At 35.4% G+C, this 144,179-nt stretch overlaps 4 protein-coding genes across 5 annotated transcripts; 2 read left to right on the forward strand and 2 right to left on the reverse strand.

The window, feature by feature from the left end:
• The first annotated feature begins 8,381 nt into the window (after positions 1–8,381).
• Positions 8,382–28,097, forward strand: LOC121409060 (integrator complex subunit 2-like). Its single transcript, XM_041600856.1, has 22 exons — positions 8,382–8,771; positions 11,924–12,056; positions 12,556–12,655; positions 12,943–13,056; positions 13,581–13,711; positions 14,221–14,394; positions 15,074–15,243; positions 17,038–17,163; positions 17,721–17,789; positions 18,047–18,161; positions 18,712–18,780; positions 19,820–19,954; positions 20,422–20,740; positions 21,400–21,678; positions 22,094–22,295; positions 22,651–22,767; positions 23,261–23,507; positions 23,785–23,895; positions 24,283–24,390; positions 24,904–25,009; positions 25,555–25,725; positions 26,416–28,097. The coding sequence occupies exons 1-22, from the start codon at positions 8,488–8,490 to the stop codon at positions 26,574–26,576; spliced, it is 3,441 nt and encodes a 1,146-aa protein (XP_041456790.1). The 5' UTR covers positions 8,382–8,487; the 3' UTR covers positions 26,577–28,097.
• A 2,288-nt stretch (positions 28,098–30,385) lies between these two features.
• Positions 30,386–64,086, reverse strand: LOC121409061 (probable ATP-dependent RNA helicase DHX37). The gene is made up of 29 exons (XM_041600857.1): positions 63,629–64,086; positions 62,614–62,714; positions 56,793–57,177; positions 56,056–56,204; positions 51,153–51,242; positions 50,820–50,916; positions 49,849–49,962; positions 48,787–48,888; positions 46,873–46,956; positions 46,571–46,670; positions 45,802–45,970; positions 45,056–45,176; positions 44,215–44,415; positions 43,424–43,548; positions 42,987–43,083; positions 42,596–42,661; positions 41,930–42,008; positions 41,447–41,592; positions 40,455–40,499; positions 40,151–40,213; positions 38,324–38,480; positions 37,410–37,477; positions 37,197–37,249; positions 36,745–36,905; positions 35,188–35,325; positions 34,677–34,771; positions 32,085–32,158; positions 31,353–31,450; positions 30,386–30,789 (listed from the first exon to the last, which is right to left on the reverse strand). Exons 1-29 carry the CDS (start codon positions 63,947–63,949, stop codon positions 30,695–30,697), a joined length of 3,594 nt encoding a protein of 1,197 aa, XP_041456791.1. The 5' UTR covers positions 63,950–64,086; the 3' UTR covers positions 30,386–30,694.
• A 4,620-nt stretch (positions 64,087–68,706) lies between these two features.
• Positions 68,707–88,533, forward strand: LOC121409062 (derlin-2-like). 2 transcript variants are annotated; one of them, XM_041600858.1, is made up of 7 exons: positions 68,707–68,843; positions 76,180–76,295; positions 78,223–78,288; positions 79,554–79,721; positions 81,938–82,133; positions 85,347–85,437; positions 86,254–88,533. In XM_041600858.1, exons 2-7 carry the CDS (start codon positions 76,203–76,205, stop codon positions 86,387–86,389), a joined length of 750 nt encoding a protein of 249 aa, XP_041456792.1. In that variant the 5' UTR covers positions 68,707–68,843; positions 76,180–76,202; the 3' UTR covers positions 86,390–88,533. The 2 variants fall into 2 exon arrangements, with proteins under 2 accessions (XP_041456792.1, XP_041456793.1); XM_041600859.1 differs by lacking the exon at positions 68,707–68,843 and adding an exon at positions 71,826–71,843.
• A 9,944-nt stretch (positions 88,534–98,477) lies between these two features.
• On the reverse strand, positions 98,478–111,639 carry LOC121409063 (zinc finger protein 629-like). Its single transcript, XM_041600860.1, has 3 exons — positions 109,317–111,639; positions 102,397–102,472; positions 98,478–100,238 (listed from the first exon to the last, which is right to left on the reverse strand). Exons 1-3 carry the CDS (start codon positions 111,512–111,514, stop codon positions 100,062–100,064), a joined length of 2,451 nt encoding a protein of 816 aa, XP_041456794.1. The 5' UTR covers positions 111,515–111,639; the 3' UTR covers positions 98,478–100,061.
• Between the last annotated feature and the right edge of the window lie 32,540 nt (positions 111,640–144,179).

The raw sequence follows: 144,179 nt of genomic DNA on the forward strand, positions 1-144,179 counted from the left end.
AAAAATATTGCCGAAGGTTTAAGAAAAATTCATCTAATAATTAAAAAGTTTCAATTATTTGATTTGTGACGTCATATGCGAGCAGCATTTCTACATAGCGAATGGTAAAAAATCAATGAAATGTCATTTTCTCAGAAAATTCAAAATGGTTTCCACTGTACCTTTTGTATATCAATAGACAAATCACTTCACATCCGATCATGAATAGAAAACGAAATTAAGTCATCAGGAACCATACAAAATTTGAATTTCATGCATTGTGTATATTATACAGTGCGTATCAAAAAAAGTTTACACTTTGAAAAAGCCCTGGGAATTAAAAAATATACAACATGTGGGTAATTTTTTCACATACAATCCTGGGTTTGGGTCTCATCTATCCAACGAAAGTAAAAGTTTTGACAGAATGTTACACTTGAGTGAGCACTGTCCATTTTTGTAAAGCTCGCAGAAATCTGTTTGCGCAGAAATGCCCGTTTGTACGCTGTATCAAGGGGAAAGGGTGAAATCAAACTTACCCTGCGAAACATTTTTCATACATTTCCCTTGCACTTTTAGTCAATTAAAATAAAACGGATACATTCAAGCATTTTCTAACAATTTGCCACCCAAATTGAAATTTATCACTTAGTATACACAACTTTTACCCTTTTTGTGCCTGCTGGATCTGAGGACATAACTAAATCTGAACCAAAGTTTATATCAGACATCTCTAGCACTTTTTCACTAAGTTTTTATCATTTAAAGTGGGTTTACATTTCATTTTTTTATTTAATACTTGTTTCTCCACACTTTTTCCAAGCTTGACAATGATTAACAAAATGAAAATCAAGCCTAAGCCATTTCATGTAAATCACATCCCAGTGTAAAGCAAATATCGTCCCGATGGCCTCGGTGTGTGGGGGAGTGGGGTGTGGCGCAATGCACTCCTCAAAGTGGTTTGGGCAAAGAAACAGGTTAAATAGGTAAAAGATATCTTCAAATCAATTTTACTAGCTAAATTCCACGTGTTATTCATGATTAAGGTCTACTTTTATTCGCATAACTATTTCAAAATTCTGCGCAAATCATTTTTCACTAACTTTTCAAAAGTATGTGGTGCTCACTCAAGCGGAAATATTTTTCGACAGTTTTATCGTCATTTGCTTAAATGGACCTGTACCAATGTTAAAATGTGGAAAAATCTTCAGGATATTACAAATGTATAATTTTACAGGATTTTTTCTAAGTGTAAACTTTTTTTTGATACGCACTGTATAACACATGGGCAGCTGCTTGTGTTAGTGTTAAATTGTTTGTCAGTTTCCGACAAGAAGTATGTGCTCTGATCCGGAAAGAAGTTATGAACTTTGATAACTTTTCTTAGTTTTGCTTCTCCTATAACCATATGCATATAGTCCTAACCGTTATGTTTGTCGGGTATATACCAACACGTTAACCGTACAATGTATGTAGGCCTGTAGTGATAAAAAGGGGGGAGAAGAATCAAGGAGAGAAAGAAAGAATTATAAGAAGAAGTAATGAGAGGACTTCCATGTCCTACCTGTATGATTTTAAGCAGACAACATTCACTTTTTAATTCCTAGATCGATACCTCAACTAATAAGCGCAGCATCATTAAGAGGCAAACAGGCGGGCGTCATGTGAATGAGGATAACATTTTTTTTCTTGGCTATTACTGATTGTCCCCCTTTCGTAATCTCTTTGTTTTCTCTAGGAACATCTCTTTAATTTGGCTCCATATACGTACCACATTGACATTGATTTGCCGAAGTGCTCTATACCGGGGGGGGGGGGGCACTTCCATTGACGAGTGGATACCATGCGCGACCATGGGGTCTCGAAAAGCACCCTAAACACGTAATTTCCATATTCTGAAAATGCGCCCCTTAATAAGTATTGGCGTGTGAAACCCTACCCTTAACAAGTATTGGAAACAAAACGATACTCGTGGCAAATATTCCCTGAAATGAACCCCTAAACAAGTACAGGAATGTTTTATTGTTCGTCAATGTAAGTGCCCCCCCGGGGCTCTCTCTCTCTCTCTCTCTCTCTCCCTCTATATATATATATATATATATACATGTATATGAGACTAACTACTTTCTTTATATTTTATTGTTTAATTCTTACTTTGTTCTAGTCAATTTTTTTTTATGTCGTTTATATTGTTTGTTTTTTATATATCTGTTTTTTATGGAAGCTTAAAAGTATGGAAGCTTAAAAGTGCCACCGAGATGTTGAGATAATTATCTCGGGAAGTCGACATCTTGATAGCAAAAGATAAGATGACGAGATCTTGGATCTCATCATGTCGACATCTTTTAGAAGAGATGATGAGATGACAAGATCCTGGATCTCATCATGTCAACATCTTTTAGAAGAGATGATGAGATGACAAGATCCCGGATCTCATCATGTCAACATCTTTTAGAAGAGATGTTGAGATGACAAGATCCCGGATCTCATCATGTTGACATCTTTAAGAAGAGATGATGAGATGACAAGATCCTGGATCTCATCATGTTGACATCTTTTGGAAGAGATGATGAGATGACAAGATCCCGGATCTCATCATGTTGACATCTTGTAGAAGAGATGATGAGATGACAAGATCCTGGATCTCATCATGTTGACATCTTGTAGAAGAGATGATGAGATGACAAGATCCTGGATCTCATCATGTTGACATCTTTTAGAAGAGATGGTGAGATGACAAGATCCCGGATCTCATCATGTTGACATCTTTTAGAAGAGATGATGAGATGACAAGATCCCGGATCTCATCATGTCGACATCTTTAGAAGAGATGATGAGATGACAAGATCCCGGATCTCGTCATGACGACATCTTTTAGAAGAGATGATGAGATGACAAGATCCTGGATCTCATCATGTTGACATCTTGTAGAAGAGATGATGAGATGACAAGATCCCGGATCTCATCATGTTGACATCTTGTAGAAGAGATGATGAGATGACAAGATCCCGGATCTCGTCATGACGACATCTTTTAGAAGAGATGATGAGATGACAAGATCCATGATCTCGTCATGTCGACATCTTTTAGATGAGATGATCTGACAAGATGCTTGCACCTGCACGCATTAACACCGACAGGAAGTTGGTTGATATTCGATTTTCGATATTCAAACTGTGAAGTTGGGTCGATATTCAAACGCGTGTGAATTTGGTTGATTTTCGAAATTCAAAATTAGGGGCTTTCAAAGCTAAATAGGGGAGTTTAACAGGTGCAGCACATCTCGGGCAAACATAAATACACTGGCTTGCCCTAGTACGAGGACATTTAGGGGACAAGGTCAGTGAAGAAAAGTGCATGAGATTTTTAATTTTTTTTTTCGAGGGACCCCTAGGGATATCCCGACGGCTTAGCCAGGGTAACCACGTATCTTGACTTGTAGAACTCGACTCGGGCAACCAGATAAACACTAGCTTTACCCGGCGCATGCACATTTAGGGGGCTCAAATTAACAAAATTAAAGGGAATAAAGGGCTATTTAGAGCATCTTTTTTAATTTAAAAAAGTATATTTTTTTCAAGGGGCCCCCAGAGATATCCAACGGCCTAGCCGGGGCAAACAGGCATCCTAACTTGTTGAACGTGACCCGTGCAACCAGATAAACACTAGCTTGATCAGATGCATGCGCATTTTGAGGGCTAAAATTAACTAAAATAAAGGAATATTGGGCTATATCAAGCATTTTTTATATTAATAAAGTGATTTTTTTTAAGTGGCCCCCCAAGATATCCAAACGGCCTATAGCCGGGACAACCAGGTATCCTAACTTGTAGATCTTGACCCGGGCAACCAGATTTGCACTAGCTTCATCTGACGCATGCAAATTTTGGGGGCTCAAATTAACAAAATTAAAGGAATATAGGGCTATTTCAAGCATGGGGAACCACGGTCCTGACTTTTTCCCCATCCCTTGGTACCGCCAATGGGTACAGTAAAAAAACAAGGAAAGATAGAAAAAAAGAGAAAGAAGCGAAAGGGGGAAATAGGAAAGAAAGGGGGGGGGGAAGGGAGAGAAAGGAAAGGGAGAACTGATGGGTTGATCGTATCATTGTATGAACAGGATATTTTATAATCATGCCCCGAGCATAAGGGCGAAGCTCAATGCGTGATAAGGACAAAAAAGAGAGGACACACCATGGCGCACGCAGCAAAAATTTGCTTCATAATAAATCTCAGGCGAGCGAAGTGAGCGAGACAAAAAAACACCTTTAACTTTGAGATTGATTTTGACATGGTATGCAGAAAATGACATCATATTTTTTTTTTGGAGGGGGGGAGTGCTATGCGGATCGGGTCCGGGGCAATGATGGCACCAAGTTTTTTAACCTAGGAGGAGGAAAAACAAACATTTTGGGGCCGGGGGTGGTGACACACAATTTTTTAAAAATCGAGTGAGGAGCTCGAAAATGTAGTCCCTATACTGAATTGAAAAGGGACCTGTTAAGGATTAGCTGTTTGCATTGATCGGGTCATAAAGATGATATCTCACCAAATAAATAATGCAAGCGCGAAGCGCGAGCTGAAAATTTTTGATATCCGGGATGATACCTGGACGTTCTAAGCACTTTTTGTAATACTAATCATGAACTGAATGGCTATCTAATTAGCTGAAAATATTTCATTTATGAAAATTATGAATACGCAGGATATGTATCTCGCTAAAACGAATAATGAAAACTCTAATAACGTATGATTTTTAAGCCCCATGTGAACAGATAATTTACTTATCTCAATCATTAATAACTGCGAGCGTGTAGCGCGAGCAACATTTTGAATGGAGGAAAAAAAATAAAATTTAAAGAACAAAAAACATTTTTGGAGAATTATGACGTTTACAACACACTTTTTTCTTCAAATTTCGGGGGGGGGGAACTCACTGGGGCCTCCCCATTCGGTGGCGCCACTGGTCTGGGGCGGAGCCCCCGGAACCTCGTGATATTTTTAAATATTGCAGATGGCCAATTTTTTTATCATATCGCGGGTACATACACCACAATTATATTAAGTTCAACGCAGTTGCGGATAATAAACGAAATATGCTAAGGCACGACAACATAGCAAATGTGGAATAATTTGAAAAAGTCGCAAGCGAGCGAAGCGAGCTAGAAAATTTTGGCCTTTTAAAATGATTTTGAAATTAAATTCTAATTATGTGATAGTCGCTTTGGAAATTTAGTCGATCAATCAATCAAGAGCTTTGAAATTAGTCACGCGATATTGTCTAAAAGAGACATTTTCGTTCATGAAAGTTTTATTGGAGGGGTATTACTCCTTGCTGGTTAATTGAATTGAAAGATACATGCAAAAGAAAATGTCTCATGACAATCATTCAAAGATTAGAGGAGCTTTATACTCATATTTTATATTTTGACAATACGTTTTCTATCGATATACGTCGACATCTTTTCTCCAAGATATGACGATCTACAACAAAAGGTTAAATATATTCATTCGACCCAACCAATTCTCATTTTTTTTTTATTTTGTAAACTGATTACAATGAAGAGTATGTGTAATGATTAGACTGATTCTAAAAACAAAGAATGGGCAACCACTAAACATATTTTGTGCAAATAAAAGAAAAATACATGTGTCACTCAGCTTACGGAATATTTTATTGGCGGAGGAATGAGGACTGAGTATAATAGATTAAGATCTGCTCATGAGATGCTTTACCGAGTTGCCCCCTTAATGTGCATGCACCGGGTCAAGCTAGTCAAGCTAGTGTTTATCTGGTTGCCCGAGTCGAATTCTACAAGTTAGGATACGTGGCTACCATGGCTAGGCCGTCGGGATATCCCTGGGGCCGGCCTCTTGAAAAAATACTTTTTTTAGTTAAAAAATGCTCTAAATAGCCCTTTATTCCCTTTAATTTTGTTAATTTGAGCCCCCTAAATGTGCATGCACCGGGTCAAGGTAGTGTTTATCTGGTTGCCCGAGTCGAGTTCTACAAGTTCAGATACGTGGTTACCCTGGCTAAGCCGTCGGGATATCTCTAGGGGTCCCTCGAAAAAAAAATCAAAAATTAAAAATTTCATGCCCTTTTATTCACTGACCTTGTCCCCTAAATGTCCTCGTAATAGGGCAAGCCAGTGTATTTATGGTTGCCCGAGATGTGCTGCACCTGTTAAACCCCCTATTTAGCTTTGAAAGCCCCTAATTTTTAATATCGAAAATTAACCAAATTCACACGCGTTTGAATATCGAACCAACTTCACAGTTTGAATATCGAATATCAACCAAATTCATGTCGGTGTTAATGCGTGCAGGTGCAAGCATCTTGTCAGATTATCTCATCTAAAAGATGTCGACATGACGAGATCCGGGATCTTGTCATCTCATCATCTCTTCTAAAAGATGTCGTCATGACGAGATCCGGGATCTTGTCATCTCATCATCTCTTCTAAAGATGTCGACATGATGAGATCCGGGATCTTGTCATCTCATCATCTCTTCTAAAAGATGTCAACATGATGAGATCCAGGATCTTGTCATCTCATCATCTCTTCTACAAGATGTCAACATGATGAGATCCAGGATCTTGTCATCTCATCATCTCTTCTACAAGATGTCAACATGATGAGATCCGGGATCTTGTCATCTCATCATCTTTTCCAAAAGATGTCAACATGATGAGATCCAGGCCCTTGTCATCTCATCATCTCTTCTACAAGATGTCAACATGATGAGATCCGGGATCTTGTCATCTCAACATCTCTTCTAAAGATGTTGACATGATGAGATCCGGGATCTTGTCATCTCATCATCTCTTCTACAAGATGTCAACATGATGAGATCCAGGATCTTGTCATCTCATCATCTCTTCTACAAGATGTCAACATGATGAGATCCAGGATCTTGTCATCTCATCATCTCTTCTAAAAGATGTCAACATGATGAGATCCGGGATCTTGTCATCTCAACATCTCTTCTAAAAGATGTTGACATGATGAGATCCGGGATCTTGTCATCTCATCATCTCTTCTAAAAGATGTTGACATGATGAGATCCAGGATCTCGTCATCTTAACTTTTGCTATCAAGATGTCGACTTCCCGAGATAATTATCTCAACATCTCGGTGGCACTTTTAAGCTTCCATATAAAAGTGCCACCGAGATGTTGAGATAATTATCTCGGGAAGTCGACATCTTGATAGCAAAAGATAAGATGACGAGATCCTGGATCTCATCGATGTCGACATCTTTTAGAAGAGATGATGAGATGACAAGATCCCGGATCTCATCATGTCAACATCTTTTCGAAGAGATGTTGAGATGACAAGATCCCGGATCTCATCATGTTGACATCTTTTAGAAGAGATGATGAGATGACAAGATCCTGGATCTCATCATGTTGACATCTTTTGGAAGAGATGATGAGATGACAAGATCCTGGATCTCATCATGTTGACATCTTTTGGAAGAGATGATGAGATGACAAGATCCCGGATCTCATCATGTTGACATCTTGTAGAAGAGATGATGAGATGACAAGATCCTGGATCTCATCATGTTGACATCTTGTAGAAGAGATGATGAGATGACAAGATCCTGGATCTCATCATGTCAACATCTTTAGAAGAGATGTTGAGATGACAAGATCCTGGATCTCATCATGTCAACATCTTTAGAAGAGATGTTGAGATGACAAGATCATCTCATCATCTCATCATCTCTTCTACAAGATGTCAACATGATGAGATCCAGGATCTTGTCATCTCATCATCTCTTCCAAAAGATGTCAACATGATGAGATCCAGGATCTTGTCATCTCATCATCTCTTCCAAAAGATGTCAACATGATGAGATCCAGGATCTTGTCATCTCATCATCTCTTCTACAAGATGTCAACATGATGAGATCCGGGATCTTGTCATCTCATCATCTCTACCAAAAGATGTCAACATGATGAGATCCAGGATCTTGTCATCTCATCATCTCTTCCAAAAGATGTCAACATGATGAGATCCAGGATCTTGTCATCTCATCATCTCTTCTAAAAGATGTCAACATGATGAGATCCGGGATCTTGCCATCTCAACATCTCTTCGAAAAGATGTTGACATGATGAGATCCGGGATCTTGTCATCTCATCATCTCTTCTAAAAGATGTCGACATGATGAGATCCAGGATCTCGTCATCTTATCTTTTGCTATCAAGATGTCGACTTCCCGAGATAATTATCTCAACATCTCGGTGGCACTTTTAAGCTTCCATAGTTTTTCTATTATTTTTATCCTTTCCATTTTCTTCATATTGTACATCTCTCTGTTTCTTACTTGTTATTACTTTGCGACAAAGCCACTCCGAACAAGATTCTTTTTTTTCTTTTTACAGATTTCATTAACGACACCACCGTAACCTCATCTAAAAATAAAATCAAGACTTTCGAAAATGATCAATCTAACTTGAGACTTAGCAAAAAGGGAAAATAACCTTTCAAAATCATGTCTTCAAGACCTGTTGTATCACCTGAAGCCTTCCAGGCCATGCAAAATGTCGACATCGATGCCATTGTGAAGCTAGGAGAGAATAAACTGAGGGTTTTGTTGCCATGTCTCGTTCGCATGTCGCTTTGTGCTCCTTTGGACACCAGCAACAATTGGGTCCAGGGACGCAAGAAGCTTCTACGGGTTCTCTCCGGCCTGGAAGTCGTCAACTCTATCGTAGCACTCCTGTCCGTCGACTTCAGTACGCTTGAACAAGATGCATTGAAAGAAGCGAAGATGAGGTGAGTTCACGGGGGGCCACATACATTGACGAGTGGATACCATGCGCCACCAAAAAAAGGGCATTATCGTGATATTGGGAACCACCGTTCACTTCATACAGCAGCGCTTTATTCAGTCACATCACACGCACGGTTCCCTATTTGTATTTCCACCTCCATTCACTTTGTACACAAGTCAAGTGCACGTACACAAATCTACGAGTGGTTCCCAAAACCACGATTTGGCCGAAAAAAGATATTTTTCAAGATAGGGCACATTACGTACGTAAATAGACCAAAACAAAAGCTTCAGTCTCTGTTTTCTTTTGTTGGTGGTTGTTCAGGCTTCAGTTCAGGTTGTTCAGCTGAAGACTGAACTCCGTTGGCTTCACTCACCAAATACAGAGACCGAAGTTTATCTAGCGCGATCGGTACAGGGTAGCCTGGAGGCGTCTGGGGAGTGATACTGTTAAGTGTAAGTCATACTGTATGTATGGTCACTCCCCACTGACGCCTGGGACCCCTACCTATATTCCCCCACGTACATGTACGGGTACAAAACCAGAAACTTTTGCCCCCGAGAACTCTACTTTCCCTCTAAAAGATCTAGCCCTAAAACATGTACATGGGGTCCAACTTCATTTCCAACATTTCTGCGATATTGATTTCATTTTTAAAGAAGAATTCATTAAAAAAAAATGAGATTTGTTATGAAAAGATGGGAAGAGCTTACGGCCGTGTTTACATCTTTGTCTTTCGCTTGGCGACATAAACACGGCAACTGAAACACGGCCGTAAGCTCTTCCCATATTTTCATAACAAATCTCTCGTTTTTTTATGAATTCTTTAAAAATAAAATCAATATCGCAGAAATGTTGGAAATGAAGTTGGTCCCCATGTACATGTTTTAGGGCTAGATCTTTTAGAGGGAAAGTAGAATTCTCGGGGGCGAAAGTTTCTGGTTTTGTACCCGTACGTGGGGGAATATAGGTAGGGGTCCCAGGCGTCAGTGGGAAGTGACCATACGTACAGTATATGACTTTCACTCCCCAGATGCCTCCAGGCGAGTACAGGGGACTCAATGGCCATATGTTTATGTACTTAAGATCGGATAAAACGCAACATTATTTGTGCGACAGCCGAGTAAGTCACTGTTTTTGTTCCTTTTAACTTAATTTTTCTGTTTTTTGGCAATTAATGCCAAGAGGGAATATAAATTTGCATTTTGGTCACGTTAATTTCGAATTTTTATTCATTAAAGACAAAAATTGAAGAGCCCCGACGGGGGGATTTTGCATTATTTGAAAGTCCCCTAATGGTGGCTGCACGATAGCGAGCCGTCTGTGTACGAGGAGAAATTTTTTTTTTTTTAATGTTAAAAACTCCTCGAAACAGACGGCTGCCAGCTGTCTAGTACGTAACGTGATAAGGGTGTCAAAAACACAAAAATATTGAAAAAAGGGTATCTATTTCGCTCGGAAAAATATACGTGTTTAGGGGCAAATATGCGGGGATGATAAAACAGAATCAAAATGTTTTATAAAGGATGTCCTTTTCGCCTCAACACTACGTGTTTAGAGTCCGATTTGCGTGAGTTGTGGAAGGTTTGGCCATACTAAACCAAAATAATTGGTGTGTAACGGTAAAACCGACGGACTTGTGACATAACAATAAAATATCGCTGTACTTGTTTTGGGGGTTCATTTCAGGAAATGCTTGCCAAGGGTATCATTTTGTTTCCAATACTTGTTAAGGGGTTCATTTTCAGAAAATGGAAAATACATTGCTGTACTTGTTAAGGGGCTCAATTCTGGGAATACTTGCCAATAGTATTTATTTCCAATACTTGTTAAGGGTAGGGTTTAAACGCCAATACTTGTTAAGGGGTGCATTTTCAGAATATCGAAAACACATGTTTAGGGTGCTTTGCAAGACCCCTTGGTCGCGCATGGTATCCACTCGTCAATGGAGTGGCCCCTCCGGGGGTGAGTTAGACTTAGACCATAAATTTTAACCAAGTCTCCTTAGAAATAATTTTAAAACCAAGTGATTCATACCAAAGACAAAGGGGAAGTTCACCCTGCCCTAAGTTAGATTAACCCAGGGAGCTCCCTGGCCTGGGTTACCTGCCCTTGACCTCGAGCGAAGTTCGTGCACTGCGGACTGTGAACTCATTCGGATACTTCCAGAGGCAAAGGTGGGATAAAAAAGTTATTTATTGTAAAAATAAAGAAAAAAATATAACGAGAAAGAAAAATAGCTTTTACTCTACACCCGTATTTCACTCAGAGTCCATCCTCCAGTTACCCTCAAAATTGGTGATTTTGGGCCAGTGTGAATAATTGTGAATAATTATTTCATAATAGTTTTCAAAGTAAGCACTGCTGCTATATTGAATTGCTCAATGCAGGTGAGACTGCCAGAGGCGCTCCACTTATTTTCCCTTTTAAAGTTGTTGTTGTGGGTCGTTTCCACACCCAAATGATCTCCTCGGTATACATGTACTCTCAGTGTGTCTGTCACAAGGTTGATGAGCTGCTAGGTACTATTTACTCATACTGGTGCTAGAAGTTGGCATTGGTGCTTTAGATGAAGCGAGCCAAAGAAGATGGCTTTTTAGTTAATTTTTTCCCGTTTTGGTGCATTTCAGGGCACAACAGAATTAATAATCTTTATTTTTAGGTAGTTTTTATGAAATAAAGACAAAAATCGATGAGGCCGGATGGGGAGATTTTGCATCATTTAACCCCCTAATGGTGGCTGCACGATGGCGAGCCCTTTGTATGAGGAGAAATATAAAAAAAAAATAATATTCAAAAACTCTTCAAAACAGATGGCTGCCAGCTGTCTACTTTGCCCCTCGCCTTATTGGATAGTCTCTGGTAGGGTAAAAAATGTAATCTACTGATTCATGTACCTGTCTTATTTCATTCAGTGGCCTGGGTACTTCATTTCCTTCAATTTTTTGGCCCTTAGTGAAAATATTTAAGAACCTGGGGCCTACATCAATATGTGACCATGTAGTGTGTATGATCATGTTGGTGTTTATTGCATACATGTATTAAACCCAGTTAGGAATATTGAAAATATTGAGTGACCAGAGATTTTTGAGTAGTACATGTATGTTCTACTTTCAAATCAAATCATCAGTTTGCTTCCCTTTCTTCTACCAGGCAAAAACTTGGAGATGCTGAAAACCACTTGACCGCTCACATCCAGCATGGCTTAGCTTTGGAGTTTGAGAAGAGTGATTCTGCTAGACGTTTGAGGTTACTCATCAGTGAAATCCTATTTATATCTAGTCAGGTTAGTTGGAACTGACACAGCTTTCCTTGAGAAAGAAATTGATTTTACTTTTATTAATTTGACTGGCACATATGCTTTGAGAATGGCGAAAAAAATTCCCCTTATTATTCTGTGATGGAAAAGAAGAATGGAGCTTTTTATTAAACCCAGTAGGCCTATTAATTAAACAATTTTTTATGATTTTCTGCAACGTGCATATTCTTGTTTACATTATGGGTAAATCTTGGCTCTCCAATATATTTTCTCCCAAATGGAAACCTCCAATTTGTATACAAAATCAGGTTCCAGAATTTTCAGTGAATAGCTCCCAACATTACCTGTATATTACATTACAATTTATCCCAAACCATTATTTAAGAACCTGTGAATTAATTTTGGTTTTTAATGAATTGTGCCTTTGAAGAAAGTGAATAATACATTCAATATGTTTAACACTAATTAATTATTCTAGTTTATACTATTTTTTTTATGTAACAGATGTTTGAAATTTATCTTTCAGATTAAAGAACCAACTGATTTCACCCACCGAGCTTGTGAGCTCTTTGAGAACGAGGTTTACAAGGAAGAAGTATCTGATGTACTCTGCATTGCACAAGCAGGTAAAAAATAATCTATATATGTTCAGTACTTATGGACACAACTACATTTAAGATCTCTGTGATATTTTTCTATGAAGATTTACTAAAACTATACCATAAAAAATTGACATTAAATCCATGCCTAACTTTTTCAATTTGCATTGTTCAGAAATATACAGGCACTATGGCATTCATATTTTGCTAATTGAGACCTTGATTTCCCATCACTTGATAGAAAATATAATGATAGTACATTATAACATACAAGTACATTTCTAATTTTTTACCTTATTCACTGCACCTTCTAGAGTTACCCTCCTTGTTACCTGTAAATAGACTTGCCGAGGTTTTACTGAGAGTAAAGCTTGGACCAACCATGTTATGTAGACTGGTAGCTAACGTTCCAGATAGCTTCTTTCAAGGTGAGAATCAATCATATTTGCAGAATTCCTGATAGAAATTAGTATAATGTATGATGAAAGAAAATTCTTGTCTAAGAAAAACTTGTGTGATAGCAGTTTGCAAAGTCAGATCCATATTCTTTTGAAATTTGGTTGTAGAGATAGTTCCAGCATACATGATCGGGGCTGCATAGCAGTTTCTGTAGCCCTGCATGATACAGAAGCAAATTGCAGCATTTTATGAGAGTTTATGAAATAAGTGATAATTCATGATTCAAGCACTATAATAAGGTTCTTTTGAATTGTATAGTTCAACAAATTTTGTTAAGTTGATATTACATGTTGATGCTAATGGTGTAGTACGAACTCTATCAAATCTGGGTTAAGGGGAAATATGCCTATTAGTTGTAGAAAGTATCACAGCATATTTCTTGTAAGTTTATATCCTTTTTTTTAACTCTTCATCGACAGAAATTTAATTTCAGCCTCTGTTTATGAGCAAATCAATTTTTTCATCAGAAATAATTTGTTCCTTTTCCCTTTAGTTTGCAATGTCTTGATTAAGAGTGGGGAACGACAAGATGAGGACAGCATGGGCGGAAGACGAAGGACTGAGAGCTTAAGACTATTAGCAGCTATGAACCCCAGTCAGACACTCAAACTCAGAGCTTTAGCTGTAAGTAGCTTAGCAATGCAGTGAAATCAAATCAACTGGTCAGAGTTTTAATCCCATTTCTGGGCATCAGATGTCCATTGAGAACCTTTTGGATGTTAAACTGATACCCTGTATGGTGTGAAAGCTAATATATCTCTTGCATTTGAGCTTGGGACCTTGTAATGGAATACTCATCAGGGAGTGGAGAAAATGCATACATTGTGTGCTTCCAGTGACCTAGTAATGATGTATCTTTAAAGCACTTCTATATTTTGTCATAATTGATCAACCGTCATATATTAATGTAGAATATTTGTATGATAAATAAACACTTCTTGAGATATCAAATACAAGCTTGAAATCCCTATGATGCTAGATCATGTCGACTAACTAGATGAGGTATATATCTGTAATCGTACAAAGATGCAGGAAATGCTGCAGTGATGATAGATATAAATTCATATACTGGTATTTTATTTATTTTTTCTTGTAATTTGGACATCATATTGTTTTCTCCTTCATTGTTTCAGGTTGAGCAATGTCGTCTACCTGGTCTAGCAGTAGCTCTATCCCTAGACCATGCTATGAGGAGTAAGGCTGCCGGAGGTCAGGGTGATATGGTTAGCTTTTTGAGTGGTCTTCTCCTTGGTAGCAGTTCAACAGTACGGAACTGGTTTGCTCAGTTTGTACGTAGCAGTCAGAAGGTGAGTTAATATTTATTTCAGAGATCTGGGCATCAGTAAAGACTAATATGGTTTTGTACTGTATATATTTTTATTCTGCTTTATTCATAATGAAGTGCTCTTTATATATTCTTTAAATTAACAGATAGTTGAACTACATGTATGTGAAATGATGTCTTGAGTATACATTACATAGTCAAGTGATTCAAGAAATCTTCATATTTTGTTGTGATTGTATATGTATTTATAATATACAGTACTGGTATATGTTTTCATCAATTCAGCAATTTTTATATTTTCAAATTTATATTTGATAAATCTTTTCAACTTATTTTATTTTTATGAAGTGGAGCCGGCATTTTACAAGTGAGTCATATTAACTTTTGGGAATACAGGTAACATTTATAAGGTCTCTGTCCAGTGGAAGTGCTTGATAGTTCTAATTTTGTTATTTTCAATTTTAAAGTTAAATTGTATTTTACTGTCAGAGATCATCTCCTTCAAGTGATGTAGACTTTATTTCTTATTTTGAAGCAACAATGTGAGACCATCTAGCTAGGTCTAGGCCAAGAAATGACTTCTGAACATGTCAAAGTTGTCCATTATCTCTACAAAGTCCATAGAGGTCAATGTCTATTGCCTGTTTGAGGTAAGAGTTTAGCTTTAGAATAAAATTTGCATGTTTTTTTTTTACTTTCAGATGAAGCAAGAGAATACCATGTTACAGTGTCTGAGGGATCACCTTCTTCAAGAACTCAAATCAATCACACCGTCTACAGAACACTTTGGTTACCTGGCTGCCAAGAATGTGGTACAAGCCAGTGCCTTCATGAGGCTGTACTGTGCTCTCAAAGGCATTGCTGGAATGAAGTAAGTTGGGAGGCTGCCATTGTTATCAATCTACCCACTAATGATGGCAGTCTCTTTTATTCATACATTTGTTTAAGTTTTATATTACTGGGTTGATTTCTCTATTATTTCCAGTGAGTTATTCCCAATTCAACTTATTACTTTTAAAATTTTGTTATTTTTAGTTTCTATATTATTTTTAAAAAGACAATAGTGAATTCAAGTTGAAGAATCATACTTCTCTATTTAACACCTTTTGTTTTCAGTGTATTATATTGTTAACATGTCATGAAGAAAAATTGTTGTATGTAAATCTCTACCTATCTATCTCTAAATTGGTGGTATGTAAGTGGTTAAAATTGATATTTTTCATTTTCATTTCATTTATTGATTTAACCATTTTAAAAACAACAAAATTACTATGTTAAAAAAAATACAAATGCAGCAAGAGAATTAAATACAAAGTAGATATTCAAAGATACAAATATGATTACAATAAAGCATAGTACAAAAGTAAAATGGCTAGGGAACCCAGAAGAAGCAAAAGCTTGTTGATAGGGCTCCCTGCAAGTAATAATCCACACACACACCACTCATACACACCTGCGCTGCAAGATGGGAGAAAGTATAGGGAGAGAGAGAGAGGGGGGAGACAACAGTAAATGGGGAAAGAGAGAGGGAAAAGAGAGGAAAGAGTGAAGAGAAAAATGGAAAGAGATATGACGAAGGAGAAAGAAGGAGTATAGTATGTATGAAGTAGGTATACAGTGAATACTAAGGCTAAGCTCTACAATCAGACAATAAGACTATTACGGCAAAGGGACTTAAAGCGAGAAAGTGTGGCACTGCCCTTGATATTCATGTCAAGAGCATTCCATTGATGAATTGCATTGAAATGAAAAGAATGTTGAACAGTGGCAGTGCGCACCTTTGGTATGTGAAGTTTACAACTCTGACGAGTGTTATGAGAATGTACATCAGAATTTATAGTAAACAAGTTTTTAAATATATGAGGCAATAGATTATGATGATATTTAAACATAAAAATTAATGTACCAAATGAAACAAGCGGTTGCACTGGTAGAATCCTGAGTTTGTGAAATAGCGGTTTAGTGTGTTCATAATAGAGAGAATGAGATAATGTTCTAATTGCTCGTTTTTGGAGAATTTCTAGTTGTTTTAAATGACTTGGAAAAGTATGTCCCCATGCAGTATTACAATAAATCAGATGAGGTAATATTATACTATTAATAAAAGAGTATCATGAAGCAAAAATAATGATGATTCCTGTGTATTCTTCTTCATTTACCAATTATTAAAATTATGTTAACTCTTTCCAAGATGAAATGACTGTTAGGTGATAGCTAAAGCCGGGGTAATAACTCTTAATAACGATGCGCCTCGGAATAGAATATTTCTAGATAGATGGCACTATATAAATGCCTATTATTATTATTATTATAGTACACATGATTATCGTTTGTTGTTTTCTTTGTATCTGACATTCCACATTACACTTTTAATACTGACTTGTGATTATTCTGTACTGGGCACTTTAGGTCTGTTGGTCCTGTACAGGAAAGGTGGCAGTGGTATGAATTATTATTATAACTAATTGTTAAAATTGCTGAATTTGACCAAATTGCATTCAACAAGTCAAAGATCTTATTTTTATTCATATTAGAAAAAGTTCCCATTGTGGTGATATGTACCTTGTGTTTGGATGAATATGTGTGATTCTACTTGATGATTCAACTGCAATAAATATTAAATCATATTCATCTTTATTTTTTTTAAAACACTTTTCTTACACAGATTCAGTGAGATAGAAACCAAGCAGCTATTACGTCTTCTGACCAGCCACCCTCCTCCCACTGCTGCTGGCATTAGGTTCATCTCTATGGGTCTTTGTATGCTACTTGCCTGTCCGTTCTTAGTTAGGTAGGGAGGAAACTTAATATTGTGAAAAGTTTTGAATTAGTTTTCTTACTTGCTTGACTTTGAAAATCATATAGTATGAAAGTGAACTTGTTAGAATGTTAAGATCAATGATTGTATCTTACATGCATAGGTGAGCTCATCAAATTATAATGCCGGACTGCAAGGAAGGTATTTAAATGATGATAAATAACCACATCATTTATTATGCGCCATTTACCTAATGAACTATCCAAGGCGCAAAGGGAGTGTAGAGCAAAAAGTGAGAGTAAACAAATAACAGATTGAATGTTTGCATATGTGTATTAAAGAGCATGATATCATGTAAGCAGCTACAAAACCAATGATGTTGTATTCCAACCCCCCCCCCCCCATATCAGCCATAAAAAATATACCTTATGATAAACCATGTTTGCCAATTGAAATAAAACAAGGATTATTATCATACTTCATGTGAAAATAAATGAAATCTTGGCAGCAATAAGTTATTGAATTACAGTTTAAATGTAAAATGAATTTTCTTTTATAGATTTCTTGAATGTATTTTTTCTCTACTACAGTGGTGATGATGAGAAAATAGTAACACAATGGATTAACTGGTTGGTTAAAGAGGGGCCCAGATTTGAGACGTAAGTATATCACTGCCTTGTTTGTCATTTCTGAATATTCATATAACTGTAAATTCAATGAATTATTTATGGGTTTTTTTTACTCCGATACTGTACACATATAAAATGTTTGATTTCTTGATTGCCATTGTTCAGCTTCAGTCAAACTGATTGCATATTGTGAGGATGATGATGGGAGAATATGTGATGATTGAAAAAAGATTTTATCAAACGTATCTGTCATCCTAATATAATTTATGTTTTGCTATTATTTTCAGGGAGAGTGGTATAAGTGCTTCTTTCAGTGAGATGTTACTTCTGATGGCCATTCATTTTCATGCAAATCAGATGCAAGCTATTGTTGATTTAGTGTGCACCACTCTTGGAATGAAGGTATAATTATTTCTTGTGTCTTCACATCTTTTCAGTGCTATAAGATCTTGGTGTCTGTTGATTTCATACAATCAAATATCAATCCTGTGTGTTATTAAAAAGAACCATCTTACCAGTTTGTAATCTGTATAAAAAGAATAATCTGTAATGGAATGTTTTTTTATTTGTTTTTTTTTAGATGTATTATGGATTAAGTTTATTTGAAAATAGAATATGATATGGAAATAATGCCAATATGTTTTATAAATTCTTGGAGACTCTCATCATGGTAACATGATGGACCAGAACTGCACTAGATACCCGGGATTTAAAAAAAAAATTTTCCAGGGCTACTTGTGAGCTCACCAGACCAAACATGCCACATTGTATTAAAGTTTACATTGGACCCTATGTGAATTTCAGGGGCTCCTTTTTAGTTTTTCAGGGCTTTTTAAGGCATTTTGGGGGCATTTTTCCCCTGCAAGGTACAAATTTACCCAATCATTTACACACATGTTCTTTCTCTCTCTTCCTGTCCCCCTCCCATCCTTTCTCTCACTCTCTTTCTTAGATTGCTATGAGAACAAACTCTCTTGCTAAGATGAGGCTCCTTTTCATTCAAGATATATTCACAGAACAGGTATGTAAATGTACATTAATGACAGTAGTGAGGTATCAGTGAAAATAGATGCAAACTATCTGAATCATTTAAATGCTGAATACTAAAAATGCTTCATGAAATAACTAAGTACAGAATGAAAGCCAAAACCTATAAAGCTTGCCATTGTGTAACATTCAATTCATAGCAAATGAAAATTAAAAAAAAAGACAATGGAGATCAGAATGCTTTGATATGAAAATATTGAATTGAATTGAATTGAAATGGTTTATTGAGAAAAAATTTCATTGAGAAATTTTCATTTATAAAGTAAAACACAAAGTATATATAATTATGCAATATCAATAATCATAAGAAAATGGCATGTAAAAGGAATAAAATATTTGTTACATGGTTAAATGAAAAGAGAATAGAATAGAATAATCTATATTTATATGGGATAAAAGTAAACTAAGATACATAATATGACTCTATGGGGATAAAGTAAGTAGATAGAAACAGAAATTATAAACAAAGGGCATTTCTCTGAGGAATTTAAAATAATGTTTAATTACTGTGCTGGTATAAGGAAATGGAAAAATGAATGAATCTCCAGTGTATGAAGTTCAAGCTTATAGTTTTTAGCCATTAATACATGGCTGTATACAGAAATTTTTCCTTGAAGGGGGGGGGTGGGGGCAAGAAACATTAAAATTTTAGAAGAAACTCTAAAGGTAAGGAGGGAACCAACTGAGCATGTAACTGGGGGCGCTTTTGCATTTTCTAAACTGAAATTGAAAGATTCCATGCTCACTTATGGTTATGTATAAAAATGTTCTATAAAAAATGTAACTTTTTAATATTTCACCCTCCCCCTTTCCCCACTGCAATGCATTAATATGTACTCCCACAAACTGAGAATGATGTGGTTCCCAGTTAACTACAAAATAGACTTCACCATTCAGAAACATTTAAATACAGTTCAAAAACAGTATCATGATCATTCTTTTATCATCAAATTGGATTATATTGTTCAATATCAATTCATTTGTTGTATCTCTAAATCTATCTGTGTATGTAGGTTGCAGCAGCACATGCTGTGACTGTAGCAGTCACACCTAAGCTGAGTGCATCAACAACAGGCTTTCTACCAGTTCACTGTGTATTTCATCTACTGAAGAGCAGAGCATTCACCAAGCACAATATCCCAATCAAAGTAAGTTCATGGTCATCTACATCAATTTATTTGTGTCCATGGATCATGATTTAATTTTCCGTGATCGAGGTTTAGGTTTGATTGATTTGTTGATTTTTTTTGGGGGGGACTGTTCAACATGTAATTGCTTTTGCATTACTGTCATTAAATAATGAACTCTTGCTCCATCTAATTTTTTTAAAGTACTTTTTTTAATGTGTTGCAATGGCTGTGGATGTTGGAATGATCCTAGTTGTACTAAGTTTTGTTCTGGTTTATTTGATGAATGGTTGATTTCAGGATTGATTTTTTTGGGGGGAGGGGTGATTTTTTTTTCTTTAGAGTGGAAATTCTATACATGATTAATTCTTCCTTTGATCGCTTAGCATCTCTTTAGGCTAGCTGCTTTAAAATAGCTTTAAAACTGCAAAATTTATGCATAATTCATTACTGTAATTCATTTCTCTTATTTTTTTTTATTCCCAAAGGATTGGCTGTTCAGACAGATTTGCAATGCAACCCCTCCCCTCCATCCTCTACTCCCCCCTCTCATTGAAGTGTTTGTGACCTCAGTAGTCATGCCCACACAGTCTGGCTCCAAGCATCTACGGAATGCTCCACTATCTGAGAGGGAGATCCTATCTGTCTTTAAATCATCAGCTGTGTCCTTTGTAAGTGGGTCAGAAGTCATGGAGGTGGATGAGAAGGCGGAGATCGGGGAGGAAGAACGAATGACGGCACAACTTCTCATGCTCTACTACGTGCTTCTCTATGAAGACTGTGTGCTGAATAATATGAAACATCTCAGTGAGTATGATTCCTACCTCATTTAAGCATTATAGTATATGTTTGTGTGTTATTCTTAGTTGATCTCATTATCCCTCTTGCAATCTCATTTATCTGACATGTGTATGGTTCTTATTTCTGGGATTGATGTCAGAAGACTATTACAGATAAACTTTTTATCAGTTAAATTTTAAATCTTGAATAAATTTTCATAGAGTCAATATTCGTGTCAGTCAAATTTATGATAAAAAGTGCTATGTTCATCTATTGAGATATCTAGTGGTGCAAGATGAATATTCATCTTTAAGTGATAGCATTCTAGCATTCTTTCATTGACAGGTCTACCCATTTTGCCGATGTAGACCTTGTCGTAAGTCCTTCATTGGATCTTGTAGACAGCGCAGTCGAGTCTGTCAGTTCTTTGTACAGACTAGGTGATCACAAATGCAGGTGTTGAAGTTGAAAATGGCACGTATGTTATGCTTTTCAAGGTGTTCGCTGAGCTGATGAGAAATACAATTGACAAATGGAAAAACAACTGTAGATTTGTAATTCTTTAATTCCTTATCGAGCAATGTGGTGAAGGATGTGTCCTCATACCCTGCAGAATTGATTTGGGCAAGTATTGCTTAATAATACCAAAAATGTTTTTGAAAATTCCCATCATGATTTTCCTGTAGTGATCATCAACGAACGTCCCCTGACCTACTCCAATCAGCTTATCTCCCAGCTACCCATCAAGTACCTGGTACGACATGCCCAAATCAATCAGACAGAGTATGGCTCTCTCTATCCTACGTTACTACGCTGTGTGTCAACACACTACCCTCATCTGTGCCTGGTGGAGGAGTGGCTGGCAGATGAGGTAGAGGAGAGAACAAGACAGAGGATGAGGAAGAGGAAGATTGGAGGAAGGAAGATGATGAGAGAGAGTTGTACACCAGATGAGCTCAGGACAGGTAGGGTTGATGATGAGGTGATCATGATTGTGGTTTTCAGATTATTAAAATGGCAATATGATTGATATAAAGATGAGTATGATGATGATGATAATCTTGGTTATAGTAGAGATGATGATGGTGAATGATGATGATTAATTGTGATGATGATGATAACGGCAATGATTATGGCAATAATGGTGATAATGACAGTGGGAACAGTAATATGTTCACAAGGATAATCGTGAAGGTATTACTTGGGATTAATAGAAAAGGATGCTTAAAGTGTAATCATCATGAAATAAGATTATACCAAGAAATTGTGTAATTGTACTGCACATCAGTTCATATAATTGTCTATCATAAATGACATCACAAATTCCTGTCCATACAATGAATCACTGAATAAAAAAATGAAAACTTTCATTCCTCCTAGCTTTGGCCACAGTCTTGACAAATCCTACCCCGGCTGTCCTGATCTTGGAATCACTACTTGACCGGGACAATCCTCAACTCATGGAATATGCAGATACTCTTGTGGCTAGTCTGTCAGGATTGCTTGACCCACAGGTCCCTAGGAAGGTGACCAGTATGGCGGTCAGTCTCTGGCACAAATTAAACACTGTTATGCCAAGAAAGTAAGTAGCTTGATATTCCCTCCTTGCTCATTAAATGTCTTAAAAGGAGAAAATGTTATTCACTTTATATAAATCAGTGTACAATTTACTTGAGTTGTAAAACAGCAACGGAATTTTCCTATTATTTGTTTCTATGTGCATTCTCACTCATAAATATAATATGAGTGAGAAGCACTTTGGCATTTATGATTTGCTTGCAATCGTTAGATTTACAAATGACATGTTCAGAAATCCAATGATGCATACTGCATCTGTATCATAGAAAATATGAGATTATCTATCATGGTTATTAGGACCATTACCACCACCATCATTGTTTTATATGTACTGATGTTTGTTCCATCTTCTATTGCAGATTACATGTACTGACTGTCAATGCACTGGTCAAGACAAAACCAGTAACACCATTCAGTGAGGAAGATTTGACCCTTGACCCCCTTATAGTACTAAGGTGTGATTTGCAGGTATTCAGGTAAGTTCACAAAATCATTCTCATCATCATCTATCTTGTATCTCATTTCAACATTTTTCATTTAATGAGTAAAGCTAGATTTATAGTTACAGCCCATATAAGGTTTGCTGCCTGTGCAAATGGAAAGCTTTTACCCATACCCAGATTTTCTATTTATGATTTAGTATGAATTTAACAATTTAAAAATGCAACGAGTCATGGAAACCCATGTATATCAGGAAAAGATGTCCGAATTTCAACAGGGTGTTATGGCCAGGGCTTTTGTTAATCCAGGATGATGAGGCCATTGCCATTTTGGCCCACTTAAACTACCTTTCTGCCCCTGACATTCTCCTTTATTGACAGTGGTTCTAAGGCATGTTTAATTGCACTGCTCTTCTCAGGACCTAATGTAAAGGATGATGTAGGTGTTAGATCTATATTATGCACACAATGAAACATGTCTTGATAAAACAACTAATGCTCATGGACTTTCTCTTCATGTCCGTACCAGGTGTCCACCCATCCTGGAGATAGTCCTGCAGACCCTTAGAGCTTACCTAGCAGCATGTAGAGCATACCTGTCCTCACATATCCTATCCAACCCCACCGTAGCCAGGGCTAGACCAGACACAAGCAGTCCTACAGCCTTGCCATCACAGCAGGAGAGGGAAGAACTCAAGGCAGCTCTACTAATCACACAGGAGAGTGCTGCTATGCAGATCTTATTGGAGATATGTTTGCCATTTGATAAAGAGAAGGTAAGTGAAACTTTCATCAAGACCATTCTGTTAAGAGTTTATTTTCTTGGATATGCTTTGAGTACTTGTGTTAACCCTGATAATACTTTCATTTAATCTTGGGAATCAATTCCATTCAAATCATTACATTACTTTATCATATTATGATATGAATATATACCAGAAACTTTTTGTATTCTTTTCATTAGTTGAGAACAATCTCAAGATAATAGTGATTGAAGTTGATCGCAATTCTGTATTAGATAATCCCCTGATAATTTCTTTTATGTACATGTAGGTTGAAGAGAGCCGTCTATCATGTCTGAGAGAGATCCAATGCCAGGTGTGTTCCTTGTTACATCAGATGTTCATTGCCGACCCAAACTTGGCCAAGCTCATCCACTTCCAGGTAACTAACAAACCATTATGACTTTGGTCCTTACTGTACTCAATTCCATGCTGAAGTAAAACTGTTTGTTTTTTTGATCGTCTACTATGTGCCAGGCCTGCAATGTGCACAATTTCTGCATGACAAAAGGATATATGGAATTTCTGTTTTGCTCACAATCATTTCATGGACGAGAAGATGTATTTAGAATGTTAAACAAAATGCATTCAAAAGTCACAGTTTAAATTTGCCTTTTCCATTTGCAGAGGAAACTTAGTGTTTGCCATCTTCATGTATAAAAAAAAATATTCCCCCAATACATCCATGAATCCCTGTGTTACTCATATGTATACAATATGAATGAGATGTCAGTAGCCAATTTTCTCTTTCCTCTTGTCTCTTCTACAGGGTTATGCAAGTGAACTCCTTCCAGTGACTGTAGCAGGTATACCTTCTATGCATATCTGTCTTGATTTCATCCCAGAGCTACTGGCACAGCCTGACATGGCCAAACAGGTATCTAGTCTCATGCCTGATTACATATTCTTTCATTTACTGTTGATTTTATATTGATATGTGTATATTCTGTAGCTATTTGTGTGCTAAGAATGCTAGAATAAACATCGCGGTAATCTGTAGTAGTTTAACATTTTGATTTTAAGTTCCTATTGAGCAGGTTCTTGTTTGAGATGGGCAGAATATGAGCGTTTTATTCATCTTTAGTCTCTGAATGTAAAGTAAGGGAATGTTGGAGTGTTTTCTGCCAAGGTTGGTGAATCAATTGCAGAAACTTTCAAAGGTCAATGGATTAAAAAAAATAATAAAATATTTGATGGGGGGGAATGTGTAAGACTTGGCAGCCCTTAACGAAAACTTGATATGGAATCAAAATGAGACACACTTGAAAGAAAAACAGATCCGGAGATGAGATAGGCATTATTAATGTTACTGATATACCATATGTATTTGATGGATCCCAATATCAAGAGAAAAATAGTTTACAGATGTTTTCTTTCCATCTTCATCCAGGTGTTTGCGATTGAATTGACATCTCATCTTTGCCTCCAGTATGCATTACCCAAGTCACTTAGTGTAGCAAGATTAGCCATCAATGTAATGTCATCGTTATTAACAGGTAGGTATTTTCACTTGGTGTGGGTAAGAGTCTTTCTGTAGAGCTCTAGGGGACTAAATTTTCTTTCAATTCATATAAATATTTTTATGTGAATTTCAGTGTTATACAATCCAGAGTGTTGAAAGCGAGGATGGTATACTCCTAATAAGTTTGATAGTGTGAATTTACAGTTATTCAAATTTACTTTAAAATATTTTGAGCATTGATTAAAAGTGACTTGCATTCTATATACAGTTATTACTTGTACAATAAGCAATCTTTTCTGCCATTTCCTGAATTTGTAATGTTACAGGTTAATATGCTTCCGGGCAATACCTTAAAGTACGTATGTCTGAGTCCCAATGTGCGTGAAATTGTTTGTACTTCATATGACCAGTTAAATTCTCAAATAGCATAGCTTGAGCATTAACTAAAGTGATAAAATGATTGAGAAAATCAAGGATTGGATATGCAAAAGGGTTCATTCCATGGAATTGCCATATTTATCTTATCATTTTTATTACATGGCCCATTAATATTTGCAATCGCTCTTTTCCTATCCCCAGTTCTGACTGGAGAAAGGTGGGCAATATTCTACAAGGCAACACTGCCCTCTATAGTGCGTATCTGTCGAGCCTTTCCTCCACTGTATGAAGACATCACCTCAATTCTGATCCAACTAGGAAGAATGTGTGCATCTAGGATAGCTACAGCAGGCAACAGTCCTGATTATATCGGTGAGTCACTGGCTTCTTGAGTAGGATACTCAATGAAATTGAAACTGACAATGACATGTCAGCTGTCAGTGACTGGCGCTACAGAGTTGTCATGAACATGATAATATAAAATGATATTGGGCATTTGTATCATGCACATATCCACACACACAGAAAAAAAGAGTTCAAGACACTAATATCATTCACTTAAGTTATGCAACTAGACAGCCTTACAGTATATCAAGTATTTGAACTTCATGCATCATACACATTCAGTTCTGTTTTATCCTATTTTGACACAATGGGTCTTTCAAAGAAACAGTGTTTTGTATGTGCCAAACATAAAACAACTTTCCCCTTGAAAACTTGTTACGTTGTCCTCCCAGAGGAGTTATTCTAGAACCGATTTTAGAAAGGATGTGTCTTTTGTGTCCTCAATGCTCGATTCAAGCCATCTTCAGTTTTAACAATGTTGATATTTCATTACATGCACATTTCATCTTTTAATACAATATTGCTTTACATTAACTTTATTAATTTTACACATTAATGGAATGACCAACTTCAACCCTGGATTTAACACTATACCCTATCCTAAACCCAGCCTTAAATCCTACTGCAACTCTAACCCTTCATCTTAGATGAAATGAAGCCTGGAGCAAATGTGTCACCAAAATATCATAATTTCTTTTATTCTCCATTTTATTGCAGGGAGTGATGCAGAGCTGGCACAGATGATGAGCAGGGAAGGACAGAGAGCTAGCGCCCTCAGGAGTAATGAGAAGAACAGTGACAGGGTGGTGCAGAAAGCAGTAGAAGACACATTTGCTGAGATTGTGAGACTTGCCATACTCCAGAAAGACAGTGAATGAAAAAAAGACTATTATTAGGGTTCGGACATGAGGTGGTAGGAGGCATGTTTGTTGAGATCGTAAGACTTGGCCATACTCCAGAAAGAAGGTGAATTAGACAGACCCTAGCAGGTAGAGGGCAGAATGTAAAAGGTGGTGGCATGTTTGTTGAGATTATCCATTGATTCACTGAGAAAGTCAATAGTCAAAAGATGAGAGGAGGAAATCATTGATATTGGTGATGGTGTTTACCACCAAGAAATGTAAAGCTTATTTGTTGGACTTATCTTTGTTACTCTTCCAAGGACTATCTAAAAAGAATGTAAGAAGTTTTACCAGACTTGATATTTCCACCTTTTTCTCTGTAAGAAGTTTTTAGCCTGCAATGGGTACACCATTCCTATACCCAGGAACTTCACTGAGGAAGAAGGTGAATTTCCCTTAAACCAGAGCATGCAGAGAGAGGATGGGCACTGTGCACATGGCAGCTATATTTTTCAGCATACAGCCACATATTCATTGCAAGTTCCTGATGTCAATCTGGGACCATTATCAATTTTCTAAAATTATGAAAAATCATGTTTTTTCTTGAGAAGGGTACCACCCCTGCCACCCCCTAGACTAGTATTGAAGGAAAGACAAATTGAAAAGGCAGAATGACAGATGCCAATTTACTTGAGTATCTTTTTTTTACATCTTGTTCTTATTATTCATTGATATTTATTTTCCTTGGGGAGAAAAGTGACTCCTTTAATTCTGAATATAGTGCAGAGTAATGTGTAACAAGCAGAGGATGAGGCACAAGTCAGAAGTATAAAGTACAGCACAAAGGTAGTGATCAAGATTGCTATTTCGCAAGGTCTAGTTAATTATTTCACCGATGTTCTATTTTCAAATCTGCTCTTGCTTTATTTGTGCTGTACATTGTACTGCCCCTTTGTTATGTCTAACTTTCATTCATTTAAGCATCATACTCTGTCAAGTGCACATTTTAAAGTCTTAAAATGTCTTGATTCTGCACTGTTTTCTATTGTGTTTAACACAATCATTCCATCTACTACTACATTGTTAAAGGGGTACAAAATTCACCAAGCAAACTGATGACATTTTTATTAAAATCTGATCACAATTTTAGCAATAATTTGTGATGAGTTATATGCACGCAGTTGTGAATATTTATTGGGTTCACCAATGCCCCCTCTTTCCTTTTTTAATGTTGTTACATTATAATGTAACTTAGTATAATAATATACAACAGAATAAGTGGGGATTATGACATCATCAGCCTCCTCATTGCAAATTCATACAGAAAAGTACGGAACTGTTTCACCAAAATAATGCAGAAGTATATGTCATAACCTTGCTATTCCTTGTCCAATTTTGATGAAATTTTCAATTTTTGTTTGTCTCCAGTCTGAATGATAACTTGCCAGTGATAAAACGAGAAAAAAAACACCCAAAATAATTATGAATACAAAAACGCCTGATTGCATTTTTGCTAGGTAATCATATTTCCTTTAATCAAGTAACAAAAGTCTTGTTAAGTCTTGTTAGTCTTGTTAAGTTGTGTTTCACACAATCATGGATATTTATATCTAGTTGTGTTAAACATGATCATCAGGAACAAGTTATGCATAAAATGCACCTTTCTGTACATAATGTTTAAATATATGTATATATATTTTGCAAATAAAACTGAAACATCATACACCATAATGTGTTTTGTTTCATTTATTTAAAAATAATGTCAATAGGCTGTATAATTGAAAAGGTATAAAATAATTTAGTAATCTTACGGCATTATGATGAACTGATAGTTGCTCTTCACAAACCAACATATCCAATCCTTTACAGGTCAGGGCTTTGTCTGACAAAGAGTTATGATTGATCCGATCAACCACTACTATGGAAAGTTAGCAACGGTCAACATCTAAAATGCATATTTGTTCAAAATATTTTCTAGATATTATGTAAAATCATAGATTCATCATTTTATTGAAATTTCAGTGTGCTTTTCTCTCTGTACAAAAGGTCATTGTGCAAATTTCCTGGAGAAAAAATTATGACAATGTTGGATTACCATATAGTTTACGTTAATTGGATCAATTGTAACTTGAAAAATCAAATGCATCATAACCACCAATACAACATGCGTATTAGGGACTTGCACTTGATTAAAAGCAACTCTTACTCGGGACCCCTCAAGTTATATAAAAATTCTATTTTCTGGAGTTCCAGACACTTCTACATATGTAATAGAGTAACCTTGAGTCTTGAAATGCGAAAACAGTCCCTGGTTCCTTACCCTGAATGCAAAGCTTTCTTTTTCAAGTCATTTTATCATTTTTTTTACCCAAAAGAATGAAAAGGTTCAAATATTGCCTCTTAACATTTTTTTGTCTGTGATAAAGATCTCTGAACAGCAATTAGAATTTACACCAAACAGAACAGCATACGTAAAGTTAGTCAAATTGTATTTGCATACAGACCAATCTACAATACAGGAGGGCCTCCACTGTGACATTTACCTCCTAAACGGACATCAGCCCTCCCCCCCCCAAAAAAAAAATATATATATATATATATATATATATATATATATAAAATAAATAATAATAAAATAGATAAATAAAAATACAACAAAAAATATATTAAATAATTCTGGTGAATCAACTATATAACTCGCACCCGTTATATATAGTGAATGAAAGTTTGTTTATTAGACCATGTCTAGATATTTCATGAGAGGCAAATCCCATCACAGCAATCTGAAAAACCCTTGTGAAACAAGTGGAATGCCTCTGGCCGTCTCACCTGCACCACGCGGTTCAATATAGCAGCAGTGCTGCTATATTGAACTACTCTAACTCGCACAAGATGTTCAGTGATACATGGTTACTCTTATGGCCACTTTTTATGAACTAGACCAATAAACTTACAGAGATATGATGGTTATTCAACAAAAAACCCCAACATGGCCAAAGTTCATTGACCTAACATGACCTGTGACATTGATCATGTGACCTGAAACTCACACAGGACGTTCAGTGATACTTGGTTACTCTTATGTACAAGTTTCATGAATCAGATCCATAAACTTTCAAAGTTATGATGGTAATTCAACAGATACACCCAGTTCGGCCAAAGTTCATTGACCTTTGACCTTGGTCATGTGACCTGAAACGCGCACAGGATGTTCAGATACTTGATTACTATAATATCCAAGTTTAATGAACTAGACCAATAAACTTTCAAAGTTATGGTAATTCAACAGATACACCCAATTCGGCCAAAGTTCATTGACCCTAAATGACCTTTGACCTTAATCATGAGACCTGAAACTTGCACAAAATGTTCAGTGATGCTTGATTACTATTATGTCCAAGTTTCATGAATCAGATCCATAAACTTTCAAAGTTATGATGGGAATTCAACAGATATCCACAATTCGGCCAAAGTTCATTGACCCTAAATGACCTTTGACCTTGGTCATGTGACGTGAAACTCGTGCAGGATGTTCAGTGATACTTGATTAACCTTATGTCCAAGTTTCATGAACTAGGTCCATATATTTTCTAAGTTATGATGACATTTCAAAAACTTAACCGCAGGTTAAGATTTCGATGTTGATCCCTCCAACATGGTCTAAGTTCATTGACCCTAAATGACCTTTGACCTTGGTCATGTGACATGAAACTCTAATAGGATGTTCAGTAATACTTGATTAACCTTATGGCCAAGTTTTATTAACTAGGTCCATATACTTTCTAAGTTATGACGTCATTTCAAAAACTTAACCTCAGCTTAAGATTTGATGTTGACGCCGCCGCCGCCGTCGGAAAAGCGGCGCCTATAGTCTCACTCTGCTTCACAGGTGAGACAAAAATGGGAAAGGTTTCATTTTCCAAGACAGCCAATATTTTGCACTGGAATTGGAAGGTTTGTAATGCAATCTTTTCACAAAGGATGCCTGGAGGCATAAATGGTCTTTGCAGAAAGTGGTAGAATACAGTGACATCATGTGAGTTGAAAGGAAACTGTCCTGCTCATCTATTGAGAAATGCCATGATGTGGTACTCGTACAATGGAAACCATTGCCAAAGTGACATAAAGGGAGCGAGTGTATTACAGAGATAGTATCATTCATCTTCATCAAGTTTTATCGGAGGCCATGACATCACCAAGTCTGCATGAAGATCTTTAGATATCCATTCTTGGTAGGCAAGTAGCAAATCTGATGTGAAGGGAGAAAATCAAGAGAAATTGGAAATGTTTGATTTTGCTGGGCACCATGAAAATATTGGTCAAAAGGCAGATGGTTAAATCCATGTTTGTCATTCTGTTTGGTGCCATAGCACATGATTTGTCTAACACAAGTTTGTCTAATAAAATTTATACCGTCTATGGTACACCTATTTTTTTATCTTTTTTTTTTATCTAATACCCACAAGGTCTAAGACTGCTTTGTCTCTGATTAGAAGATCCTTACACAGATCAAATGATCATTTGTCTAAAGGAGAGAGAGAGGGGGGGGTACAAAGAAGCAAACACATGGGTAGTATGAGACTTAATTACTGAGGAGCAACAAACCACTTGATTAGTCAATTAAGTGTTAAGAGGCCTTTCAAAAATTCAACAGCATCGATGAGCTCCACCTTTAACCTTAAGAATCTAGGAATTATACCTGGATCGGTAATACATAAGTAGACAAAAATGAAACAATTATTCAAATCTTTGCTCATACAGTACATCATCCAAATAAGAAACACCTGTCAACTGAGTAAATGAAATGCTTACATTGTTTGTCTTTCCTCCATTCATCAATTAGAGATGATTTATTATCAACTTCTTTCCCTGCCAGAGCTTTCAATAACACCTCTGTTCTTGGCTGTAGTCTGGTGATGAAATAAAAATTATCATTATCAAGAGAAAGCCTTCAATTTCTGAAGCTGGGCAGTTCCATGAAATCAACCTTTGTATACAGCTGACCCCCCCCCCCCCTCCTTTTTTTTAACTCAATTCTAATTCACTTCATGAGCTGCACAATCAGTGATTATTTGAGAGTATAAAACTTTTCTTACAAACTAGAAAACAAATAATTTCAAAAATGAGACATATATATATATATATGTTTTATGGAATTGCCCAGACACTTTCCTTAGAAAAAGACAACTTCGTAACATTTTTGTGTATTGCCCACTAGAGGTAGAGTCAAGAGTAAGAGATCCAAAGAACATCTGTCCATCACAAATGTTAAAAGATAATCTGCAAGACTCTCTAATAAAATATAACTTAGCAACTAGAATGGCGATCAAACTTAGGTGTAGAAGAACTAGGGATATATTTATGTATGGTGTTCTTCATGTCATATGATGATGTAATAAGTCATTTGAGATCATGTATGAAAGAACTTGCAAGACACTCTTTATATATGTAAAGTTTACATGAACAGCTCCGTTATAAAATAAATTCACATCAGTTCTTTGGATTACAACCCAGACTTACCCAAGAAGAGAGTGGTATACTTACTTTGCCCATGATTTGATCATAGTACTTGGTGTAGAAAGAAGAGATGGGGTAAACTTCTTCAGTCCAGGTATAACCTACAATGGAACAATAACTACCGGTAATAACTTACTAATGCGTCCCACATTCAAATCAAAAGTATGTTGGAGAATCCAAGTCAAGATCAAGTATGTACATGGACAGCTTTATATTTGATTAAGAAAACCCTAACCCCCACAAAAAAAAAATAGAATTGAATTGAATGCATTAAAAAGTTTTAAATAGCCATAGTAAGAATATAAACAGGATATTCATTCAAAATTGCTGCTGAAAAGATAGGGTTAACATTTGAGTTGAGGTAATGATCATAAAATCAATTAACAAAACCCAACAATTTAGCAGTATTGTTGTATGTTTACAAAGATATGATCTACCAAATGATGTTGGTAGACAATAAAGTAATCACTCAGTATTTTTTGCAGAATAAGCAAAGCACTCTGTCTTAAAGGCCTGGTCACACCGCCCGAGCATTGTTGGAGCGGTCGTGGAGCGGAGAGAATAAATCATCACCGCTCGTTACCGTTTACCATTTTCAATTTCGATTGTTTTTTTTTTGTTTTAGATTTTTGTTTTCGATTTGTTCCCCAATTCTGTGAGCGAAATTCGACCCTCTCTCCCTACCGTTCCACGACTGCTCCAACAACGCTCGAGCAGTGTGACCAGGGGCGGTATTCTGAAAACGTTCTTATCTTAATTTTGTTCTTATCTACGTCACGTTCTCAAATTGGTATTCTGAAAACATTCTTATCTTTTTCTTATCTTTTGTTCTTATCTTTGTTCTTATCTTGCTTTCCATCCAATGCTGTGTGCGTAAATTTATAATTCGCGTATATGATACAAAAGCGCGCTAAAAGATAAGAACAAAATGAAGATAAGTGGTAATTTGAGTGTACGCGCAGCACCCATGATATTCTCTTCACGAATAAGGAACGCTTCTATTGGTTAAACTGCAAATATAAAGCGCATTTTGATTGGTAATATCTTAACAAGTGGAATGCCTCTGGCCGTCTCACTTGCATCACGCAGTTCAATATAGCAGCAGTGCTGACTTTGTAAACTACTCTAACTCGCACAAGATGTTCAGTGATACATGGTTACTATTATGTCCACTTTTTATGAACTAGACCAATAAACTTACAGAGATATGATGGTTATTCAACAAAAAAACCCAACATGGCCAAAGTTCATTGACCTTACATGACCTTTGACCTTGATCATGTGACCTGAAACTCGCACAGGATGTTCAGTGATACTTGATTACTCTTATGTCAAAGTTTCATGAATCAGATCCATAAACTTTCAAAGTTATGATGGTAATTCAACAGATACACCCAATTCGGCCAATGTTCATTGACCTTTGACCTTGGTCATGTGACCTGAAATGCGCACAGGATGTTCAGTGATACTTGATTACTCTAATGTCCAAGTTTCATGAATCAGATCTATAAACTTTCAAAGTTATGATGGTAATTCAACAGATACCCCCAATTCGGCCAAAGTTCATTGACCCTAAATGACCTTTGACCTTGGTCATGTGACATAAAACTCATGCAGGATGTTTAGTGATACTTGATTAACCTTATGTCCAAGTTTCATGAACTAGGTCCATATACTTTCTAAGTTATGATGTCATTTCAAAAACTTAACCTCGGGTTAAGATTTTGATGTTGATTCTTCCAACATGGTCTAAGTTCATTGACCCTAAATGACCTTTGACCTTGGTCATGTGACATGAAACTCTAATAGGATGTTCAGTAATACTTGATTAACCTTATGGCCAAGTTTCATGAACTAGGTCCATATACTTTCTAAAGTTATGATGTCATTTACATACCACCCCAGGCCTTTAGATGGGACATTTTCCCTAAGGCTTAATACATGCCCATGCTCATGTAAACAATATCTGAAAGGGCAATGTCAGCATCATAATCAATTTCAGCTGATTTTAGTCATTCATAACATTTCACTTGCTTCAGTCAGAATTTAATATGATATTAGATATTGTACAACACCTACTTAGCTTGTTGTACAAGAGCAAATGGGAGGCTGAAAGTCAAACATTCGTACCTTTGCACACAAGATGCACCATCCAAATGGTACCATCCAAAATGTACCATTGCACGGCTTTAAGAGGCGACGTCTCAATGCGATTTCATTCATTGCACTCAGTAAAAATGAAGGTGCAATATGCGTATAAGCCTAATGGCTAAATGCGCAATGCTGCCCAAGGTCATGTGCGCTTGTGGGATTTTGCTTTTCGCTTTCAATTTTTTTTTTGCTCCCTTTCCACAGATTACTGCAGGAAAAAACTCTTGTTTTTTCATATTGTTGCGAATATTCTTGTTTGTGCAATGGTGTGAAATTTCGCATTTGGTAAAGAGACGCTCTATTTAACTCGGCTAACGCCTTGTTGAATAGAGCATCTTTATTTCACCTAAAAAAATATAGCTTCATGAGAATTCTAAAGTTTGGCTTTAAGACAGGAATTCAAAGAGGTAGAAGATGGAATGTTATCTTGATATATCAGAAACATTGTTTGATAAGATCTCTACCTACCTTTCCCTCAAGAAGGAATTTTCCAAACCATTTGACTTTGTCCAGACTCTTTGGGAAGTCCAATTCTTGGGCTGGAAGAGGCCATGCATTCCTCCCTAGATAGAATCACAATTTTATTTCACACTTTACCAATCACATATGAATTTACAACAGAACACAATCATTCAAGATTAAAAAAATAAATAAATGTCTATGTGACAAGTTTCAAGTTTATATGAACAATCTGATAAAAGTGCACCTATCCCCACCCCCCCCCCAAAAAAATATATATAAATATGATCAAGTAGTACAGATACATACAAACTGCATACAAGAAATAACAAATTAATTTTAAAAAGTGTTGGAATTTACTATATGCCTGCAAGGCAAGTAGTTTTTCAATCCCTCCAAGTAGTGAAGGCCTGTTAAATGAAAACTCCTCCAGGAAACGCTGAACATTCAAATACACATGAAATGAAAACAAAGTCAGATTACTCCGTTGCTATATCGTACAAAATGAGCTTCTGCTTACCGAACGTACAGGTCATGTGACACTTGACTGTCCCAGATGGAGAATGGTATGAAGGAGTGGGTTCTTCAAGAGGCTTGGAGAAGGTACAGAGATTAGGGAAGAGAACAGGTAACCACTCTCCTTCAACGGCTGTAACACCTGAAATCATGGTGTAGAGATTCATTTATTAGCATAGCACTTCTAAACAGATACACACTAATGCACTACAATAAGACACTTTCTATGTAATATTGTTGAAATCCTATTATGTTGGTCCTTAAAAACTAGTGAACACACTACCTTGTTTTTCACTAGTGAGTAGCCAATAAGGAAAAAGACTAAGATTCTGAAAATTGTTTTCATTAAGATGGATGATAAACAAATGAGGGAAGAATGGCCAGGCCTATCATAAGTTTCCATGTGAACAATGAAAGAAAGTAATTGATTAAACTGTTAGAGCAAATTATTCTTAATTAAAGTTTTTATCAGGGGTCCTAGCAGAGAAAACCATGAATGAATGATTGGACCGAGAAAGGCATTACTTAAAGGGAACTGCAATCATGGATATCAATATGAAAACCCGAAGCAATTTCCACAGAATACATGAATAATGACACATGCTAGATGAGGATACTTCAATATTTTCATGTGGGCTCGTCTTGAAATTTGCATTTTACTTTTATCATCAACACTCAAGATAAAGCAGCATCCTGTTGAGAACTGATCTTTCTGATTCCCATAGACTTTGCACAATGATCAGCAATGGGTGTTTTACAGAAAGTTAAATACAACTTCATAAATTCATACTCAAGTACCAATGCACACATGATAGTTAATGTACAATCTCATTATTATGCACTTGCAAGTGTCTCCCAAGGGTGATCTGGCCAATGCAGTCACATAGTTTACACCCTATGCAACTTGGAATTAAAGGGTGAATTTGAATCACATTGAAATCTTTGTGAAACACCCCCTATGTTACCATTAAAGGGATGGTCTGGGCTGAAAGTATTTATAGTTTAATAAATAGAGTAGAATTCACTGAGCAAAATGCCGAAAATTTCATCAAAATCGGATAACAAATAACAAAGTTATTGAATTTTAAAGTTTAGCAATATTTTGTGAAAACAGTCGTCATGAATATTCATTAGGTGGGCTGATGATGTCACATCTCCACTTGTTCTTTTGTATTTTATTATATGAAAATAGGTTTATTCAAATTTTTTCCTTCAAGAACTAGAAAAATTGGATCGACATCTGATTTAGTGTCTTAGATATTTATTGCTGCAACTTGTTTCATTATAAGGGAGACATATTATTCACACAAGTTTGAAAAAAAAATATGATTTTATGCAATAACATAAGAAAACGGAAAGTGGAGATGTGACATCATCAGCCCACCTAATGAATATTCTTGACAACTGTTTTCACAAAATATTGCTTAACTTTAAACTTCAATAGCTTTACTATTTGTTATCCGATTTTGATGAAATTTTCAGCAGTCTGCTCAGTGAATTCTACTCTATGTATTAAGATATAAATATATTCAGCCCGGACCATCCCTTTAAGCAAACTGACCTCTCATGTAAGGCTTGGTGGTCTCAATGATTTCCTGATAGACGACATAATCCGGCAGTTGCTTGAATAGAGCAGAATTGGGATGGATGAAGGCAGCGCCCTCTATGCCAACGCTCTGATAACCTCCTCGTTGAAAGCCCTCCTGATCAGCTGACATTCGTCTGATTTGATAGTTATAAAGTATGTAGATTTATGAGGTTTCATTAAAACAAATATAATACGTTAAACGAATCATACTAGGGTGGTACAAACATGTTAGATCCGCACAATGTTTTTTTTGTGTTCTTTTTTATTCATACCGCATATCCATCCATCTTTTCATCAATAAATCTCTTTAAAAAAGGAAATCAATATTTCATGCTAGTGGAAGTCAATCATCAGTATTATATTTATGCTTAAGGCACCTTATTCTAATGGATTATACAACAAATGACATGAAAGCCAAGACTTACTTGGCTACATGGTGTCCAAGGCCAGCTAGAACAATCTGACGAAGCATCTTCACCTGAGAATATATAAAAAGGGGTGAAAAAGTTAACAATAGAAGTATCAAAATATCTTTTTATTCCATTAAAAAATCATTCAAATTATTGTGAGGTAAGTCAATTTTTTTTAGTAATATGAAAATAATTGTCAATGAATATGAGATGCTATTGTCTCATTACCTGAGTGGAAGTGGGCGGGGCCATCTTAGGATCCATAAAGACTCCACATTCACTATCAACAGCATTAACTGCAAGATAAAAATTCACCAAAAAAAAATAATAGAGTTATAGAGATAAGGATGAGAAGAATGATAAGCTACTTGAACTTGGTCTTAAAGAGAGGATATTAGCCTACATTCACAGAATGGGGTTTGATTCAAAATAATTATTGAAGTGTTCTGTACAAACATTAAAACGTGGGAGAGAAGGGACAAGAATAAATCATCACTTGTTTGATCTTTTTTAAAATCAGGTTTGGGTGAAATGCAACAGATTTCCCCAGTCTCAAACAAAAAAAAACCCCACTGCATCAGAAAAAAATCTCAAAATGCTGGTAAGGAACAAATCTGTGATTGCTGGTTTGTGCCAGGCAACCTTTTAGTATAATTGGATTTTATTGCAATAAAACTATCAAAATATACAATTGCAAGCAGTCCAAAGACTGAAATATGTGACAGTTTACAAATAGAATCATAACAAAAATATGAAGTAAGCATTACAAGTAAATATTCAAATACAATACACAGATTCATACAAACAAAAAGAAAAATAGTATCATAAATGCATAAAATGAAGGAAAGGAAATGAGACCCAAAGAGAAAAAGGAAAGGGGGGGCAACCAGGACTCCGACACTGACCATTAACAAGAGCCCCAAGTCAATTCAAAGAAAACCAAACCACACACAACTATCCAAAATCTCAAAGGGTCTCACCTGTATAAATTACTAAAATAAAATACCAATACTCATAACATAATTACTACAAGCAGAGGTGCGAATAAAGAAATGGGGGAATAAAGGTATTTTTGGTATGAATCACTAACAATACTAACAATCACAAAATGATGGATTTCTTTTGTAATATTCAAGTCTTACCTGCATTTGTGAGAAGTCTTCTGAGTTTTCTGATCTCAACCATTGCCTTGTATCTTAGGCCATGTGATGCACAGAATGCAGGTGTACATCCAGCGTATTCAGAGGCACCTACAGCACCTAACAACACCATCAAGTCTCCTAGAAGGGATTTCTCACCCTGGGGGAGGGGGACAAAAGGTTGATTACTTTGTTACTTTACAGGTAGGTAAAAATCAAGAGCTTGAATAAAACAGCAAATATAAGGTAAGTGCAGGCTTTGGTGATCATTACTACACTCCTTGTACAATCAAAACACATGCAACTGTTTATAACCTACACCTCCAAGTTAATCTTAGTGTTCCCATCAAATCTCATTGAACTCCTCATCCTCAATCTTCCTCAAAGACAACCTGGTATTACACCATCGCTATCTTAAAATTACTTCATTTATGCATCATCCCAGGAGGGGGGGGAGGGGGATCCACTTCCATTGACGAGTGGTATATCATCCGTGACAAAAAAATGCGTAAAAAGGATCTCCTTTTCAAGATAGGGCATGTTACATACTTAACATAATAAGGGTGTAAAAAACACTAAAATAGTGAAAAAGGGTACATGTTTTGCTAGGAAAACTATGTGTTTATGGTCCAATTTGCGAGGGTATAATTAACCCTAAAAAGACTGGGGGGGCTGATTCAGCCCCCCTTGACATTTTTCGCGATAAATCCGCCGCGCAAAATTTTTTGACCGCGTCGCTCACTGACTTTTTACTTTCAAGTCACGCGCAACTTTTGTGACCAAAATTGTGACCCCCGGGTACGCGGTTTGGAAATTACGCAACATTTCGTAAGTGCATGCAGACCCAAAATTACTCAAAAACATGAATTTGTGTACAAATCCAATGCAAATAGTGTTTTTAGCCAAAATTCATAAATGTATCATTATTTTTCCTTTTACTGCTTAAAATCAATTAATTTTATCTTTTTTATGGTCCAAATAAAGTCCCTGACAATTTCCATTGAAAAAACAATAAAAAACAAAAAGTCAAAAAACAAAGAAATACATAAGAAATTTAGAAAACAATAGAATACATAAGAAAATAAATGTGATGTTGAATTTTTTTTAAAATAAATTTGATCAGATGCCTATCTAGAGTATGTGAAACAAAAATTAGCATTTCAGGGGCATTATTTTATTAATTACAGCAAACTTATGATTTTACGCATAAATTAGCATAATTAATGAAACATGAGATTTTTTGCAGAATTTGATGTTATAGTTTTGTAGATAATGCCATGGGTAACGCGTGTACCAATTATCGTCGCGATCGCGCGATCAAAGGCCGAGATCATAAGGGGGGCTGAATCAGCCCCCCCAGTCTTCTTAGGCGTCGAAATAGCCGTCTATTTAGGGTTAAAAAGACTAAAACACATATTTATAAAGGATGTAGTTTTTGCCCCAACACTACGTGTTTAGGGACTGATTCTAGCGAGGTGTGTGGGGTGGTATAAACCAATGAAAGTAAAGGTAAAGCTGATGTCCGTGACATAACAATTAAGATATAGCTGTACTTGTTTAGGGTGTCAATTCAGGAATTACTTGTCAAGGGTACCGCTTTGTTTCCAATACTTGTTTAGGGTAGGGTTTCAAATACCAATATTTGTTGAGGGGTGCATTTTCAGATAATGGAAAATACTTATTTAGGGTGCTTTTCGAAAACCCATGGTTGCGCATGGTATCCACTCGTCAATGGAAGTGACAGCACCGGGCCACCACCACGTTTCACCTTCATACCTATAAAAGCTCACTGACAGATCAATTGAGAATTGGTACATTTTAACTACTTACCTTTCCAGCCCAAATTTTCTTGTTATGCAACACTCTTGCTTGCAACTTCTTGTGTGCTTCTTTCTGAAATCATACAGATATTGATAATGACATTTTGAACTGACATTTTTCAGCATATCTTAATCCAACACATTAATGCAATATTATCTATTATAACAGTAGTAACTAAAAAACAGATTGTGTCTTACAAACATAATGTACACTTTTTAATTATATCATAAAGCACATGTTATACTTATTACAAACTGAGATAAATAAAAGTTAAAGTGATTCTATATATCACAATCACTAAAATACTGCTTACCTCTTCATCTGTGTTTCCTTGTACAGAGCTTTCCTCAAAGATTTCCTGAATAAATCAAACATAAATATTAATAATGAAATCTCTACCTCATCCCATAATATTCATGCATTCAAAGCACATTGTCCAATAAATTGACAAGCTGAAAAATAAACATTCAAAAAATTGTTTCATTGTTTCACATAAAAAAATAGAGACAGAGCTTTATTCATAAGACCATATCTGAGAAATACATTTGTAGCGACACTTAGCACTACTATTCACTAAAATATCTATCTTGTCTCCAAAACATTCCACTTCATCAATAGAAAGCATTGAAACGCATTCAAGTATTCTCAATTAATTTCATTTGGTTATCCTTTACTTTTTATTACAAACTGGCTTATGCACCTCTGCATGAACATCAGACCAAGTTATATGACAATTTTTCACAACACTCAAATATCTGTATCATTTCAGGACTACACACACAAATGAATAGCGCAGATATGTTACCAAAGAGGCTGTTTTCGCCTGTACAAGTTGACATACACATGGCAAGTTATTCTAACATTTCACATTTAAATATTGCTATTTGTTATGAACAAAAAAATGATTTTTGTCTTGACATCAAGAAACAAATTTTCGATACCAAGAAAAAGTATCAAATTATAAAATGGCTTGCCATACCAACATTGGTATATCGTCGTGTCAGTGCAGGAACGCACCACACTTAAGCACATTGCATTGCATAAGGGCATTCTGCACTGGTGACGTGCGCGGAAGTGTGGTGCTGAGGGCGTTCCTGCACCGACATGACGATTTGCTGGTTGAACCACTCAGGTGGGTGTTTCATAAAGCTGTTTGTATTAGTAGTAATTATGCACGACTGATGACCCTTTCTTGTGCTGCATGACATATCCCTAGGTAGCAGACATAGCACCACAGCACGTGTGTCAGTCACACCCAATGGATGTGATAGCACTAATGTTGTGATTCCAAGTGTGTATACTCACTCTGACTGTGAGTGCTGATACTAAAGCTATGACATAGGGCAGACATCCTTCTTGCTGACCCATTGAGATCATCTTAGCATAACATGGGGCTACGGGTAAACATGCCATGGCTCGACCAACATCTGTGATCCTTGTGCTGAAGAACTCTTTCATTATACAAGAAAAGATAAACAAAAGAAATGTAAACTTATTCAAATCTACAAAACTAGTTCAAAGTAAATATGATAACTATTAGTAGCTATCACACATCCACATTAGGATAAAACATAAAACCACATTCGGTGAATTTAATAGAGAATATAAGTCACAGAGAAAGTAAAATATACTGAGGTTTCAAGTTAGCATGAAACGTTTTTTTTTATAAATACAGAAATACAGAAATAATATATTGAACTCAATCTCCGACTTTAGACCCGAGTTTAAATTGAACAAGAATTCAGAATATGGGTTTTATAATCTGAATTTGTTTTGAGAGTTGTTTACCTTTCTTCATATCTCTGAATGTCTTTGGTTTGGGAGGTTGTTCCAATGCACCAAGGGAGATTAATAACCTTTCTGCAGCCTAGTAAATAAAACAAATATTTTAAATTATATTAAGTTTACTTTCAGAGATAGAACCATTAGAACCAACCTTGAAGTTGTCTGACAACACAGGAAAACATCATTATCAGGCTTTAAATATCATATGATTCATATAAAGTTAAGTTGAAGTTCCATTTTTTTAATAGCCAGGTATATAGATATTCAGGCTTTCTTGCAAAATCTTGTAAAATACAGAAAATACATCTATAACCAAAAATCAAAGAAATTCATCCATTTATTCCTTCATTGAATAACAGGATATAAAGTAAACTTTGAAGATATGCAGCAAATATGTCATTTTCCTGACTAGTTTAACAATCAAATTCGTGGGTAAAGAAGATGAATTACTTTCATTGAATATTGGTAGTTAAAACAATCAGAAAATAACATTGAAAACGGATATAATGAAGCTTTTAAAAATGCACTCAATGCAGTAAAATCATGTGAATGAACAGAAAGCTAGAATGATCAAACAATCATTTTCCGAGGTCAAGATTCTTATTACTGAAATTGACTAGTAAAACAAAAAATATTCTGGGTCAAGATGTTATTTTTTCACTCGCTTACCTTCAGACTCTCTTCCTCTGGACAAGTTGGGAAAGGAAAGTTCACCACCTTGTCTATACCCATATCCTAAAGATGAAAAAGAATATCATTCATATTCAAGTGTGTGTCCCATAAACAAACAAAACAAAAAATAATTGATGATTTAACATAACTAAATCACAAATACATTAATAGACAAATGGCATATCACTGTAAGGCTAAGAGTCTTATCTTTTTTATGGTAAAGGAGAGATGATTTAAAACCCAATTGAAGAAAACCAAAAGGGCACTTGGAGGCTGTATCTGAATTTCAAAAGAAAATTTAAAATATGTCAATACCTAATCTTGAATTTGATACCCCAGTCACAAAAAAATGGTTGATAACTAAAAAAGTTCTGTTAAAAACCCTCACTTTCATTTGTAAGATGAGGTCATCAACAGGACGCCTGGTGATCTCAGCTGGGTCAAAGGTCTCAAAATCATTACCAAAGACAGCAGAGGAAAACAACCTGATGGGAAGAGTTGAATATAAAGATAGGATGTCAATCAAGATAACAATATCCATTGTGACAAAATTTGATTTGAAAAATGACATGATATAGCAGACTATATTTCCCAAGAAAAACTGTGATAACTGACTATGCTTATGTTACATTTTACAATGAGTGTATAAACATTACCTCCATTGCCAAGATGGACAACTACTCCCTCCTCCTCCCCCCCCCCCCTCCGAGAATTGCAATGTTATTGTCACCAATTAATATCATGCAACCATCTTTAAGCTTACAAATGTGAAGATCATTTACCATTACCCGTTTCAATATAAGATATCACTTTCATGATCATTACCTATAGCAGTGACCTGGTTCAGTCCTACCAGCTCTTCCTGCTCTCTGATTGGCTGATGCTTTAGACGTCCAGGTGACCTTGAATGATGATACACCAGTGACCTTGTCATAGAAACGCCTCTTTACCTACAAGAAAACAGAAGTGGCAAAATCACTTGATTTCATATAAATTCACTTGCATGTATAGTGTTTACTGACTTTGACTTAATGCCCAATTCACAAGGAATGCTGACTTATGGGAAGCATTTCAGGATGTATCTATTCAAAGATTTTTCATGAAAATATTCCTTTGAGCTGATCAAAGGCAAGGACTTCATTAAACAGTATCAGTGGAATTACTTTCAAAAAGCTTCGAGAAGTAATCCCAAGGTATCTTCATGTAAGCAGTTTAATGTTGGTTGCATATCAAATGCAATCTACTTCTAGGAACAGACCATCCATGCCTGATCTTTTTAAAGGGAAGATGCAATTTTTTCCTTTCACAAACACCACTTTGGACTGACCATTAAAAAAATTCATGGATATCGTCCAATATGCAAGATAAATCGAGAGCGGGGGGGGGGGGGGGATTCTCATTGGGGCTTTTTCCCCAACTGCATTTCATGCTATATCACAATATGTATTGAGCCAAGTAAGATTTTACAATGCCGTTTTTAAACTTACTCTGGCAACTTTTGACAATTTTCATGTCAATTGTCTTTGTTAACCATAATTGCTTACAGGACTGGCAGTCTAGCAATGACTATATACATTGAATTTATGCAGAAAAGAATAAGAAATAGCCTAACCCACCCTGCCAGTGTCCACCACGTATTTGATGCCAGGGATGGTGAGAGAGGTTTCAGCCACGTTAGTAGCTACCACAACCAGTCTGCTGCCCTCTGGAGGTGATCTGAAAACTTGTGCCTGTCGATGAGGGGCCAGGAGGGAGTACATGGGAAGGACATACATCGGGACCTGGTCCTCGGCAGCTTCTGGCTTCAATGCCTTTTCCTGTTCATGAAGGATTATTGGAGGTCAAATTAATCTTCCCTGCATACAAACATTTAATCAAAGGTATATCTGCTGAATTGGTCCCATAGAAGCGACAGACATCTGTTTGACTTCAGACGAATCTGACTTAGAAAAGGTACAAGACACATGTTTTGCATAATCTGGTCTCAAGAATTGCTTTGCGAATATTTGACTAATTACGAAAAGTCAAATTCATGCAAGTTTACCTTTTGTTAGAATAACACAGAAGCCCCCGCAAAAAAAGAAATGAATAAATAAATAAATAACATAAATAAATAACAATGCTAACAAATAAATAAAAGAATGGAAAATTAAACAAAAGAAAGAAATGAAAGAGTAAAAGCAAACCTAATTTTAGATACAATTCATCAGCCAAATAATACACTCGTTACAACAGTTGCTATTAATCAATATTCTTGACAGTCACTATAAAAGAACATTAATGATAATAAAAAAATTATTGACTAAGTCCTGAAACACAAGAGCAGAAACGTAATTTGCAATCCCAGACCTTATACAGACATTAACATCATTGTTAAAATGAAACATGAGGCAATTAGTGTGGTGTCACTTTATGAACTAAAACTGAAATCGAAATAGTTTCTTGACCTTAACCTACCTCATCCTCTTCAACTTCATCATCAACTTCTTCCTCTGATTCGCCATCACTATCAACATTATCATCATCATCTATTTCCTCATCAACATCATTCTCCACATCATGAGGCTGGGCTGAATAACTACATGTATGACATAGGGTATGATAGAGTATGATAATAAATCCGTTTACATTACAACATACTCTACTCAATGTAGAAATTTCTGGTCAAAATCTGAGAATTAAACTAAGGCGGTGTTCTTTTCTTTCTTATTTCTTTTAAGTGAGTCATATGTCTACAGTATTACATTCAAATTGCAGACCTTTCAACAGTGCTTCCATGCATTGAAATAACATAAAAAATATTCAATAGCAAGGCTCTCTCCTTTCTAGTTCAAGAAAAACTAATAGGCAATACTACTCATTAGAAATAAAACAAATAGTACTCTCAGCCCCACCTTGTGTAAAATTTGACACAAACAAGAATGAAACCTAGAGTAAGAGAGTAAACTTTTCATAGTGAGCCAGCTAGTGTCAAGTTTTCTTTAATATTTCTATCACAAAGCATTAACTTCATCACTTGAGATACTTGATCATTCTTGGTTCATGAATCAAGGAGCACTTGGACTTTTCCTAAAAAATAAAGGTACTATTCCAGTTTCTTTATCATGCAATGGGGGCAATTAAGTATTGCTAATGTAACATAAAATATTTGTTAACTTTCAGGAATTTTTTAAGATATATAAAGTCGACCGACTTTGGCTCACCTGTCCAAACTGATCTTGGGTAATTTCCATTTCTTGAAAGCCTTCTTCTCTTCTTCCTCCTTCTTCAGATCTTCTTGGACTGGTTCCTGGTCTTCTTTCAGGTCCTGGTCCTCATTTGAACCTGTTCCTGATTTTTCAGTACCTGTCTGCTTGGGTCCAGGTCTCTTCCCTACATAATGACACAATATTATCAATCATTGAACTTAGTCATACAATTGTATAAACAGTATATGCAAAAAGAAGTAAATCCTCAAGATAAAGAAACAAAGCAAACGTCTAATATTCTTTATGATGCATCCCGTAATCAGAGACTACAACCAATTATTGTACAAATGAATGTCCATGTTTTACACATCTAAAATTAATGGTTCTAACAATCCATAAGATATTTTCGAGAGAAATTTGATAAAGTACTTGAACAATTTTGTTTTCCTCAAAAGGGCAAAAAATGTCAAAATTTCTCATTGTTGATTTTCCACTTTGCTTAACTTTTTTTTTCCGACATGAGATGCATGTTCCACGTCAATATCAAATAATTAAACACTAAATATGCAGTGAGGGTTGGGTTCAGAAGGTAAGGCAGTATTGGAACCCAAAATGATTGTCTTGGCATATAAATTTGATCTTCATTTTTTGTATTTGTTTAATGCGACAGTTAGATAAGACCATAATATTGTATTTGATATGACACATTTTTAAATGATTTAAGTTATCATCCCGTTATCACTCATGTTTAAAATGCTAATCAGTTACAAATGCGTCATCTCACCAACAGCCTTGAATTTACGACAAAGTGTGTTGACCTCATTTTGACCAGTAACAAAGACAAGGATGCCCCCTGGTGGTAAGGTCCGGTGAATTTTCAAAACCTAATGAAAAGAAAAGAGAAACAAAGAGGCAAATATGGACTGATCTTTCATGTTGGTAAAGTATTACTTTAAGCTTTGCAAAACCTTTAATATGCTTGCTAGATTAATGCTTATAATTCATATCAAAATTAACTGAACTGAAAAAGCTTATATTTGTCAATCACGAAAAGGGTAATAAACTGATTACTAGTAACTCGCTTACCTTACGATATACTTCAGTGACATAGTCTTCAACAGGTGTACGCTTGTTGAAATGAATGGTCACAGGAAACTGTCTTGATTCAACCTAATAAAACAAGTTAAAATGCATTGAGTATTAAAACATTTCAACTAAATCTAAGGGGGGAAATATTGTTTGAGAGATTCACATACTTGTAGTAAGTGTCTAAATCTGATACATTAGTACTTCATTCTCAAGAGGAGGCATGAATTATACATGAGATAATCACATTTGCTAAAGCATCATTTACTTTACATAGAATTCCAAGTGGGGACTGGTTCTAGACATAGCTGTTATTAACTAAAACCTGTGCTAAAAAAAAAAAAATAATGATTTTTAGAATGATCAACATGCTGATGAGCAGAGTTCTACAGTGCGTATCAAAAAAAAGTTTACACTTTGGAAAAGCCCTGGGAATCTAAAAATATACACTATGTGGGTAATTTTTGCACGTATAATCTTGGGTTTGGGTCTCATCTATCCAATGAAGGTAAAAGTTTTGTCAGAATGTTACACTTGAGTGAGCACTGTCCATTTCTGTAAAGCTCGCAGAAATCTGTTTGCGCAGAAATGCTCGTTTTCATGCTGTGTCAAGGGGAAAGGGCGAAATCAAACTTACCATACGAAACATTTATCATACATTTCCCTTGCACTTTTAGTCAATTGAAATAAAATGGATACATTCCAGCATTTTGTAACAATTTTGCCACCCATAGTGAAATTTCAACTCTTATTAAGCAAAACCTTTACCCTATTTGTGCCAGCTGGATCTGAGGACATAACTGAATCTGAAGAAAAGTTTATATCAGACATCTCCAGCATTTTTTCACTAAGTTTTTATCATTGAAAGTGGGTTTACATTGCATTTTTCATTTAACACTTGTTTCTCCAAACTTTTCTCAATTTTAGCAATGATAAACATAATGAAAATCAAGCTTAAGCCATTCCATGTAAATCACACCTCAGTGTAAAGCAAATATCGTCACGATGGGCTCGGTGTGTGGGGAGTGGGGTAGGGCGAAATGCACTCTTCGAAGTGTTTTGGGCAAGGAAACAAGTCTAACAAAGTAGAAGATATCTTCAAATCAATTTTACTAGCTAAATACCATGTGTTCTTCATGATTACGGTCTACTTTTATTCGCATAACTATTTCAATGTTCTGCGCAAATCATTTTTCACTAACTTTTCAAAAGTAAGTGGTGCTCACTCAAGCGGAAATATTTTTTGACAGTTATATCGTTATTTGCTTTAATGGACCTGTACCAATGTTAAAATGTGGAAAAATCTTCAGGATATTACAAATGCATAGTTTTACAGGATTTTTTCAAAGTGTAAACTTTTTTTTGATACGCACTGTATTATACTTCAAAATGCAATCTCCACTACATTGAGGTATTACAAAGATCACTTCAAAATGCTATCATCTTACCGTTATCCAATCAAACCATCATTCTATATAATATTCAGTTTAGTAGCTGGGAATAAACTAGTAACAGGATAAAAGTTCATAGAGATATTTGTACATTACACAAAATTCAATGCACTCCTTAATATCAGTTATTCTGCTATTTTTTGGGGAGGGTCTATTTCTTTCTTTTTCTCCTTGTTATAACATAATGTGTGTGAATTTCCTTAACTGCTAATCAAATTTTGACTTTAAAAAAACTCTGTATTCCTGTATTCATTTATTGATAGTTTTTTTCTCTCTCTGCACATATTGCATTTAAAAATTACTTGTGTGCAAGTCAAAATGATCAAGAATATAATTTAGCACATGTCACAGGTCATTAAGGACAGGCCATCAGTTGTGTATATAATCAAGGGTATCTTATGAATAGCTTTAAAAAACACCCATCCTGGGTGGAGGGAAGTAACAGGAATATAATTGTTTTTACCTTGATGACTGGTGGAGTGACCTTGAACAGTCTCCTGTTCTCTGTGAAGTCTTCAACTCTCAGAGTAGCTGACATAATGACAAGCTTCAATGGGTTTCCTTTCTAGAATGTCAAACCAATATATAATACATTTATTGAATAGAATGAAATAATGCTATATTGATCACTCAGTACATTGAAAAAAAATAAGTCTGAACAGGAGAGTTCCATGCTTATAAAATAATATACCAACATGTAGAAAGAACAATGAATACGCAAAGACCAAACAATGAATATTATCCTGCCACTACACATACATGTAAAAGATACAATCTCTGAAGTGACAGTATTGCTAGCCACCCAACAAAGGGTATTTATATTACAAACATATCCACCTTGCTAGGTGCACTAGGTGTTCCTATCTAAACTAGGCTACTGACTTCAGTGCTCACATATTTTTGAGGAATGCCTTCCTTACAGTGTTCATTAACCTCACCTGGGTCAGCTTTAGCTCAATGTGGTTGAATTTGTTGCTAACAGTTGTAAATTGGATTTGACAATTAAAAGAACTGTCAAGTTTTTAGGAAATGATTCAAAATTCTACTAAAATGAATACCTTTGCAATTAAAAAGCAATATAAATACAGTGTTGCTGTAATTACAGTGGCTGGAACAGAGAGAAACATCAATGTGTGCTGATCTTTCTTCATGCTAATTACTACCTATATCCTATCCAAGATATATTGGCTTTGACTTTGGCTGTAATTACAGCACATTTTGGCCCCAAAATATAGCTGACTATGGCTGTAATTACAGTGTATTGCAGTTCCCTCCAATTTGGCTGTAATTCCAGCTGTGATTGCAAGGAGAGAGTGAGAACCACGACACAAATCGCAAATTCTACAATTTACAGAATTCTACATATATATATTTATATATTAATGATATCACTTTCAGCCTCATTAAAAATCCCTGTAACTACCCATCTGATATTAAATATTTTCTTCCCTCTCATTCACAATAATCCCTTATGACATTGCACTAAATGCCCCATCCTTAATAAAAATGTGATTAAAACTCATACTTTATGTCTCAGTGGTACAATCCTGGATAGAAGACCAATCAGAATATCTGTATACACACTCCTTTCATGAGCTTCATCAATGATGATGACAGAATACTTGGTGAGTAAGAAATCCTGCAAGGTGGAATATTGTATAAAGTTGGAGAAAAAATTAAGACAGTTTTGTCTGAATTCAAAATAATTTCTCATTTACCTATTCCGCTGTAAGAATCAATAGTTACTTGGATGAGCCAATAGAGTAGTAATCATAATTAGTGTTGGATTAAAAAATTCACTTTTATAAAGATTTTTTCAAATCAGATATGACAAGGGGGTCTTAATAAGTATAAATTTACGCTTAGTTTTAAACAGAAACTTGGATCGGGTAATAGGGTCATGATCAGTCATATGACTGAGTTTGCTTTTGAACAATGACCATTGTACAGTCATTTAAGGTAAACTTTTCTTTAAGGTAGTAAAAAAAATCAGTATTATTCATGACTAGTTACACTTCCTCACAGGAAAACTTTGAAAAATTACCCAAATTTATAAATATAAAAACATTTATGCCATATTCTGACTCAACTTCAATAAATCTGAAATAAACTAACAGGTATAAGAAAAAGATTCAGATATTTTTATTGTCCAATTGTAATCGAGTAGAAATGGAAATTCAATGTGTTCAAAAAAAATAATTTAGAATATTACATGAACAGAATATTCCATGAACAAAATAGAAATCAATATTTTGCCTTGCCATATTCCATATGTTTACTGGAATTGTATCTTGCTCTAAATATCAAGATACTACCTTATTAACTTAATTTCCATTAGATTCTTTAAAAAGGAGTAGCAACAGAAATAATAAATTGAACATCAAAAGTTTATGATGTGCATCTCTACATATACATACTTATTCAAGGAGATGAACTTTTGCTAAAAGATATTGTATTATAAACTAAGTTCAGAATATAAGCTTTTATTTCACCAACCTTCTGGACCTCCTTCATGAGCACACCATCAGTCATGAATTTGATCTTTGTATCATCTGAAACATTGCCAGCATAACGGATCTGATAGGATACCACACTGTTAATGAGAGAAATAACAAAAACAGCTTAAAACATGAACCCACATTAGACAGCAGAAAACTCTTCATTAGGTTAAATGGTTATGATATAGGGGTTTTTTTTTTGAATAATGCTGGGATCATCATTAGGTTAAAAGACGTGTCTTAGATTGGGGTTGAAGTCTGGATTAATCTTTGTGCAGATTTTTCATTGTAGCAATTCTCAATGAAAAAAATGTGATGGCATAGTAATTACCTGTGAGGTAGATTCATCTCTTTGGCAACACGTTGTGACATACTAACTGCTGCTACACGTCGTGGTTCTGTTACACCTATCAGACCTTTCCTGCAAAACAAAACAAAAAAAACCTCATTAAAAATGCAAGATGCAATGGCTAAATTCAAATTTGAGAAATTCAACTTTGGTTCCCAACACATGAAAGAATTACTTCAAATTTCTCAATACCTTCTACCTACATAGATGCACTTTCATCTATTGACTAAAAATGTGTTCAATATCTTTATAGCTTTATATCAAGATTGTTGACTATATAATGAGTTTACAATCAAAGCTCATCCCCTACTAAGCTGGCAGCTAATCTTGTCCAAATATCTGCATGGCATTTTCTTAAATGACAAGTGGAATGCCTCTGGCCGTCTCACCTGCATCACGCGGTTCAATATAGCAGCAGTGCTGACTTTGAATACTACTCTAACTCGCACAAGATGTTCAGTGATACATGGTTACTCTTATGTCCACTTTTTATGAACTAGACCAATAAACTTACAGAGATATGATGGTTATTCAACAAAAAACCCCAACATGGCCAAAGTTCATTGACCTTACATGACCTTTGACCTTGATCATGTGACCTGAAACTCGAACAGGATGTTCAGTGATACTTGATTACTCTTATGTACAAGTTTCATGAATCAGATCCATAAACTTTTAAAGTTATGATGGTAATTCAACAGATACACCCAATTCGGCCAAAGTTCATTGACCTTTGACCTTGGTCATGTGACCTGAAACGCGCACAGGATGTTCAGTGATACTTGATTACTCTAATGTCCAAGTTTAATGAACTAGACCAATAAACTTTCAAAGTTATGATGGTAATTCAACAGATACCCCCGATTCGGCCAAAGTACATTGACCCTAAATGACCTTTGACCTTAATCATGAGACCTGAAACTTGCACAAAATTTTCAGTGATGCTTGATTACTATTATGTCCAAGTTTCATGAATCAGATCCATAAACTTTCAAAGTTTTCTAAGCTGTAGAAGGACTATCCATGTTTTTCCATTTTCCAGTATTCTTTTTATTTCTTATGAAATTCAAGTCACAAAATTTTTCGCATCGATCAATACTTGTGTTATTTTCCGTGGTATATTTTGCATTCTTTCACTGCCCTTTCAATAATGTTTCAATACCAGACATTTCATGGAGGTCATTTTACTTATATTTGTGTGCAAATATTCTTCATCAACCGTTAATAATTGTATCAAATAATCTTTCTTTTGTTAAATATTACAACTGCAGTATTTTTCAAACTCGAATTTGGGGTCATGACGGTATCAAATCTAAAAGATGCTTTATATGCTCAGCTTACAAAGATTTTGATTTAAAATGGCAATATATTCTATTTCATAATGGTGGATAATATGCGTGATTTCCCATTTTATCATCTGAATAATGATGATTTCTTATTACTAAATCATCCAAGTCAGGATAAAAGCAATATTATCTCAAATCATCATACTCCATTTGATAGATTTTCTACTGATATTCTTACAAATAATTTTGATGAACTTCAAGTTGAATTCGATATTCATGATAAAGCATACAATCTTTCCTCTTCTCCATATTATACAGAAAATTCATTCAAAGACTATGCTAAATTGATTGGAGAAGATGATGTTTTTATTTTGCATTTGAATATAAGAAGCGCTAACCAAAACTTCGAGAAATTACGATTATTATTAGAAAATACACAATTTGCCAATCCCCCAATCATTGCTCTTACTGAAACTTGGTTCACGGAAACACCTAATTCCTTATGCACCATCCCGAATTATGATATTGTTATAAACAATAGGAAAAATAAAATTGGAGGTGGACTAGCATTATATATTCCGTCTTCATTTGATTATGCAATTAGACATGAATTTGAATATATGAATGATATCATCGAATCCTTATTTGTAGAAGTAAAACTTCAAAAAGATAAGAAAACTGTAATAGGTGTCATCTACAGACCTCCTCAAACTTCTTGTATAGAAGATTTTTTACTTGCTACTAATGAACTTTTGCAAAACGGAGAATTGATAAATAACAATTGTATCATCACTGGTGATTTCAATATTAATCTCTTGACCAGTAATCACTCTGCAACAAACGATTTCCTTGAATTAATGTTAACTTCTACTTTTTTGCCGATTATTTCTAGACCAACCCGTATTACTGATCATTCTGCTACGCTTATAGATAATATATTCTGTAACTCTCACCCTCTTCCGAAAGCTGGCATTGTAACGACAGACATATCCGATCATTTTCTTATTTTTACCCATATCCAAACAATGCAATCACTCGCAAAAATGGAAAAGAAATATAGGATCTGTCGCAACTTTAGTGACAAAAATATTGAACGCCTCCAAGAAGATTTAAGCTCTGTTGATTGGTCTGACGTTTATAACTCGAAAGAGAATGTCGATGACTCATTTGACATATTTTTGAAATGTTTCAATGATTGCTTAGATTCTTGTGTTCCTTTAAAGAAATATCGAAATTACGACTATAAACGTGTTCCAAAGCTACCATGGGTTTCAAAAATGATATTAAGGTCTATCAATCGGAAAAATAATCTGTATGTTTCTTATATATCAAATCCAAATGATGTTTCACGGAATAGATACACGTCTTATAAAAATACCTTAACAACTACTCTCCGAATAGCAAAAAAGAGGTTTTATTCAGAAAAATTACAATCATATAAAAACGACCTTAAAAATACATGGAAAACAATAAATGGGGCTCTAAACAAAATTAACAAATCTAGTGCTGTTAATAAATTATGTGTAGATGGAAATATGGTTGAAGATACTCATTCTATAGCAAATGAATTTAATTCATATTTCTCTCAAATTGGACCAAAGTTAGCTGGAAATATTATCCCTGTAGAAAATTCGTTTAAGGACTTTTTGGACAAACAAAATGATAATTCAATATTTCTTACTCCAGTTCATAGAGAAGAATTACTTGAGATTGTATTTAATTTGAAAGCAGGAAAGACACCCGGATATGATGGCATTACAAATAAAGTATTGAAAAACATTATACATTCTCTTGCTGATCCCCTGCTTCATATATTTAATTTATCATTGCAGCTTGGCCAGGTCCCAAAGAAGATGAAAATAGCTAAAGTTATACCCATTTTCAAGAAGGGGGACCAATTAATTACTAGTAATTATCGCCCAATATCTTTGTTAACTTCGTTCTCAAAAATTCTTGAAAGGATCATTTATAAAAGGACAGTTGCTTTCCTTAAGAAATATAGTATTATATGTGATAATCAATTTGGTTTTAGAGAAAAACATAATACAACTCATGCTATATTGACATTAATAAATAAAATATCTACTTCTTTTGATAATTCTGATCATACTGTAGGATTATTCCTTGACTTCTCAAAAGCATTTGACACAATAGATCATGAAATACTGTTATGTAAGCTATCAAATTACGGTATCAGAGGGACAGCTTTACAATGGTTTAGGAGTTATCTTACTGATAGAATTCAGTTTGTTACAGTAAATGAATCAGAATCTCCAACAAGGCCAGTTTCCTGTGGAATTCCACAAGGTAGTATTCTTGGCCCCTTGTTATTTATACTTTATGTTAATGATATGAAAAATTCATCTCATGTTCTCTCATTTATTCTCTTTGCTGATGATTCCAATATTTTCTATACACACCATGATCCACATGTACTTGTGAGCACTATGAATACAGAATTTAAAAAAGTAACAAACTGGATTAAAGCCAACAAATTGTCACTGAATCTGCAAAAAACTAATTATATGCTTTTTAGTCATTCATTGAAACATCTACCGCATCAAATACTTTTAGATAATACTGAAATCAAAGAAGTGCAAACAACAAAATTTTTAGGTCTTACTATTGATAACAAGCTTACGTGGAATGCTCATATCAACAATACTTGCAAAACTGTGTCAAGAAATATTGGAGTCATCAATAAGCTTAAATACGTTCTACCAGCACAGGCGCTATCCATGTTGTATTGTGCATTAATTCTACCATATCTTAATTATGGAATTCTGGCATGGGGTAATGCCTCTCAAACGAGACTAAATAAAGTCTTGCTACTTCAGAAAAAAGTACTGAGAATAATATGCAATATGTCCTTTAGAGCTCATACGGATGAATTGTTTCGTCAGAAACGTATCCTTAAAATCAATGACCTGTACCGCTTGCAACTATTCCAATTTATGTATCAGCTAGATAGAAATAGTTTACCTAATGTCCTACAAAAGAAATTTATGAGAAACAATACTTTACATTCATATAATACGAGACAATCAAATGACTATCACTTACCTAAAAGTAAAACAGTATTTTCTAGCAAAACTGTATTTTTCACAGGACCAAAACTCTGGAATTCTCTGGACAGAGAAATGAAAGAGGCAGCTAATCTTATACGATTTAAATTACTCATCAAAAAATTTCTCCTGAATTCTTATTGATTCAATCTAATATTTGTGAACTTCATACTTATCCACGGTAGTATTGAATATTTTTTTGAAGTCAATATTTAATTTTGTATATAGTGTAAATACATTTGTGTTACAGTGTTTATATCTATACAATTTTATAGAATTTTGCTGATTATTTTACTCTATTTGTATCATATTACCCTTGTATAAAGTTTTGATAGGGGGTCTACATTTTACAAGCTCTGCTTTTTAGTAGGCCCCTCCACTTTTTTCATTTCATTGCTACATTTCAATCCTGCATATGTTATGCATTTTTTTCATTGTAAACATGATTACGAAATGTACTTTGATGATTGTGGAATATGAATATATCAATAAATAAAAATAAATAAATGGAAAGGGTTAACAAAGGGTACTTACATTGCATAACCAGCTTCATAGAGAAACTGAGGTACTTGAGTTGTCTTTCCACTCCCAGTCTCACCACAAATGATAACAACCGGGTTGTCATGGATACCCTCCATTACTACCTGTTCCTCAGCAAGAATTGGCAATGCAAGCCTCGCCTCCTACAGAACAAAAGACAGATCTTTGTTTATGAAAAACACATGAGTGAAATCATCAGCCTCTGTAAATGGTTGTTTTGCTCTACTGATGACCTCCAATATGGTGGAGAAAGTTCAGAACACGACAGAATTTCTGTCCATTTTTATATTAAGTTCAATTCACAATGACAATCATATCACCACACTACATATGACATTTCAGTTCAAAAGTAACTTCTATTGGAATTAACACTAATTTTATCTACTTTTCATATAAAGAGTGATAAAGCATCATTACAATCATCATAGAATGCATTTCACTGTTTCAATGCCTAATACATCAGGTAGCCATGAACAGCAAAACAAAATATAACAATCTATATGACTTTATTGAGAAGAAAAGAATTATAAGAAAATAATTATTTTTCACTTGTAGATTATATAACAGACTGTCAAAGATAAAGTGAATATAAAATCAAGATTCATGTATCAATGGTTCAGCTTTCATTCTAGTATCAGAGTTGATCCGAACAAGTCCTCTGATATTTCATAATCTTAATAAATTGTCAAAATGGAAAATACAAAATGGATGAGCATAACATAAACTCATACCTGAATTTCAGGTGATCTCTTCACTTGAACATATGTCGCAGGTTCAGATTTGACTTCGTCTTTCATTGTCTTCTTTTCACTATCACTTTGATCTTTAGTTCTTGTATTCTTATCATTTAAAGCAACAGCAGAATTCTGTTCTTTCACTGAAGTCCTTTCAACAGATACACTATTCTTGTTGGTATGGTGAATGTTTGATCCACTCCTCTCTTGTTCCTCTCCTTCTGATTCATTCAGCTCCAATTCTTCAGCCTCCTCTTCCTCATCTTCTGAGGATGAAGATGATGATGAATCAGTGCTTTTGCAATCTTCTTCTCGTAATTTCTTTTTCTTGTTACTTCCACTGATACTGTTGATTTTAACCTTGCCAGTACTTTCCAGCTTCCTGCAAAGAAATATGCATGTCAGATAAAAAAAAAAAACATGTTCACATCTTCATAAGATATAAGGCAGAAGACAGACCTGCATTTAAATATCATTTCACGCAATACACTGATTAACTTGCATTCAAACAGGTAAGAAATTATGTAGCACATTCCTGGATAAGCTTAACTCTTCATGCGTTCACCTGTAAACCCCCTGTGTGTTGCATTATTCAGAGATGCTAACTGATAGCTCAAAAAAATCCTGAAAACCCAGGCTGGGGTCCAGGGGCCCGCCAAGGGCCCCTGGCGGGGTCAAGGGCGAAGCCCCCTGAAGCTGGAACGTTTTCTTATTCTTTAGAGGGCTGAAATCATTAATCTACAGTAGTACATAACAAATAATTAATGACATAATAAACTTCATATCATAGGCAAGAAAGGTGCTCAAAAAAAAAAATCATGTAACCCGTACTCATTACGGTACGGGTTAACCTGCTGCGGGTTAATATGCTGCGGCCAATGGGTGCGACTCGGGACGGGTGTATGTAGCAGCTGGGGTGCCCTTTTTCACTCACTGTACTCATCAACAAGACAATCCTATACTATTGAAAATCCATAAATCACAATTTCTATCAAAATGATGGATAGTTCACACATATGAATTGATGAATACGCACCAGAGAACACATATTTCATGGTAGCAAATAGGTTTTCAGCTGAAATCCCGCGGCAGACAACCAATCACTCACGCAGCAGCAGGCAATTGCAGCCACAGCGGGCCGTGCTTCGACCGGTTCTACCGGGCGATCGCCCGACTGGGATAGCGCTGACACCCGTATCCCTGCAGGGTATAGAGCGGCGTTTGCAACTGCTACAATGTATTGCTCGCGCGTACCGTGCAAGTACAGTACCAGCTAAACTTCATGCTGCGCACAACGCTAATAATTTTCCGTCTGCGCAAATTGGCCATCCAAAATTGAAATTGCGCTCTCCGTGACAAGATTTGGAGGGGAAATTTTTACGGATTTCACTTTGACAATCGAATTTTTTTCCCGGAATATTTTTCAGCAAAGGAAAAAAACCGGAATTCCGGAAAAATCCGGAAAATTAGCAACTCTGATTATTTTAGCGTGATCCCCTCTACGCAGTATAATACACTCTGTTATTCAGAGTGCACTAACTTTTTATCTGATCATTTAGAAAGAAAATGTTGTGTAGCAAACCTGTAGAGTGTTTCCTGGGCTTTCTTATCGTATATAAATTTATTGGATAAATTATGGAAAAATGTATAGTAATTTACATTTTCTAAATGCTTTCTCCTAATACTTCCAACAAAATTCGTGCCATGAGTCACAGACTCCTAACAATAAACCTGGCCGTGGTATTGTTTGTGAGAAGGGTTTTTATTGATTTTCTCCCCTCCTTTTTCAATGAACTTCCTGGCTGTGATCAGGATGTATTGATTTTTTGGGAAAACTCAACGATTCTGTAATTTGTAAACTGCGATAATCCGTCGAACGCTAAACTAATGTCACACGCGCCATTGGTCGATCGCTACACATGTACGGTATACACAAATGCCAAGCTATACATTGTAGCTAGTCACGCTCTGTGGCATGCAATTGTTCCAAAAACAAAGGGACAGAGGACGTCTATGGGAAATGTGTGGTTGTGCAAAAATGCGAACAAAACACGCCTACGGATGTGCAATAATGCGAACGTAACGCATGAAGAGTTAAATCTTAACCCAATGGGGCAAAAGTACACCTCAGTAGTGCTGGTCAATATTACATGTCAATGTTAGTCAATTATCATCAGAAAAATATTACTGATAACACAATATTTTTTAGCAAGACTGAAAATTCATTATATACAATAATACATTCATTATCAGCTTCAATGCCCTGAGAGCAAGGGGGAAATGAATGTGAGGCTTTCATGAAGAGAGAGCAATTGGGTACCAACTACGTACAAAGTTCTGAGTTGTTTTATTAAAGCAATACAGAGCAGTATTTTGGTTAATAAATAGTTATGAACCATTTTTTTCCATAGTCAATAGTATTTTGGCCATATTGTGTTATTGCAATATATAAACATAATCATAAAATCATTATCGAATATTCAATATTATCTAAATATCGCATGAATTCAATAGTATCAATTATTATTCATACAGACAATTTTAGAGCCGAAATATAAGTGTTATTTTGTTGATGCACTCTTTTAAACCCACTTCAGGCCTCTACAAAAAATTTTTTCGTCACTTGCCCTGTTGGGCAAGTGATGAAAAAATTTGCTTGCCCGATAGAAAAAACTGCTTGCCCAATTTTTTGAATAATTTTTCATTATGACGGCACTACTCTTGTTTTTATTAAGGTATACAAAATAACAATTGAGAATCATGTCCAGTATAAAAGAACACACATTGAAAAGGATATTTTCAGCAACGTAGGCCCAAGTCTTTACGTTTATTTTGGAGAAAAAAAAACAATTTTTTATGGGTATTTAAGGTTTTAAAAAACCCTTCAACAAAAGTTGCTAAAATTTCATATTTTGCATCTATAAATCCATGAAATTGCTTCCTGCGTACCATATTTCCTTAGAATTGCTTTCATTTACCGTAGTTAGAAAAGTAAGAAAGCCAGTGAAAAATGTTCAGCTCTTTATTGACTCGGAAAAAATTATTTTATCATCAAAAGTGGAGTGGCTAAAATTTCACATTTTGCATCTTTAAATCCATGAAATGGTCATTTATTTTCCATATTTTCTTGTTTAAAAAAAAATTATTTGGAAACCATCAAGTCTTTTCTTCATAATTTTATGATGTTCCACTCGGTCAATAATTTTATCTACATGTTTTCACATGCTACTTTTTTATCTATTTTGAGGAATACCTGTTCACTTATTAATGAATTATTACTAACATTGTTTAATATTGTATGATTTTTAAGAAATTTTTTCACTATGCTTAGAATCTTGGGTGTGTGTGTGTGTTGTGTGTGCGTGTGGGTGTTTGTATGGGTGTGACTGTGAGTTGAACTTTGATATAAATGAATTCAATATCTAATTTCTACTTCGCCTATTCCAGTACAATAACCTGTACTCGGCCATGTAATAAAGGCCCACATACCCTAACTTTTCCTGAAGTTCTTTGAAAACGCAGACTTCTACGAAAATTGCATTTCTCCATGGGGGAGTCTAAATTTGGTGGGAATGTATTCATTAATAACTTAAATACACATGACAATGAAGAAATCATCAAACTTTATTGGAAGTTTTGAATAATATACCCGAAATGTAAACTCTGTCTGAAACAGAAAATCACCATCATTGAGGCCTTTACTGAGCGAATTGTCCCCCAGAGCTCTGGCAGAGAGACAGAGCTCAGACTGGCTAGCTAGTATGCACACGTGCGTGAGCCTCTCGCCGGCCTTGTAAAATAGATGGAGCTTTGTTTGATGATTTATTGTCTGATATTTACCTCATCCCCTCAAAAAGGGAAACAAATGAATTTTAATTTATAATCAACAAATACTGCAAGTTATTTTTGATGTTAATAGGCCGTTTTGAAAAGCAAAGCCGAATGACAACTCACCAATGCGCGGTTACTATACTGTGATTTATTTCCTGTGTAATTCTAATTATTTTATCACAGAATTGTGATATCGGAAGGGGGAAAATGTGCATTAGAAATTGCACATGATGGTAGTCATAATGGACCCCTATACTACATTCAACTGTTTCCCGGCCATTGCATTGATTTTTTTCATACCTGGTACCATGTATGGAAATACGTGGTACAGAAAAAATAACGCAATTTCGGAATTTGAAACTGCGCTACTCGCTATTTTTTAAGGCTTATTCATGATTTTGAGTGTGGATTTTTGATGATTTATGGAAAAACGAGGAACGGTACAGAAAAAAGACGCAACAACCACTTGCCCGATCGGGCAATTGACTTTGAGAAGTGCTTGCCCGCACGTCATTTTCACTTGCCCCGGGCAAGCGGGTTTGTCGCGCCCTGCACTTAATAAGTTTGTTGAACTCGCCTAATATTTTTTTCCGAGGTGACACAATATTGAAAATATTGGACGACTAGAAGGGGAATCCCCGAAGTTTGTATGGTAGGGGGTCCTAAAGCTGCGCGGGTCCTAAAGCTACGCACCACTCATCGCGCGCGCATGCAGTTTTCAATGGCAAATGCGCACTCTGTGCGTGGAATTAACTGTGACTGCAGAGTGCAGTGATGAACAATTCCTATTAAATTTTTTCTACAGAGGCTGCAGTAAATCTCTAAATGCAGAGAAAACCAACAACTGTTAGGAAGTTTGGAGTTATATTCGCTTTAATTTAATTTTATCCTATAATAATTTGAATATATTTTAGAAATTGAGGCACAGGAAATAGGATGGGGGGTCGGGTGTCCGGACACTTTATAATTTTGAAGCCTTCTTTTTTGTCTTTGGATTACACTAAAAATATGAATTCAATAGATGTAATCATCTTCTATTTTGTTCTCTACAATATTTCCTAACATTTTGTACCAGAAATTGATGAAACTTCACTTGCAAATTTTTCCAAATGACTTTCTAAAATTGATCGTCCGTACACACAACCTGTCCGGACACACAACAACTGGGTATACTATTTTTTTGCATGATAAATCGAGTGCGTAGCTTTAGGACCCCTTCTACTTCGGGCGGCGAAATCAAGAGGTGTTCGATAAACACGACGGAATTTTCGTATTAGGGGCCTAGTGAGTTTTGTGATATTTTCTACTTGATCTTTAGAATGTTTGCCACAAATTAGTGAAATATAATTTGTTGAAATATTAAAATTGGGACAGTTTTTAATTTTTTATTGTTTGAAAACAAAGTGCGTAGCTTTAGGTCCCCCCATCATACAGCAGAGTCAGAGTCTCAGGGCGGGAGGGTAAGTTAAAAATTATTTGCTAAAATTCTCTGTATGAATAATAATCATAATACTGGATGTCCCATTTTTCGGTCAATACAAGGAAATTTAGGACTCGCTTTGCAAAATATTGGACTCGTCTTCGACTCGTCCAATATTTATGCAAAGCTCGTCCAATATTTCCTTGTATTAACCTCAAGGCCATCCAATATTATATACATATTCACCCGACACAACTCATCAGACATAAAAATAAGAGTTAGATGGCATGCAGACATACTTCTACACTTGATTCTGGTGCTAACCATGTCTTCTGGTGTCAAATCAACAAAAATTATGTCTCTAGTCTAGATTTAGATGAAATCTTTCTAGTTGGAGAACAGTTTTTTTTCTTCAGTTTTTTACTTTTTTGTATCTCCTCCTACATAGATGGCTAGCCATCATGCTCAGTGTAAAAAACCTAAGCCCTGAATATGTAGGGTCAATGTACTATCCATATCGTGAATGCATGTTTTTTGTACTTTCATTCAAATTTAATCTTGAGTTACCTTTTATTTGACTTCTGGCCAATGTGTGCAAATGAAGAAAACATTGACATCTCCTCTGTAGAGGCTTGATGCTCAGCCAGAGAAGCAAGGAGCTCAGCTCGCTAAGAAATTAAACCATTGCAAAAAAAGTTTTAAAAAAGTGAGACAAAAGAATGAGAATTAAAGAAATTTGAAAATCTATAGGCACAATTTTAAGCCTTTGGTAAAGGGTCAGCAATGTGACTTATACTAAAGTATCATCTAAAATTGCAATACTAAAGAGAAGAGGTTACAACTATAAAAAATCGAGACTGGGGTAGAAGGAGAGAACTTTTCGTTTTTTTGAGGTTCCAGTTTGTGCCCAGATGTCAGGAAACTGCCACTCGTTAGACCTTCATCACTAGAGGCGCTGGTCAGAAAATTGGGATCGTCCCAGTTTACAGGGACTGTCTCAGTTTATAAGGATTTCTTCACACAAGAAATCTAGGAATGTTCATTCACCTGTCAAGTGCCGACACCAATCAAGTGTGCTAGTCAATGTAAACATATCACGTTTCATAACAAGATTATTGGAAGACGGTAAGTCATGAAAAATAGACGGTGAACTGGGGGAATTGAGGTCACTGAATCTATTTTTAGCACTCTCCATTTCCGTAATTGCTGTCTTTGTCCCGTAGGGGGAAGTGAAAAAAAAACGTCCCCATAAACAAGGACAGTCTCAATTTATCAAGACATGATTTGTCTTGGTTTATGAGGATATCCTTGTTTTCTGGGACAATCCCAATTTTTGGACCAGCGCCTCTACTGTTCATCCATATAATCGTGGTAAGTGCTTGATTTCTGTTTTAACTATTTATTCAGAGAATTATTTTGACCATACTTCACGCTCGTCAGGTGAGTATGGTCAATTACAAGGTAAGGTCCTGGCGGGCGGGAGTTCCCTGGGTTAGATCTAAATTAACATTTAAATTTTTCCATGACAATTTTATGATCAGCCATCAGGGGACAAATGGGCTTGGCCTTGGGAAAAACTTACCTTCCATTTCTTTTCTTTCTGCTCCAGTACTTTCTGCAGTTTCTTACGTTGTTTTTTACTGAGTTGCTTCGGCTGATTTTGCTCGGCTTTCAGTCTTTTCGTCTCGACATCGGTATCCGTTTTCTTGCCTGGCAAAACCAGCGCATTGCTGTCCAGCACACAGCTGTGACTTGCACCCGGGAGTTCCGGGGGCAGGGAAGAACGACCATCCGTTGATACTTCTTCTACAGCCACGCAAGGAGTCCGATGGGCTTTCCTAACCTCGGAATCGTCAACGATTTGACGTGCCCTAGCATTGAAGTTACGTTTTCTTTTCCCCATATCGACTTAAAACTCTGTTTTTTGGCTCATGGGCAATAATATAACATTTAAACAAACTTTGGACTGTAGTGTAGTGGATCAACAGCGTACAGCTTTTCTCGATTACCACACGTGAAAATCCGGACCGATAAACTGAAATTATCGCTTACTAATTAATTGATTCAGCAAAACGAACCCGCCAATCTAGAGATGGATGCCTCTCGTCTCGTTTTCAGAAAATGTCTTTAACCAACGTTCGCCAATAAATGGGGAATGTTTTCATCCATATTTTTTCCCGATAGGCCATTAAAAGCTGATTTTGTTGTTGTTTTAAGGGGGTATTCCAATTGGCGGCGGAAGGCAAAATTTGGGGGGTCCACCTGAAATTTTGGGATGGACACCAATAAAAAATTTGACAAGCAAAAAAAAATTATCAATCCAGATTTATGGGGGACCACAAAAAATTTAGAGGGTCCATCTGAATTTAGGGGGGACGCAGGAAACAAAATTTACGAGCAAAAAAAGGATTCTCAACCAAAAATTTAGGGGCGACCCCCCCCCCTCAAATTTAGAACAACATGCCCGCACTGTATAGCTGATAGAGAAAAGCCTATTTATTCGTCTCCAAGTGAGTTAAAAACAATGAGAGTATATAGCATGACTAGACCCTGGCGGATCCAGGGGAAGCAAAGTCCCCCCCCCCTTAGAGGCACAATGTTAAAATGCCTTTAAAACAGAAGTGTGCTCCCCCTCCCCCCCCCCCTTTGAAAATGAAAACCTTTTGGTTAAAACCATTTTTTTCTCCTTGTCAAATTTTTCCTCGGGAAAATGTGCCCCTCCCCCTTGGAAAATCCTGGATCCCCCCCTCATCGCAGACACCTATAGCATCCATGGGCGGAAATCTGTCACCAAAGGGAGGACCAGGGCCTGGAAAATTTGACAAGCAAAAAAAAAGAAGGAAAGAAAAGGTTTTCACCCAAAATGTATAGTCATTTAGACCAAAATACATGTATGATTTCGATTGTGAAGTGATGTATTTTGCTCCATCATAAAAGACCAAAAATAGTAGGGGGACATTGATATTATGTCCCCCACTATTTAGGGTAGGGGCAGTGGCGTAGCTACGGGGGGGCCTGGGGGGCACGTTCCCCCCCCCCCTGAGATTTGGTGTGCCCCCCCCCCAGGTGCCCCCCCCCCCAGAAAAAATTGGCAGAGCAAAAAAAGAAGAAGAAGAAGAAAGACAGAAGAAAAAAGAAGAGGAAAATAAGAGGAGGAAGACGAGTGAATGAAATAATGTGAGGGGAAGACTTGCAATTAAAACAATAATCTTTTCATGTTACAATATAAAATTTTTGCTGGCGCTTCGCGCCATAATTGCCTGTTCGATGGGATTCATATCTTGCTCAATAGGCTGATGTGGAGCAAGTTTTGAAGTCAATATGCAAAACATATTTTACCTCGGACATGGAGCTTTCATTATTTTTTTTTTCATTTACAAATTTAAGTGCTCTGTAAAATGTTCGTTTTATGGTCTACATATCAGCATTTTAAGCTCACGCTTCGTGGTCACATTGTTTGATTTGCCAAGTTCATATTGTCTACGTGTATTTCATAACGTTCCATTAAACAAATGTATTCAGAATGCCCAGATTTTAGGTCTAAATATAAAACATGCGCGATGGCGTGCTTTAAATGTACTTAAATTATCCAGAATTATCAATAATTGTCTGCTCACGCTTCACGATCGCATTATTAATGATACCCAATTGACTATATCCTATTTATGACTTACAAAATATGAATACAGTGTCCCGCTTTTAGGTCTAAAATCTCAATTTTCTTCCTACGCATCAATTTTTTAGTTACATACTTATCCCATTAATTAATACAAAAAGTGCTTAGAATGACCATTTTTTTTTTAGGTCGTAATGTCAAAAAATTTGCTCACGCTTCGCGCTCGCATTATTGAAATATATAGGCCTACCGTCTTCGTGGGTATCTGTAAGCAGTCCTTAACAGGTCCCTTTTCGATAATGCTAGAACAGTTGATAAAAAATTCTGTTCGCGCTTGGGGGTACATACGAATCTTGTTCAGGATCACAAATAACATTGCCCAGAAAAATATATTTCAGGAAAAAATACATTAAAGTATAAAAAAAATCGCTCGCGCTTCGCGCTCGCACTTTTTATAAGGCTTATGAGATTATTTTATGTTTATGTTGTTTTATAAGAATAAAACTAACAAGTGACTGATATAGGTGAAGATAATTTCGGGCCCCGTCCCCTACTGGAGAAAGTCGGATCCGCCCTTGTGGACACATACACACACACCGGAAAAATGGCCGGCCCCCCCCCCTGAAAAAGCAAGGACCCCCAGTGCCCCCCCCCCCGGGAAAAAAATTCTAGCTACGCCACTGGGTAGGGGACGCGACCCCCTGTCTCCTCTGGGATTTCTGCCCATGATAGCATCTATTGGGGATCCAAAAATGAAGAATTTTCAAATTGGGCCTATAAAGTTTAATAGGCAAACTATATCATGTATATAAAGCCCTGTTATAAGCTATACCCCGTGCACGTGTGTTGAATGGCATGCCATACATTAGTTGCAGATGTTCATAATAAAACATATAGATCAGCAATACACATGCAAATATTTGACCCAAATGGAAATTTTGACACAAATTCTAATTTTTCCCAAATACAATTACCCGAACTGTCCAGAAACCAATTTCTATTAAAATCATATTGGAGTGGACATGCATGGCTTGGCAAAGGACACATCAAGATTCCCCCCCCCCCCATTCAATATCACATTGGTAAACACATATCTATAGACCTTATACAGTGCGTATCGAAAAAAGTTTACACTTAGAAAAAATCCTGTAAAATTATATATTTGTAATATCCTAAAGATTTTTCCACATTTTAACATTGGTACAGATCCATTTCAGCAAATGACGATAACTGTCGAAAAATATTTCGGCTTGAGTGAGCACCACTTACTTTTGAAAAGTTAGTGAAAAATGATTTGCGCATACAGAACTTGAAAATAGTTATGCGAATAAAAGTGGACCTTAGTCATGAAGAACATGTGGAATTTAGCTAGTAAATTGATTTGATGATATTTTTACCCTTTTTAACTTGTTTCCTTGCCCAAAACACTTCGAAGAGTGCATTGCACACTCCCCACTCCCCCACACACCGAGGCTATTTTGACGATATTTGCTTTACACTGAGCTCTGATTTACATGAAATGCCTAAGGCTTCATTTTCATTTCATTAATCATTGTCAAGCTTGGGAAAAGTGTGGAGGAAACAAGTATCAAATTAAAAATGAAATGTAAACCCACTTTAATGATACAAACTTAGTGAAAAATGCTGGAGATGTCTGGTGTAAACTTTTGTTCAGATTCAGTTATGTCCTCAGATCCAGCTGGCACACAAACGAGTGAAGGTTGTGCTTACTAAGTGTTGAAATTTCAATTTGGGTGGCAAAATTGTTACAAAATGCTGGAATGTATCCGTTTTATTTCAGTCGACTAAAAGTGCAAGGGAAATGTATGAGAAATGTTTCGCAGGGTAAGGTTGCTTGCGGGGGTTGATTTCGCCCTTTCCACTTGACACAGCGTGAAAACGAGCATTTCTGCGCAAACAGATTTCTGCGAGCTTTACAAAAATGGACAGTGCTCACTCAAGTGTAACATTCTGTCAAAACTTTTATTTTCATTAGATAGATGAGACCCAAACCCAAGATTATATGTGAAAAAATTACCCACATTTTGTATATTCTTTAATTCCCAGGTCTTTTTCAAAGTGTAAACTTTTTTTTGATACGCACTGTAGAGGATCTGTAGCCTGTAGACCACTGATCTCATCAGTGCTGTAGACCCATATCCGTCGGTGGCCTAGAAGAATAAACTTTGGTTTTTTCACAGCTATGTTAAAGAGGAGGGTGCTTTTTTCAGTGTTTATAATTGGGTTGTTTATATTTTTCCTATTTTTATTTATTCATTTTTATGCGTAGGCTCATAAAGCATAACCTTAATGGATCATTAAACTACATAAGCACTGTCTGATATTTCGTTCGAATTATTGGCCCACTAGATCTTAATCCTCTCATTAAATAAAACAGAAGAAATATGTCCACTCTGATGAAGATCTTCAGTATTCTATTATTCTTAAGATTTTCTTCAGTAGGAATCTGGTGTGACTTTAGGCCATGGACCCCAATTTTCTTTCACAATCCCAAATTATGGAACAGGCCGGGTTCAGTGAAAAAAGGAAAAAAAGTGGGTCAAAAATCCGGGGTACGTGAAATATGATTTTATTTTCTAAATATTTTACTAAAATCTATCGCAAAATTATATGTATGTATTAAAAAGGCTGCAATTTTTTTTTTAAATTGCCCATCCGCCATATTTGCCCCCTCAATTAAAACTTCTGGCTCATTTTACAGGTCACTCGAGGTCTTCACGGAATTTCCTTGGAGGTCTTCCTATCTGAACGTGGCTCTGTCATTTATTTTATCTGCATGTATTCAGAAGGGGAAAAAGGTTATGTGTTTATATTCGTCAAAAAATACTTTTTTCCGCCCTGTTATTTTTTTTTATTTGTACTTATTTATTTTTTATTCGAAATTCTTAATTTTTGTAGCTATGTATCATCAATCATTAAACGTACTTAGATGGACACATATCACTTTCGAGCAAGGTGATTAATCGAATTGCTTACTTCACCGATTTGGATCAGCTGCGTAAAGCTGACGTGTGTGTACGAAACTGGGCCTATTTCTGTGCATGCATGACAAGCTAGCTCCGATCCGCCGACTGAACTTTGTTAGCTCCCGGGCTTTAGGTGAAACAAAAATTTAAGATTCAAGCCAGTGCCTGTACTAGTAGCAGTCCAGTTTAATTTTGTAAGTTGATCTAACGTTAATCTAGAGCTCTGTTTCGTCTTTCGATATTAACTATGACTACGATTAATTTGTTTTGCTTTTCAATTTCACAATTTCAGTCAACAAAACAGACAAGTCGGCGGCAAGCCAATTCTCCACTCAGTTGAATGAAGTTCAATCAACTTCATCACTTATCAGTTAGCTAGTTTAGGCAGACATCGCTATCGTGCAGCCACCATTAGGGGACTTACAATGCAAAATCCCCCCGCTGGGGCTCTTCAAATTTTGTCTTTAATAATGAATCAAAGTTTTGAAAATTAACACGACCGAAATGCAAATTATTCTTGGCATTAATTGCCAAAAATTGGGAAAAATTAAGTTCAAAGGAACAAAAACAGTGACTTACCTTGGCTGTCATGCAACTTCACTTCCCTGTTTTATCCGAACTTTGTTTATAAACATATAGTCATTGAGTCCCCTATACATATCGCGCTAGAACTTCGGTCTCTGTATTTGGTGAGTGAAGCCAACGAAGTTCAGCTAGCAGCTGAACAACCAACATAACTAGTCTAGATCAAAAGCTTCGGTCTCTGTTATTAACAGAGACCGAAGCTTTTGATCTAGACTAGACCTGAGCTGGGTAAGAGGGACACAAGTCTAATTCCGAATTGGCATGATTGCAGGTTGACCAGATTTCACAAAATGAAATACGGGAGAATCGACAAAGCACGCTGCATGAGTGGATTGATTGAGCAAGGTCATAATGATAACAAAAAAATCAACAAATAAGGCTACACAATGTTAGACTTGCCAAAAAATACAAAGAAAGGAAGGGAGGGTGAATGAAAGAATGATGGAGAGAAAGAAAAGAGATTAATTAAGAGGAAAGAAAGAAAAAAATGAAGGGGCAAATGAAGAAAATAAAGTTAAGGAAAAAGAAAAATTAAAAGAAAGTTAGAAGGATGAAAGAAAGAAAAAAGGTTTCTGCCATTCTTTGAAATGAATAAAAATAAAAGGAAGGAAGGGAGTTAATGTGTGAAAAAAATAAAGGACAGAAAGGAAAAATGAAAGTAAGAAAACAAAGGAGACAGAAAATATTAAAGAAGGAAAGAAAAATGTTTCCTTCATTCTTTGAAAGAAGAAAACAGGAGAGAAAAATACAATAAAGAATAAAAGAAAGAAAGGATAAATTAATGAGAGGGAGGAAAGAATGAAGGGATGAGAGAATGTAAAAAAAATAATGGGAGAGAAAGAACATAAAAAAGGGGGAGGAATTTGGAGAAAGAAGCAAAGAAAAGAATGAAGGAAGTAAAAACAAGGAACTTTAAAAAAAGAAAGAAAGATCGAGAAAGAAGGAAAGACAAATGAACAGAGAGTGAGAAAGGATCAGAAAAAGAAAGATTGGAAATAAAAATAGATGGAACAAAAAAGGCAAGCAGGAAGGATACGGGACGTCTGGTCACCCTGCATTTTAAATAAAAGTTGATTTTCAATCAAAAATTTCTCACAGTTCACACAAAATTAATCAAAATCATGAATACCAGATGGAAAGCTAGATCCCAAATTTATGCAAAGTCAAATGATTTATAAAGTAGGTCAAGGGTATCACTTGTATCGTAATCTCAAAGCTCCATGGTGATCGACTAGTGCGAACTAGGGTGAAAAAGTGTCATAAAAAGTGTGACCTTAATTTGCACACGATCTTTTGCAAAGCTTTAAAAAAGAAATAAAGCAGACAAAGGTAAGATAATTATCAGATGGAGGTTAAAATGCCATAAATTTGGTTGGTATCACATTTTACTTATTTGGAGACATCTGCTTGCAAACTGACGATTCTGTGATGCTTTCCAAGAAGATCGGATTTTCTCGGAGTGTACGCAAAAAGTAACAAAATTCGCTGATGCTTTGCCAATATTTGAGACCTTACCTTCATTATCCTACTGAGTAATTTCCGGTCGCTTGTTCTGTTGGTGATGTCACTTTTTCAAGATATTAATTACCTAGATAAAGTCAGAGATTTTCCACTGTGTGCAAAATTAGTCTCTCTACTACTCATCATCTCTACTCGCCGACGCAAGCCAGCATCTCCTCATCAGCTCTACTACTCAAGCTGTTCTCACTCAACATTCCTTCTGGTTTACAGTCCTTTTCAGGACTATTCTCAAGAAAGAATACTCTATTCTCAAATCTCCACTTTCTCGCCTATCCACTTCCTCTCTTCTTCTATCCACTGCTTCTATAACACTCCACATGGTGTACCGTAAACCACATCAGCAATTGTACATGCCACCATGCAAACCTTCAAACAACATCCAAAATTAGGTAAAGCGCAAATTAAGGTCACACCACCATAAATTAATAGAGTAAAATTCACAGAGCAAAATGCAGAAAATTTCATCAAAATCAGATAGCAAAGTTATTGAATTTTTAAGATAACCAATATTTGTGAAAATAGTTATATGTACATCATGAATATTCATTAGGTGGACTGATGTCACATCCCCACTTTCCCTTTTCTTATGTTATTACATGATTGTTTCATTTTTTCATACAAGTGTTAACAATGTGTCTCCTTTATAATGAAGTTCGAGCAAGGAATATCTAATGCACTTAATCAGTTGTCAATCCAATTTTTTAAGTTCTTGGTAATTTTTTTTTTAATAAACCTGATTTCATATCATAAAATGCAAAAGAACAAGTGGGGATATGAGATCATCTATTTGCTCATTGAATATTCCTGATGACATGCCGAGAACTGTTTCACCATAATAATGCAAATCTTTAAAATGCCATAACTTTGGTATTCCTTGTCCGCTTTTAATCAAATTTTCAGTGTTTTGTTTGTCTGATTTTTCTCTATCTGTTTAAATCATATAATTTTCAGCCCGGAGCATCCCTTTAAGTCTGGTGAGTGGTGTTGCCATGCCTGTTGAGTGTTAGTGCACAGACACAGTGATGTTCGTGTAGGGTAGGCTCCACTCCACTACCACTACACTACGCTACACCTACCAGAACATCAAGGTACAAAACTCACTCTGATACTCTGAGTGACAAAGGTGTGATCAAATATGTATAAAACATGAAACTCGCGCAACAACACAACCTTTAATAACAAAAAGTAATATTCCTACATTTCACAAAGTTTAACTTTTCCACGCTTCTTTCAGTCTCAAAATCGTTGATTTAGAGCCAGTAACAGTTTCCTCACAGGTATTAATTCACTGCCAATTTCAAAATATTGCTATTGCGCATGCATGGAAACCGCAGTTCAATTCATGAATATTCATGTTAGTGGACTATATACATGTAGATCGGGATCATTTCACATAACTTGCATCAGATCTCAATAGTTCAAATTTCGGTAGTTCAGATTTTCCTATATGAAAAATGCATAAGATTTTTTTTTTTTGGGGGGGGCTAACTATGATCGCCCTTTGTATTTATGAACTTCCATATGAGTTATGAAAGAAAATTTAGAGCCAGAGTTGAAATAGAGCCAATATAAATTTTTGGATAATGTCTTATGTCAAATGGAATCACCCTTATTCTTGGAAGACAAAATTTGAATATTTTCCAGAAGTTTGATGAAAAGATGAGGAAAATGCCTCAATATCTTGATAGACCATAAATGGGTTACCCCTTGTGTTACTAAGAAGGATTGGGAAAAGAAAAGACTGACAGGATTGCAGTAGAAGAAAGAGCCTAATGGTTGGGTCTGACTTTATATGTTCTGAGAAGATCAGGTGCTTTCTTTGGTTTTAGTAGGTCTGTTGCAGTATCAATATCTTCTAGGTTAAAGAGCATCTTATGGTAATTGTTTGACTTGACTGAGAGGAAAGGGAGAAGTGTCTGTAAGGGTATGCCAGAGGAACAACCCTAGTGCGATGAGGCTATAGAGATGCAGAGAATGGAGGCTCGATAGAGTTAGGCTGCTTCAAGGTCCTTGAATATCATGATACCATCATACCTCCCTCCTCATTTTCTTGTTCTTTTTCTTCTTCATCATGCAACATTTGTGTCATCTACTTCTACATCAAATTTTCATGATTATAAGGAGAACATTGAATTTTGCTTTTGAAATGTGACAGGTGGATCCCAAAGATCAAAAACACAAGATGCGTGCAATAAACAGCGATGAATGGAAATATGTTCTTGTAAAACTATTTCTATTGTGACCTGACATAATGGAATGAAATATTCTCAACAGTAAGCTATCTCGTGTAGATTTAGAGCCCTGTTACAAGAGATAACAATCAGTGTTTGTAAACTTTTTGTACATAACTAATGTTTTAATTGCTTTAGATAAAATGACTCTACATTGCATCCCCCCAAAAAAATCTATACGCTTTTGAAATGGCTGCCAAATAAAAAATGTAGCACTTTGGGGAAAAGACTTATAGAAATGGAAAGCCAATAAAGTCAACTTTCAAATGACACCAAAAAGTTGGAAAACTATTCATGCTTGAGCGAGCACTGCCCACTGAAACAAAGGGTATGAAAATTAGGGGGGGGGGGCGGAATTAGCCTTCCAATTTCTTCCAGTTTTTTTGTTTGGTACTTGCTAAGTTGAGGGTTATTTGGTGAGTTAAAGATCAGTTGTGATCAGTTTGTTTTTTGTGAAAATTCATTGGGTTATTAAATTGAAATTGAATGCATGAGTGATCATGAATTGCAATTTTTAGTACAGCATTTTGTCCTTATCATGTGGATCTCAACAATGTGTTCATGACAGTCAGGAGAAGAGGAGGTAATATGACTTAGGTAGGTGAAGTACATTGATGGGATAAAGGTCAACAGAACATTTAGCAACCCCTCTCTCCATCTCAATCCCCCCCCCCTGCTTCTCTCCTCCTGAGAGACTAAACTCAGCTAGGCTGGGCAGGAATTAGCCTTACAGTTTTTGTCTCACCTGCGAAGCAAAGTGAGACTATAGGCGCCGCTTTGGCGACGGCGGCGGCGTCAACATCAAATCTTAACCTGAGGTTAAGTTTTTGAAATGACGTCATAACTTAGAAAGTATATGGACCTAGTTAATAAAACTTGGCCATAAGGTTAATCAAGTATTACTGAACTTCCTATTAGAGTTTCATGTCACATGACCAAGGTCAAAGGTCATTTAGGGTCAATGAACTTAGAGACCATGTTGGAGGAATCAACATCGAAATCTTAACCTGAGGTTAAGTTTTTGAAATGTCATCATGACTTAGAAAATATATGGACCTAGTTCATGAAACTTGGACATTAGGTTAATCAAGTATCACTGAACATCCTACATGAGTTTCACGTCACATGACCAAGGTCAAAGGTCATTTAGGGTCAATGAACTTTGGCCGAATTGGGGATATCTGTTGAATTCCCATCATATCTTTGAAAGTTTATGGATCTGATTCATGAAACTTGGACACAATAGTAATCAAGCATCACTGAAAATTTTGTGCAAGTTTCAGGTCTCATGATAAAGGTCAAAGGTCATTTAGGGTCAATGAACTTTTGCCGAATCGGGGGTATCTGTTGAATTACCATCATAACTTTGAAAGTTTATTGGTCTAGTTCATTAAACTTGGACATTAGAGTAATCAAGTATCACTGAACATCCTGTGCGCGTTTCAGTTCACATGACCAAGGTCAAAGGTCAATGAACTTTGGCCGAATTGGGTGTATCTGTTGAATTACCATCATAACTTTGAAAGTTAATGGATCTGATTCATGAAACTTGTACATAAGAGTAATCAAGTATCACTGAACATCCTGTTCGAGTTTCAGGTCACATGATCAAGGTCAAAGGTCATGTAAGGTCAATGAACTTTGGCCATGTTGGGGTTTTTTGTTGAATAACCATCATATCTCTGTAAGTTTATTGGTCTAGTTCATAAAAAGTGGACATAAGAGTAACCATGTATCACTGAACATCTTGTGTGAGTTAGAGTAGTATTCAAAGTCAGCACTGCTGCTATATTAAACCGCGTGATGCAGGTGAGACGGCCAGAGGCATTCCACTTGTTTTGAGTGGATAGTCCTTCGGAACTTGCTAAGCTACATTAATGAGTGAGATAATTTTTTGTTTCTTAGGCGAATCACATAAGTTACTAAATTGAAATTTAATGCATGAGTGAACAGTTATTGTAATTTCAGTGTAGCATATTCATCGTGTGAACCTCAGAAGTGTGTTCGTGAGAGTCAGCGTAATGTGATGGTACCTGTTAAAAGCAAGAGGGCGAGGTATGCTAAGACTAGGTTAAAAGGGCATTCCTCTTTTTGTCCTTTTACAATTAAAAGTCATATGTACCCTCCCCTCTCGACCTCCATTTCCCAGCCCCCCCCCCCCTCTGTCTCACTTCCCGGATTGTAACCTATTAAAAACTTAACTGCCAAGTGACCGGTGGCCGATGGTCAATTTTTTTTATTGAATGATTACCAAGAAATTTAATGATTATGATGTTTAATGAAATAATTTATTGAAAAAAATGAACGTTTGATTGATCACATTGCACATTGATTGAGTTAATTTACTGATAAATTGATGATTAATGATTGATGGGAAAAAGTTGATGCCCCAATTCAGAATTTCTGCTCTGGACTTCACACGTACATGACAATAGCCATCAGTCTCTCAACAGGAGGAGGGGGCGGGGGCTGAATGTTCTGTTGACCCTTATTCCATCAACCTACTTCTCCAACTTAAGTCCTAATCTCACCCCCTATTCTCCTGACTCCCATGAACACATTGCTGAGATCCACATGATAAAGATGAAATGCTGCCCCAAAAGAGATCCAAATGATAAAGATGAAATGCTGCCCCAAAAGAGATCCAAGTGATAAAGTTGAAATGCTACCCCAAAAGTGTAATTCGTGTTCACTCATGCACTAAAGTTTAATTAATAATTTATAAAAATTTGCTTAACCAACCAAACTGGTCGCGGTTGATCATTAATTTATCACAATGCCCTTCACTCTGCAATGTCGAAAGGATTTGCCTCTCAAAAACTGACATAAATTAGAAGGCTAATTCCAGCCAACCCTAATTTTCATACCCTTTGTTTCAGTGGGTAGTGCGCGCTCAAGCATAAATAGTTTTCTGACTTTTTAGTGTCATTTGAAAGTTTACTTTATTGGCATTCCATATATGTAAGTCTTTTTCCCCAAAGTGCTAAATTTTTTATTTGGCAGCCATTTCAAAAGTGTATAGTTTTTTTGGGACGCACTGTAATCATTTAATCATCATTCTTTCAGGGACCATAGATTTTTACTTTTCTTAACTTCATTATTTTTCTTCACAATGTTATTCTTAGCAAAGGTATCATTTGTCTTAACTTTGAATTAGTTAAATCTGTATATAAATTCTTCTGTTTGATTTCAGGTAAAGGTTAAGAAGAAATACACATGGCGATGCAAACCGTTCAACAGGAGTACATGCAGACTCCTCCTATTACCAGACTATATTGTACATCATGTGTACTTACAACATTAGCTGTGGTACGTAGATAAGTTTGTTTAGAAATTCTGATTCATTATTGATTTTCCCTTTATTCATTTTTGGGGGGAGGAGCAGGCCAAAAAAATATATATATTTTTTTTTTAAGTTTTGGGGGCTACTTTTCACAACCTACTGCCTAAATCTGCAACAATTAAGCTTTGACATTTTTCTATTTTCCATGGCTCTTTTGAGCATTTTCATTTGCAAAATCACCCCTAGCCCCTATGTAATTTTTTTTTCGGGGGGAGGGTGTGGTGAGTACCAGTCCAATTTTCAAATCAATCTATATCCTATTGGTATTACTCATCAAACAAAAATTAGAATACCTCATTTCTGCAATATACTTAAAACTAATAATTTTGGAATTCAGGAAGAACATGAAATTTCATGCCAGACACCATTTTTCAGGCAAAAATATTTCATTGGATCACGCAGTTCTGAGGAAAACAGTCTAAGCAAAATAATTTTTTTTTTTAATTTGGCAGTGGCAAAAGTGAAAAATCTATCTATCAAACCTATTTGCAGTGTTTAGCATGTGCTTGCCAAGCTTTATCTTCAAAGAAACTTACGTTAAATTTAATTTCACTCTTTACAAGTACTTTATCATCATTAAGACGTGGGAATGTATCTAGATTAGAATATCAAAGTACATGGAATTAACATTTTAGAAAATGGAAAACTGGGGTCTCTTATACAGTGCATATAAAAAAAAGTTTACACTTAGAAAAAATCCTGTAAAATTATATATTTGTAATATCCTGAAGATTTTTCCACATTTTAACATTGGTACAGATCCATTTAAGCAAATGACGATATAACTGTCAAAAAATATTTACGCTTGAGTGAGCACCACTTACTTTTGAAAAGTTAATGAAAAATGATTTGCGCAGAACTTTGAAATAGTTATGCAAACAAAAGTAGACATTTATCATGAATAACACATAGAATTTAGCTAGTAAATTGATTTAGAATTTAGCTAGTAAATTGATTTGAAGATATCTTTTACCTTTTTTAACTTGTTTCCTTGCCCAAAACACTTCAAAGAGTGCATTGCACCCCACCCCACTCCTCCACACACCGAGGCCATTGTGACGATATTTGCTTATAGTGAGCTGTGATTTACATGAAATGGCTTAGGCTTGATTTTCATTTTGTTAATCATTCTCAAGCTTGGAAAAAGTGTGGAGAAACAAGTATTAAATGAAAAATGAAATGGAAACCGACCTAAATAAAAACTTTAATAGTGAAAAAATGCTGGAGATGTCTGATATAAACTTTTGTTCAGATTTAGTTATGTCCTCAGATCCAGCTGGCACAAAAAGGGTAAGGGTTGTGCTTACTAAATGTTGACATTTCAATTTGGGTGGCAAAATTGTTGCAAAATGCTTTAATGTATCCGTTTTATTTCAATTGACTAAAAGTGCAAGGGAAATGTATGAGAAATGTTTCGCAGGGTAAGTTTGATTTCGCCCTTTGCCCTTGACACAGCGTGAATACAGGCATTTCTGCGAGCTTTACAAAAATGGACAGTGCTCACTCACAAGTGTAACATTTTGTCAAAAATTTTACTTTCAATTGATAGATGAGACCCAAACCCAAGATTATATTTGAAAAAATTAACAACATGTTGTATATTTTTTAATTCCCAGAGCTTTTTCATAGTGCAAACTTTTTTTTATATGCACTGTATATAGGCCTACATGTTTTTAGAGCTTGTAGAAATTTGGTCAGTTTTCTTTTTAATTTGTTCTGAGACACAACTACTCTGACATTTGTCTAGTATAGTATCAAAAAGCAATAATAGATTGGAAGCAAACTGAGTTTCTTCCCCAAACTGTAATTTACGGGTTGTACCGTAGTGGTGCAGCAAATTGATATTTTATTTACTACTATTTATCTGTATTCTTTGTGTTCTTGCCTTGGCAGCAACTGGATATTTTATCACCATTTCAGTTATACTTCAACCCTGATCTCATTTTTAACCATTTTGAGGTAAGAAAGATTTTATTCTTGTCAAAGGTGCTATGTTATATAATTTCACCATTAACAAAATCTGATTGTTTTTCTTTTGTTAGCTCAATTGTATTATCTTGTTTTATTCGCTTAAATTTTTCTACTGAAGTTTTCCTATCCAAAACAATTTTTCAGCTAACAGCAAAGATTAAGTTTGGTGCATATGAGTTAGGTTTTAAATATACCCCATTTTCAAGCTATTCAACATTTGGAGGGGATGATTTTCTGGTATTGCAATGCAGTTTGCTCCACATTTTTAATACAAAAGAAATGGTACATAGGACTGTACAGAGCTTTTCTCTTCTGACCAAAAATGCTTATTGAATTGGTAAGCAAAATTGTTCGCTGTCTTGAGACAAAGGGGTTTGATGCTTGGGTCTGGTATGTAGGCATTGCATTCCTGATTTCAGTGATAAGTAATAGACTAGTTTGTAGTTTCATTCTCTTCATGGTCAGAAGAATACTTACATAAAGCCCCTTTCACAATGATGATGCGACTTCTTACAACATATATTGTGACCAAATGACCAAACGATCGCACGAGCAATTTATTTATACTCAAATGGCATGGGGTTTAATGATCAATAAGACAATGTAAGCACCAGCTTTGTTATCTTTATTATTGTGCTTTTCATTAGATCCACTGGAAAGCAAAAATGCATCCATTAGCAACTGGTACTTTACAGTTGACAACACACTGCATTTTGTAGCAATAGCTAGTGTAGCAAACAACTTTATAAAGCATTCATTGATATGCTTGTGTAGTCACCTGGTTTATGCAGTTTCTGTATCCGGCTATGTCAAGCATGCTTACATTGTTGACAGAAAGTAAAGGTCATTTGAACAATCTTGCCCATGAGGTCACTACAAAATTTCTATTCAGAAATACATTCCAAAGTTGATTTGTGATGCATTCATTTCATGTTAAAATAGTTCACTATATCATTGATCCACATTCCTATCACAGGTTTTTGCCCTTGCTGAATAATCAAATACACTGCTCTGATATTAAAAGAGTCTACCATTAAACTTCATTGCGACATCTACATTTTCTGTGTCTCCTCTTTGAGTTCTATTCACAAGGTGTAGTTGGAATTATAGAAATCCTATGTTTATTTCAAACTTTCAAATGCTAATATTGTGTGAATCAACAGTTTATTGTTACAGATTATCCATTGTTAATTTGATGAAATCAATTGTCCTGTCTCTGCATTCTGTTAATTTATAATTGTTTTTTATTTTAGGTATGGAGGCTTATAACAAACTTCATGTACTTTGGAGCAATAGGCTTCAATTTTCTCTTCAACATGATATTCACCTACCGATACTGTCGCATGTTGGAGGAGGGTTCATTCCGTGGACGCACTGCAGACTTTTTCTTCATGTTTCTGTTTGGAGGCACCCTGATGACTGTATCCTTTAAGCAATGTTTGGTGATTTGTAGAGCTCTATGTATTATTTTATATATCTATCTAATCTATAATATAATTTATTTGGTTTTATTTACTCAGGGTATCCTCGTCAGTGGAATAAGCACTGTAATATCATTGTTTTGATCTCTTTGGTCCTCAAATAGAGTTGTCACATGTGCTTTAATATGGATGAACATCTTTTTATTCATGTTTTTTATCCATAAAAAGTTATGTTAGGAATCCTTAATAAGAAGAAAAAACTGTTCATGAAGCTACATGTAGGCAAGTAAGAAAACCATCGGTTGAACTTGGCATATTGTTAACGTTTTGTTATTGTGAATTGCTTAAAGCTCCTTATTAGAGGAAGGGGCAAGTGTTCCATATGCACCCCAACTAAACATGGGGTAAAAATATCTATACACCTGTATATAATTTTTTAATATATAATCATAAATTACTATTATTTAGCAGGAGAAGTGGTAAAAATTTGAATAAACAGATTTTTTTCATTGACGTATATACAGTTTTAACTCCTAACTCATCTGCATCTTTTACATAGGGTTCAAACAGATCTTTCCTATTGTGTTGTTGCCTTAATTTATATATACTTAAGATCTACATATAGAGAGAACTAATGATAAAATAGTAAAACAATTTGAAATAAACAGTTATCTCAACTATTTCTCACTGAGGTTTGTACACCTCCGCTGCATCAACAAACTTTTGGAACAAGTCTTCTCTGTAAGCTTGCTTCCACATATACCGGTACTCAGTTGTCAATTTGCCACCACAGATTTTCAATGTTATTGGTGTGTTCCTTAGCGATAGGGTCCACAGAATGAAGAGAGTGATTAACACTAAGATGAGTGAAACCGGCATTGCCGAGCTGATCGTATGCTTTCCAACAATCTGAAATGATGGTGTTACCTGCTTTGATGTGTTTTTTGATGAGCGGTTCAAGTGTGGCCCTGACTCTCTTGTTTTCTGGAAGTGCAATCAGGAAAACATCCTTCGTCTCCCGGCAAATACCACCAAAGACCCACTGGCCTTCGACAGCTCGGCCGCGATGATATTTGCGTTTTCCAAACTTGGACTCGTCGATCTCGACTGTTCTTCCTGGGCTTGCAATTGCTTGGTCGAAGTGTAATTTGTTTAACACAGCCCACTGGGAAACTTCTCGACAATAGTTAAAATAATCACTGTTTCTTTCGCAGTGCTGATTACTTGTCTGCTGTACGATAAAGATGAAGGATCCAGTCCAGAAAGAGATGGGGATACTGAAGAAGTTAAGGCACAAGTTGAAGTAGTAGAGGATGAAGTCAAAGAAGCAGCACAGGCAGAAGTCGAAGCAGTTGCTGAGACAAGAATGGTATGGAATGGTAGCACTTAAATCCAAAGACTCAGAATTGGACTCAGTCTCACTTTCAGATTAGCTGTCTGCTACTGATATTGAGGTTTTGCGTTTTGCTTGTTGATAAGACGCTTTTTGGGTAAAGCATATTGACCGTCGAAAACTGATGTTGCTGTGGTCAAACCAAGTATTTTTCCTGATTGACACCTGATTTCTCCTACAACTCAAGCTCTTCTTATACAGCTGTCAAAGAGACGAAATCTCTGTTCGTCTTTTCCCTTCCTAATCGTTGAATCTGTAATGAAAAATAAGAAGGAATATAATTTTCATATTTTGTATTTGTAACATTTTCGGCGCACAATATTCAAGTAGTCTACAACATCTAATTAATCAAATTAACATATACATGCCCTGTATATCTTATTAGACTGGCTCTACTTCCCGTACAAAAGTAAGAATACTTTGAGCTATAGAAAATATGTTATCGTGTAAATCAGGGCCCATTCTTGACAATTTACTTACTTTTTGTGTGCATATTTTGGGCCCATGTTATGTTGTAAGGTCCCGGCCCATTTATGATGATTTTCCCCTTCTGTAAAATTTCTGTGAGGCATCTTTGCGCAAGAACATAAAAGGCGAAACTTCAGACGATCCAAGCATAGGTTGGGATGAGTTTGATTAACCTTGACCGAGTCAACATTCAACATGACATACAAAGATTGTTAGTGCACAACACATATGACATACATGGGACACCAATAGACATGATACTATAAATACAAATAACTCATACTGGCGATGATTATACATTCCATGACACAGATCATGTTTGAATTTCATACTATTTCCTTCACTGTAAGTCCAGATTATAGCTCTGTTTGTCAACCTAGTGTTTCTTGGCCAGGCTTTCACCATCATGTTGGTCTACGTCTGGAGTAGGAGGAACCCTTACATTAGGATGAACTTCTTTGGTTTGATGAACTTTCCTGCACCTTACCTACCATGGGTTCTTCTGGGTTTCTCTGTCCTACTAGGAAATTCAATCATTGTTGATCTAATAGGTAAGTTTTGACATTGGGGGCAAGCCTGTTCATTTCTTAAGGAGAACTAATTCATTGAATTGTATGGGATTCTTCTCTGGATTGGATGGGTTTTTTCTTGTAAATTGTTTCAAGTTCGTCTATTCAATTTTCACCTTAACATCAATCATGATCATACAAATCAATCTACATGTATGTAATAAATGCATATACCATACAAAATTATGAACTCGATATTAAGTAGACAGAACGACAGCCATAGAAACCAATATGTAAAAGAGTTTATTATAACAAATAGTTTTTGGTCTGAATACAAGCCCTCACATTCATTTTTAGACAATAGATAAGCAATTTTGTATCCCTATTCTGGGGGATTTTCATTCTTCCGATAAGATCTGGCTGATATTTCTATTTATCAGATTTTCTTTTACCTCATCTTCTGTGAGTTCTCCTTGGCTTCTCTGTACTATTAAGAAGCTTCATTTCAGATTCTTGTGTCTTGTGTCTTTTTTTAGTTCTCTTGGCAAGAGTTTCATGAGCTCCCCCTACTATAAAAAAAAACACCTAGATTTACTTAGTGGGGCAACAGTTCAAAAATATTTTAAAAGAGTTCTACTCAATATTTCTTTCATGAATGTGTACATTATGGAATCTTAAAGTATTCGTCGCTTCTGATATTCAAACATTCTCAAGGATTCAAAGCATATTTGATACATTTCACACAAATATAAACAAGACACAAAAGAGGTAAATAACACCAGTATTCATATATTTTAGGGAAAACACATGAATATGTGTATATACAAATACATACAAATTTTGTGCAGTCCAGTGAAAACTGTCATTCACCCACCAATGATGTTAGTACCTCTCTTTGGAATGTGATGTCAGGTTGATGTTGAATGAGGAGGCTTAGGGGATATCCACTATCACTGAGCTTTCTTGGAGTACCTCACTTGTTGCATTTATTTGCCATATAGTCTCAGGAGCCTGTTACTAAAAATGAATATATGTACAGTTGTTGGCTCTCCTTGCAAGTGATCAGGAGACATCTGAATATCGTTTATTGTTCAGTTCGCCATCAAGCACCACATTGTTGGAGATGTTGGTAATACGGATGTTGTAGAGCACAGCTGTGCACATTCTGTCAGGTGAATACTGCAGTTCTCCGCCACTATTGTCAATCCATTGGAAACAGGATTTTATTACTGGAAATGATCTCTCTATTGCACAATGCCCCTTCTTTGATGTTGGTTGCATCTCTCTTCGGAACACGATGTATGGTTGAGGATAGGTGTGAGCAGATGAGGACACCAGGGATATTTGCTGTCACCAAGCAGGTAGTCTGACCCTCTTTCATATATGTCGCTTGCAGCAGAATTCCGCCAGATGAATGAATCGTGGGAAGATCCTGAATATCTGGTGCACACATCAAGAAATCTCTTAGTGGCATCACATATACATTGAACATTGATGGGATGGAAGTTCTTCCTATTGACGAATAGATGCTCGTCAGTTGTGGGGGCTTTGATTCTAACATGCGTACTGTCAATCGCCCCTACCACATTCGGAATACCACAAAGATCATGGAAGGACCTCTTGTAAAATGTCCTCTCATTTGGAATATTTATGTAACCATTGGCTCTCCTTGCTAGTGGTCTTAAAACATCTTGCACCGGGCGGCTGACAGATGCCTTGCTCAAGCCCTGAAGATCTCCTGTCACAGCCTGAAAACTGCCTATTGCGTATAATCTGAGGGCAACAGTGACTTGGATGGAGACAAGCAAGGCCCGAAAGAGTGGTCTCCTTTAATTCCACATCCAAGAGTTCTCAGAGATTTAGAATTAGGTGTCTCGAAAGTCGGTATCTTGAAATGCGTTCATCGCCGTAAACATCTGAAGGGTTCGTCTTATCTTTGAATATTCTCTGGCGCCTTGTATTCTGCCATATGAATGATATATGAGATGATCCTGGATAACAAGCTCATAGATACCCATGTCTGCACTTCATAACATTCACTGGATGAAAGTTGTCCTGTTCTTATAGATGTTGATCAACTGACAATGCTTGTAGTGAATTTCATTTTGACATAAAAATACACTATAAGCACAATAAAAACATATTGAAAAGCTGTAGTTCCCGAGAATAAGTAAATTTGAATAACAGTTAATCAATTAAAAATATTTTACTACAAGAACAAAGACATACAAACAAGCATTCTTATATGCACCCATACACGTGCAACATGGTTATAACCTATCACCCCTACAATGTTTAAACCCAAATCAAATGATCAGTGAATGATGAGTTTAAGAACGTAATCTTTGTTTTAGATATGTCCCGAGTTGCTTGCATTGTCATGGTGGAGACTCGTCTTGGACAGTGGGACTTTCATATTGATTGCTTAATTCTTGATACGAACATAATTATGAGAAGAGGAAATTTGAAAAATAAAAAAGCAATAAGCTTTTAAGAATTAAAGCCAAATAACAGTTCAGGTCAGTCAAGAATGTTGTGTAATCAAACAATTATAAACACTTCCATATATGCACCCATTAATATGCAACATTGGTATAATCTATTGCACATGTGATATTTGCATCTTAAATTCAACAAAAGTCAGTGAATGAACATTTGAGTTCTAAAAATGCATCTCTTTTGTTGGGGATATAGTATGTCCTTGTTTGCTAGCCTTGCCAATGAGACACATCTCGATTGGTAGGATGCCTCAATCACTCCTTGGTAATCTCTGTTATCTGCATGATAGATACCAGTTGCAGATAATCAAATTTCCATGGTGACTTGGATAGCTACAGACAAAGCCTAAGCCTGATGATGTTCATGCTTCAAGTTTACATCCAAGATTTGACACAATTATAAAAAAAAGTTTTCTTTTAAGGTGACACCTTGTGAAGCATTATTGTTTTTTTTTTCAAGATTTGTTCTGTCATTTGATATTGTCTGTCGCAGTAGTTTGTGATAATAGGCCAAGTATATCTTTGCTATTAGATCTCATTTAAAGTGAGGTACTTGAACAGATGTTACATTGCATAGATTGAACATTTACATATTTTACAATTTACAAATATAGTACATACAACAGATGATCTGAAACATAGGCTAAGAAGGAGATAGCATATGAAATACTTGTATTCATTAGAGACCCTTTATGCAGCATAAATGAATAGGAACATTGCTTCTTCAGATTGTTTGTTTTGATTGATTTATCCCTAGGTATGGTTGTAGGTCATATATACTACTTCTTAGAAGATGTATTTCCAACTCAGAGAGGGGGCTTCAAACTTCTCAAAACACCCGGTATACTGTAAGTACATATATATTTTCAAATAATTTCTCTTTCCCAAAGTCAATGATTAATTATGCAATAAATAGGATTTTATAAATGGAATATCTGTAGTCTATGTTACTCATTTTAAAATCACAATATAGAATATTCTCTGAATCTACATTATCTCAGAAGTTTTTTCTATCTACATTTGTTACTTCTAATCCTATTTCCTAAAATGAGTGCATATTTTAAAGCTTAGTAATGAATGCCAGAAATAGACAATGAATTGTGTATTGCATGGATGACTATTGCATTTAATAAAAAAAAATTAAATTGAAGAAGCTACTCTTTGGTGGTCACTTGTCTGTGATAGGATGTCAATCCATATATCAGCTGTTAAAACTTTGTATCTCAAAATTTTAAAACTACAGGAGAGCTATTAAAAATAGCTTTATTTTTCAGTCATGTTAGTAACACAACCTTCCTTTGCCAAGAATAAGTTCTTTACAGGAATTAGGTGACAATTTTTATTCAATGCAAAGATGCTACCTTGCCATAATTGAAAACATCAAAAAACAGTTGTTTCTCAGCTGTCACCTTTTTTATTTCCAATTTGAGAAAGGTTTTACCAGCCAAATAACAATATATCACTGTAAACCCAGGTGTAAATGGGTACAGGCAAGAATGAATTCATTGGATTCTGTCATCTCTGTATAGTTGCTCATATATGCTGTGTGATATTGGAGCGCTTCGATCACTGTTGTGTGCTTGTGTTTTGTATGATTATCTATTCTCTTGTGTTATATTAGAGCTTTTATGTATTTATGAACTTTTCCTTTGTATTTTCCATAGGAAAACACTATTAGACACTGCACCTGAGGATCCTAACTATAACCCCCTTCCTGAAGAGGAACGACCAGGAGGATATGATTGGGGTGAGGACCAGAGACCACAAGACCAACCTCAAGAGAACCAGGACGAGCACTGATGTAGGCCTTGACTAGCTCTATATGTGATGGAGGACTAGTATTATTTTAACCCACTGACTATTGGGTCTTGATGACACCTGTTAAGCAGAATAGAATGAAAGGACTTGGTGGTGAATAGGTTAATGCCTTAGCTGACGTAAAGGATTGACTTTGACCCTGATAGAAAGGATACTAGGATCTGGAAGAAGATGTATCAAGGTTTTGAAAAGTCTTGAATCCGGATCTAAACAAAGAATAAGAAATATGTGTACCAGAGAGAAAATGCTTTGGAAGCTATTCCTTGGCAAGACTTAATGATTAAGTCAACTAATTTCAGATTAAATGCTCTTAAAATGAAATACCAGCAGCATAATATCAACAATAAACCAAGTATTTGAGGACATACTTCAACCTACCTGAAAGATTTGGTCTCCTTGAAAACCTTTCATAGATTCTGCAAGTGCACTCTAAGCAGCATTCATCAGTGGAAAGACATTGTATGTTCTTTGTATACAATGGAAGTAGTTAATGTTAGAAATTGGGCTCCTGTTTCATGAAAAAGACCATTAAAGGTAATTCTACAAATGATGGGTTTTTCCATAGTAAAATCACTCAATTAAAATGACAGTTTCCATTGATTTTACCACTGATAGCAAGGTTTACATCATTGGTAGATTTTATACAATGGTGTATATGGTTTTTATGCTTCCAATATTTAAGTATTAGATTCAGAGGAAAATATATATTAAAGTGCAAACTAAAGTTGCATTCTAACAACAGTGTGTCATCTTAACTACCAGATTTCAAAGAAGTTTGAAATGCAGTGGATGAAAGCTGTTTGAAAATAGAAATCTTTCAAAATAGAAATGTTGAACAGTGCATAAGGTAGTTTTTTTCAACATGAGACCGCAGAACCATGATCAGTGAAAGTCACTTGAATGCAATAGAGATGTCAGTCATGATTCTGTGACATCATAATGGTCTGCTCCATGTTGGCCTGTACTTCCAGGCTCAAGCAGCTGTGCAGTAGGATTTCAGGAAAATATGTAGAGCAGCTATTTAACTCTTTCCAGAAGTAATTTGATTCATGATATGCAGCATTATAGGGAGATACTCCATTTTGGAAATTAATTAAGATAAAGAAAATGAAAATAAGGCATAGAAGAGAGTAATACAGAATTGATGAAAAGTTTCAGAGATACATTTAGGCAGAGAAGAAGTAAAATAGAGATCAAATACATGTAGATCAATTAAAAATGATCTGATCAACAATTGAATGTACAAACACTGAAACATGGCTACTTCAAAAGATGAAGATTTTAGTTTGATTTTATAAATAGTTCTATAAAAAATGAACCCTTCATAGGATTTGGTTGAGGATCGGAGATATTGGGTTTAAGTAATGAAGATTCATCTTCTGATAGGAGACAAAGGGCCCTCAGTGATAATATTTTGTAAAATGAAGAGACTACCTTGTTGGAATAGAACAAAATATTTGCAAATTTGCATTCTTATAAAGAAGCATTTACTAATTGAAAGTTTAAACAAATTTTGTCTGGAAAAATTAAAGTTTACAGTAATGAATAATTTATACATATTGAAACTTTAATATTCTTCTCCTACAATAGGTCCATGCAATGATCAAACCTAAAGCATATAATCTTCAAATGCAGGATATAGATTTTTTTTGTGTGAATTTTGGTTAGAAAGGGAAAGTATTTTATCATCAAATTTTTCCATATAAAATGAATTTGATAGTATGAGTAGAATGAGGCCATATAGATGGAGGTGGATGGGTGTAGATCACATGTCGGAGTTTAGTAACTTCTGTTTGGTGCCATGTTGAATTGCATGAAATCATGTGCTTCATTCTTTATATTTGTCTATGTTGAAGTACTAGTAGACAGGTGTTTGTAATTCTTAATTCTACTAAAATTATCCTTGCTTTAATCAACAACTTTGTTCTTCAGCGTTCCAAGTCATAGGGTTCAGTTATTGTAACTTTAATAAATCTATAAATTGCCCAACATAAATTTGTGGTTTGTGATGGTCAAAAATAATTTTTTTGTGCAAGTATGTATGAAATACTGATTAATAATACATGATATTCATGTATTGTGACATCACATTAAAACTTAATTAAAGTTGATAACTGTTATTCTAAGTTCTGATTCTGATTTTCATCAGTCATGTTATTCTCATTGTTTTTTGTTTCTTTTCATTAAAACCATTTGAACGTCAGGGTGGACTTCCTCCTTCCTAAATCACTGTTTTAGTGATTCAGAATCCATCTACTAATAGTTGTTTATAAGTTAACTTGTAAAGACAGATTTTAGATTATCAAATCTTACGTAGTATTCACCTGAACTGCTACAATGTCTTGTCTTATAATTGAATCTATTTGTGATATCCATAATGTATTTTTTCTTGTGCGTTATTGTAGAGTTCTTAAAGACTTCTTATAAAATAAGTGATATTAAGTGCTATAAAGCAAGTATAATTTTTATTGTATCAATTTAAAAGCAGCAAGGAAATTAAGAATTCACTTCCAAGTAGAATGTTAAAAGGTATGTGGGTTATTCCAAAGTAGTTATTTATTCTACAGCCGATAAACTGACCATTAGTACTTTAGTGGTATACACTTATACTCGTACTAGTTATAGGGTCATTGCTGCTTACCAGTCTCTATAATGTCCAGCAGAGATTGTATTTGATTTTATTTTATGTGGGAAAAGGGAGATGCATGACTAAATCTTGTCCGTCTCCTAAAATTTTTCAAATATATTAAATTTGCTGGTCTGAAGTTCCAAGTTTAATAATAAATTTATTGCTTCAAGCAATGTGAATTTTTTCATAAGAAATTTGTATTTGCCCCTTCTTAATGACTGTATAATGTATATGGCGTTCAAGAATTGGTGTTTATTTGTCTTCTCTATAGAGATAACCTGCTTATGAAATAAATATAGTCATTATTGGGGTTGAAGAGAAAAAGGCTGCAACAGAGCACTGTATGTATATCATTAAAAAAATAAACTATTTGCAAAATTGAAAATTAAACTTTTTTTAGTGCTAATTTTGTAATGCTCATAAGAGAATATGACTCACCACACACCCCCACAAAAAAAAATTAGAAATGTTTAGAGTATTTTTCACAATGTAGAGAGTTTGTTGGTGGATTCAGAAAGAGAAGGGCAATTTCATAAAATGATCCTTTTTGTACGTCTGACCACCATTTTTCTCAAGTATCTTGCTTCTTTTACTGACCTAGTCATGGTCCTTTGAGAACGTTACAGGCTGTCAAAAGAGCAAGAAATAAAACGGACAGAAAATTTCAGGAAGGTCCCACTCATAGGGGGTTGGACGTACATATTTTATGGAATTGCCCAGAGATTGAAAGGAAAAAAATGGAGAAAGGAGGGGAAAGAATACAATGCTATGGTAAAGATGAAAAGTGGTGAGAGAGTGAATGAGAGATAAAGGAGATAGCGAGGGAGTGAGTGAAATAATTGAAAAAAATCACACTATACAGGAAAGGGATGAAAAAGCGGTTAATAAAAATTAAAATCTTGAATGGTTATGTGTGGGGGTGCCACACTAAATACTCGTGATAATTTATCTGACCCACCTAAAAGCCTAGAACATATGCAGTTTGTGAATAGGTTTTTCCTAAATGAAAATCATTTTAGGCTCATTAATTGTAAATAATTTGTCAAAGTATTGAATTGTAAGATTTTAGAAAAGCTGTACATAACAAGCATTCCTTCAGACATAACCCTCTTATCTCCCATAACCTGTTTTACAAAATTCAGTATGGGGACACCCCCCCCCCCTTGCCACCAATGCTTTTGATTCATGTGTGAATGAGAAATATTTAGAATAGATGAATAAAACGAGTATTCTGCCTTTCCAGAATTTGCCTTATCATTTTTCTTGTAAAATGACTTCATGAAAACAATATATGGTTCAATCACAAAAATATTTTTATATGTTGTATTTATAAATTCATCCTTGCAATTTAGCTATATTTAGTTATTTAATTACAAGTTGTTTACAAAATTTGCCCTTATTTCATTTGTAACTTATGAAAAGAAGCCATATGTGAAAAGTAATATTCTTAGATTCCTGATTTCCACGAAGCACCATAGAATAACAGTCACCAGGGGGCTATTTCATAAAACTGTTCGTAAGTTCAGAACAACTGTAAGAACGAATGGTGATCTTTTCTTGGGGTAAATGATGTTCACAATTATGATCATTGGTCACACTTAATTTACGAACAACTTTATTAAACACCCACCAGGCCTTCCAAGGGAAAGGACAAAATTTGGGAGAAAACTATAGGGGAACATTGAAGAAAGATCTGATATGTACATTCCATTTAGATTCATCTTTTCCATACCCCCCTCCCCTTTATGGTTGCATTTTAGTACATACTTATTCAACAAGAAATGTCCAAAATATCCATATTCCACAGTGCAATACTTCCATCTTCAAAAACAGTATATTTTATCAAGGACCCGTTATTTGGAACTCAATCCCTTCTGACATTCAATCAAGCCCTTCGGTATCTGTTTTTAAAAGGAAATACAAAACATTTTTATTGTCTAAGTCTTAGATTTATTTTTGGACCCCCCCCCCCCTTCTCATTCGGTTAAGGTTTAGTTAGGTGTTTGTCTGTTTGTTATGTTTTTTCTCATTGAATTTGTGATTATACGATGTTTTTAATATTTCTTTAAGTACAATTTTTGTTATGGGTTGGCCTCACACAAGGTTTCTTCCTTTTTGGCCATTACCTTCCTCACTTTCTTTAAATTTGATGTTCATTGTATTTATATTGTCTATTTTTTTAATGTATTTTATCTTGATCTCTTGAGGAAGAAATGAAACTTGAATTTAGTTCAAGATCAGACAGGGATACATCTATCATAGGAAACACAAACTGCAGATGAAGAAATATTTTCTCCATACTTCTCCAAGTGCTCCATCTATTGGCAAGGATATGTGAAAAGCTCGAGAATAGAATTAAGTTACATGAATGTGAAACACCTCTCTTATTTTATCATCTCTCTCTCCCTCCCTTTCTCTATGCCACCCTTGCAATCTACCTACATGTATACTCTCTTTCACTCCCCCCCCCCCTTCCCTCCATCCACACCAATAACTTGCAACCGCACCATCTACCCTGATTCTCTCTCTCTCCCTCCCTCTCTTGTGCACTCTTCCTTCCCTTCTCTCTCTTGCTTGCTCTCTCTCTCATTCACTTTTTTTTTGTCTCCCTCCTTTGCAATCCTTCTCACCCTTTCATCAATCTGTTTCTCCCCCTCTCTTTCTTTCGATTTTATTCCTCATATGATCTGACTTCCCTGCTTTAAGGTTTTCTGTATCATCTATTATTCACTTCTTTTCTCCCCTTATCCAACATCAAGTTACCTTTAAATTTCCCAATACCTATCAAAACTACTAAAGAGAAAATCAAAGAAACCTTACTATGATTTTCATACAGTACTTTTTTAATTCGATCATTTGGTAATATATAATATATATAATAGATATTCTGAGCACTGAGTTGACGCTACATAATAGTTGTGATAGTACAGTACATATGTAGCCTAAACCTATTTTGTATCTAGTATTCCCTCTTACTTTGCATTATATCATATATATATCAAAGAATAAACAACTAAACATAATAAATAATCATAAGACGCTAGAAGCAGTCATTGCAAGATTAACAAGTCTTACCAAAATGCACGCTTTGAAGTATAAAATGGCTACATAGATGAGGTGGAGTAACTTTCATAGTACAATATGTTTCATTTTTATGTTGTGTGACCTTAGAAAAAGTAGATCAACATCGCAATTTATATACATATATATACTTTGCAGTAGACTGGCATATATAATGTACACACGATAAGAACAGAACAAAACAAGAACTTTACGTAACACTTGATAGTACAAACATAGATATCATCTATTTTTCATGATGTAATAATGTTTTCTCTGTATAGATCTTTCATTTCATTTTACTACAATGCATTACAAATATATAGAGCAAGACATTTCAGCTACTGCGCATAACAATTTCAAAATGTAACTATAACATGGCAAAAAAGAAGAGAAAAAAAATCAAACTTTGTGAGAAGGAAGATTGCAGTAGTTGTGTGCAAGTTCAATAAAATTATCGAGTTGAAAATGTCACTTTTCTCACAAAAAAATGATGAGGTATTAAGTACTTATCAGATGAATGATGTTTTATTAAATTTGAAGCTGGCTTTCTTTTTAATTAAATGAGCTGCATTGCAAAAGTAATCACAAAGTAATTTCTTATACATGAGACTAGGAATAGCATAAGCATAATTTTATTGAACTTGTTCTTAAAATTGATACACTTGAGTTCCAATCAATACTGTAATAAATTAATTTAAACTAATTGGTCCCTTTAACATTACATTTCAACAAATACCCTCAATGTAATTGGCAAAGCTTCTCTAATTTAATACATGGGCAAGTAAAAATAACAAATCATACAAATCATACACATACCGGTAATAAATCATATGTTTCTTGCAACATGAAATACTTTCATGTCTTCAACAAGGATACAATTATCAATTCTATTTTTTAAAAATAAACACAAATCTGCATGATTACCTCAATATGTTTTTATAGTTTGAAACTGGAAGTAAATTAGGAAACATCGCTAACATGCACTTCTAAAAGTCTGGAATAAAACTCAAAATTTGGTCTTCAACAAAGGTTCCTCACAAAAACATACCTAGAAAAATAAAATCATTCGCTGCTATATAAAAAGATTCTCACATAAAAAAGACAAATTGAACAAATCAGAAACTAATTTTTGCAAAAATTGCAGAATTCAGTAATTAAATGTGGGAATGTCATGAATTGGCAAATGACAAGAACATTTAGAGATGAACATTGTTGTGTATGTGAGTATGGGGTGTTTTAATGTGTGAGGTATGTATTCATATGACTTGTGTATAATACATTGCTTCATATACTTAAATAACTCATCATCATGATACCATGATGAAGTAAAAAGCAGGCTATAGTCCTGAACTTCTAAAACATGAAACAATCTGATAAGCATTACAAGAAGCTCGGTAAAAGCTTGTATTTCCATGGCCGTATGCAGTGCCAAAAGAAATTTTGAAAAAAATTTTACTGAAAATGTTGACTAAATTCACCAAAAATGTGCATGAAATCATTCAATTTCACATTAAAAATACCAAAATGACAGACTTGGTTTGCTTCACTTCCTCGCTTTCAAGTTTCAAATTTGTCTGTGTCCTGCCCCCCCCCCCCCCGAAAAAATGTTTATGAACGGCCTTAAGTACATCAGTGCCAAGCCATAAATACAATCGTGAGAGCATGGATTGTGGATTATTGATTATTGATAAAAACGTGTGCACATTTTTTTGTGTTCCCCCCCCCCAACTATTCATAAAAGGAAATATGGAAACAAAATATCCCATTTAATCACACAATTTTCTCATTAGTGCCACCATACCACTAATTACATGCTTGAAAAACACATCTTTGGTTGCATGACAACAAGAAACACCACATGAAATTCTTTGCCCATATAACACAAAACCAAACTAAATCAGAAATAATAACACCCAGAGCAACAAATCAAATACCGGTAATCATTCTTTTTTAGATAGATTTGCACCACTAATATATCTTTGTATACAAGATAAACTATTACACTGTTAAAATATTTTACATACAAAAGAAATTCAAGTATTTTCTTACTTCTTTTTTTTTCACAAAATAAACCATTCCAAACTTTATATAATATTTTTTTACAAGTCTTAAAACACATATTCCCTTAAGAGTACCGAAATGTGGTATCATCTATTTTCTTTTAGTGCATTGCAGCACTGTTATGACTTTTATTTTGTTAGAGCATGATGAAAAAAATCCACACACTACATATGACATGATATTGGTTCCTAGTGGGCCAAAGTATATGGCCAAATTTGGAACCCAGCAAATTTACATTGGGGCCAAGTTGTCATTCACAGAGTCACATCTCAGGACCCCTTTGACTGACTCCCACCATATTATGGTTGTTAATGTTGTTTATCATGCCCCACAGAGATGTGGTCTAAAAAACAGTGAAATGCAAAATTATTTTGTGATGGCATCACTTCGGTTCTGCAATTCATGATCCAATTTGTAATAAAATTTTAACTAGTTTAACTAGTGTTTTTCTATTTTCCCTTGCCATAATTATCAGACATTGTTAGGTTATTATCTCCACCAAATTTAGATCTAGATACATAATTCTTTATGAAAGTGTGAGGATGAAGAAAATAAAGAAAAAAATTACAGGCTGTTGAAATTATGAATACCTCAATCAGATCTGATGAATATAGAATTATATAATGTAATCAACGTGATTTATTGAGAATTTTATAATTGTATGATCTATTCTGTATATAGGCAACAGTTACTTGCTCGCTCTAAAGATATGATGCAATCGGAGGTAGCCTTAGATTTGTAACTGTTGATTTGCGCGTATGCATGCAGCTGCTCCCCCTTTCTCACGGCAGTTCTGGGCCAATTTATCAACCACTCAAGTCTATGATACATTCCCAAGAAATAAAGATCTTAAGTGATTCTGTTACTTCATCACAGTACATGCCGCTGAAAAATTATGCCTATAAACACAATAGTTACAGACTTAATCCCTTCCATGCATCTGAATTTATGGTGCACTCTAAAACTGTGTCCTTACAAAATTTAAAGCAAGTTCGTAAACAGTGGGTGAGATGAGAGAAAGCGAGTCAGAATATCAAGAAGCTGTGTCAAAGAGTCTGGGTTGCAAATCTAATGCTATAAGGGGCAAGAAAAAGGGTCAATGCCCTTCCTTTAATGTAAGTAACCTGAAATAGTGTTTACTCTCATTTTCATATGCCTGATATGTGTATGTATAAACATCAAATTTGATCATTCATTTTATATGTCTGTATGACTTTATTCTAACTGATGATAGGCGTAATAAATGAATTGAAGTGAATTAGAATTACTCAAAATCACTTTGCTTACTTCATTCTCATTTTATCCCTTGCACTGTAGTAGACTTTTTATCTATAATTGATTCTTGCCATTCAGTTGTACATTTCGATTAAGAAACATCATTAATGTTGTTGTTGAGATTCATTTTCCACATTCTTAATTTAATTTCTGATCAAACAAGACTAAGTTACAAGAACTTAAATATTTTCAACTTTCTCCCATAGAAGATAAGCATCACAGAAATTACTGCATTATTTTGATGGTGCCTCTTACATCTTACAAAATAATTTAAGACCTTCTTATCTAACAAAGATCTTTTGATTTTGAATATTTCAATAAAAAATAAATTAAGAAATATAAAAACAAAATTAAACAAAGCAAAAATTATGATACAATCTATTTCAATCATCATCTTAAAACGAAGAATTTCATTAAAATCTAAGCATACTGAATAGCCCCCGGCTATGGCTATCTGTCTGTATCGATACAATCAAGATATTTCAAATATTTCAATCAAATGAAAAGACAATTCTAGGGTATTACCATAACTGCTTAATGTATATTTTTTTAGATGCATTGTTGTAAATAGTTTGTATTTGGCATAACAATGCATATGAGCAAGTGAATTTCACTCTACTTAACACAAAGAAATTTTTCTGCAAGACATACAATCTATGCATCTTTTATGAACAATAATATATCTATATATTTCAAATAACATGAACATTGAATAAGACCTCATTCAAATGACATGATAATAAAGTAAAACTAAAATGAAACTAAATCAAATTTTGAGCTGTTTAAGGTGGCAAGCTGGATAATGCATCTCATCAAGTAAATATATATATATGCAACAAAATACTACCCATTTCAACACAGAAGAATAATTCATTGTTAGTACATATGGTTAGTACAAGTTTAGTATTTCATCAATATATCAAAATATTTAAAGCAATTCCTTGACAAAACAGAAATAATTTGGTCCATCAAAATTTCCCAAATATACTGAAAACCCATCACATTTCTTTGAAGTTGTTTGATCTATATGCTGCCATTAAAAAAATGGACTATGATAGGTAGACGGGAATTCATTTCCCTTTCAACAAATTCTAATAAAATCTATTGCAATATAAATATAGACATGCAAACATATTTTACAGAAAAATAATAAAAGATAATATAAGTAAATCATATGTAGACAGAACAATATATAATTCATCAACAAAGAAATTCATAAAAACATAGTAAGAGAGTAGTTATTTTCTTTCTAAATAACAAGCAAGATATCCAAGAGATCAAGAGAGAGAGAGAGAGAATTTAACATTAATGATCAAATTTTATAAATATATCTTTAACTATTCAAGATCTTAAAGTAGGATTTGCTACAATTAACCTTTCATTTTCAATTCATACCTCATTTAAGTCTAGTAATTTATTATTAGTATTAATATAATTTGTAAAATAACAATATGGAATTAATATAAAAAGGAATGCCTATTTCTTTCAATCAGGGTGTGCTTTATATAGAAAATCACTGTTTTTACTTCATTATCTGTCAGTAATAAGTTTCTTCTTACTTCTTTTGGGAAATATCACATCCTTGCAAATGTATTTTTATAAACAAGGCCGAGGAAAAAGAACATTTAATCATTTCCTTTAATATTGTAACAAACTTCAGTCTCTTCCAAATAGGGCTTTTAAACTTATGTATAAAGCGCTTTATAAATGTTGTATATTATTATTATTCCATTCTACTGGTACAACCAAAATCATTTTCAATATTCCCCTCTAAAAGACATAATATAAAATCCAAGATGAACAAAAGGGAATGACATGAATTACACAATACTTGCACATTCTAAGAAATTAAAAAATAAAAAACCCATAACATTGTTTTCCAACTTTATTTTTCAGAGATTATTTGTATGCACAAGGCTCTTGTATGCTTTTTTTGTGTGTTTATGTTTTCCAACAGTTCCTAATAAGATAACATTCCTAACATCTTTATTTACCCATTTCAAAAATGGCTTCATTTTTTCAAACAAAATACCAGGTAATCTTCTTTTTCCATGTTGCATGGAGGGAGGGATTTGGTCCTTGTTTGGCTTCAATTTATCATAAACATCAAAATCATAAAATCAGTAACATTCAAAACAAGACAGCAATTTAGGACAATATTTTTTTTCTATTGGTACCTTAATTAGCTAACAAATACATCAGTTGTCTGTTACTTCATTTAAAGGAAAATGTTTTTCTTTTGGCCTGTTTATTTGGAAGAGACTGAAGTTTGTTAGTTTTGAAGGAAAATATTAAATTTTCTTTTCCCTCTGCCTTGTAACACAGTGTAGTGGATTGTAAATACAAAAAAATGAAAAAGATTGGTTCCTGGTCAGTCAGTATGCATGCAATAATCTTGATTGGTCATTGGCATAAAGTAAATAATTATTTTGTGTAATGGTATAACTGGTTCTTTTTGCATAGTTGCAAAGGGGAAAGAGGGGATGCATGTAGAAAAAAAATAAGCAGAATTGAGAGGACTTTTATCTTGTAATAACAAGATTAGGTTGATTTTAGTTAAACAAATGTGAAGTTGCACTGAGATTGCTTAGAATGCATATTAACATAACTTTATATGTTTTTCCTCATGATAATGAAGAATATCCAGTTGAGTGAACACTGTCCTTTTCTTACTTTCAAAATTCAGTTTAATCTGATAAAGTATAAAGACACCCTGATATGAACCGCATAAATGCATATAAGAAAAACTATGCTAATATGATAAAGATAAGAAAATCAATTTAAAGATTTAAGAACATTCTTCATGTTGATCTGCTGCTCTTTAAAACTACTTCTGACATTACAACGAAATACAAAATAAATAGAAAGAAGGTTAAAACACATTGCCTGCCTAATCAAAACACCCTAAGATAGGCTTTGCTTTTCGTAAGCAACATGAAAATCCACAAACTTCTTCAAAGTGGTATTATAATTCACAAACATTTTGTACAACCACAATGAAATTCTCGAAGGACTTTAAAAATCTCATCTCTTTTTTTCCCCCTCTTTCTCTCTCATTAGTAATTCTCTCATGAAAATAAAATCAAAGAAAATAAAACATACAAAATCATCTGATGCATTCTAGTACTGACTTGGCTATGTACTTCTGGCAAAACAAATAATCGATAAAGCAATGTTGTATACATAATATAGATATATATAAATTATCATCAATATAAGATTTTTATCTGACTAAAAAAATTTGTACTGTATATTTCTATAGAATGTTGAGATAAACAAGAGGCAATAAGTAATATGTTTTCACAAAAGTTTATAAAAGTAGCATAATATAATGTGCTCAAACAAACACATTTGTAATGAAGGAAATGATGATGAAGATGATAATCACACTAAATGGTAATGGTAGTATCTTTCAAATTTACTACAAAAGCAATAGTACTGACTATGCTTTATATTGGGTATGCTTTCACTACAATATATATCAATGAGTACTTCTAATCCCATAGTAAAACCTCAAAACCTAAACATGAAGGTACATATTTCCCCAGTGAAATATAAGTAGAAATCTGTTTTACTTCTTCAATTAACCTTTCCATCTTCCTCAATATTTTTTAGGGAAAGAAATGGCAAGTAAGATACAATGACTATATCTTTGTGAAGAACTTGGATACAAATGAATGCATTGACAGGTTTAAAAATTCCTTTATGCATCATATACATGAGGATAATGGCTGATTTCACCCTAACGACAGCCAAAATTGCCCCTTAAAATTGCAAAATATAATGCTTTGGGGTGACCATCTTTTCTAATGTTGCCCCAAGAACTATTACAAACAATATTCAAGAACATTTGGATAGTCAATATTCTACATACAGCAGAATAAAGAAATATGTTTTGACAGCATAATTGCTCAATGAGCAGTAAATTTGTCCTTGAAAATCAAACAAATAGCCCCCATATTCACCCCCAATATGGCCAAAAACTAAGCCACTAAATATAAAAATAATTTCCTACCCTGCTGTATTGCAATATTCAGACTTTGTTTACTATAATTTGCTGTATTCACATTCCAACTCTTGGAAACATGGGTTACATGGAGTAAGACCATGAACGTAATGAAATGACCTTTTTCTCTATTTCTCTCCTATCACATATATAATTAATGACTCCCATTTTACTCAAATTCTTTCTCCACCTTTGCTTGAACAAAGCACTGCTAGTTTTCAGAGATACATTGGAAAATAATAAACACACTTTTTTTTGCAAGTTTTGGGAAAGAATCGCCATATTAGAATATTTTTGTAGATATGCCTAAATTTCTGTTTTTTTCCCCTCGATATTCATAACAAAAATACAATTTACACAAGACCCATCTAAGCACCATAAGGAGGAATAGAGTCGAGAGAATATTAAAGTCAAGACATTCAACATTATACCATCTATGCAGTAAACAGCAAATATAAAAGCAAGCCCAATGTATTGCCTGACATCACAAATAAACATTACCAACAGTGTGCATAGCTTGACAATAGAACAATGATCAGGAACAGATATTTTTTTTTTAAATTGCCTTTCACAAGTGTGAACATGTATGGAAAATGGAGACGGGTGAGCAAGAGAGAATGCTAGACAAGCTCCTGTATCTCTTGCTTGATGGTGACTGTGCGATTAAAGAGGGCAGTGAGCTCCTGGCCTATATTGGCGCCCAGGGTAGGATGGGTGGATGCCATCTTGGCGAAGTTGACGAGGGCCTCCCTGAGACGATCCACCTCCTCTCTCAAGACACCTTTCTCCTCTCGTTCCTAAAGAGTCAAAACAAAAATCACAAACATTTTTATCAAATTAGAATCTTGACATGGATTGAGATTTGTCAAAAAAATTGCTTGTACATAACATTAGTGACCAACCAAATACAGGAAAGTTGTGTATATGTCAGTCTGCATTTTTAAATCGCCAATTCTTAGTTCTCTCTCCTTCCCTCCGCACCAACTACCCCTATTCTTTTCTTTCTTTTTCTCTCTGTCTTTCTGTCTCTCTCACTCTCTGTCTTTCTGTCTCTCACTCTCTCTGTCTTTCTGTCTCTCTCACTCTCTCTTTCTCTGCCTCTCTTGCTCTCCCAGATCTAATTTCATAGTACATGTATATCAACTAACAAATACATCAAGCATTTGTATTTGATATAAAAAAATAAAGAAAAGATAAATCTTTTTATATCTTTTTGTCATAATTAAACAATAATAAACCAAAACAAAAAGGCAACTTCAATAACACTATAAAATCCCTTGATATAAAAAAATTTCAAAAATTTGCATGTCATAACCATAAATGCAGAAGCCGATGAAAGCCCACAACCCAGTCACAAATCTTTGCTTCAAAATGTTGGCTTAATTAGATTTCATAGTTGCTTTAGTTCTACAAATTACATTATTGTTTGAACAAAGAATTTGATCCTGTGGCCAGACTCCACGCTGAGTGAGATGTGTATGCTGAATGACAATCGCATCACAACCATGTTCATTTGATCTCATCAGCTGAAAAAGGTAGAAGGACGTTAATTCACTGTGATTTAGATGAACTAACATCCTTCTGCTGCTCCACAAATCAATTTCATTCCTCAACACCCACAAAAGAAAGCAAATGTTCCCCCAAAAGAATGTGATCTTGTTGTGTCAGCTTCTGGCAAAGTAATGCAGAGATACCCTTCAATTATTGCCTTCAAGATATTCAAATGATTGAGGGTTTTTTTGAATGATTGTAGTCTTAAGAGCAAATTTTGTAACATATTTGATATTCTTTCTTTTGTCATGCAACAGCTCTCCCCCCCCCCCTTCCACTCTGCACTTGCCCTCTTATACATTAAGATGGTATTGTTATATATAATTTGTAATTGTTTTCCAGGGTTGCCACATGGTCAAACTAAACTTATAGTGGCAACCCCTGCAAACTTTTGAAATCTTCATGTTATATAAAAAGAAATACAACCTTATTCACATATTTTTTAAATCACTGTTAATTTTTTTTTTTATGTAATATATATTGTCTTCATTACTTTGATAATCTATGAAAACTTGCACAAACAATAAGTCAAATGAAATGAATTATTTATCTACAAATTTCAATCATGAATACACAGTTGAATGGCTGGAACTTGAGGCCATAAATAGCCATATATGATATTTTTACAGGTACTTTTTAGAACAAGTGAAATTGATTCAAGCTGAGGTGATTCAGACTCCGTCAATAGAATATAATGAACTAAACAATTGATAGCATGTATTCTAATATAATTTGCATCATTGACCATTTACTAAAATTTCAGACAAGCTTTAATGTAGATTCTGACTGCAGATATATCCAGGGGGGGGAGGAATCCAGTCAAATATATTGCTGTACACATGCATGACCAAAAGAAATGTGTTTAAAGGGGTGTTTTTAGTTTTGGACGTGGGCCACACGTGCACTCGTCAAGGTTATCAAAAACAACGATTTAAAAAAAGGTGGTTTTGAAAAACTGGTCAATGGTCAATCGCGGGGTAAAACATATTTAGGGTATTTTTCAGTTTTTTTTTAAAGACTAGCTTAACATGTTTAGAGTATGTTTATCCACAGGGTTTTTCCTCCTCACTTCTGAAAAGCATTCCAAGTTCTCCCAGATTGTAAGCAACGGCTCTTGGAATGGGTCTGAGAAATGGGAAAACTTGTTTAGGGGTCATATTCTGGAGACTTGTTTGGGGCCAAAATGTGTAAATTGAGCTCACGAGAAACTTGTTTAGGGGGTGTTTGGAAATAATTTGGTCACGCATGTGTACAGCAATACATTTGACTGCCCCCCCCCCCCCCGAGAATACCAGGCTAATTAAACTGTAACCTGAGGAAACTGAGTGATCCTTATACAAAATATACAGGAATAGAAATATTTAGGAGAAAGTGGATTAAATGTTTTATAATCTTTCTTTTCACCTTGCTGAGTTGATCCCTGAGTAATGAACACTGAGTACAATCTTTGCCATCTTCAGATTTCCTTTCACAATGTCTACTGCAGAGAGAGAAGAGAGATAAAGAGAGAGACAGACAGATATACAGATAGAAGGGGAGTAAGATAGCAAGATAAAAGAAAAAAGAAGAAGTAAAACAGACAAAAGTGAAATTAATATTACATATTAACAACGTCATTTGAAGCTGAAATAAATGCATACCTTCCTTTATAAACAGTGTACAAAACATCAATTTATCAGTCACATCTGAAATGGATTATACTATATTCTTCTCATGCCATATTTTAAAACACCCCTTCACACAGATCCCATTTCCATCCATTTAATAACAGGTATCAATCTGTGGACTTAAAAAATGAGAATATACCATATCGCCTCCACCAAATAGGGTTCAATTTATATATATTATAACTTCTAAATAATTTTAGCCAGTGTAAATAGACCCCAAATCTACTCCCCTTCCCTCAGCTTCCTCCTTCACAATACACAGTGAGATCACATGTTTTAAACAGGAAAGAGTGGGCGAGATGAGATAAAGCGTTTCAACATTCCATAAGTTGAATGGGGGCACTTAGTCGTAGATTACAAAAGGGGAAATGCCGAAAACAGATCTCTATAAAGGAAAACACTCCCCCCTTTAAATTATTAAATAAAAATGAACAAAATAAATAAATGAATACTACCTTGGTGATATGAAGGACTGGAATGATTGATGGCTAAAATAATGTGCTAGGTGACAAATGGTCATGGAACTTATTTTCATGATTGTGAAGTGGTGTGTTCAATTAAATATGTGCTTACTGTTTTCTTCAGAAGAAAATACTTGACATTTTATCGTTCAGCTTTTATTCAAATAAGTTTACTAAAATGATTCTAATAGGAGAAATGTCAAAGAGAAATAGTCTATAAGAATATAAACTAAAAACAAACGTTTGACGTCCCCATAATTAGTCATATGCAAAGCCAGTTTTACAACCTAAGCTTGGTCTTTTTAATTACAAGGTTAAATCAAAGTTGTGAAAACAGGCCATATTCATGAATTGTTTAATGTCCCCTACCAAAACGACCTTCCCCCAAATGACGGAAATTTGTTTTTATTGGACTTTGTGTCTGTTATTTTGAAAGAGGAATTCTATAACACAATGCTTACAGCTGCATTCATGCACTCGTGGGAAGGGGTACAAAGAGAAAAATGAAGTAAAAAAAATGCTCAATCAAATCAAATTTGGCAGAAGGATCATTCAAATGAAGCCAAGCATGGAGCTCCAAATTGAAGTTTTCCTTACAAAAATGCAATGATGATATTTATTTGCAACCCCCATTTAGGGGGAATAAGTATATTATCGCTCTTGAGGAAGAGAGAGGGGAGAGGGGATTTGTGGAAAGAAAAATAGCATACCTGTTGACAAACTATCCACTGTCTACTGCACTCAACAAATATGAATGCCATTATACTATTAATGCTGTAGGAGTGGCATGCATTCCATTGATGGGGAGAATATCTTAAATCAAAGATTTCAGGGATGGTCTTTCATATAGCATGTAATATTCAGGGGTCTTTGGGGTGTTCAAATAGTAATTCTCAACACTATTTTCATAAGAGTCACTGTAAGCTTAAAAATAATGCTAAAATATTAAGGGTCAATAATAATTTTAATCTGTGGAACCACATCTACATAAAAAAATATTGAATCTTAAGCTCTACAAAGCCTGGTGTATATTATACAATCCACTGCAATCTGATTTTTAAGGAGATTGTAATAGCACTTGATATACAATAATAATTTTAATCTGTGGAACCACATCTACATAAAAAAATATTGAATCTTAAGCTCTACAAAGCCTGGTGTATATTATACAATCCACTGCAATCTGATTTTTAAGGAGATTGTAATAGCACTTGATATAAAATCTTAAAGATTCAAAATTCCGAATAGTGGTATGAATACTATTTCAAGCCTCCCTTTAGGAAAAAAAGCAAATTTGATTTCAAATCGTAATGACATCATCAGCTATGACTTGAAGCTGATTTGGACTTTACTCCATCAAGGCTTGTAGCAAAGTAGAATTCTGAACATTATTCTGAACTTCAAATGAAATTATTTTACTTCTTGGAATTTTTCATATTGAAAATAAAATGCTTCGTAAATGGATCGTGAAATGTGTAGCAGTCTCAAAGAAACAGGAAAGGATTGTTTCTCATAAAAAACGTATATGCCAGTCACTTGCTACTGTATGAAAAAAAAGACCTGCAATGTTTTATAAAAGAATGCAACTTTCACAAACTGAATAGGATAGATCTATATCCCATCAATTCAGCATTTGAATCTAATGCTTTACATGTATGTCACCTGGCCCTGTACTGCTGGTTTTCTCTCTTGCATGTTGTAATGCAAGCTTTCAAACTGCATATTAGCAAAACAGACTGGGCCTGCAACATGATAACTTTCATCATATTGGAAAAGGAAACCGATCTGGCCGGCCTCAGATCTGATTTCTCACAAACCTTCGCCAGGCTCCAGCTAATGTTTTAAACCCAATCTTGTTTATGCCTGTGCATGTATTAATCATCTACTGAAAAGAGAGGGATGGGGAGAGAGAGAGAATGGAAGGGGGAAATTGAGAGAATAGGAGAAGGGTAAAAGAAAAGGAGATAGATTAGGGAGGGATGTGGAATGGAAAGTAGAAACAAGTGCAAGTGGAGATGGTTGAGATACAGGTAGGGGGTAAGAGAAGGGGAGATACAGGTAGGGGGTAAGAGAGGGGGAGCTACAGGTGGTGGGTAAGAGAGGGGGGATACAGGGAAAGGGTAAAAGAGGGTGAGATACAGGTGGTGGGTAAAAGAGGGGATATACAGGGAGGGGGTAAAAGAGGGGGGAGATACAGGTTAGGAGGTAAGAGAGGGGGAGATACTGGTAGGGGTAAGAGAAGGTGAGATACAGGTATAAGGTAAGAGAGGGGGAGATACAGGTAGGGGGTAAGAGAGGGGGAGATACAGGGAAGGGGTAAGAGAAGGGGAAAACAATCAAAACTATAGGGAGGTACAGTAATTTAGAGTGTAAAGATGGACAAAAAGATAACATAAGTGGAGAAAATCGAAAAAAGGACAAGAAAACTAAAGATACAATTATAAAGTTGTTGTGGTGGAGTGTGAGAGATAGAGATGGGAAGAGGTTGGCAAATAATAATACATAAGAATATCATGAGAATGGGAGAAGAAAGAAATAAAGAGATTCTGAATAGAGATGATGGAAACAAATTATGAAGAACAGGCGATAAATTAAAGGTAAAGAGTTAAGAGAGAACAGGATTCAAGATAAAATGACATTTGCTTGAACAAGCAGGACACGGATGGACAGAAACTGAAAAATCAACAAGTTTTTTTTTATGAAGTATGAAATAAAAAATGATATAATGGATAGCAGACACAAGGAAATGGAGAAGCGTAAAAGAAAAAAAGTACACTTGATAGTTTGCTTCTGTGCATCATTTGTTTAAGACTGAGATAAAGATGCAGGTATTTATCTGCATTTATAGCTCTTGGAAACTAACAGTTTTTTTTTATTGTTTCCGATATCATCATTTAGCACAAATATTCTCTTTTCATACTTTCCTTTGGAAGTGTTTCTCTTATTCAATGCATTAATGCTCTGTTTAAAGTATGATTGGATCCCTGAATAAATCTCAGCAATAAAAACATTACTAAATAAAGACATTTAAAGTTATTATCTCAGATTATCAACAGTAATTCAGACTATAAAAATCACACTTTACCAAAGGGATGATTACTTCATAAGTTAAAATAATATTAAATTTCTAAGCTGTGTCTCATGAAGGAAAAGAATAGAATAAGTGCCAAAAATGACCCGATAAGGCTCATCACCTAAAACCTGGGAGAAAGTTTCTAGGCTACCCTGAAGTGGAAATCCTGAGCCTCAGTGAATGCCAAAAACAAATTGAAACTTGTCTTCCTAATTCAATAATCTCTTGAGTTGTCTTCGGTTGTCATAAAAACAAATGTGATAGATGTGTCACGGCAATATTCCATTCCTTGTCGCATATCTGCTTATTTTCACTTAGTTTCTCCGGCACCAGTCAATAACCGTTAGCGATCATGTCCGTCCAGTCTGTGCGAAAATCAATCCTCCCTGACCCTCCGTGGCAACTTCTGGTAAAATCATCCCTTTTTGAGCCAGATCGCTTTCCCCAAATCCCTGTTTTAATCGCAGTTTTATTGAAGGCTCCCGATCGGTTTTCTCCGTTGATGAGACGACATAATCCGTAGCAGACTATCAAACGTGTCGGATGAGCATAAATAATTGCCAACTGACCTATTTCAGGATTTGGTCATTGTTGCAGTTTGGTATCAAGTATGCCTAAGAACGGATGTAGGTGAGCATCGACTGGGGTGCAATAAAAAGGGGGGAACCATGAAAGGGTAGTAGATAAGATATATCCCCCCCAATACATACACACACTGTGGAGAACCATCAAACAGTACTAGAATGGATATATCCCCCCCCATACATGCACAATGTAAAAAACCATCAAAGGATGCAAGAAAGGATATCCCCCCCCAGGCTCACCCCACACAACCAGTGAGGGAAACCATCAACGGTTACTACTAGAATGGATATCTCCCCTTAACCTCCCCCTACACATACACAAACAATGGGAGAACCATCAAAAGATGCTAGAATGGCTATATCTCCCCCTAACCCACACACCCGATGGAGGGAAACCATCAAAGAGTACTAGAATTGGCATATCTCCCCTTACCCAATGTACATTGCAACATTCAGGGGTTATAAAAAGTGAGAAATTCCACATTCAAAAAATATTTCTCTTCAAAACGGGACATTTCATTATGACAAGAAAGCAGAATTTTCTCACTATTCTAATCGCTCATTGCATGAGATATACAACATCCTTTCTATCTTTGATACATGTTTTCTATTAAAGCTTGAAACCTGACAAATAAAAAAAGAAACCTTTCATTTTTAAAATTTTCAATGGCATGTTTACTTTGAGAAATCTACATAACAATGCAACTAACTCTGAAAAGTAATAAGTTTAGAAACAATTTAAATGATTAATGGTAAAATGCAGTTAGAGCATAACATAAAGAGGAAACAAAAGAAAAATAAACTGAAAATTAAATGAGAAAAGGAATCATAGATTCCAGGGAAAGATTATCTGATGCCTTCTACAGATCTCATGATTATTTTTGGCTCTATGGTTTTCAAAGACTCTCTCTTTACATGGGCTAAAACTGTAGAACAATCTGCCTGTATAAGAACAACAATGGCTTAAATTGAATCTGCACTAGAAAAATGATCTGATCTCTTATGGAATAGAGTGCTAGGTCTCGGGCAGAGCTTCAAAATCCACCATGGAATCCCACAAACAACGGATCCTTTACTAATCTAAGGCTCAGTTTCTTTTTCTGCAACCGAGGGAAGCTGTAGAAGGGGATTCTGGCTTTGGAAAATCAAGGGGTTTTAAAGAAGGAATCATTTCAAAGGGTGTGATTGTCATAGAGATGGATCTTGCCGCAAGACTAGCAGGGAGTCAAACTAGAAAGACGATCTTATTGGGCTGGAGAGAGAGACGATGGTTAGGGTCATAATTACCTCCCAATGACCTTGATTTTCAATCAAACACAACATGGAATAAGAGTTCATTTTAAAGTGTGATTTGCAGAGGAAAGAGAACGGTTCCTCTCACATTGAACCAAACATATGTATTTTAATTCAATCCCTAAAATAATTATGACATCATAATTGAAGTAACCGAAAATGGTTCATATGGATTAGCAGTGCCGTGAGTTTAAATTGAAAAATGAATGTCTCAAAGTAACTGAGGAAAGATTAGGGGTTTTCTATTAACCCATTGAAATCCATTAGAGCAATGGTATTCATGCAATGCTGCACATACACTTCACACAGAAATAGATGTCTCTGGCTACACACAATTTGTTGGATTGTTTCAACATTTTTAAAACCATAATGTGAATTTCAAAGCATTTTTGACCATGTGTAATGGACCATTTTTAAAATGTTATTCAACTAAATATCGTTCCGTTCAAAAAGGATTTCAAATATTGAACAAATGATTAAAGGTAGGTGGAATTACAACAACAACAAAAAACGAAATGAGCCAAACTTTCCTTTCTATGATATAAAAAGAAAAATTTAGAAGATCAATAACAAAATCCTATCATTCAAAACTTTTCAAAACTCATTGATAAAAATAAATTATTCTTGATCATTCTTATCAAGTTGAAACACATTAAAGGAAACTAAAACCCAAGAAGTGAAGCAATCTTATTGGAAAGGGTAAAATGAGAGGAACAATTTAAAACAAGTTTCATCAAAAATCGTCTGTGACATAAGCAATAAGTATATTTGCCAATTTGACGATCCCCATAGAAAGTACAGACTTTTCAAACTTCTGTGACTCGCTTTATATTCTTTAACTGATTTTGAAGAAACAAGACTTAGATTGCCCCTCACATTTTATTCTTTCTGATATGATTGATTCTCTCCTTGCATTTTTGTTTCCTTTAATCCATAATTTATATTTCAAAGCATTTAGTTACATCATAGTTTCATGTGCAGCACTGTTCTTTTGAATATGGTGAAAGAATTATCAACACTTTCGTAACAAATTTCTTTTCTTTTATATTTACCTAACTGATTACTACAGCCAAACATTGCTCTATAAAAGTAGAGATATTCACATCAAACTATGTTGAAGAGAAATTGATCAGACAAGAAACTTGACAAATGGTATATCATAAGTCATTTGAATACAATATCTGGCTAATGGTTATTTTTTAAAATCAAACTATATCAAAAGAAGTGTAGGGTAGAAATATCTCACCTTGTTGAACTATGTTTGCCGTTCCATATCTTGTGTCCGATCTTGTTGGTGTGTCTCCCATTGTCTTCATCATGTTTGTGATGCACCGTCATAGTTGGTTTGGTCCCTGAGGAATCATTCTGGTTGCAACAGTCCCGACAGAGAGAGCGGTCTCCTTCTGGATTGCCACAGACCATATCCGTTGCAGTTCCCCCTCCACCATCTTCTTTACCCATAGCTAATCGTGCCCTCTCATGCCTCTTACGGTGTGTTCGGAAGTCGGAGTAGAGGAGAAAAGATAGTCCACACTCTTCACACTTGTGCCTGTTACCTGTCATCAAGTCCATGATGGCAGAGGATTGAAGGAGGTTGGCTTCTTCTGGGGCTTGTTCCCCAATGAAAGTGACATCAGATTTACCAGGATTGGATGATCTTGGCTGGGATGACAAGGAAGTAGGAGTCTTTGGTGATTTGGGATTTGAGAGATCAAGAACCATCCTGTTGGTCCGGAGCATCTTTGGATCTGGGCCACCCTGTTGCAGGTCACATTCTCTCTTAAGTACTGGTAATTCACTGAGTGGTCTCCTCTCCAGCAGTGTTCTTAACTTGCTGTTGTTAAGAATTGACTCGGCCATGGAGTTGTTGTTGGTTGCTACTGTGGTAGTACTGTCTACAAGCTCTTGAGAGATGCGGTCCTGTTGGTCTTCCATCTTCCTGACTTGCTTCTGCTGTTGCTGGATGCGTCGTTCTAACAGTTGCAACATGCCCATTAGCTCCTGTTTATTCTGTGAATTCTTTTCTGCAGCATTTGTCAGCATCTGCTTAAGCATCGTTGGCCTTTCTGATTCTTTGTCCACATCATATTTACTCCCTCTGGCGGCATGTGTATGGCGGTGATGTGTCAAGTCCGATATCAAATCAAAACCTTTTCCACAGATATTGCATTTGTACTTTTTTTCAAATACATCATGATGTCTCACACGTTGATGGGTCTGGATCTGCCTTAACTTCTTGAAGAAATCTCCACATAGGCCACATCGGTAGGAACCAGGGGTTCCCTTACGTTTTCCACGCACCCTCTTGGGGGAGCCATCTTCTCCTTTTGCAAAGGCTGCTTTACAATCAGGATGCTCTGCTACATGTGCAACAAGGTATGCTTCTGTTGGAAACACACTGCGGCATTTGAGGCAAGGGTAGGTCTCTGGTCCATGGATGGTTTCATGTTGTCTCTGGTGGTCCCGGTCGCTGAAGGCCTTCCCACAGATACCACACTTAAAAGGTTTCTCCCCGCTGTGGATTCGCTGCCAATGTCTCTTCAAGTGGCACTTCCTTCTGAACGCCTGGTGGCATTCTGCACACTCAAAAGGTCGCTCGTTGCTGTGTGTTCTTCTATGCCTCATCAGTTGGCTTGCATGCTGGAACGTCATGTTGCAGATAGGACAAGCATGGATCTCTGGTACCAGGTTGCCATTTTCATTGATGACAAGGGCTTCTCCAGTCAGTGTGTAGAACTCTCCATTTGTTGGTAACATGCTTCCTGTCACAGGGCTTATGATGTGACCATTACCCAAGGATTGTGCCATGGGAATATGGTACCTCATATCCAGGACCTCACTGTCATTGCTCTCTGTATCTCTTCTCAAGTCAATTGGAATGGGAATTGGTATCTGCAGTGGGATAGGATGGTGTAACGGTACAATGGCTTCATCATCTGTCTTCACTTCTTCAGCTGGCTGACCTTTTTCTGCTTCGGGTCCAGCCCGACATATGTGCTTTCGTAAACTTGATTTGGAAATATACCTCTTCTTGCATACTTTGCAGGGATAGAAATTCTCTCCCGACTCTTCTTCCATGGGTTGGCTTGGGCTGCTCATTGATCCAGTCTCTTCATCATACAGCCTGTCTTCAGAATCATCATCACCATCCTGACTTCCTTCTCCAGCCTGCCTTTCCAGCTCTCTACAGTGCATGATAGTACCATCCACGATGTTATACCTCGTCACTTCTTTAAACATTGCTGCTTCATCATCGTCATCATCATCCACCGGGCCCATCCGACTCACAAATTTCTTCCCATCCTCCTTCAGTCCATTCTCTTTCAGTTTCAAGTATTCCAGGACCTTGGGCGTGTGCGCGAATTGTGTACCCTTATGTCCATTTGTACTGCCCTTGGGGTGTTCTTCTGTTGCTTCAGTTGTGGCTTGCTGGGCGGCCTGCATCTTCAGCACAGCTGCATCAGCTGGGTCAAAGCCTTCAATGCATTTCCTGAAATCATCCAGGAAGCTGCCGGAGTCAACCAGAGACGAAGATGAGGATGTTCCTCCTTCTATTTTCTCATTTTTCGATTCTGAAAGATAAAAAGTTGAAAAAGACCATAAATACCTCAAGTCAATCATTCACAATTATCAATTCCACTGCCAATTTATCAAAGGCTGACTAAATGAATAATATCATATGTGTAAATGCATCTACATCCTTAGGGCTTAAACATATTGTGAACAAATCATAATGATCCATTTATTTCCAAATCCAAAATCTAACTCCTTGCTTTCAAACTGGGGAATGCTCTAAAGGGGAAGTTCACCCTGAAGAAAACTTTGTTGTAAAAATAGCAGAAAAAATAGTAAAAAATATTGGTGAAGGTTTGAGGAAAATCCGTTAAAGAGTAAGAAAGTTATTAGAGTTCAAAATTTTGGATTTGTGACGTCATAAACGAGCAGCTGTCCCATGTGTTATGTAATATAAAATGTATGAATTTCAAATTTTGTATGGTTCCTGATGACCTAATTTTGTTTTCTTTTCATGATCGGGTGTGAAATGATTTGTCTATTGATATACAAAAGTTACAGTGAAAACCATTTTCAATTTTCTGAGAAAATGACATTTCATTGATTTTTTACCATTCGCTATGTAGGAATAATGCTCGCATATGACGTCACAAATCAAATAATTGAAATTCTAATAACTTTTTAATTATTTGATGAATTTTTCTCAAACCTTCGGCAATATTTTTTATTATTTTTTCTGCTATTTTTACAATAAACTTTTTGTCAGGGTGAACTTCCCCTTAAATCAATCCTTCATTATAAATAGTCATCAAACCCAACTAGAAAGTTTAATTGTAGCGATACTACTTAATTCAAGTGAAAAAAATTCTCAAAAGCTCATGCATGTGGGTCATCAATTACAAAAATAAGTGTCATTTAGAATAAAGCATGGAAATCTTACAACGCTAAGTTATCATGACAGATTCAAAGAGCACACTTAAGTGTTTCCAAAAGACACAAATCTAGCTCCACTGAGGGAACAAGTAACAATGGTCATCTAATGGCATTTGAAAAATCATCAACAGATTGTTGATAATTTGTAACCTAACAAATCTTGTCTCTCTTTTCTCCCTTTTATCTCTGACACAGGTATGCATGACACCACTAGAGTAGGACTTCATATTGCATGACAAATACTTTGAGATATTTCCATACCCACACATGGATTAATGCCTCTCCGTTTGCACATTTACCGTAACAGAAACGGACAAATAGACAAAGAATGCATCCGTCTTTATTGCACCACCCCAGGTGAAACATTCAGCTAGAATTTATATCAACGGTTGCGATCAAACACGGCAGCCTTTCCCTAACTCTTCCCCTTGATTTCTTTGACATCTAAGTGGCATTTTACAATATTATCTCGCACAAAAAGAAACATCGCAGGCTGAGGTAATATTCGCAAAGACCCTCTGGATAATAGCCCAGCCGCGTGTCACGTTCAGTATCAACGAGCCACTCTTAAGCCTTTGGAGGGGAGAGTGGACGAGTGGTGCTGTCAACTCTGCATTTACAAGAGGAGGAGAAGGGAAAAGAGAAAGGATACCACCATCATCATTATCTGCATAGCATTGTGACAGTAGCTTGTTTGATTGAATCCCACTTCGACCACCCTCCGGATTGAGATACGGTTGCGCTATTCATGCCCAATCCTGGGATAACCAAGTTTGAAAATACGGCTCTGGAGTTATTACAAGGGATTGTATCCCTTTGGGCACAAGGTTGATCCCTAGTGGCTGTTAAAGCAGTGGCTGATAGAGTGAGAATGCACCCATATCCACTTAACCAGACACATGACAAGCAATCTATGCACTCTCACTGTTCTTAAGTACATTCATGATTTCCTTCTTGGATGTGTTCATATTCTTCCACTTCAGAATTTATATTACACTTCATGACTGACATATTCACATAATCATAAAAGTCGAATTGATTTTAAAAAGTTCAACAAAAACCTCCACTTTCTCAAAGTAAAAACAGAAATGGAAGAATTGGGATAAACTTACTTGCTATTGCATTTGAATTCCTTTATACTGACTGAACATATCACTACAATTTTTTCACCAAAGCATCGATCCAAAGTATGGATTTAACTGACCATCGTCCTGAGCTTATAGAGAAACAGAACTAAATCTCTAACATCATTGTTCGAAGGGACTTTTTAACGTCCTAAGACTTTACGACAAGTTTTTATGTCCCTATTTGTACAAGCAGCCTCCAAAACTGATCACGATTAGACCTATGAGACATATTAATATCTTGAATATTTTTGGACGATTCGAAATAACAAAAAGTGACCTGTGTCTCGGTGCACGAACTCCCACCTTTCAAAAGTACTTTTAATAATTGCATAATTTGAGGATAATGTGGTTTCAATTTCTACACTTGTGTGCAAATGGCCTGCATATAATAATCCATCTCCATACAACACTATCTTCACAGTGTGAGATGGATATTTTCTCCTGAAGAATGGAAGACTATTAAGATACATTTTAAGTAGCCTCAATTGATGAGAGAAAACTCATGGAGAATGTTTCACGGAGCATTTTGTCATCGATTTTCATCAACAAATGTGCTTTCAACCAATCAGATGCAAGAGTATCATAAGCTTATGAAATACTTTCCAATTCTCTGGAATATCTTGGAATGTTGTACTTACATAATGCTGATAAATTGGTCAAATTAGACATTTCAAACTTATTAATACATATCTATTTTACACCTGATTTTGACTAAATATTTTAAATTGTATTTCACTTTTCTCAACTCAACCACATAATTGGGTGGACTTGACCAGATTCTAATCATATGCATTGAACATTACTTTACTATAACTATCTCTTCCCTTTCCTTCCCAACTTAATTTAATTCCCTCTTCTTCCTCCCTTTCTCTTTTCCTTTTTATTCTTTTTCTCTTTCTCTCTCTCTTTCTCACTTCCCCTTCCCCTTCTTTCTTTTTCAATTCTGCCAGGAATCTAGGAGCCAAGACTATCAACAAGTGAAATTCACCACTTGGTATTTCAGGTATGATAAATTGAAGGTGGAATATGATATCATATAACTACATACATAGAATGCAAAACATGTTGACCTCACATCTCTCTCTCTTTATGTACTTTAGCCTTAAGTCAAGACATCTCTACATTCATTATTTTTCATAACATCACACCTGCATGTGTATTTAAATACTACTGCAAATGTAACACTTTCATACATATAAATTTTATAATTATTCTGAATATTTTGCTATATAAACTTTGTTTATTGTACTCGCCTATTACCCCCCAAAAATAAAAATGAATAAAAAATATTAGGGGAAAATAGTAAGATACTCTGAAATTAAATATTTTTAATGTTGAACTAATAATGGTGCACAGTTCTAACAATTCATCTACAATACCTGGATAAAAGTCAATGTCATTATTTTTTAGCTCTTCCCGTTTCAAGACATGCATGCACAATGGTGACACAGCATTTTGTCCTGCGACATTTGCTCCAGCCTTGGTATCTCAAAAGGCATAGGGTTAAAGTTAGGATAGTAATAGAGTTTTTATTTCAGAATAATGTAAAGAAAAGGATTAGTGTTTATTTGATAGTTTTAATGGTTAGGATTCATGTTAAGCTCAACATGCAGATTTTCCATCAGAGCAATTGTCGTCAGAGCAAACGTCATGGAACCTGCAAAATTACAGGCTTTTTGTAGTTGTATGCTAAGGCAGGGTTTGACATTAGCAGTGGCCAGATGCCCCGGGGAAACCAAAAATTAGAATGGGGCCACCAAAATTCTGTCAAAGTCCACTCTTGGTGGCCTAGTTGGGTTACCAAATTTGTAATATTTTCTATTGTTTTAGGGCCACCAAGAAACAGTGAAAAAGTGTGGAGCCTAGGCTAAGTACAAAGAGGGTGTTTGTCATAACTTTATTTTCCAAATGACTTGAATATAAAATTTGTTTTTACATATATGTAACATGGGTTTGCTGAATAAAACTTTTGGGGGGGGGGCTGATGTGACTTGTCCATAAATGAAATAAATCAATCACTAGTGCCAAAATAATGAAACCAAAGTTCGTCTTGATATGTAAACAAAGTATAAGTATACTTCAAATAAAATTACAAAATGTCTCCTTTTTAATACCCTTAATATACTAAAATAATCAACATCAATAAATTTCAACTATATCAACGTGGTTAAAAGTAATTTACCAACCAGCCTGAATTATAATTCTCCATTCATTCAAAGAGTTGTTGGTAGCTTCATGAAAAAAGAAACACCTCCAGATTTCCCAATGCTCAGGGAATGTAACTGAAAGTATGTGGGCCAATACATGGAAGCAATTTACTAATGTCAAATATTTGTGAAGAATTCATCACTTCAATTTCTTATGATTAAACTGCTTCATATCAATTATAGAGTTCAATCAAATAAAGTGGTTCATTATAAGTATCAAATGTTTGATTTGCAATATCAGCAATAAAACTGCAATAGAAATTTGATAACACTCCGGAACAAGAAACAACGATTATTGTCTGTTAAGTGTACTAAATGGGCATGAAACAGAGAACCCCTGACAGGTTTTTAGAGATGAATTGAGTTGATCTGAAAACAGAGCGTAATTAGCCCGCTAATTCCTTAACATGAGTATCTTAACCGCTTAAGGGGGCAAGGTAGCTTAGCTCCACTTCTTTTCCTTTAACTCGATATCACTGTAACGCTCGTTAATTTAATTTCTGGCTTCAAACGGAGGATTCTTGTTAGAGATTCATTGAAAATGGCCAGTAAACACCATATCTTTGTTAAAAAAGATGTGTAAGCAAGTACGGGGACAAACGAAAAATGCATATTGTATTTTCATGTGATACTGCACAATCGCAGAAAAAAGTCCCATAATTGTAATGGTTAGATGACTATTGGTTTCCACTTGACAGGTGAAAATCCATTTGATTTTCAAAATTAGAATTGACAAGCTATGAAGAGAAATTGTAACAAGGAAACAAAAGGCATGTTAGAAAGGAAGTTTTTGACTTGAAAAGACCGATCTTATAGAGTCAATTCTCGAAGAAGAGAAATCAACGAAAATCTAATTATTGATATCAATGATTTAAAGAGGGAAAATATACCCATATTCAGGGTAGCTATGTTTTCCATTCAAACTATATTTTTGAGGCATGCATGGCACATAATTTGATTCTCGACTCTGAAATCCACTGATTGACTCATTTTGAATTGAAAAAATCACTTTGTTTATTACTTCATTTTTCAAGAAAGATATGATCAATCAATTTCCTATTTCGCAATTAGGGTCTTGTGCTGAATACGGGGGGATGACAGAAGATATTTTCTGCACAAAATTTTTCCACCCCAGCTATGTTTATAAGTCAATGCCCGGCCCTGGGCGAGTCCGCGCGGGATCACGCGATACCCTTCGGGGAGCGATTCCTTCCTCGGCAATGGCAATTACACGACACAAGACACAGGGGATGGGTATCCGCAAGTTGGGTTGCGCATATCGTTTTCCTTTTTATTTATGAACAAATTCGACTATCTGTGACTTTTCCCCCGCAACTGATTTAGGAGATGGGATCCGGGCGTCTTCTTCCTTCCCCCCTCGAGGGAGGAATATCCCTTGCCCCGGTCGCACATCCAAGCCGACTCTGACTTGAAACATTAACGAGCGGGCGAGATGAAGAGCATAAAGACGATGAAGACCCTTTTTTGTGAAATGATGAAGAAAATTTTGTGATATCTGTTGCAGTGGGATGGAGTTTAAGGTTCCCTTCCTCATTACAAAGGTCTAAAAGAGTGAACGAGTATTTGATGCTGCGATCGGGTCGGCTTTCCGGGCTAACATAATCACGTTCCATGCTCGACTTACACCGAACCATCATCAAACTCAACACAGATTCTTTGAGGTCGTTGACTGGATTGGAAACTATTTTCCTCTCTCCACCCATCTTTCCCCTCTCTCACTCCCCTCCCTCCCTCTCATCTACTCCTTCATATTTCACTGATACTTCAAGTGGTTTCAAACAAGATATATCTACCCATCCTTTAAAGTCTATAGCTGAACATAAACCAAGTGATAAGAGCCATCTTTTGTTACCTCTTTTACATACTTTTTCTCCCACTGTAACACTGTTTTTCATGCATTTCTGTAAGCCAAATATCAATATGATATTTTGGAAACGGGGGATTGAGAATGAGATGCCTGTACATGTTTCTCCAAAGAGTTCTACCGGCTTTTATGACACCTAAAGAAACTGGGGGATTTATGTGAACATTACAATTAACAAATTGGTTATCATATGGTAAAGTGTAAGGTGAATTATAAACTCTTCACTGATGCAATCATTATCGGTCCCAACTTTAATAAGTACAGATGAATTAAAATTATATTTGTAATATAAATCTTGCTCCCATCCCAAGTATAAAAATACAGAAATCAACTAAATTTTTGTGGATAGTTCAACATGATTTCTAAAAGTACAAACTATAGTTCAACCTACAAGCTTTAATTTGAACTTAATTGACTATGAATCCTGTTCCCTTCATTTTTTTTTCTTCTTTATCTCCATCCCACTGGTGCTCACACAGCTCCAGAGGGAGCTCTTTTCAATCACTCCTGTCTCAAGACACTATCAAGCAAGCATACTGCAATAAAAATGTTTGCTCATCTTGGAGAAAAGTTCTACTTGTAGCTGGATCATATGTACACCTATCATAGACGCTTCCGCTAGAATCATGTTCTTCCTTTTTCTTTCAGAATCATGGTAATTAACATCAGTTTACTTCATTGTGATCCTGTCTACAATAGATTACCGACACATTTATGTAACTATAAAAAGATCAAATGACTATGAAGCTATTTTTGCACCGATAACATGAAATCAAACAAAGTTTTGGGTACAAAGACACATGTACTGTAGGTGTGTATCAGACTCAATTCTTCCAGCATATGTGATCTTCTTCACAACGGCTGATGATTTATCAGAGTTAAATTTGCCCTACTTCTTGTAATAAAAATAAAGAGATAGAAAGAAAGATCCTATGGAAAACAGGTGTTATGAAAAAAAATGTCAATCTTCAAAACTGTAAAGAGCAAGAAACTTCAGGCAAGGCTGTATTGGGATGGGGAAACTATGGAATTTTTTTCTGTTGCAAGTAAACACGGGCAGAGTTACCCCTCAGCCAGGTCCGCTGGTTAGCCAAGGCCTATTATGTTCCCAGTAATTTGCCAAGATCTAGGAAATGTTCGTGTAAGTTAAGACAGCGGCCACAGTGGCGCTGGGGCATAATGAGTGCGAGGCCTGAGACTTGATCGCCCTGGTGGGACCGTGACGCTACTGAGGATGGGGTATCAGGTGTGGTATACGCGATACTCGGCCACTAAATTGTCTTTCATGCGCCTGTCGAAGAGAGAGAAAGATGCATGCTGGGGAAAGTGGTAGTGTGTTGAGGGAAGGGGGAGATGATGAGGAGAGGACACATATGGGAGAAGGGAAACGGTGGGTGAAAAGGGGGAAGTGAAGGGGAAAGAGATGGAGAGAAGATGAATATGATGGAATACCAGGGGAAGGGGACAGCAGCAAGCGAAGGGAGACTGTAAGAACATTAGAGTGATTTTTAAATAGAAGTAAAACTGGTGTGGAGTTAACAAGAAGAGAAGGGGGAGAGATGGTAAAGTGGAAGGGAAAGGGAGGATGACACAAGACAGAGAAGTCAGGAGAGAGAATGCAGAGAGGGGAGAACTTTACAGGCATTGGTGGGAGACAGTGATAGGGAAGGGGGGAACATGAAGAAGTCAGCTAGCAGTTACTGTAGTAGAAGTACAGATTTCGAAGCTTTGCAGAGGGATGGATGGAAGGTATTAAGCTGTTGGTAACCGAATGATTGTCCTATGACACATGGTTTCCATAGACTACACAGCCTTGGTCTCCAATGGGTTCAAGAGATATATTCAGCAAAGGACGGAATATTTGGGAGGAAGAATAAGTTTTTACTTGGATATGCAAGGCATCATGGGAAGGAGGTTAAGATGATTAAATAAATCAACGGGGACATGGTGGGAGAAAGGATAGAAATAGGTTACGGAAGAATAACACAGGGGTGGAGATGGTATAGAAAGGGTCAGAAAAAGACATTGCAGTTAGAAATGTAGTAACAAGTGGCTGTAGGAAAGGGAAATGCAAGGATGATGAGAGGTAGAGTGGAGATATGAAAGTAATGGTTTAGAGGTGGAAGATGGTTACAAAAATGAAGACTGTAGAGGGAATAGGAATCACACAGGAAGGGAAGATTGGGGAGTAAAAGGCTTGGGAAGGGGAACCTGTGTGGATATTGATTCCAACATGGACCTACATGATTTCAATCAGTGTATCTCATATTGAAATGCTGATATCACAGATAAACACACATAAAAAGGGAACATATGAGGGGGAAAATAGATGGTGGGTGGGAGAGAAGTGTACAATTTATAGGTGGTTGCAGGTGGAGGCCATTCTGAGGGAAGAGGGAGGGGGGTACAGAAGGCATGGAGTCATGCAGAATAAGTCAAGGGAAAAGAAAGAGATTAAACTCAACATAAGAGTGGTAATTTAGTTGAGTAAAGGAAACTAAATAGGAGGTATAAAGAAGAGGGGGGGGGGCATAAAAGAGACTAATTTTGCAGCTTATTAAAATATCATCTTTAATTCAAAGGGCTAATACTTGTAATAGAGAGCACAAAATGGCAAATTTCAATTGCCATTACTGAAAAGGTGCCAAATTTGAATTATAATAGCTAAAAAGCATCCAATGACCACTACAATTTTGTAATATTGGAATTTTAGACGAATAAGTGTATAAATTTATATTACTGCACCTTTTACCAAAGCTTTAGACAGACTTTATAGTTACTGTTGTTTAAAGTACAGCAATAGTAGTAATATCTTTTATACCGTGCCCATACTGACCCCTCCTATAAAAAATGAATAAAACGAAAGAAAAAATAAACTTTTTGTATCTTAACCTCATGGCACAAAGACAGTTTATTATATGAACAAATAGGTTGTCTTTCTCAGCTTTTTAATCCTGATTACTATTAATAAAGAGAGACGACATGATCATCAAATGCACATAGGTGTATGTCCTTCACGGTCCTTCCATGCAATGAAATTACAATTAAGTTTCAAAAGATTCTCCAATATGCCCCCTATCTGCATCTGTTGTAAAGGCATTATACCAAAACAATGTGGCTGTATTTCCTTAATGTATGGCATAAAGAGAAAAACAGAGTTAATGTATGAATAGAGAGAATTTCATAGTGCACTCTTAAAACTGTTCTAAAACAGCTTTCATGTGTATCTGGGTGAAGAATACAGACAAAGAGTAGAAGTTGGAAATATGTGGATTTACCTCATAAAACATGCATCTGTAAGCTCCATTCTCCAGATAGCAAATATTCATTAAAATAATTTTAAAAATGATCAAACTCACCCCAATAAAACATCACTTGTGTTTTTTTCTGAAGAAAACTAAGATTCATGAGGCTTTCTGGAAAAGGGCACAATTTGCAAAATGGGAAGACCTTTTTAACAAATGTGCTACCTGTCGCCATAATAATCCTATTCAATACATATTTTATTGGTTGGAACAACAGCTTGCCACTCCTCATTGATTTTCTATAGAAACATTTCACCGTTATGACTATCTCTTTCATCTTTTGACTAATAATAGACACTTGTTGCGAAGAATATCATAACAGTTGATGTAACCAACATAACACATTCCTGCAATTGATCAAGAACCCTGGCCCAATTTTGTCACTGATTTTCAATGATCACTTTGCTCTAAGCCAATTAGGGAATGAAGAATACCGGTAGTGCTTAACAGTTGGCATTAACTTTTAATTGTACATGTAAACTGGATCAAAGGCATGCCCACATATTCATAGTAATTTGAAAAATAAATATATAGAAAGATTATTGATTAATCTTTCATCCCAAGTCTTATTCTTCTTCCTCTCCTTTCCCTCCATTAACTTTACTTCCATTGCTTCTGTTCCCTCTCCTCTAAAGCCTCTATCATTCTTTTCCATTTTAAATTCCTTTATCTTCTTTCCCAAAGTACCTTTCATTCCTATTTGTTATCGTCTTTACTCCTCCTATTTTTTTCTTTTATTTCCCCCTCCCCACAACTCCCCTCTATCTCCCTTTCCCTCTCTCCTTCTCATCTTCATATTCATGCAATCTTTGCCCCCTCCTCCTGCTAACACACCCACTTTCTCCTTTCCCTCCATCTCCCTACCCATTTTCTTCCTCCCTCAGGTCTCCGCCCATCTATCCCATCATTCCCCCTCCTTTCCATCCCCCTATCAGTATTGTTGGGTCTGATGTCATAGTGATTAAAATGACTGCTGGAGGTAGCGGCCAGTTCGGTTGTCAGGACAGCATGAATAAACCACAGACCCCTACGACCTTGAGTCTGCCTTGGCATTGTACGGGGGAGAGAAGTGACGCTCGCCTGTCGCTTCCACAAGCCTTGGGTCAATTCCAGCCAAAGCCGGTGGTTTTTAAACATTCTTTATTGCGTTACTAGGGATGAATACTGCGCAGCGGGAAAACCCGTCCTATGCAACAACCTCCTCTATTCTCTCACGGGTGTGATCTTGTGGAATTCCTGACAAAAGATTAGACATTTGATAGCATCTAATGATAGGAATTAAATCAATACAGCAGGCATTTTGTCCACTAATTCTCACTGGGATTTCTCATACATGATACTGTGATACACTGGATTAAAGCTTAAAATGGCAGATAATTCTGACGGTCATATAGCTATACATTAGATCATATTCTTAGCATGAGGATTGAGGATCAAATATAATAATTCCTCCATGGCCCACCAACTGACAAAAAAAAATAAAGCAGAGACCATCCTTTCATGAAGATGAGACAAGTTCAAATCAGTCATTTTGTCAATTTCAAAATGAGAATGACAATGTAAACCTTAAATATGCCTATTCAAATATTTGCATTTGAAAACAAATTGCAAAAAACATAAATTTTCCTAGTCGGATTGCTATACTGCGTAATAGAAGATCATGATGGTGCCTTGGTTACGTATGGCCAAAAAAATAAAGGCAATACTGAAAAAAAATCTCCCATTAAAAATTTACACTGGAATCCTCACTAAAGGAAATCTTAAGTTTTTGTAAATTCCACAAAAGTGCATTATGGTTTGATTATTTCTTGATTTTTCTTTTTATTTCTGCAATCAAAATAATATATAACATGATATAAAATGTATTTACAAAATAATCAATATAGTAAATATAATGTGAAGGATATAAAAATGTATTTTATAGGTTGAATCACCAATTTTACATCAAAACAATTTTGATTTAGGGTGCCTAATAAAATTAAAATATGTGCATTTTTATGTCTTGTTTATATATATATAAAACCACATCACAGGTCTGGAGGTGACTAACAATTTAACAATATTTAAATCTGTAAAGTAAATGCTTCAATCTGATATTATTATTATCATTATATTTGTATTTTGTTAACTTTTGGACTCTTGCCATTCACAAACTTAAAAAAAAACTTTCTACAGGTGTTTCATTTTCCATTTATTTCAATCACCTCCTGCTTATGTATTTGTTCTTTATTATGGAAAAGAATAAATGAATTGATTTGAACTGAATCAAATTGCTACCAGTATCTAAAATAAAAATGAAAACATTGTCAAGACAGTGTCTCAGATGATGATGCCACTGTAATGGCTGAATAAAAATTGTTGAAATTAAACTCTTATGGCTGAAAACTCATTTAATGTCGACTACCCTTTTATAATATTGAAACGTTAGTTGATACTCAAGTCTAATTCACATAACTGGCCTTTTTTTTCTCTCTACCAAACATATTTTTTTTATGTAAACTCCATTTCAAATATAGTGATGTATTAAAACAAATTTTCTAGCCTGTAGATAAGAATATTTAAAGAAAAAAGGTTAGATAATAAAAAATGACATGATTTCATTGAAATAGTTAATGATGTGGAGTAAGTGAATATTCCAATGATTTTTTTCACCATTTTGCAAGGTCTCATTTTATGATTTTCAACTAATTATATGATTCCTATTTCATAAATGGGAAGTTCAATTTATAACATTCCTTTGAACTTACATTTTGTGTTTTATAATAACTATTCAGCTTTTCACATATATACTACAATTATATAAATTTGTGAAAATATTGTGTGACAATCAAATGTCTTTATTTGTCGGTAACTCATTCAATATGATACTAAATGGGTAAAATGAATGAAAGGATGAAGTTAAAATTAGAGTCCGTGCTTGACGACTACATGAAAGGTGGGTAACTTCTCACTTTGAATCATAAACAAGGTTGGAATAAGGTGTAACCAAGTTGAACCAAAGATCAAATTGTGTGTGGTAAGTTGAAGGTTGGTAAATGCTGAATTACTGTGCCACTTTCAATCAGCAAAAATGTGTATAATTCATTTTGTCAACAGAATTATAACATACATGTAACAATACACATGGTAGCATGGGTACATGTAGTTCATTTGTAACATATATTGCTTAAATTTCTAATGTTTAAATTTGTAATCATTTTTATACAACTTTCTTTGAACTCTTAAAAAATTTTCACAGTACCTCATATTGTAAAATAGGTTGTATATTTGTACAGAATGTTTAATTTTATTTTTACTGTATAATTGACATAGCATTTCCATGTACCCCCCCCCCTCTCTCTCTCTCACCCTATCCCTCTTCTTCATATTTCTCAGCAAAACTCAAAGCAGTTTATACAGGATTTTGATACACATCAGGCATCTCTTCTCCCACTCCTGGGGCCCTGACATTAATTCTTGAAAATTGTTTGAATAGAAGCTAAATCCTACCCACTGTATTCCTAACCAAACTCCAAAAGTTTTCCATACCAAACAGAGGACAATCCCCATCTGCCTCTTCAGAGGACATCATTACTTGTAACATTGAAATGGTTGATCAGTGATACCAAACAGATGATACATCCACATTAACACCATCCTTATACCACCCCTATACTCTTCCTTACAAGTGAACTCTTTCCAAGTCCAAAAACGGTTTAATACCAAACTGATCACAGAAACCTCTTTTCCCCCATCCCTCCCCCTCCTCTTAAACTCCTCTATAATAGCCAGACAAGTGTCGGAAGGGCTAGCTTCCATGGCAATTAAAAATAGAAACGTCCACTTGATGCCCTCTCTAAGGCGTTGCTATTCAATCTCTAGCAATCCGTTAAAACCTTTCCTCCTGTATCACTCTGAGACCATTAAATGTTTCCCAACGCTTGACCCACATATTTTGTCAGACACTCACATGAAAATAGGCCAAGTGGATCCTAAAAATATAATCGGAAATAAAAAAGGGGGTCTCTTGTTTTCTCAATCTCCTTCAAACTTCATGCCACATCCCCCTACACTCTATTACCCTAATTTCTTGGCTTTCTTGACAAATCTACCATCTTTGTTCATATAGATGAGAAACTCCTAATTCAAACATTTTAGGAGCAAGATTGCCTGTCATGACGATTGTACTAACCCACATTTGCAAAGTTCATGCCACTTTTTGCTCTCATCTTTGACATATTTATCTCATTTCTAATTAAATCAGTCAATTTCCAATAGCTTTTTATTTCCTTCCCTTTTTGGGGGGGTTCCAAACTCATGTACATGTACACAACTCACCTGGACAATTTGCTTCCCATCCTATCATTTTTTTTTCCATGCAGAAAAAAGCTGCAAATTTTGATAAAAAGTAGTCAACATAATTTGGCCTGTACAAGAACCGTTTTAATGGAATGTGTAAACTAAAATAAGGCTAGATCAACAAAAAAGTATTCATATTCTGACAATTTCACAAAGTATACACTAATTAATCAACATAGTAACACATTATTTTCATTATATCTTAAAGCAATTTACCATCATGTATACTGTACATTAGGAAATTAAGTACTGTATATTGCATTAAAAGTATCAAATACAGATACAGAATAAAAATAATAAAATAGACACTGTCTGTCGTGAATACAATTTGATATTGTTCATGCAAATCTACAGTATCCTTTAAATGATATAAAATCAATAAATGTAGCACACATCATGTCAAACAATAGTGGAATGACATCTTAGAGTACAAGAAGGTGTGATGCCTCATCTCCATAAAAATAATCTGTGTATATGCCCAACCCCTAATGAGAGCTGACACTATACAAGCATAACCCCCAACCCATTTAATTTTTCATTGTGCTTGGAAAATGATCTCTTTACATAATATCATTTTAATACAGGCACAGCCCCTTTCTTTATTCTATAACATACCAGGGAGAAAAAAAGACTATAGAGATAAACAATAGCCCAGTGAAAGAATACTACAAGGCTGCCAAGGTAATGATGTCTTGTTTGGTAAATATGTACCTTTCCCAGCGCCCCAGAGGGGGTCAAAGATTGGCCCTACCTCCTAGCCACGCCCTATGGAACAATCCAAAGAAGGAGTGTGGGGGCAGGCAGACTTAGATTTTTTTTCTATATCTCTCTTTTCCCCTCTTGTTGTGTACACATACATAAAGACCTGACACAACCTGAACATGACATTCATCAAAAGATGGGATGGGTGCAACAGTGTGTGTGGGAAAGTGGGGACCCGACGATGTGACATGTAGTCCCATTCAGGGGGTTTCACGCTGGGTTACACAAGCCTTGAAAGTTGTTTGCAGGGGTGACACGGCAGAATTCACAACCAAGTTTTCTCATGCATGGCGTCTTTCTGACTGATCCAAAAATATGAAAAGAAATACCAAACACACAAGGTAACCTTGAAACTCTGAAAAACACAACTTTTCAGGAAGAAAAATCATACAAAAGTTAACTCCAAAGAATAAACATTGGGATTTGCCCCACGTAATTTGAAGCATTTGCGTCATCAATTTTGTCCATGACATCAATGAAATTAATAATTATCATAATATGTGAGAGGTAGCTTTTTTATTTACATCATAACATACATGTATAGGTTGTCAGGTTTATATGTGTATCAGATATATTATGTATTAATGGTGGAGATTCAAAGATGGTTGGTAACTCTACATGTCTTGGATTGATTAAAAGCCATTCCAGCTTTCAGCCAACATCAAATATCATGCATGGATTTCTTATCCCATATTCAGTTTGTTTTGTTATAAAAATCAATTCATGGAATATTTATTATAATACTACACATGTACATGTATGAATTCATATTTAAAAAAAACTATTGTTTATTTCATCTGGTGGAAAATGATATTCATGCTCAGTTCTGTACAAAAACATTTTAACTAATTTAATAAAAAAGATATTTTTCAAGCACCACCATCTACTTAAATGCATATTTCTAATGACAGTTCCACAAAATCTCTCAAACTAACAGCAATACAATTACCTGTCTTTATCAATTTTGTTTGATCTTGAAAAAAAATGCAACATTCTGATCTTGACAAAGTATTGAGGAAGAAACTATTGCAAAGTAATTGGGACATGTTGATTATAAAATACCTAAAGTATTGATATTTGCTGCAAAATTTTGTAATCCCCACAATTATCAGACATCGATTTGAATTGCTGAAGGTAACAGTCACTGCATCCGGAAAGGCATGTATGGGCCTAAACACAATGTTCGGCAAGAGCATTCCACATGTGTTTGTCATTTAAAAGAAAGTCTTGATGCAAAGACTCCCTCCATTTAGCTGACCATTAGCCACAGACAGCATTGACCATTAATGAACTGAGAAAATGAGTGGCCACCAAGGTCCAGTTTTTGTGAATCGAACCACAGCAGGGTTCGCCCATGGAACGAACCCATGGACGGGGGAGAGTTTGGCCAGTGTCAAGTTAGAACCAATGTTGTGGGAGTGGGTGTGGGTTACACGAAACAATCGCCAGTCGAGTTGATTAGCCACCGAAACCCGAGCCCGAGAGCAGGGTCCGTTTTCCCTGCGATGTGCACCCCAGCTCATCAAGGCGAAGGTGTTTTGTCGAGATGGGGTTTCAGTGGACCGTGTCTGAACAGCTAAGTGACTGTATTTCATGTCCTCCCTCTCTCAAGTCTTGCTAGGGGAGAGACTCCATGAAGATAAGGGGAAAGGGAGGGAGAACTCACAGGTCGGCACGAAAACAAGAAACCGGAATCCCGAACGGGTATATTCCCTTTCACCATGTACTTACCTCTCCTCAAACAAAACTCCAATTCAAAAACTTCCATGCTGCACAAGGTCTCATGGATGAGTGCAAAAAACAAATTGAGCTCCTGTCCGACTTTCAACCCAACCCTTTTGATTCTTCCTTCTCTCTGAACCGAAATATGAAACACAAAACTTGTGGCAAATAAACCTAAAATGTCTCCTTCCTCTTCATCAGATGGTAGACTACATCATATGAAACGAATCATTGTCACCCCCGTTTTCGTTGCTTGCACCCCCCAGCTTGTGTTTCAATGCCAGTCCCAATGCTGCGCACAAATTTTGAAGTTTTCCAGATCGTTAGTATCGATGTACGACACGTCTTACAAACACTTTTCACCAGTGTAGCTTACGCCGAGTGGAGCAATGTCAGTCTTGGGTTACGATTCTTCTGCAGATGGGTCGCCTGGCTTCGCTATCATACCTCCACTAGTTATCAAACATTGATAGTTTGCCATGAGAATATTAGTATCATTTCACTGTCAAACTCACCCAAAACAATCATCCCCAGGAAAATATCCTCTCCCACGGACGGCTCCGTCGAGGGTTTGCCGCGCAGACGACGACAAGACCTTCTCGGATGCTCTTGGCATTATCAAATGTTGCAAAACTTTCCAAAAACCAGCATTGTATTGAAATATTAATTTCAATACGATTGGAAGCAAATACCTATCTCTCTAAGATCATTCCTGTTAAAATCAAGAATAAAACCCTTGTGGGACTATTTTTGGCATGAAATTACACTCTTCTTCTTTGATCTTGTCAAAAAGATGAAATTTTTCCAGAAACTTGGTTATTATCCCAAATACACAGTTTCATAATTATACAGTAAAAGAAATATAAAGGTGTCCAATAAATACTCGACCATGGCTACAAAATAAATATTGATGTGTTCTATTAATGCAATTTAAGAAAAAGGTTAAATATGAATACTTAATTTCTCCCTTTTGTTTTCTACCTATTTACAGAAGCAAAAGGAATGTTTCATGTTTGGAAGTAGGAGTTAATGGCTGTCTTATCAATTAACAAATATGGACAAATAATGTCAATTGAAAAAGGAATATCAAATGCCATCGTTAGCTTAAAATCATTCAATATTTTATCACACAAATCTTCTAAGATTCATTTGCCTAAAGTAACCCTCTCTAAATGTACATGACGGGAAAAGGGACAAATAGTGTAACCTTGAAATTCAAAACTGTTATGACAGATACATTGGTTTCTACTCTGTCACACGTTTTGTTTGTTTGAACTTCTGTTGTCATTGTTACCAAAATGCAATACTTGTAATTTGATCAAATATGTTGTATATTTAAGCATTTTAAATTTGTATTTTGATTAACGATGAATGCCAAAGATCCTGCAAAAAATTGTATGTGAATCTGATATTTCAATTTGTACAAAACAAGAATATGGTTAACTTCACAAAGTTGCGGTCTCAAAGTTCTATTAATTATAATATGGTGATGTGCAGAAGAATAAGAAAAGTCAATGGACTTTACTTTTATTACAAACCAGATTTAATATGTTGAAAAATAAAAAAATACTTTGCAGACATGCATAATTTACAATATAGCTGTGCAAAACATTAAAGATTTCTCTGGATGTAAAATGAATTAATCTTTATCTTTAGTAGATTGTGAATTACTGATGAAGACTAATTTCAGGAACTCCAAAATGATGATTCAAAAGTGAACTTGTTAATATCAATTTCATTTTATTTTCATTCCCTAATGTTGAATATAGGTTACTGTGTTTAATTATATTTTTCTTATCTTAGGTAGATGATGAATAACTGATAAACAAATGTTTACTAATAAGCCAAAAGAACATATCCATTTGTATACTACATGTATGTATCATCCATACAAATTTATATACAATATAACTTTCTAATAATTATGATAGTTTCTATTCCTAAATATTCACTTACAAGTCTTTTTTTATTATTTTTTGGGGGAAGGTGGAATTGCAGCTACTATATAAACCATACTACAAACCAGTGGGGATAGTGATCAAAACATAAATACTTTGATACATTAGATTCCTAAACTTGTATTTATGAATGTTTTTTTAATAGTTGTCTTTCTTGGTGTTTCTATGGATGATTGTCTGTTGGTCTGTATATTTGTTTGTTTGTTTGTTGGTTGTTTGTGTTTCTTAGTTGATGTTGTTGCTGTTCCTTAATCAAACACATTGCTATGCATTTCCTGTACAAAATCTAGTTGGGAATTACATACATGTAGTTTAGAAGTCAGAATTCAGATTTTTTATTTCATTTTTTTTGGGTTAATCATTTCCATTTTTTCCCACCTTTGTCTTCAGTAGATGGTGAGTCACTGATTAATACAATATCAGGTTTGTGGTTCCATCCAAAAGTACACATCTTATACTTAATCATGAATGGTGAGTGTGGTGAGGCTCATATTTTAAATGGTTCTGTTGTTTGTTTGATTTCCTCTTTTTCATTCATATACTGTCTCTCTCTTAATCTGACTGAAACTGCTTATTGCATGTTTTCATAAGTGGAATACCAAGGTTAAGATTCAAATATATAGTTGAGTTTTTCAATCATCAGACCCTACAAAGTTAACAACTCTGTCTTTCAGATTAGTAATTTACTTTTTTTTTATTTGAATTAACATCTTTCCAAGTTTAAAGCTTATTTATTTTCCACAATCTGATTTAAAAAGTACAGATGTATAGTCTTTCACCACAATTTCAAGATCTTCTTTTTTCACCTTTCTATGTAATTGTGTTAGCTCTGTTTCTTTCCCTGCTAATTGCTTGAGACAATATTAATAATTTGAATTAAGAAAGTTTCATCTTAAAAAAATCAACTGGAATGATGTATAGTTAAAATGACAATTTAACTCTCTCAATATATTCTTAATAAATTAAGAGGAGAAACTCTTTATAAACACAAATTCTATACAGTTTCCAGAACAATTATATCAATGAGGAAACTTTCTGTATGAGCACAACCCTAAGTTATGTAATATGTGTGTGATCTGCAACACTGGAAAATGTAAATGAACATTTCAATGTTTTGTTCTTGACTTTCTTAGATTTTCAAGTTCCAACAAAGGAATATTCATGTTTATTTATTGATTTCCTAAAAAGAATGACAAATAAAATATAAAGTTTCTGCAAAGTATACCTTTATGTTTTAATATGTCGAGGAATTTTTTCTTGAAAGCTTTATGATGGATCCTCAAAAAGACAACCTTAAAAAGTTTTCATTTCTTTATACAAGAATGAGATGAAATACGAGTGAATTATTCATTGTCTCTCTAATATATTCCACCACAAAATCCCTTTCCTGATCAAAAGAAAACATTCCATTTTAATTCCTATCTATAGCACTTCCTGAATTTGACTCCCTAATTCACTCAGACAACAAGATATCAACTCTGATTTCATATCGCAAAGAGAAATCTAACACTGCTTAACCTTACTTCGAGCCCAGCGCAACCTGCACTCCCTTCCCCCTATAGCGTGCCAAAGAAAAACAAAACTCCAAATTTTTCTTCTCGAGTAGGAGTAAACTTGGTGAGCAAATATTGTGTTTAGTGAAGAATCGCCTCCTGGTAAGCATCTCTTTTCCTTGGCTGGCTGGAAATATGTGCGCTACTCTGTATGAAACATGATCGTTGCACGCTGCATATCAAAACACTGCACGCTCTTCCTCTCCTTCCATGGCCCGATGCTAAAATTCATTTGGAAATTGTTTAAAAACTCACTTACGGTGTAAAATTGCATGCATCTGCTGTGTGGCAAGACTGATAGCTATGTAACGGGCGATCACTTTCAAGCTGGGATAGGACATTTTATAAGAGTTAAATGGGGCTCTTCAGGGGGCCAGGGCCTCTCTCACTTTGGCTGCTTAAGAGGTACAAGCAGTAATAGTTAACCCCCTGCTTGTTGGGAGCTTAATAATGAGACCAACTATTCTGACAAAAAGAACAATTTCACAGGTTATTGACAGGTACAATTTTAAACAATATTGGAAATTACAGAATTCGGTTTTGTGAAAAGGAAAGAAGCAGTTATTTGTTAATCTCTATCTAGATCTCAGTTTGTATTTTAGTATGAGAATACCCTTTGCCTCTAACATGTAAAGCAGATGCATCAAAGCGGTTTACTTTACAAGGAAAATATACTTATGTTTCAAATGAAGTATGTCTGACAGGCAACAACAACAAATCAATCCTATTCAAATTAAATAAGTCTTCCAACAATTTACATATAAAAACATAAACCCTGTGCATCCATACATGTTCATGTTTCAGTGTTTGACCGAAGCATGTTTCTTCAATATTTTTGCGAACATTTGCAAAACAGGGTGAAAATTAAAAAGAAATGTCTCTTCATATTTCATACTGCCGCATAAAAGTTCCAGCACCTCTTTAATGGCAAAAGTGCCCCATCATGATTTTATTTTAACCTGAAACACTCATTAATTAAAATCAGGGACAGAGTGGAAAATCATAACTACCTGCCTGTGTCTTCTCTGCTAACACCATACAGCAACAACAAAACATAAACCTAGAGGTCACTAATAGCACTGACCTTTGAAAAATTAAGTGGACGAAGAATACAAGGATAAAAGTTGAGTGCTTATAAAGGGACTGTTGCCTTGGTCATCCTGCTCTATTAATTGACTTCCACAAACTCATACCCCAGTTTCACAGAAAAAAAGATACAAATTATACAATACCACAATATTCATCATTTCAATAAAAACTATTAAAATTTCAATTTGATTATGTAGGCCTATGTATTGTCTCTAAATTTGAGCATTTTGAAAGTATTATTTGTCATGACTTTAGTATTCTTCATAAACAGGGTAAACATGTTTTAACCTGAAAAAATGTACTAACTAGCACAATTCAAAGAAAAAAACCTAGCAAAGACAGACTAAGTAGAGTAACAGCTAAGGCACTTAAAAAACCCAGAGGAGAAAGCACATCCCCCTCCCTTGGGGCATATGTACCTGCATTTCCTTCCAACAAGATAGATCACTGCAAGTAAGAGCCTGGGGTCGGAAGACTAGCTAGACATCAGGAAGCAAGCCCCATCTATTCAACTACCTACCACCAGAGATCCCGACCCTTCCTGCTTCCTGAGTCAAACGAGACCTTTATGTTCTACCATAGGTCTAAGGATGTCCTGGTTTCAAAATGCAAGCAAGTTGATACTGCTATCTTCTTTCTACAGCCGGAAAAGGGGGGGGGCTGGGATTGGTTCCTTAACAGTTCAATCGAATAGTGGTTTTGATTGTTTCATTATTTTGAGTCAAAACATGACAGGGTGGATGATTACCCCATGACATACATCACCATGAAAATGGGGAAGTTCCGCATACTAAGTATAATACATAACCTGAAATTATATACCACCGCAAAATGAAATAATTCATGACAAAATAGCTTTTAAACCATTCCCTCTCCTTCTCCCAGGGGTAGCACCCTTACAATGTTCCTCTACTCTATTTGGTAGTGGTCCATGCCAATGCCACAACATTTCACCTCCATGCTCCTTACTCTATTCCTCTATATGTCTTTAATAATTGATACTTCAAATCCTCCACTCTATATCTATACATCTCTACCTACTCTCCCCTTCTCTCCCTCCTCTCTCTTTCTCACCCCTCAAACACTTTTATCATGAAGAGTAGGGGAAAAACATCATTTTGATTCCAATTGCTACATCCATTTATCGGAAATGCAAAGAACCTCAGATTACACTTTTAAGGCAAATCCATTTCATTTCCACTGAAACACATCCTGAATCTGGCAAAGTCCATGTCCAATGAATGAACATTAAAGAAACAGAATATATTGTACATACATGTAGTTCTGGGGGCCATTTCATAAAGCTGTTAAGAGTGAGTTTAAGAATGACTGGTGATCCTTTCTTGTGGTAAATGATATTTACCACTGACTGTTCATTGGTGATTTTTATAGTGCATAAGCAAAGTTCATCAGTCTTTCTTAAAGTTGCTCTTAACTAAAAAACTGCTTAATGAAACACCTACCTGTTTAATAGACAAGCCGCTGGAGAGATATGATTTGGTTCAGGGGCCATCCTTGAACCTCCAAACTTCTGATTAAGAAACAGAATTAAAAGCCACTACAAATTGACATCCAGTAAATAAGTTATTATCTTTTTTATTGTTTTTTTTGGGGGGTGCTACTTTTCACAACTTACATGTACTGCCTAAATCATCAAAATTTGATAAGCTTTTACATTGCAGTGAATAGTGAATAGGAATTTCCAGGGCTCCTTTTCTTTAATTTTCCAAGACTGTTTTAATAGAGCATCGTAGGGACTAAATTGCCTGAGCCCCCATGATTATGTTTTTCCTTCTTACATCTAATGGCTACAATAAAACTTGATAGGGTCTAGTTGGGTTAAGGTTAGGGGTAAGTATGTACATTATGATCTACAGGTTCTCAAGTCAGGAATACCCAAGAATATGATCTTGAAACAGAAGTTAACTTTCTATAGTGTCAAACTTGAGGAACTGTCCAAAGAATGGAATGACCACAATATGTCAAGTAAATAGTAATGCCAAAGCCTTTTAAACTGTAAATGTAATATCCCTAGATAATTAACAAACACACTCCAAAAGTTCCAAACTAATGACTGGTACCAGTGTTTGATTGTTTGCACGTACATCCCCTCCCCTTCTAAGGAAAGAAGGCCAATCTGCAAGGACATGATCTCAACTCCAGGAAGGGATCACGGTGACTTCCTGCCCATCTTTCGGGGCCAAATTTCCTGGTACAAACAAACGAAAGGACATTTTATTGGTCTGTATGCACGCAGAGGTTCTTCACAGGGAAATCTGTTGCAGAGTTTGGGGCTGGTGATCATGATATCGGGGCTGTTATCTCACCAGAACAATACACCATAAAGCCCCAGTCCGATGACAGGAAATTCGGTAAAACTTACCAAAGCAAGGATGACCTCAGGGGCAAAGGGAGAAATAGCCCCTAACATATCAATGACACTTTTGATTTTTATAAGTCTGATCAATCAAACAATTTCTGGAGGAATTTCTACCCCTCACCAGTCTATTTCTTAACTCTCTGAAAAAGGGGGAATGCTCCAAACATCAGGTGTCTCTAAAGTGTGTCATCATCACAGGGAAGTTGAATAACTCTCCCCCAACCCCTGAAACAAATAAGTTACCTTCCTGATCAGTGCATGAATTGAAAAATTAGGATCATAAACATGAAATTACAGGAAGCTCTTCCCCTGTTTTAGAACCACAGGTATGAATAATGACAAGGATTTGAGTAGTGTTGATTTCTTAAACCCTAGTCTAAATGTTCATTTACAAGTCTTGTAAATGAACATTTGTTTCAATTAAACAAAGATGGGGGACTGTACATGTTTGTATGACTGCTGGAATCTTGAAGCAATCAACAGTTCAACACCATCGACAACACCAATTGCTAACACACAGAACCTTTATTGCTGATTTCACATTAACACCGTGTTAGCTCCATGTAACACCAATACTATGAATAACACATCTTTATGACTATACCAATGCAATAGATATATCATCAACATGACTGTCAAGTCAAAGACAATCTTGTACTGTATATACTGGCTGATAATTTTTCAGCTCTTGACTCCAAAATATTATCTAATATATCTATTAAAGCATTCGTTCTTCCAACTTCCATTTACCTCAGCACTACACCCTCCTACCTCTCTTCCAGAAATCATGTATCTCCCCACAGTAGGTGATGTCATCAATACATATAACTGCCACGTCAAACAGGAACTTAGCTTGGATGGGTATCCATTTTCTTTCTCACTCACACCCTCACTGATATATTAAATGATTATAACCTCGTCAATTCATAATTGATCACTGATAGAGAGGGGAGAATTAAAATCACTTCAGATCGTCCTACTACGGGATTTGAGTTCAATGTCACATGGTAGATAGAAGAGAGTCCTCCTGGGCATGTTTACAAATATCATACTTACATCAATTATCAATGCTTGTGTCCGAGTTTAATACTAACACCCAAGTAAATCATAGCTGTTGTTTTATTGAGTATTAAAAGTAATATAGGTGCTAACTATGCCTTCACTGTTATATTTTTGAATTTTTCTAATATTCAAAAAGTTGATTTCAGGGTCAATCACATCAGTCTTGACTGAGATATCAATGCACTTTGTGATGGAAAATGCAGCAAAAACAGGGGCAGGGGTGGACTTTGGAAATGAAGGAACCCGGAGGACAAATTTTACCTGAGACATTTGGATCGTTGCATAGAACTTTGCCATTTTTAACACCCTGTCTTAAAGGGGTACTTCAGCAGAAAATAATTATATCTAAACTAAAGACATAGAGTGAAATTAACTTTACAAAACACTAACAATAGAAATGCGATCTAGCAAAGTTATTAAATTTAAAGTTTAGCAATATTTTGTGAAAACGGTTAATATAGCATATAGTCATATGGAATAGGTGGGCAGATGATGTCATGTCCCAACTTTCCTTCTTCTCTAATATATTACATGAAATAATAATTTCATATTTTCTTACATGTACATGTGTGGATCCCCCTATAAAAATGCAATGATTATCTTACACCTTTAGTCAGTAGTTAATTTGAATACATGTACGTAAAATCACACCAAAGTAATGAATACATGTGGGTTGATTCTTCTTCAAACAAAAATTGTGCTGTTGGATATTTTTATGCAACATGTTTCTCATACACCATATATAAGAACCTCATTGGTTATCACTTTAATACAATATAGAATAGGCCTACAATCTCAAAGTTTTCACTTAATCTTGTCTATATTTCTTGTTTTTTTTCATTTATTATGCCTACATGTAGGCTCCTGTATACTGCAAAGAGTTGAAAAAAATCATTTGTGAGGAAAAATTATAATTGTTAATTACTTGTTTTTCCTTTTTTTTCTCATTTGAAATATACAGATGTCCCAATGATCTTTAAAAACTACGAGGTGAATACCTTATCAACACTTGATCCTACTTGCATCCCCCCTCCTTCTTTCTATTTCAACCCTTTGACTTCATCAAATCAAAGTTCTAAAAAAAATGACTAAAAACAAAGTTGGATCAAAAGAGAAAGCGCTCATGTGTTCTGTACAGTCCAATGTAAAAATCTGCTTCTTAAAAGAATATTTGTCTCAGCAGTCTTTAAAATATGAGGAGCAAATTGCGATGCAATACCAGGAAAATAATTTTCTGGTCCCACTCCTCCCCCATTCCTTATCGAAATAACAAATTGGCAAGTAATACAGAAGTTCAGCAGACCCATTGTTTGTTAACTTGTTAAGTCATGAACTGTATAGGCCTACAACAAAACAGAAAAGAAAAAAGGATGGAGTTTGGCCAAAATTTGATATCTTTGTTATACTTGACCTTTGATTTGGGTGACCTACATTGTATATATTTTATCAACACCTTTCCTACCAAGATTTCATTCTTACTTGGCAAAGTTTTTCTGAATACACTTTAATGATAAATCAACTTCTGTCCTTCTCCAACATGTGTTCGATTTAAAATCTCAAGGTTAGTTACAAAAAGCCTCTTGTTGTACATTACATACAAAAATGTACTACTACTGCTTAAAAAAAAGGGTGTTTGTTCGTATCACCAAATAGCAATATTTTCTTTCCATGCAAATTTGTGAACACAATATGATTTATATATGGGAGGGGGCTCACTAATTCAAATTATTATGTTTCTCGTTTAGAATTGGTGTAAGGTTTACATACTGAAGATATTAGAATATTCTGAAAGGGGGCATATTCCTGCCCTTTAAATATAAGCTTTCGGGTAAAGTTTTACGACCTCTGGTTATTGAATAACTAGGGGATCAGGGGTTAATACAAATAGAAGAAGGGGTTGGGCATTGCTAACAGCTTACAAAACAGGGACTGGGGGTTGCATGTAGCATGGACCTAATAGTAAGTATCTCTATGCATGAAGCAAGGCCCAATACGTATTGTGTAGGCTCAATAATAAAGGCAGCTAAAATAATGGGCCCTGCTGTGTCTAAATCTGAAAAGAAGCAGAAATCTAGAATATATAGTTTGAACATCCAAGTTTTTTAGGCCTATAAACATTTTTTTCTAAACTATTAAATGGTCTGCAACATCAAATTAAACCCTTTTTGGAATCAAAGTTAAGGTAGAGTCCACCCAACAAAAAGTTGATTTCAATAAATAAGAGAAGAATCATACAGGCATGATGCTGAAAATTTCATTTCAATCATGTGTTGAATAAAAAAAAGTTTCTTTAAGTTTTGCTTATTTTCAACACAACAGTTGTATGCACATCACAGTAATACACAAATGAGAGAGCTGATAATGTCACTCACTACATATACAGGTATTTCTTGAGTATTTTATTGTATGAATGATATAATATTTCAGTTTTTACACATTTGACAGTAAGGAATCATCTTGACCAAACCACAAAAGTTTGCAACAATGGCAATCCCTCATAGTCACATCTAAGAAGAATCAAACCCTATTTCACATCATAATATGGAAAATATATTAGATATTTCATATTTCTTATACAAAAGAAATAGTGATTGAAATCATCAGTTCCCTCATTTGTATACCAGCCAAGATGTGCATAGGCCTATAGGCTACACAAACAAAAATTGTGAAATAAAAAAAAAATGTCATAACTTTTTTACTTCAAATCTGAGTTTGATGAATTTGTTTGTACGTATGTCTGTTTGATTTTTCTCTTTTCATTCAAGTACATGTGAGTGTGGACCTGCTATTTATTAATACAATGTAGGCCTAGGATCAAACTGTTCATTTCTGTTGAGAAACAAAAATCATTGAAAAGTCTGACAGCTCAACTGTTAAGTCTAAAAAGAAATCTGATGAGCCAAGAGAATCCCCCCTTCACATATTTGTGTCACCTATGGCTCTCCATAGCTAAACATAACTTTAGACCAGAGTTTAAATCAAATCTGAGTTCAGAAATAATGATTCTTGGGTAAGAAAAGTGGTGCATAAACACACACTGTCCTTGATTCAAGATCTATATGAATTAATGCGCCCCTGGCCTTCCGATTTGATGGTCCTTATCCTCACTGCCAAATCTCAAAGATAGGAAGTTTTGTTTTCTTTTTGTACATATTGCTCCCTCACATGTACAAGAAGGTCTGTACAGTACGGATGCAATAGTCTAGTAAATCTAAGGCTAATAAAACAAGAAAGACAATCAAGAACTTCATTTCATCAGCCACAGCTTTAAAATCCACACCCATATCCTCCCCCAACCCAGAAGTCCAACTAGCTATCAAAGAGCAAATATATTTCCTTCCTCATATTTTTCTACCCTATGACAGACAAAATCTATCATCATAGTTTGAAAGTCAATATATACATTGTAAGTGACCCCACCTATTTTAGTTTTTCTTAATAATTGCAAAATTGAACAGTAGTCTTCACATACTTTAGGAGACACTGCATATTTACATATTTCTATTTTTGTCTTATGTTCAATTATACATGTTCTTTTCTATGGTTGAGATAAACAAGGAAAGATGACACCCCCCCCCCCCCCCCCCCGACTAAAGCACTAAGTAACTTCAAACTCTTCTATTCATCACATAAGATTTCAATTAGCAGGTATGATTTTTTTTGTTCAAGAAAACAATACCTCAGAAATACCCATCAATTAATCGTGGAATAAGAACTTACTTGTATCTGCAACTTAATAACAAACCTCATGCTATTTAAAGTTCCCTTTAATACAAATCTTTATTAGTTTTTTTAACAAAGAGGTTATACTGAATGGAACTTTCAGAAATAAACAAAAATGTTATATTTCTTCTCATGAATATAAAATATGGTTGGTTCACTTTTTAGTGATATTAATTGATATTGCATAAAAACAAATATTAATATAATTCAACTAACACTTATTCATCACTTTAATAAGCCTATTGCTTCACTGGAAATATGAAGTAATATCTAAGCCCTGTTACTCAAATGGATCTTTACTGCAGAGGCTTATCCCTCCTACATTAGGATTCTAATATCATTTATGCATATTTAGATTTAGAGCAGCTCCTGCATATAGCCTATATGAATCTGTAGATCAAAATATGAAAATAAAATGATGGAAAGAATAGTTAAACAACAATAGTTTAACCCTGACCCTGTATGATACCATTCAGTAAGCATTGTCTCCCAAACCTCTACCTATTTTACCAACTGACCTTGAACAGTGAGGTTGATTTATCACGCACAATCATCCTTTATTCAAGTTCATTCTAATATTTTGTAATATTTGTTTGACAAGCTATAAGGGGCTCGAAGGACAAGCGCAGAATAAAAGCCAAACCAGACCGAGGTGGGGTTAGAATTCTTTCTGGCTTTTGTCCTGTCCCCCACCAACCCCTGTCCCCAACAAAACAATGTCTATCTTGCAAAATTGTATGAATTAGCAGGGGGTAAAATTTCTACTGCCAGAATCACGAGCAAATAAGATTTGTGTTTGGTCATAAGTGAAACAACTTTAAACCAATGATATTTCTTTTCATATTAAAGGAATACTCCAGGCTGAGGATAATATTAACACATTTAAAATAAGACTTACAAACACTGAAAATTTGATCAAAATCGGACATGGAATATCAGTTATGACATTTTAAAGCTTTGCATAATTCCGTTGAAATAGTTTTAGGCTTGCCTTCATGAATATTCAATGAGCAAATTGATTATGTCATATCCCCACTTGTTCTTTTGTATTTTATTACATGAAATTAGGTTTATTCATTTTTTTTCCTTCAAAAACTTAAAACAGTGGATTGAAAACTGATTCAGTAAAATATATATTCATTGCTGCAACTTATTTCATTGTACGGGAGACATATCATTCACACATGCATGAAATAATGCAACAATCATGATTTCATGCAATAACATAAGAAAAGGGAAGGGGGGGATGTGACATGTCAGCCCACCTAATGGATATTCACGACGAAGTGCATATCATTGTTTTCACAAAATATTGCTTAAAGGGATAGTCCGGGCTAAAAATATTTATAAATAGAGTAAAATTCACAGAGCAAAATTCTGGAAAAATCCTTCAAAATCAGATAACAAATAAGGTAGAAATATCTAATTTTCAAGTTTATAATTATTTTGTGAAAACAGTTATATGCATATCGTCCTGAATATTCATTTGATGGGCTGATGATGTCACATTCCCACTTTCCTTTTACTTATGTTATTACATGAAATAATAAATATTTCATTTTTTCATATGATGTTGCGGTAATTACATCTAATGTACTTAATCAGTTGTCAATCCAATTGTTTTAGTTCTTGGTATAAAAATTTTGAATAAACCTAATTTCATATAATAAAATACAAGAGAACAAGTAAGGTTATGACATCATCAGCCCACCTAATGAATATTCATAAAGACATGCCTAGAACTGTTTCATCGGAATAATGCAAATCTTTAAAATTCAATAACTTTGTTATTTGTAATCCGATTTTGATCAAATTTTCAGAATTTTTCTTTGTGAATTTTACTTTTTTTATTGAAATATTTATAAAATATCTCCAGCCTGGAGTATCCCTTTAACTTTAAAATTCAATGTGTTATCAGATTTTGATTAAATTTTCAGCATGATTTTGCTCTGTGAATATTTTCAGCGCAGAGTATCCCTTTGATCTAAAAAAGGTGGAACATTTACTTATCAGTAGGCCTACTTCATCAAAATATTTGATAAATTGATAGGTATATACTGACACTCTTAAAATACTTTCCTGAATAAAACAATATGTGCCATGTACACAAGAGAGACCCAAGCCCCACAAAGATACAATACATGTAAAGCCCTCAGCCCCTTCCCACATGGCCTGTATATGGCATGGTTTAAAGGTAAATGCTAGGTTTGGTAACGATATCAAAATGTGTTCGTACAGAATCCAATGAAATGACCACCGAAGTGTCTGTTTGTATAATTAAAATGCATGTGCGAAAGGATTCTGGAAGAAATTGTGTAATTGCTGAGAAATCGGCAAACAAGCACAGGATTCAGGTAGAGCGTCGGCCCGACGCTCTAAACAATAATTATACATTGTCCCACGTGCGCTTATCTGTGTTGGGGATCTTCGGTGTGAACATTTTTCAGCGTAGATTTCAAGATTTCACAAAGTTCAGTTAATGTAACAGTGTACCAGATCTAGATCCTTGATGATATACTGACAATTAAGCCTTGTTTTACAAACTTTCTCATGAAATCAGTGTTTACTGCAACTACTGAAATTTCTCTTTAAATCTATGCATGTACTACTACTTTCCTGCTAAAGGCATTAAATTTCATCTGCCTAAGTTCTTATGTATCTACTCTAAGTTTCTACCATAATCGAATATATACACCACTGCTTTGACTTTGTAAAAATACACAAAGATACTGTGAAAGGGGCAAGAAGCACAATCCATGTCATGGTTGGTAAGAAATTTGATCACCTATGCTGTACTGTGTACCAAACAATCCTATCAGTGCCAAGAAAGCACAGGTTAGGGAAGGGTCACATGACAAAGATCTATATCTTCAAGTGAGATTTAGTCAAACACAATACTACACACATAGCTGAGAAAACTAGTGTTCACACAGTTTTTTAAAGCAAATCAATAGGCTTACCAAGTATGAACAGTAAATATCACCAAGTGAACAAGTGTGAAGAACAATTGCAGAATTACAGATTTTGGTGAGTTTAAATTCCATTTTCAAAATAAAATGAGTTTCAAATTACAAACATTAAACAGGGAAAGTGATGCATTCGTAGTCATGCTGCATCAGACGACCGGCTGATGCAGCAGTCACATTTCCCCTATGGCAGCCGTAAGGCGGGTCCAAAAAGGCTGTTTTATTCATTTTTATTCAAACCACCTAATTGTAGCTGGTAAAAAAAAATGTTAAAACAGCCGTTTTCGACTCGCCGTACAGCTAGGGGAAAAGTGACTGCGCTATTACGTCATCAACATCCCATTCGTAACTGTAGAGACAATAGCTGCAGCCTCCACCTATATTATAGGCTAAAAATGAATGAACAGATAATCAAGACTAAATAAATACATAATGAGGATTTACAAATGTATGTTATATACTGAAATCTGATCATACAGATATAATCATCCTCAATGTGTAGATTATACAGAGGCCTCCAAGTAAGTTATAAAATGGGTGGGGGAAGGCTCAGGTTCAATTTTCTCAAACAGTAATAAAGCCACTGGTGTAGTTTGTTTCCCAGCAACTTTTCTTGGTTTCAAGTTATTTAAGGCGTGTCCTTGACTCAAGACAGGGCCCCCTGGTATGGAAGGGGTGAAATCATGCTAGGGTTGGCTCAGAAGGGAAAGGTCAAGTCGAAAAACAGCTCAAATTATGAGCGGCCTGGGGTGCCATCACAGATGGTTTGCTGCACCCCTAGAAAGTGGGCTCCTACTGGGGGGACCCCAAATTGGGGGAGGCAGAATAGGGGGAAATCAAGATGACCAAACTGCATCGTGCCATAGTGACACATACCGATCCAATACTCCCATAGAAACTGTACAAAATAGACTGTGCTACACATACTAATAGTCAAACCACATTCATTGACATTTCAAACAAGTTAACAGATCAGTACCATATTTGAATTTATTCATCTAAATGATCTATGTACAGTGTACTCTGTAAAATTATGATTTGGGATATAATGATTAAATTTATCAAACAGGCATGGAAAGCAAAAAAAATCAAGAGTGGAAGCTAAGCAGAATTAAAGAAATATAATCTCATAAAGGGAATTAAGGGGATCCAATGACTGTGAGAATCTAACTGCTTATCTCAGGCTCCCACCTCCCCCCCCCCCCCCACAAAAAAAAGCAGAAAATAAGAGAAGTAAATTTGAGAATTGTATTCAGGTATTTAAATGTAGTCGGCCTACCTCTCTATTCCAGTAGGCCTACATGTATGGAATCAAAATCAATCACAAGGGATTTTTTCCATAACACATTTTAACAAGCATGGCCTCATTAGCACACATTAAAGTACCAAGAACATAAAAATCTCAATCAAATGTTGAGTATTGATTTTTATCAAGATACTGGTACTTACATACCATAGTAATGGCAGTATAGGAAAACACTGTAAGAACTTGGACAAGATTCTTCAAAAGACCATGATCTTATAAACATTAGACATAACCAAAATAGAATAGGATTCAATAAGTTATAAGGAAATAAATGCAAGTG

Source organism: Lytechinus variegatus, chromosome 2, assembly GCF_018143015.1.
Source record: "Lytechinus variegatus isolate NC3 chromosome 2, Lvar_3.0, whole genome shotgun sequence".
Lineage (NCBI taxonomy): Eukaryota > Metazoa > Echinodermata > Echinoidea > Temnopleuroida > Toxopneustidae > Lytechinus > Lytechinus variegatus.

Coding starts and splice junctions, on each gene's coding strand:
- LOC121409063 (XM_041600860.1), bottom strand. CDS start 111,514: ATGCAGGCCGCCCAGCAAGCCACAACTGAAGCAACAGAAGAACACCCC. Junction 102,473..109,316: donor GGCAAACATAGTTCAACAAG/GTGAGATATTTC, acceptor CTCTCTCTGCAG/TAGACATTGTGAAAGGAAAT. Junction 100,239..102,396: donor TCAGGGATCAACTCAGCAAG/GTGAAAAGAAAG, acceptor TTGACTCTTTAG/GAACGAGAGGAGAAAGGTGT.
- LOC121409061 (XM_041600857.1), bottom strand. CDS start 63,949: ATGGGGAAAAGAAAACGTAACTTCAATGCTAGGGCACGTCAAATCGTT. Junction 40,500..41,446: donor TATCAGCACTCACAGTCAGA/GTGAGTATACAC, acceptor TGATTTATTCAG/GAAATCTTTGAGGAAAGCTC. Junction 31,451..32,084: donor ATGATCAAATCATGGGCAAA/GTAAGTATACCA, acceptor TTTCATCACCAG/ACTACAGCCAAGAACAGAGG.
- LOC121409062 (XM_041600858.1), top strand. CDS start 76,203: ATGGCGATGCAAACCGTTCAACAGGAGTACATGCAGACTCCTCCTATT. Junction 79,722..81,937: donor TTGGAGGCACCCTGATGACT/GTATCCTTTAAG, acceptor CTGTAAGTCCAG/ATTATAGCTCTGTTTGTCAA. Junction 82,134..85,346: donor AATCATTGTTGATCTAATAG/GTAAGTTTTGAC, acceptor ATTTATCCCTAG/GTATGGTTGTAGGTCATATA.
- LOC121409060 (XM_041600856.1), top strand. CDS start 8,488: ATGTCTTCAAGACCTGTTGTATCACCTGAAGCCTTCCAGGCCATGCAA. Junction 22,296..22,650: donor AACACTGTTATGCCAAGAAA/GTAAGTAGCTTG, acceptor CTTCTATTGCAG/ATTACATGTACTGACTGTCA. Junction 22,768..23,260: donor TGTGATTTGCAGGTATTCAG/GTAAGTTCACAA, acceptor TGTCCGTACCAG/GTGTCCACCCATCCTGGAGA.